General features: G+C 55.5%; 5 protein-coding genes across 5 annotated transcripts; 2 read left to right on the forward strand and 3 right to left on the reverse strand.

The window, feature by feature from the left end:
* The first annotated feature begins 6,852 nt into the window (after positions 1-6,852).
* On the forward strand, positions 6,853-11,166 carry FSCN2 (fascin actin-bundling protein 2, retinal). The gene is made up of 5 exons (XM_055315610.1): positions 6,853-7,678; positions 9,882-10,038; positions 10,245-10,366; positions 10,646-10,813; positions 10,887-11,166. Exons 1-5 carry the CDS (start codon positions 6,853-6,855, stop codon positions 11,090-11,092), a joined length of 1,479 nt encoding a protein of 492 aa, XP_055171585.1. The 3' UTR covers positions 11,093-11,166.
* Positions 11,167-12,588: 1,422 nt separating this feature from the next.
* FAAP100 (FA core complex associated protein 100) lies at positions 12,589-21,357 on the reverse strand. Its single transcript, XM_055315563.1, has 9 exons — positions 21,120-21,357; positions 20,901-21,019; positions 19,406-20,349; positions 18,341-18,497; positions 16,971-17,743; positions 16,729-16,865; positions 15,645-15,761; positions 13,883-13,969; positions 12,589-13,497 (listed from the first exon to the last, which is right to left on the reverse strand). The coding sequence occupies exons 1-9, from the start codon at positions 21,282-21,284 to the stop codon at positions 13,366-13,368; spliced, it is 2,631 nt and encodes an 876-aa protein (XP_055171538.1). The 5' UTR covers positions 21,285-21,357; the 3' UTR covers positions 12,589-13,365.
* Positions 21,358-23,286: 1,929 nt separating this feature from the next.
* Positions 23,287-88,798, reverse strand: NPLOC4 (NPL4 homolog, ubiquitin recognition factor). The gene is made up of 17 exons (XM_055315597.1): positions 88,653-88,798; positions 84,633-84,713; positions 71,841-71,953; positions 67,050-67,226; positions 64,682-64,730; positions 63,823-63,917; positions 61,972-62,095; positions 60,516-60,695; positions 57,267-57,353; positions 54,910-54,981; positions 54,355-54,481; positions 49,761-49,921; positions 33,819-33,890; positions 30,969-31,064; positions 29,573-29,689; positions 28,031-28,133; positions 23,287-25,549 (listed from the first exon to the last, which is right to left on the reverse strand). Exons 1-17 carry the CDS (start codon positions 88,665-88,667, stop codon positions 25,392-25,394), a joined length of 1,827 nt encoding a protein of 608 aa, XP_055171572.1. The 5' UTR covers positions 88,668-88,798; the 3' UTR covers positions 23,287-25,391.
* A 6,389-nt stretch (positions 88,799-95,187) lies between these two features.
* Positions 95,188-99,254, forward strand: TSPAN10 (tetraspanin 10). Its single transcript, XM_055315620.1, has 3 exons — positions 95,188-95,701; positions 97,071-97,654; positions 98,633-99,254. The coding sequence occupies exons 1-3, from the start codon at positions 95,666-95,668 to the stop codon at positions 98,988-98,990; spliced, it is 978 nt and encodes a 325-aa protein (XP_055171595.1). The 5' UTR covers positions 95,188-95,665; the 3' UTR covers positions 98,991-99,254.
* A 1,153-nt stretch (positions 99,255-100,407) lies between these two features.
* Positions 100,408-102,005, reverse strand: PDE6G (phosphodiesterase 6G). Its single transcript, XM_055315680.1, has 3 exons — positions 101,548-102,005; positions 101,197-101,237; positions 100,408-100,848 (listed from the first exon to the last, which is right to left on the reverse strand). The coding sequence occupies exons 1-3, from the start codon at positions 101,691-101,693 to the stop codon at positions 100,772-100,774; spliced, it is 264 nt and encodes an 87-aa protein (XP_055171655.1). The 5' UTR covers positions 101,694-102,005; the 3' UTR covers positions 100,408-100,771.
* Positions 102,006-104,658: the final 2,653 nt, after the last annotated feature.

A 104,658-nucleotide genomic window follows, 5' to 3' on the forward strand; every position in this document is an offset into this window, starting at 1 on the left:
TCACAGCCACTGCCCCGGTCGGGAGGCTCCGCACTCTTCTGGCCAGAGAGTACCGGGAGTGGCCGGTGACCTCAGCCGGGCTGACGCAGGGAGAGAAGGTGGCATTGGGGTCAGCCAGCACCCGGCAGCGGGAGGGGCGCGCCGGGGCCCTGACTCAGCCGGGCGGGGCCAGCCCACGCCGATGGCCAGGCTCCCCCCGCCCAGGGCAGACAGCACCCCCAGAGGGGCCCCGAAGCCCGCGCACACCTGGCTCCGCCGGTGCCCAGGGGCTGGGGGTGCGGCCTCCCAGCTGCCCCTCTGCCCTGGGCACGCTGGGTTATTTGCACAGTAGGCGCCCCGGGCAGATGCCCGTTGACAACCAATGCAGAGACGGGAGGGGGCTCCGAGGCTGAGGCAGGTTCCAGGTCCCACAGCAGGAGAGGCGGGGCTCGGCCTGGGGCGGTGGGCTGACTCGGTACCCCACTAGTGCCCCCACTGCAGGGGGCAGAGGGGGTGGCTTTATTCCACTCTCCCAGGAGCAGCCCCCCGGGGCAGTGAGTAGCAGGGCTAGCCCCAGGAGGGTGGCAGGGGGAGCTGGAGTGCCACCCCAGGGCAGGAGGAGCCCCAGAGTGGCCTGGGTGGTGGGGGAGCAGAGGTGGCCCTGAAGGTGGAGTGTAGGGGTCAGGTCATTCTGAGGAAGGACAGGTGATGCTCTCCGTCCACCTCCCTGGGTGACAGGTGGGCTGGCCCCACACGTGTGCCCCCTGGGGACTGTGGGGGGGTGCACTGGGAGCGGCCCTACCCCTTGGCACCCAGAGCGACCTTCGGGGTAGCTGTGCTGAGTGCCTTCCCGGACCCCCTCGCCAGGCCCCACTTGACACTTGACCCTTGGTGGGCACCCAGCTGGGGAGGGGCGGGCAGGGGTCTGTAGGGTCTTGAGTTCTGGTATCTGCACCTGCCTGAGGCTTACCCTACCTGGGGGGGGGGGCCTGGGGGTTGGAGGGAATTCCGTGTGGAGAATGTGCCCTGGATTTTGAAGGTTTGACTCCCTGTCTCTTGCTTAGACTGTTGTTTTGGGGAAATGGGTGTCATCTGAGTCCCGATCTATCGGCCAGGATTGTTTCGTGCTTCTCTGAGGTTTTAGGCTTTTCTCTCCGTTTCTGGCTGCGCTGTGGCTGAGGTCCCCGCTTGGCCCCACCGCTTCCAGGCCCTGGGCACACAGTATCCTCCAGCTCTTGGGAAATTTCTTGCATTCTTTCTTTCATAGTTTCTTTTCTTTCTTTTTTTTTTTTTTTTTCAGTTTTGTGGTTTGGGATTTCTGATAATGGGGTGTCCTATCTCCTCCGCAAGACCTTTAACATCGCTACTGTTTCTGTGGCCCGTTTCCCCCCAGCTTCCTGAGATCCTTGACTTCTTCTGACCCTGCAGCGGAATTTCTTATCCTAGTTATTATAGTTTGTAACCCTTTTTGTTTTGGGATAATTTCAAACTTACTTACTTTCTAACGTTTACCACACTTGTCTTATTGTTCTTTTTATCTGTCTGTTCACTTGTGAACCGCTTGGGAGTTGGTTCCAGACGTTCCGCCCTTCACCCCTTCGGAGCTCGGCGTGAGAACAGGGGCACCGACCTACGTGGTAACTACGGCCCACGTCGTCCGATTTAACGTGAGCAGGACGCAGCTCACCTCAGGACAGTCTGCATGTTGATGACCGCGGCTGTCCCCTCAGGGGCCCTCCCGACTTCGTGCAGGGCCACCTCTGTCAGTCAGGCGTCAGGCACATCACAGGCTACACCCCCGGGCTCCTCTCTCCGTCGCCCGCCACGCGGGGCAGCACCCAGGGGTGCGCGGATTTCCCGGGAAGCAGACCAGGCCTGGTGCTGTGCCCGGGGCGCCGCCCGACAAAGGGAGCCGCCTTTCCCACTGTGGGACGGGAAATGCCCATTCCCGTTTTGTCCCGAAAGTCCTTTTGGGATGTCAGGCAAGGTCCTGGGCACACCGTCGATACTTAGCGTGCGCCCGTGACGGCTGGCGTGCGGGTCTGGTCCCCTTGTGGCAGGCTGGGGCTCTGTGCGTGGGTGCGGCACGGCGCATGTGTGCGTGTGTGTGCACGTTTGCACGTGAAAGCGCTGGGGGGGCGCAGAGGCTGCCCTGGGCACAGAGCCCTGGGCCCCCGACTGTCCGTGCCAGGTGTGTCTGGAAGCCCAGGTGGACAGTAAAGAGCCATCTAGTGTCTCGGAGTCGACCGGGTCCTGAATCTGAGCCCCACACAGCCGGGGACTTGCTCTCAGATACTCTTGTGAATGCTCCCCTCTTGTTCCAGAGATATGCAAAGGCCCTGGGGCCTGGGTGCCAAAGACCGCAGTGGTCACAGGGCATCGGGCGACCGGGATGCCCAGTCCTGCCCACGTGTTCTCTTCAGGGACTTTCAGCCCTGCCATGGCCCCGAAAGGCCTTGGTCCTTCTGTCTCTTCCTTGGCCCCCAACCCGCCCCCCCCCAGGACTTCCTGATTTTAGGAGAGCCAGGAGCCAGGAGACTGCACCAGCTTCCCCCCCCCCAGCACCCCAGCCAGCAGCTCTGCACCCCAGGGGGAGGGGAAGGGAGCACCCTGCAGGAGAGCACTTCATTGAGCCGCCCTGCCTTGGGGGGGGGTGGATGGGAGTGGGGCGGGGACGGTGAGGGAAGAGAGGGGTCCTGGGGGGCAGGGGGGGTGGGGAAGGGGAGAGGCAGGGGCTGGATCTCCGCGTGCAGCAGGCGGCAGAGCCAGGCCGCGGGAGCCCCCTCCCCACACTCTTCATTCCAACACTGCCCTCTCCCTGCGGCCCTGCAGAAGGGCTCCTGTCACCCTAAACCGCCTGGACACTCCCGTAAACCAACCCAGGCCCCGCCTGCCCGTGTAAACGGAACTTCAGAGTGGCCGAGCTCGGCCATGAAAAAATCATGAGGCAGCCAAGCCCCGGGCCTGTTTGCAGGAGCAGCGCAGGGGCCTGGGCCCTGGGCGCCGGCCCGGCTGGACCCCGGGGACAGATGCTGGGCCTGGGAGCTTGGAAATCAGGGCCTTGGGCCCCCCGCATGTCCAGGCCAGCAGGAGAGCCTTGCCTTGCCCTGGGGACAGGCCCACGGGGACAGCAGAGGCCCCCACGGGGGCTGGCCAGAGCGGCCGGGCCCCGGGGGCGTGGGGCACACAGTGCCTGGGCACACAGTGGGACAGAGGTGCGGGGAGCGGGGCACAGGAAGCGGGCTGGGCCTTGGGATTTCCTCGTGTGAAGTGATTCCCAGAGACCCGCCGGCCTGCAGGCAAGGGCCCAGCTGGCGCTGCTCAAGCCAGAGCCAGGACGTGGGTCTGGGACAGGTGTGGCCTGGGGAGGCCCCTCCGTCCTGGGCTGCGTCCCAGTTTCCAGGGCTCCAGGCCAGCCGAAGTGGGGAGCCACCCCCTCACCCAGCCTGTACACATGTGGGGCCGGTGCCAGCTCACACCACCAGCGGCAGCGTTGCCCGGGCACCCAGCCTGGTACACGCGCCAGTCACCATGGCAGCACGCCGTGCGCTGGCAGGAGCCCAGGCTGGGCTGCAGCGGCCAAGGCCAGTGGTCTAGATATGTGGGACCGGGAGTCCGGTCCCCGTGGCCACCCCCACCAGGGGCCTGACGGGAGGGGGGAGCCCCGTGGGTGGCCAGGCCTGCCCATTCCCCCCCATCCCAGGGAGGGGACAGTTTCCCAAGAGCTCCAGGGTGGGTGCCAGGGGCCTGGGGGCTTCCTGGCGGCGGCGGACCTCACTCGGAGGCCCAGGAGGCCACGCGTCTGCCCCACCTTGTCTGCTGGAGCTTCGGGGAGCTGAAGCCACCCCCACCTTCGAGGCCCAGCTCCTGCTGACATCTGCAGCCGGCTGCTCCCTGACCTGGGGGTCCGGGGGTGCCACTCGCCCGATGACATCTCAGTGCCTGAGAGGGAAAGGCATCTCTCCTCATGTCACACATTTAAGTTGGCGCATCGGGCAGCCCGACCCCCGTGCTCAGGCCTTGTCCCGTGGTGGCAGGTGACAGCCCAGGGCTCTGGACACACCCCGGGTACACCCCCATCCCCCAGGAGGCCAGGCTCAGAGGTAAGTGGGCTCAGGTGACTTTGGGTGCCCCCGAGGGCTTCCTGGGCAGGCTGCAGGCCTCGGTGCCTGCCGAGGGTGGCTGTGTGGACCCCCGTGGCAGGGGCGCATGTGCCCGCGAGAGGAGAGCTCCCTGCTGCCTGAAGACACAGCCCTGAATCGGATTCCCTTGTGCTGTGCCGGGCCCTGCCCTGACCACCCTGCTGGGCGGCCGTGCGTGGGCTGTGAGGCTGGGATCCAGGGAAGCATCTGCAGGGCCAGCGCCGGCCCGGCCCGGACCGCGGCGAAGTGTGCCCCGCCCCGTACGTGTGCACCCATGCACGCGCGCCCGCGCTGCCGGGCACCCGGCCTCCCCCTGCAGAGGCTCAGTGCGTCACACGGGAACCAGACCCTCCCTCCCAAACATCGCGGTGCCTACTGTGCGCCAGGGCCGTGCGGGGGATCCGGGAAGGAACCACGCCCCCTGGCAGGCATCTGGGCTCGGGGCTTGGCTCCTGAGAGGGAGTGGGGGGCAATCCGTGCAAACTCCTCCCTCCAAGGAAGCCTGGGCTGGGCGGCCTACCCCTCAGAGTCCCCCTTGGGGCCTGCGGGGTCACCCCTTGGCTCACAGCCCCACCCCGTGCCCACCTGGGGCTCTGGGGCCCCAGAACCGAGAGACCACGGCCTCTTCTGGCTCGGCCACCAAGACGCTGCCTGGAGCCAGGCCCACTTAGCGCCTGGCAGCTGGGCTTCCTCCCACGGGGCACGTGATGCCCGCGAGCACCCTGCCAGCACCAGTCAGGCGCTAATGAGGCCTTCACGCTGATCGGGCATCCCGGGCTCCCTCAGAGCCTGGCTGGGAGTTGGGGTGACCGTGGGCATAGCTGCCCCCCAGGCCCAAGGGCCCATGGATGGGCCAACTGAGCAGTGCCATTGGGCACCTGCTCCACGTGTGTTCCTGCAACCCTTTGGGGTGGCAGGAAGTGAGACCCAGTGAGAAACAGGTGTGGACAGCATCATGGTTCCTACTCCCCAACCAGGGACGCTTCCCTGGCATCGGGGCCGAGACGTGGAGGACTCAGTGCGGGCGCTCGCTCTGGGGAGGGGGTGCTACCCCACACGCATCTCCCGCACGCAGCCCAGCCAGGCACACTGTGGGCGCCCCACCGACCTGTGTGGGTCGCAGAGATGGACGATGCTGTCAGGGGGCGCCAAGACCAGCCCCGCCGGACCAACCCACAGCGGGCACCAGGCTGTTGTGGGGACTGGTGCCGGGTCTGTCTCCTGGATCCCGCTTGGGCCCCAGGGAGGGGACAGGTCCCTTGGTCTCCAGTGTCTGCCCTGCCCGCCCCCTGGGCCTGGCCCTCGCAGGCGGCTGGACCCCCACGGCCCCGGGAGGGCTGGCGTGCTGCTGCCTGCCGCATCACGGGGCCATGAGGCTGGAAGTGCCCGTGGCCCTGGGCCCATTCCCCAGGGAGGCCTGAGGGTCACACACTTGGATAAGGAAGAGGACACCGAGGCTGGCCCGGGCCCAGGCCGGGCGGCTCTGGTTGCACGAGTTGGCTCCCAGCCCCCGAGGCAGGTGCAGGAGACAGACAGGCGGGGTGCGGCCCAGCAGGGCCCCTGCAGGTCCCCGAAGATGGCCCCCTCGGGCTCAGGGCAGGGGTGTCACCCAGGGGTCCCGGGGACTGGGGTCGGGGGCGGCCAGCTTCCCGCCTCTCCAAGGCTGGGGCCCACCTGCCCGCTGACAGGCCTTTGCCCCCACACCCCCGGCGGCCAGACCCCATAGAGACCCTGCACGTCAGACCGGTTGCCCAGCAACGCCAACTCAGTCCGGGGTCCCCGGGGCCACGCAGCAAGGCTGGCCCCACCGCAGCTCAGCCAGGGCGCGTGGAGCAGCGCGTGGGCCTCGAGGTGCTCACGCCCAGCGGTCAGCGGCAGGCCGGGTCCTCTGCCCCGGGGTCCCGCTGCCTGCAGGACGGCCCTGCTCCACGCCCGCGCCGCCTCCCCTCCGCGTGGCCCCGAGGCGGACGTCACCGGCTCCATGTCGGGCCAACCGGGCCCCCTCCCGGGCCGACCGACGGGAGTGCGACCGACGGCCTCCCCACGCCGCCCGCACCCTGGCTGGGGTCTGGGCGCCACGAGTGCGGGATGGGGACGCCTGGGCGCGCCTGGCCGCTCGCTGGCACCGACCCCCGCCTGCCATCGCTCCGCCCAGGCCGCCCAGCGGGCTGCGGCCCGGGGGGACGTCGGTGACGCGAGCTCGGGGCTGCCTGCGTTGGGGGGCCTTGCCGGGCTCCTGGCACCAGGAATCAGAGAGGCGGTAACTGGATCTGGCCGAGGATCTGGCGGCCGCTGAGGGTGGAGGGCTGCGATCGGGTTGCGGCCTCACCGCGAGTTTTCCACCAGAAGGAGCTGGGCTGGGGAGTGGGAGCCGCGTCGCCCCGTGGGCTGGACGGCGAGGAGGGGAGAGCCCGCGCGGCCCGGGGCGGGAGGCGGGGCGCAGGGCCGAGCCGAGGGCGTGGGGGCCGCCAGCGCGCACGGGGAGGTGGTCAGGCCGCGCGGAGCTCCCCACCCTGTGCCCCGGCTCCGGCCCGCAGTCCCCGGGTGGCTGAAATCCAAGCTGAGGTAACAAAAGGCAGCCGCGTCCCCAAGCCTGCGCAGCTCGGATCCGCCTCCCACCGCCCTCGCAGCCGCGGCCAGAGGGCGGCAGGTCCATGAGGCCGGCGGGGCCTCCGGGGGACGCGCAGGGAGCCTCCCGGGCCGCTCGGGGGGCGCGGGGCCGGGCCCGAAGATGCCCACCAACGGGCTGCACCAGGTGCTGAAGATCCGGTTCGGCCTCGTCAACGACGCCGGCCGCTACCTGACGGCCGAGAGCTTCGGCTTCAAGGTCAACGCCTCGGCGCCCAGCCTCAAGAGGAAGCAGATGTGGGTGCTGGAGCCGGACCCGGGCCAGGGCAGCGCCGTGCTGCTCCGCAGCAGCCACCTGGGCCGCTACCTGTCCGCCGAGGAGGACGGGCGCGTGGCCTGCGAGGCCGAGCGGCCGGGCCGCGACTGCCGCTTCCTGGTCCTGCCGCAGCCCGACGGGCGCTGGGTGCTGCGGTCCGAGCCGCACGGCCGCTTCTTCGGCGGCACCGAGGACCGGCTGTCCTGCTTCGCCACGGCCATCTCCCCGGCCGAGCTGTGGACCGTGCACCTGGCCATCCACCCGCAGGCGCACCTGCTGAGCGTGAGCCGCCGGCGCTACGTGCACCTGTGCCCGCGGGAGGACGAGATGGCGGCCGACAGCAACACCCCGTGGGGCGTGGACGCGCTCATCACCCTCATCTTCCAGAACCGCCAGTACTGCCTCAAGTCCTGCGACAGCCGCTACCTGCGCAGCGACGGCCGCCTGGTGTGGGAGCCCGAGGCCAGTGCGCGCTACACGCTCGAGTTCAAGGCGGGCAAGCTGGCCTTCAAGGACTGCGACGGCCGCTACCTGGCGCCCGCGGGGCCCGCCGGCTCGCTCAGGGCGGGGCGCAACACGCGGCCGGGCAAGGACGAGCTCTTCGACCTGGAGGAGAGTCACCCGCAGGTGGTGCTGCTGGCCGCCAACCGCCGCTACGTGTCGGTGCGGCAAGGTACCGGGGCCCTGGGTGCGGGGGCGCCCTCGGGGGTCACGGGGCCCGGCGGTGGGGGCAGCGCACGGTGCAGGCGGCTGAGGCGGCGGCTCCGTCTGACGCCCCGAGCCCTGGGCCTGCTGGTCGGACGGCGGCGCCCCGCGGGAGGCGGGCGAGGCCGGGGCGGCCACGGTGGGGGGGGCTGTGCCCCCGCTGCGCTGCCCCCCGCTCCCCTGCTCCATCTTCTGAACTTTACAGGAAAGGGGGGGCGGCGAGCACACTGGCCCTGGGCTGCGGCCCTCAGAGCCCTCCGTGCCTGACCGGTGGGGATCCTCGCCCAACCAGGAGGGACCTTGAGGTCCCTCCAGGCTGGTGGCCTCGCCCGGGGCCTGGCTTCCTGGTGGAAGGCGCAGTCGCTGCCTGGCAGGTGCAGCTCCGCGTCAGCCCCGCCTCGTGTGACCAGGAGCCTCCGTACGTGACCATACGCCCCCGAGGTGAACCTGAGGTCCCAGAGTGGCCCCTAGCTGCCCCCACCTGGGCACACAGACCCGGGAGTGGCCCGGCACTCCCTGACCTGGCCCACGGCCACCGCGAGTCCAGCTGACAGGGGCCCAGCCAGGAGCACGCGGGAGGGGCAGCCCCGCTGCGGGTCTGGGGCCCCCAAGGCCAGTCCTGCAGCGACGGGCATTCAGCGAACACCGCCCGAGCGCCCGTGTGGACCCCGGCCCGGTCCTGGGCCTCGACGGAGACCGTCGGTCCTTGTCCTTCCCGGCCCAGCCGCACTGCGCTCCGGCCTGCGGGAGGCCCCGGGCTTGGCTCGCCGGGAGAGCACGGGTGACCGTGCGATTCGGGGGAGGCGCTGGGCACGCAAGCACTTGTATGGGTTCAGGTGGCGCGTGACGCGGTGGCACTGGCGGGGACGGTGGTGGTGGGTGCTGCCCTGCTCGGACCGTCTCTGCCACGGGCCATTTCCCTGCTAAGGACGCGGCGTGCCTTCTGCCGTAGAGGCGGGGGCACCCACGTTGGCCTGCTCAGCCCTGTGCAATGACCCCGGGGCCTGTGACCTGCCCCCCCATGTTCAGATGTTGCCTTGGCGACGACAGCTGCAGGCCGTGGGCTGGGTCTTGGGGGAGGAGGCAGGCGGAGCTGCAGGCTCTGCGGATCCCAGCAATTTTGCTGGCCAGGCCGCCCCCAAGCCATCTTGCTCCCCACCAGGTGTCTGGGAGCACCCCAGTTCTCCTTTCTCTCCACCCACCACCATTTCTCGCTGCCCCCGTGAACCAGTCGGCTTCTTCCTGCCGCACCCACTGCCAGGCTTCATAGAAGTGGAAGTCTGGGGGTGGTGGGGCCCCAGCTGGACACGGTCGCCAGCTCAGGGCCGATCACGTGACCGAAGCATCACGGCTGCTGACGGGACGGCGGGGATGGCGCTGCCCCAGGCCGGGAGGAGCAGCCTAGGGCACTGGTGGAGGACGGCAGGGCTCACCCCTCCGGCGCAGGCGCAGGCCGCCCTGCCCTCCTGGGGACCCTTGGGTCCCCTTTTCTCCCACTCTGCCATCTGCACACAAGAGCAGGCTGGGGAGGTGACAACGGGCCCGGGAGTGAACCCCAGGCCCCAGCTGTGCCCTGGGCCGTGGGTGGGGGAAGACGGAGCCCGCTGTGCCCACCCAGCGGCTTCGGAGGGGGTTATAGAGGCTGGTGTGGGTCCTGGGGCGCCAGGGCAGCAGCAGGCAGATTACCCGATGATTAGCACAGCGGGGGACTTGCTGGCACCGCGGGGCCTGGCTCCTGGGCTGCGGGGGGTCAGGCCGAGGCCTGCAGGGAACGCAGTGTCGGGGCTGCAGTGTGGCCGCCTGGCCACGGCCGCGGCTCCTGCCTCTGAGGAGCGCCTTCTAGATCTTAACGCCAAAGGGTTTGTTTTTTTAAAGTATTTTATGTATTTATTCGTGAGAGACATGGAGAGAAGCAGGGACCCAGGCAGAGGGAGAGGCAGGTCCATGCAGGGAGTTTCATGCGGGACTTGATCCCGGGACCCCGGGGTCATGTCCTGGGCCAAAGGCACATGCTCAACGGCTGAGCCCCTCCCCCCGGGCGCCCCTTAACTCCAAAGGGCTCTGGAGGAGACCCCTCTGCCGGCAGGTGCCCCAAGAGCCTGCTTTCCCCATCTCCCTGGCCCCCGTCCCCGCCCAGGGAGAGGCGTGAGGGGCTCCGTCTCCTCCCGCAGGGGTCAACGTGTCAGCCAACCAGGACGAAGAGCTGCACCACGAGACCTTCCTGATGCAGATTGACGGCGACACGGGGAAGTGCACCTTCTATTCCAGCACCGGAGGCTACTGGACCCTGGTCGCCCACGGGGGCATCCAGGCCACGGCCACGCAGGTGTGAGTGTCCCCCCCCCCCGAGGACCGCAGCTGCAGTCCAGCCAGGAAAGAACCCCCACTGGGGCGAGGGGGGCTCTGAACGGTGGTGCGCGGTGCGGGCCAGCGGAAGGCTGGGCTCGGTGCTGGACCCGAGGGGGAGAGGAGAGCTTGGCCCTCAGCTCCCGACACCCTGCTGCCCTGAGGGGACCTCACCCTGACCTTCCCAGCTCTGCCAACACCATGTTTGAGGTGGAGTGGCGCGGCCGGCGGGTGGCCCTCAAGGCCAGTAACGGGCGCTACGTGTGCATGAAGAAGAACGGACAGCTGGCGGCCGTCAGTGATTTTGTGGGTGAGCAGTCGCCACGTGTCCTGGGGACCCGGGGCCGGGCCTCTCCCGGGGGACGGCGCCTGCCCACACCCCGCCTCTAAGAGCTGGTCCGTCCGCCGGGCAAGTGCCCCGACCTCGCCGCTGGAGGTAACCGCTCCCGACGGCGAGGAGCCGGAGCCCTGGGCACCTACCGCCGTGTAGGGGCACCCGGGACTTGGGTCACCGGCGGCCGCGGCCCTTTGTGCCCCGGGCCCCACCGCCCACCCTAACCCCGCCGGCGGCCCGACCCCGACCCCCCAGGTGAGGACGAGGAGTTCATCCTCAAGCTCATCAACCGGCCCATCCTCGTGCTCCGGGGCCTCGATGGCTTCGTCTGCCACCGCCGCGGCTCCAACCAGCTGGACACCAACCGCTCGGTCTACGACGTCTTCCACCTGAGCTTCAGCGACGGCGCCTACCAGATCCGAGGTGGGCCCCGGGGCGGCGGGGGAGCGCGGGGGGGGGGCGCCCGGTGCCCCCGCCGACCCGCCCTCGCCCCCAGGCCGCGGCGGCGGGTTCTGGAACACCGGCAGCCACGGCAGCGTGCGCAGCGACGGCGAGCGCCCCGAGGACTTCCTGTTCGAGTTCCGCGGCCGGGGCCGCCTGGCCATCCGCGCCCGGGGCGGCAAGTACCTGCGCGGCGGCGCCTCGGGGCTGCTGCGGGCCGACGCCGACGCGCCCGCGGGGCTCGCGCTCTGGGAGTACTGAGCCTGCGTCGCGGCCTGGCGGCTCCGGGGCCCGCGGGCGGGGTGGCGGCCGCTGGGATCTCGGGGGGCTCCCGGGGCGGCGTCCCAGGCAATGCCCCAAGCACCCGGGGACAGGGCCCCCCCAGCCCTCCGGCCCAGCAAGGGGGCTCCAGGCCTCCCAGTACCCCCCCTCGTTGCCCCACGCAGGTCGGATGCCAGGGCAAGGTCTGCGGCTCCCCAGCCCCCGAGGACCCCCACCCCGGCCGGTGCCTCCTGGGTGAGCTGGGTGACCCAGGACATCAGAGGGGAGAGCCCAGGGGGAGACGCGGACCCCGGGGGTCACGTGCCCTAGAGCCTGAAGGGAGGCGCCCATCCAAGCTGCTCCCCTGGCCCGGGTCCCGAAACCCCCCAGCAGGGGCCTCGGTGGGTCAGTGAGGACTGGGGCGTGCTCGCGGGGCGGGGGTCCAGGCGGATGTGCAGACCACAGCGGGAAGACCCCCCGACCCCCACCCCCCAGCCTGGCCTGCTCCTCACCTCACTGCCCTCCTCCTGCGAGTCCCCAGCGTGCCCCCCTGGGAGGACCCACCCAGAGCCCCGAGGCAGCGGCCAAAGCCACAGCCACAGCCTGTGCTGCCCCCTGCTGGCACCCGGGGTGGGGCTGGGGTCACCTGCTCAGGTCTGGCCGCCCCAGGGTGACAGCCAGTGACCACAGCGTGAGGATCCCATTGGGAGCCCAACCTGCCCCGTTGACCAGTGAGGATCCTGCTGGCGTCCCCAACGCCCCCCGCTGACCAGTGTGAGGATCCTGCTGGGGTCCCCGAACCCCCTGCTGACGCCATGGCGCACCTGCCCAGACACTTGCTGAGGAGAGCACGCGCGGCCGGGCAGGCGAGGCAGGAAGAGGGCCTGGGGGGCTGCAGGAGGGGCCAGCCGGGGGTTCATGGCAGGCTGGGGCCAGGTGAGGGGGCCATGCAGCAGAGGCTGGCGAGGGACACCTGGAGCCGTGGGACGTCCTGTCCCTGATGGGGTGCTGGCAGGGCACTCAGCAGAACTCCCCGCGGATCTGCCACTGTCCTGAGCATCCGGCTGGGCCGAGGCCCGTCCTATGGCCTGTGTCCCACTGGTCCTCACCCCACTACGGTCCCCCCTCGGTTGTGAAGGCTCCACGTGACTCCACTGTACTTCCTGTCACCTGTCAGGCGTCCCTGGGGTTCTCCTTTTCTGGAGACCAGGTGGCAGGCCCTGAATGACGGCCCCACACCTGCCCCGCCCCCCAGCGTGGACTCCATGTGGCCACCCCCACTCTCCTGGCTCTGATGTGGAGCACCCACTGGGAGATGGCTCAGTCCTCCCACACCCTCAAGGCCGGGTGGGCACTTCGGCCCAGCGCTGGGGGACTCCCTACCGGCTCCTACGACCATGGAAAGGCCAACACAAGGTTCACCCAAGTGTACCTGGGGGGCCCAGAAATGCAGCTGAAACTGCCCCACCCCCAATAAAACACACAGCGGAAGCTGAGACAGTTCAACACGAAGAACAGACTTGTCCTGGGGCAGGGGGTGCCTCGCGGCTCCCGCACACACAGGAGAGCACCGTGTCCATGTCTGAGTCCAAAAGGAGGGTCACCCCCCCAGATGCTAAAAGCACCAGCACCAGAGCGGAGCCGCAGCCCAGGCCGAGGGGCCCTGGACACGGCGCACAGTGCGAGGGGCGGGTGCAGCCCCAGCCGGAGGCACCTGTGTGATGTGCTCAAGCCACGGGGAACGTGGTCCCAGCTGGCGACCTCGGCAGCTGCACAGGGGCAGGGTTGAGGTCCCAGAGGGGTGGGGGCAAGACGGTGTGTGCGTGGGTGACTGGGGGCCGGAGTGGTAGGAATGGCCCCGACCACAGAAATGAACCCACCCCAAGTCCCACTCCGACACATTCTGTGGCCCCAGCCCCGTCTCCAGGGCCTGACATCTGGGTGGAGGGGTGTCGCTGAGCCACCCCAGGGCTCCAGTGCCATGACCAGGTTTAGTGGGGAGCCGTGGGCAGCTGCTGAAGGAAGAGGAATGATGCGGGCGGACTGGGCGGGGAGTGAGGGCAGGGCCCCGTGCCCGCGTGGACACCTCCCTGAGTGCCTGCAACCCACGTGCGGCCGGTGCCCTTGTCCTGTGCGGCGGCCAAGCTCAGCTGCCTCCCCCACTCCCCACGGCGACACCAGGGTCAGGAGCCGGGCAGCAGCCGCTCGCGTCCTGGGCTTTCCTCCCCAAGACCACGTGGGCACCGTGGTGGGACGGACGGGCCCCGCGGGCGTCACACCAGGAGGAGGCTGGGACTCCGCAGCTGCCTGTACACTTGCAGGAGCCTCTCGGCAGTGGTGCAGGAGCTGGCTTCGTCCTCCGTGCACAGCCGGTCCCGAAGGGTCCGCACCTCCTGCAGCAGCGCCTGGGGGGGGGCGGGGGACAGCAAGGGCTCGGACCCTACCTTCCTGCCGGGCACCCCTCTGGGGACTCCCATCATGCACAAACCCTATGGGCTGTGGCAGGTGACCCAGGACTGCATGGGACGTGCAGCCAGGCCCCCAAGTCCCCTCAGGACAGAAGCGAACAGCTGGGGTGAGGGGGACCCCCCTCCCCAGGGGACAGAAGGGTCCTAGTGGAGGCGGACAGCCATGAGGAGGAGCGAAGTCCCCTGGCTGAGCACTGGGCAGCCCGCAAGTGCTGGGTGACCCATGACGCCGGTGTGTGAGCCCAGAGAAGCCCGGCTGGGGGCGGTCCCTGCTGGCCAGGCCGCTGGGAGGCCCCGGGGACAGGAGCCGGAGGGGCCTCACCTCGTGGTTGGCGTGGATCTGGCGGAGATACTGCACACGGATGTCAGGCGCGCTGCAGCTCTGGGCAGCCTGCTGCACAACCATCCTCTGGGGGGACAGGGGCAGGGGCTGCAGAGGACGCTTCCCTCCCCTCTGACCTCAGCCCTGCTCCGCCACCTCCGAGGCCCCTGTGCCTCTTCCGCTCCAGCCCTCGCCTGACAGAGAGGTACCTGGCAGTCACCTGCTCCTCAGTCCTGGCTGCTGCTCCCCGCGGGGGCCACCCAAACCGCCCCAGTGGCACATGCACTCGGCATGGCCCCCCTTGGGGCTGCTGCTTGTCCCACATTCTGGGGGAAGCCCAGGCGGCTCCTGGGGGCTCAGATCTGAGCGCCCAGACAGGCTCAGGCGGTGAGGGCCCCGCCAGCCTCTGTGGCTGCCACCCACCTGGCAGGTCCCCGAAACTGAGGAGCCAAGAGAACACGTGCTGGTTCTCACGGGCGCTCCTGTTCCGGGGAGCACGGTGTCCGCTGGCAGAGGAGGGCCCATGGCCTGCGGCCCCCCTCACAGATTCCTGCGGGGGCACCCAGCCTCCCTGTTAGCCGCCAAACCGTGGCCCCCAAATCCACATGCGCAAGGGCAGCCCCAGCAGCTCAGCACGTGACTGCACTGGGACTGCACTTGCCAACGAGGTAGGAGGAGCGCACGCGGTGCGGCCCAAGTCTGAGGGGGAGCAATGAGGACAAGCAGTCAGGACAGACGGAGGACAGCTCTGTCCGCACGTGGCCGTGGGGAGAGGCCTCGGCCCCCACCACTGAACTCCTGTCGCCCGAGGTGGTCACACCTCCCCCCAGCACACGCTCTGGCCACCGTGCCCGGCAGGGTCTGGGATGGGGAGACGTCATCTGAGGCGCCGGCCTTTCTGGGCAGAAGGAATGGGAACCAGTCTGGGGACCGGGTGTCCCTGCTGGGAGAGCCCCGCGGACAGCCCGCAGCGTTGCAACTACAGTCCTGAGCGGCACGCGCCACACTGGGCTCATTGCGGAGCCGCACGGGGTGACCGCAGGGTACACGGGCTCCTGAGTGGCACCCACGCCCTGGGCACACCGGGGGGTCGATACCGGCAGCACTCAGGGCCTTGTCAAAGCCTAAAAGCCTAGACTGCGGGTCCTCCGATTCTCGGGGTCTGGGGCGGGCCTGGGAGTGTGCACGGCCAGTTCCCAGGGGAGGCTGATGGCCGTCCCCGCAGAGTCCTCTGGGGCCAAGGCCACAGGCAGAACCAGCAGCGGGGGGGGGGGGGGGGGGGGGGCGGGGAACGGACTGGCTGGCCATGTGGCTGCTACGCCAGGTGGGGCGCCCAGCGGGGGCCGAGACAGTGGCCCCACTCTCGCTTTCCCGACAGAGATGCGGAGGCTCAGGGTGCAGATGCCTCGGCCTGGGACCCACGCGGGGCACCCGGCCCCGGTGCATGGCCTCTCCGCACAACCTCTGCTTGGCCAGGCAAGGGCAGGGACCCACGGCTAACCATGATGGAGAACGCGCACCGTCCTCTGTCACGGGAGCGCGAGGGCTGCCAGCACAGCAGGGGCAGCTCCTGTTACTGAAGGGCAACCCGCAGAGCTCCCCCACGGCCGCCCCGCTGCCTACAGCTCTCCTGCACGACACGGACACGCAGGAGCAGAGAGGAGGAGGAATGGTCCCGTGACCCCCATGCAGGCAGCCACACCCCTGCGGCCCCGAGTCCCCCCCCACCGCTTCCCCCGACTTCCCAAGCAGGCCCACCTACCTGCAGACGCCCAATGACAGCGTGGTGAGCCCTGCACAGGGTGGCCAGAGAGGAGCTCTCCACTTGGATCTCTACGGCCTGCAAGGGCCCTGCTGCACACACCTGGGTCACGGTCACCTACAACACGAGAGGAGCCTCACCACCCACACCCAGCCCCGTCCCACCCCGAGGGCAGCTCGACCTGCCCCCAAGAGGCCCTGGGGACCTCAGTCCTGTTCCCTCGGAATCTAAACTCATGACCCTCACTGGACGGGGAAGTGACTGTGCCTGCTTCACCGTGGACAGTCCCTGCCTGGACCACCCTGCGGCCCACACTGGGCATCCCGGGTCCCCTGACACCAGGGCCAGGGTTTCAGATGTGAAACAGGGAGCGGGCTGGGTGATCAGTCAGCCACTTGCTCCCCAGAACATCCCAACCCCACAAAGCCAAAGCTAAAACCCTGACAGGGATGGGCCATGGGCCAGGATGTGCAAGGCCCCAGGGGCCTGGGCATTTTAGAAAGACCTAGAACACTTGGCCCTTTCCAGCACCTGTGGTGCAGGGCCCAGAACCAGGGCCCAGGGACGCCCCAACCTAGACATGCTGGCCTGGCCTGAAAGGCTGTGCAGGGGCCGGCCCACTGCCTCAGGGACACGCGTCCTGGCAGCCTGGGCGGCTCCGCAAGCCCCCAGTGCTCGGTCCTAAGAGTCTGCTGGACGTGGCCCGGGCCTGCCAGCAGGAGCACCTCAGGGAGGAACAAGCGTGGAGAGCGAGGGGCCAGAGCACCGGCAGTCCCCGCTCAGGGACTGGAGTCAGTGGGTGATGCCCTGGGGTACAGATCACCGCTAAGCAGTGCCGGGGCACCTGGCCACGAACACCTCCAGCGCATGGGGTGGGGGCCCACGTGTGAAGGACAGGCCAGTCCCCACAGGGACACCCCAGCTCCACAGAGGCCACTCCAGCACAGCCGTGCCCCAGGCACGTGTCAGAAACCCGGGCCAGGCGGACGACCCGTGCCTTAAAGCCTTCAAGCAGCCCCGAGATGCCACGTGGAGAACCGCTACCATACAGGCCCATTTCCCCTGGGCGCTGACCCCTGCTTGCCTCTCGGATGGTGAGGTGGACCTCGGTTCCATCTGGGGCCACTCCCTGGACGGAGGACAGCGGTCGGGTCCTCATGGCCTCCAACGCAGTGTTCTCGGCGAGGAGCCACTGCAGGGTGGCACAGCACAGGGACATGCCTGGTGGACAGGGGCGGCGCAGTGAGCTCTGGTAGGTCCTGGGAGAGGGCGGGGCCCCATGTCCACAGGCCCTGGGGCCAAGTGAGGCCACTCAGCAACACCAACCTGAGTGACTGGGCCCCAAGGCGGCCCTCAGCAGCTCTGCTGACACCTTGATTGTGGCCACCGACGGGGGCAGGAACTTGGCCCGCAGGGAAGCAGGTCCCTCTGGCTCGCCGCGCGGCCCAAGGAGAGCTCCCAAGAAGGTGTCCACAGGGTCGCAAGCGGGGCCCAGCAGACTGGCAGCCTGCGTGTGGGGTGCGGCCAGGCCAGGGAAGCGCAGGCACTGCAGCAAGTCCACGGTGTGCTCGCTCAGGGGCAGGCAGATGCCGTCCTGCTCGGGCATCATGGTGGGGGGGCCCTCATCCAAACAGGAGTCCTTGAAAGACTCTGAGGGGGCCAGGGCCTCGCCCACGACCTCCCTGAGGCTGTAGTGCAGCGCGCAGGACACTGTCACGGGCAGGTCCAGGGCGCCATCCTCACCAGGGCCCAGCGGCAGCGTCACTTCCCGCCGATCGCCAGGGCCCAGCTGGTCCACGGGGATGGTGTAGGTGGTGGCCGAGCCAGCCACGTCTGGGTCTGGGGCTTGCGAGCTGGTCAGCACCTGCACACACAAGGCCCAGCCCCGGTCCAGACGGAAGCCGCTGTCGTTCTGCAGCCGGAGGGTGGCCGTCAGCACGTCCCGCAGCTGCAGGCGGCTCCAGGCCGTGGTGGTGGTGCAGGAGATGGGCCTGGGGCCCTCCCGGCTGGCCAGCAGGATGCAGCTCACGTTCATGGCTTCGTTGAGGCACGTCAGGGCCTTGTTCCGCTGGTCGACGGCCTTCTTCAGGGAAGATACCCTGGAAAGAACACGTGTGCGCCGAGAGCGGGGAAGGCGGCGGGGGCCTGGTCCCTGCTCCCGGGAGTGGAAGGCACCAGAGCCTCGCTCCCGGACACACATCCGTGAGGAGCCATCACCACCTGGGGGCAGCGCTCTGGTCCCGCCCGGCCACCTGGCCCGACGCCTCCTCTTGGGCGGTGGGACCACAGCGGCCAGAGGACAGAGCTGACTTGGCACACACTCCCGGAGCCAACGGGTCAGGGCTGCGTGGGCTGGTGGTGTCCCCGGGGGGGCTGGCCTCCTCGCCGCGTCCCGCCGCACTGAGCTGGCCCCGGCGCTCCTCCTTGATGGCCCAGAGGGCGGCAGGTGCCACGGCCCCAGCCACAGGGCGCCAGAGCCCACCCACGCACTCGGGCCACGCAGTAGGGCGTGGGAGCCCACTTCCCCGCCGGGTCAGAGCAAAGAGCCGCTGGGACTTCCGCTGGGGCCTCTGCTGGGACCGGGACGGGGCAAGATGGGGCCAGCAGGCGGGCTCTAGGGCGTGGCGGCATCCCTTCACCTCCCCACGGGCACAGCCCCGGCCTTTGTCCTAGTCGCAGGCCGCGCAGCCGCTCACCTCTCAGACACGGTGCCGATGTCACACAGCAGCTCCTTAATCTTCTGGCCGCTGTTGGCCACGGTGGCTCTGCCGGGACACGGCGCGTCGGAGCTCAGGGCCAGGCTGCAGATCATGAGGCGGCCCCCAGCGGACAGGGCCAGGAGCCTGGCGTCCCCTGGAGAGGCACGGCCACGGGCCGGTCAGCGGGCGCGGAGGGGCCTGTCCTCAGGGGCCAGCGCCCCAGGGAGAAAGGCAGGCCCTGAGGAGCCCCGCACGCACGTGTGGGCCGCGGAGAGCCATCGAAGGGGCCGCCGTGGTGGGGCTGCCCCCAGGGCTGCATGGGAAGGGCGCCGCACTCACTGGGGCCTTTCTGGAAGCCTGCTGTCCCTAGCATCCTCCCGTCCCCGTCCCCACCCGAGCCCCGCCTCCCGCAGCCGTCAGGCATCTCCCACAGGCCAAGGCGTGGCAGCCAGAACGGCGGGTATGGAGCCCGCACGTGGTGCTGCCATGTACTCGGCCTCTCCCCCCACATCGAGCACCGACCCCCGTGGCTTTGCAGGCCTCGTGGGCCATCTGGACAACCACGTGCGCTGGAGGAGGGTGGCTCTGTCCTCGCCCCACGGCACCGGGCAAACACGGCTCCAGCCCTCTCTGGGCTCTGTCCGGGGCAGACACAGGCAAGCAGAGCCCGGTACAGAGCGGGCCGGGAGCGGGCCCCACGGGAAGCGGGGCAGGTGTTTGCTAGCCTTCAGAAACGCCAGGGCTTAACCGGAAGCGATGTGGACCTCCCTGGACTGCCTGTCATAGTCCCGTCACGGACAGATGCCCTTGCCTGGGCCGCCAGGTGCAGCCCCACCCCCAGCCACACAAGACACCGGACCAGGCACACGCTGGCCCTGAGACAAGGCGCACCAGGCGCCAAGGTATGGCAGCTGGGAAGCCCGCCCATCAGCTGTGCAAGACATGGGAACAAAGCAGGGCGAGGGGAGCAGGCCAGTTCACGGGGCAGGAGACAGCCACCCGTTACGTCCCACCCCCACCGTGATAGGCTGCGGGGTCTCAGGCTCTAATAGCAGCTCGTACCTTCAGGCATCTCAGACAACACAGACAGGGTGACGACACTGCAGATGCCTAAGCTGGTGGGACACAGCGGAGATGGCAGGCCTCCCGGGCCCCCGTCGGGCTGCTCGGGCTTCCAGGGGGCGCCTCCCGCAGCCAGGTCCACGACACAGAGCTCCGAGGGGGTGCTATAGTACACTCGGCCACCTGCGCCACAGGCCGCACAGAGCACGGGCCCCGGGAGCCTGCACTCCCGCAGGTCTGGCACCAGATTCCCTGCCTCGTCCCAGCTGGCCCTGATGGCCAGGATCCGGCCGTGGTGACCGAGCGCCACGAGGCAGTCAGGGTGTGTGTCCTCAGCCGATGACTCGGTCTTCAAGGCCCCAATGAAAACAACGGGTTCCTCCAGGTGATGGAGGATCTTGACGAGGGCCTTTGGGTCACCAGGGGACAACCTTGAGGTGACCAGGGTCTTCAAGACCACACAGCAGAGCTGGCCATCAGGAAGGCCACAGACGATCACGGGTGATTCCAGGAGGGAGGCATCAACTCCAAAGAGTAGCCCAAAGAGGGCCTGTTCCAGTGCGAAGCCCCCGGAGTCCCGCACGTGGCTGTGCAGCGCGCTGCTACCCGGCGGTGACACACAGCACAGCACCGGCAGGGAGCGAGGGGCTGCGGGCCCCCCAAGGGTCCCAGCCAGGGGGCTGGAGGTGGACAACTCCACCTCGCCGACTTGGCCTCCAGGTCGGGCGTCGTCCCCTGGACAGGGACACTCAAACAGCTGTACCTTCCACCGGGCAGGGCCTTGTGCCAGGGTGACAAGCATGTCGTCGACCACGGTGAAAGCACACAGAGTGGTGTCGGGGAGGACGCAGGCCTCCGGGTCCACGGGGATCACGGTGCAAGGGGGCTCACCGTCCGCACTGTCCTCGCTGTCCCTGTCCTCCCCGTCACCTTGGCTCACGGACCTTCAAAAACCAGGGAACCGCTGGTCGGAAGGCTCGCAAGCTCTTGTCCCCGCACGGCGTCACTGAGCACGCTGGGCCTGGAGTCTCCCGGGGAGTGACCTCAGTGACCAGGACAGCCCCTCGGCAGTGTGGGCAAGGCCCACCCGGGGGCAGCTGCCCACGGACCACTGTCATCGGCACCAGTCACCCCAGGACACACGTGCAACGGGATGTATCTGGGCTTTGAGAAACGGGGCTCAGAAGCAAACTGTCATGGGTGCAGACCTGTAAGACCCCCAAGGCCTAGTCTGTGAACCGCACCCTCTCCCTTCTCCAGTCCTGAGCCAGCAACGGGACGAGTCTGCGTCTAGGCTCTGCACTGGTGCATGGAAGGGGGGGGGGGGGCTCAGCCCCGTGCAAAAGGGGGGTCACGCCCCTGCCTCGGGTGCACACGGCAGCCAGATCCTCGTTTCCTGCGGATTCTGCAGGAGCGGGAGGCTGCTGGAGGCGCACCCCAGGCTTCCGGCCCAGTGCCCCAGGCCCCAGCACGCGCGCGGCCCCGCCCCGGTCACCTGCTCGCCCGGCCCGGCGCCAAGCCGTAGAGGCCCTTGCGGGCGCACAGCACGTAGAGCGTCCTGCGGGGGCGCGACAGCTCCAGGTGCCACACCTGCCCGGGGAGCCGGTACGCGGCCTGGACGCGGGGGAAGGGCAGGCGGCGTCAGGCCAGCGCCTCCCGGGCCCGCGCCCCCCGCCCCCGCCCCCCGCCCCCCCCCCGCCCTCCCGGCGCTCACGGTCAGCAGCCGCCCCTCCTGGTCGTACACGTAGACCAGCTCGCGCCCGGTGGACACGAAGAGCTCGGCCCCGCGGCACAGCACGTGCGGCCTGCCCGCCGCCGGGCCCCCGAGCGGGCAGCGGAAGGCCGCCAGGTAGTCCACCCGCGGCGCCAGGCCGGCCATGCTGCGGGGGGGGCGGGGGCGGGGAGGCGGCTCCGCACGGGGGCGTGGGGCGGCGGGCGCGGGCGGGGCGCTTTACGGCCGCCCACGTCGCGGCGCGACCTCCGCCGTAAAGCGGCCCGGCGGGGGCGTGGCGGGGGCGTGGCCCGGGCTCCGCGGCGCGGGTTGCTGGGGTGACGGCGGGAGCCCAGGGCCTGGCTGCGCCCCGCGAGCAGCGCGGTGGACACGCGGGACACCCCAGGGCCTGCGCTCGCGCCCCCGGCGCCCTCCCGGTCGGGGCCCCGCGGCCGGGAGCCCCCCACGGTCCACGGCCGTGCGGGGCCCCCCCCCGAGCCCCGGTGGTTGAGCGCGAGGTCGCGTCGCGTGTCCCCCCGTGCGCCCTGGGACCGGGCCGACCCCGGGACCCTGCAGGCCGGGCCCGGAGATCGGGGGTCCCCGCGGGCCGCTCCTGGAGTCGGGGGTTTCCCCGCTGCGCCGTGCGGGGACGGGTCACCTCCCCGGGTCACCCCCCCGAGCTGCCGCCGCCCCCCCCCCCGCCCCAGGGTTTGAGCTGACCTCGGGCGGAGGCGCCCGCCCCCCCGCCCCGCCGTGCCCGCCCCCGGCCGGTAACCGCGTGGGGCGGGGCGAAGCGACACGGCTCCCCGCGCCACGCCCCTGCCTGCTCCCCGCTCGGGAGGCGCCGACCGCAGGGGCCACGTGGGCCCCTCCCTCAAGGCAACGGCGAGCGTGCAAGCGCGCACGCCCCCGGGCACCTGCGGTGTGACCAGGCCCGGCACGTGCAAGGGGCCCCTGCCGGCGTCCCCAGCCCCAGCCCCAGCCCCAGCCCCAGCCCCAGCGCTGACCCGGGAGCACAGGGTGAGGGGGGCACCCCGCGCCGGCCGCGGCAGCCACTGCTGCGGGGTTTCTGGGTTGAACTCTAGGTGATCGCGGCCCTCGCCGTCCACGGTGAAGTCGGGGCGGGGGAGGAGCGGGGCGGCCCGAGGAAGAGCACCCCGGGAGGCCCTCACAGCCCTCACAACCGGGGCGCAGGGCGGGCTCCTTTCCTAGGAGAGGGCACTCTGCCTCCCCCGCCGGGCGACCACCGTGCCTGGCGAGCTCACTCCCATCCCAGCCCTCCCAGGCGCCAGGGACCGAAGGAGGGAGGCAGGGCTGGCCAGGATGCCCCTGCAGGCAGTGTCGGGCTGGGTCACCACTCGCCGCCCCAGGCCCTGGCTTTATGATCAACGGCCTACCTCCAGGGACAGCCCCACCCCCCACCCCCCACCCCCCGTGCCAGTCCCAGGGGATTTACAGACAAACGGAATTGAGGGCTGGTGCGGAGTCGCACAGCCTCACAGCCTCGTGCGGGCGTGCAAGCTGCGCACTGCTGTTACTGCCCTTGATGCTAAATGCAGGGAGGAGCCACGGTGAGTGCAGGGCACCCCTCGCAGGCAGCACAGGGTCTCTGCTGTTCCCTGAGGTTGGGGGATCCCTTCATCGAGCCAGTCTGAGGTGCACCAGGGGTCGGGGGGAGGCAGTGACCGACTTGGGGACTATGGTTGGTCATGTCAACTGCACTGCTGCTGGGAGCAGCCAGGCCTGAGAACCCCCAGGGCCCTGACGGTGGCCGCTGAGTCTCAAGGCCACAGGACAAGGTGGTAGAGAGGAGTGTTTGGAGGCTGGTATCCAAACAGCAAAAGGGGGTGCCTCTGGCTGCCATCGGCAAGGGGATTCAGGACGAGCAGCACATCAGCTGCAGCCCACGCACCCGACACCCGTACTGTCTGGGGGCTTCCAGACTGCGTCCCTCACCTGCTGCAAGCATCTGCGCTCCCCCCTCCAGGAGCAGCCACATGGCTGATGGGCAGGGAAGCACCCGAGGGAGGCGGCTTTCCTCTTCCAGCCCCATAACACGCTGGGGTCTCCCCTTCAGTGGCCCGAGGAGGCCAACCTGGGAGCAGCAGGCAGGCACGCTTGGGGCACAGAAGGCCCCAGGGCCCAGGAATGACAATCTGGAGCACAGCAGTCACTTCACGAGTTTTATTGGCTTCACGGCGGGGCCGGCGTCCAAGTAACGCTATGGCAGGCCCAGTGGCCACGGCCCCGCAGCCCCACGGAGCTGGAGCGGCAGCACCCGAGGCAGGCTGGTCAGAGGCCGAGGCAGCCAGCTGCGTCCCCCGGGGAGAGGCTGAGTCCACGTGAGGGCCAGCAGGACGCAGGTGGTGCAGGGGACCCCTCTGTGCAGGAGGAGGTGGCTGAGCTGCTGGGGCAAAGCCTCCGGCGGGGTGCCCCCCACACCCTTATGCTGAGCTTGGAGTCTATTTATTTGGACAATAAAGTGCGTTACTGAACAAAGTGACTCAAAACCAGAAGCAGAGAAATCACGCTTTTCTTTCAGCTAAAAGACAAAACGAATTATGCATCTGCCACGACTTCAGAGTGAGGAGAATGTTGGCTGAAGAGAGAGGGGAACCAGCTTGGGGTAAACGGGGAGGAAGGGCCCTGGGAGACTGGGGGCTGCGCTCAGGGCCCGGGCCACCAGGCTCCTGCAGCCTCACATCAGATCCCAGGGGCCAGAGCTCCAGCCAGCGCAGCCCCAAGAATCACATCCGCAAGGCCGTGGGCGGCCCCTCAGCGAGTGGCTGGGAGCCGAGCTCCGGCGACAGTCACCACACACCACACACCGGCGGGGGTCGGTGCTCCAGGCCGGCTTCTCTGCACGTCTCCAGCCCACCCCACCCCCTCGCCAACACCAATGGCTCTGCTGAAGGCAGACCCAACCAGATGGGGCCCTGGCCCCGAGAGCAGACCAGTCTTGAGTGATCCACACCAGGTGCACTGGAAGGTGCCAGGCACAGCCCTTACCACCAGAAAAGCCAACACATAGAGACCAGAGTTCTCTGTCCACAGTGCCGTGGCTAAGGGAGGGTCCCACAGGCCTCCCCCGACCCCAGGGCAGTCCATGTCTGGGCCAGCCTCTCCTGTGGGTGCCATGCAGCTCCGAGACCCGGCCCTCATTAAGGCAAAGAGGCATCAGGGTGCTGCCCACACCTGCCTGGGGACCCTAGTGCACAGGTGCAAGGCCTGACCATGACCTCTGTCCTGGGACCCCACAACAGTCCCCATGGGCCTCACAACAGGCCAAGCCCATACTCTCACGGGGGCCTGATGCAACGGCTCTGTCACAGTGCAGGAGCCCAGGGGATGGGCAGGGCGATGGGAAGAAGGGGCCAGAGCTCTGGGTCCTGGGCAGCCCAGTGCACCCCGGGGAGGCTTGGCCTGAGGCATCAGCCTCCTGGAGGGGCCGCTGCCCTCCTGCTGGACCACATCTGCAGCTGTGTGGCTTGGCAAGAAAGTCTCAGGCACTGAGGTTTACTTCCAAGAAATGACCGTGGGTCTCTGTCCACCCTCGCCCACCCTGTGTCCTCCCTGCACCCGCTTCTGGGAACTCACTACTAGAGGAAAGGAAGTGGGAACTAGTCTCTCTCACTCCCCTTTTATGTAGTTTTTATCTTAAAAAGAAATAAATAAAAGTCTTCTGGGCAGAAATTACTGATAACTGTTATTACAACCAACGCAGACTTTAAAAATCGCACCTGGAGGTCAGGTGAGAGCAAGGAGGAGGGCGGGCAGCAAATTAACCTGCAGATCAAGCACAAGGGAGGCCAGGAACCCTGGGCCCACTCAGGTTTCCATGGCAATGGCCCCCGGCAGGGGAAGAGGTGGTCTCCCAGCCAGGGTCTGCCCAGAGCAACTGGGTACAGCAGCCACCAGGAACTCCCAACTGGAACCGTGGGAGGGGTGAGAACAAAAAGCATCCAGAGGAAGGGAAGAGAAAGGTGGATAGTGACAGTAAGCCCTCCCCGCCCCTCCCAACCCCAGGGGATGGTTCTGAGGTGCCCGAGTCCTTCCGCCACCTGGGAGGCTGGTACGGGGCGTCAGCCCGCAGAGCACCAGCCTGGCTCTCCCTCCAGGGAAGCCTGCTGCTGAGAAGCTTTGTGGGTCAGAGACCCGAGGGCAGCCACCCTGCCCTGCCCGTCAGGGCTGCCCGCCATCGGGCAATGGTTACGATGATCCCGGCTTCAGAGAGGGCTGGGCTGGGCCCAGTCCTGCCAGCAGGGGCCGGGAGCCCTAGGTCCTCGGGAGGCTGCACATCTCGCAGTGGCCGGTGCCTGGCTGGTTCATGAAGGTGCAGTGCTGACAGGCCCACATGGCAGCCGTGGCAGCGTGCGTGGAGCCCCCGACGGCGCCGTACTCGTGGAGACCCGGAAGCTGTACTCCGACTGTGCCTGTGGGTGGAAGAGAAGTGGCCATTTGTTGCTGTTCGGTGTTTCCGCATGGGGAAGACATTCCACCCCGGGAGCCCTCTATCGTGCTGCTCAGCAGAATAAAAGGTGACTCTGGCCTCCACCACAGACAGAGGCACGGACAGACGGGGCTGCAGGACCTCCAAGGGGCCCCGCTCACACACAGAGCCCTGCCGCACAGGGCAGCCGCCCCCAGAACTCAAAGCTGTCAACCGCGACCGGCTCAATCCCACTGCTGCCCTCCTTGCTTGTGGGTCAGGGGCTCCCCCTCCTACTACCAAGGGCGGGTTCCCGGTGAAAGCACGGCCTCTGGCCACCCGTGCCCCTCCTTATGGACATTTGGGCCACTGACACTTTTGAGCTACAATCAACAGAGCTGCCGTCAATGCGCGGGCACACCTCTCTCAGCTCTGGGTGGACCTGTGTTTTCACGTCTTGGGGGAAAAACCTAGGAGCAGGCTTGTTGATCACAGAGGAAGTCAAAGTTTCTAAAACACGCTGCGACGGCTTTCACGTTGTCACCGGCGTGCATGTGGCTTCCAGCTGCCCTGTAAGCTCGCCAGCACTTGGCGCTGTGGCTGCTTTGACAGCTGCTTTGACGGGGGCGATGGGCTCTTGCTTAGAGTAAACTCCATTTCCCGGCCGACTGAGGCTGCTCAGTGTTGCTGTTCTCTTGTGGGGAAAAGTCTAAGTCACCCAGGTTGTTTTTACATCCTAGTGTAGTTGACACAGGATGACACAGGACTATCAGTCTCGGGCATATGGCATAGTGACTTGACAGTCCTGTACAGTGCGCGGTACCCCCCCCAGGCAGGTGGGCTTACCCCACCACCATCTTACAGGCTTATGGACTGTTCCCCAAGCTGGGCTCAGCCTGCAGCCTCTCCAGGCACCCCGGACTGACACAGACGGTGCCACAACATTAAAGCTGCTGAGTAGTGTTCTCCATGAAGGATCTGAAAACCACACTGCTGGCCCGGGCGGGGGTGGGGGCAGCAAGCAGACAGACTTGCGGGGGGGGGGGGGTGGCGGCACCACACCACTGGCCACCCAAGGACACGAGGCTGTGGGGCTTCACTGTAGGGAATTTGGTGGGAACAAGCTGTCTCCTGCCTTGGAGTGGTGAGCAGAACTTCAGGAGAGCAAGCGCTCGTGGCACAGCTGGCCAGCCACAGTACTGCTCTGTCAGATTTGTATGAAAAGAAAACCTGGGGATCCCTGGGTGGCTCAGCGGTTTGGTGCCTGCCTTTGGCCCAGGGCACGATCCTGGAGTCCCGGGATTGAGTCCCGCATCGGGCTACCGGTGCATGGAGCCTGCTTCTCCCTCTGCTTGTGTCTCTGCCTCTCTCTCTCTATCATAAATAAATAAATCTTGAAAGAAGAAAGAAAGAAAAGAAAGAGAAAGAAAGAAAGAAAGAAAGAAAGAAAGAAAGAAAGAAAGAAAGAAAGAAAGAAAGAAAGAAAGAAAGAAAGAAAGAAAGAAAGAAAAGAAAACCTGACAGTGTAGCACAACCACTACTGAGGCGCTCCAGACCACCGATGCCCCAGGTATTGGTATTGAGAGAACAAGAGGTGTCCGCTAGGCTCCCTCACGGCGGAGGTTCCACTGGGGTCTTTCTTGGCTAATTTTGGTTCTAGTACCTAACCCACTACACTGAGGAAACGGTATAAACATTTCCATGTATTTTCAAAGTTGTCTGAAGAGGGCACTCCAGTATTTCTCAGAGCCACAAAGGAAGGGACCCCACCAGCAGCCCACCACTCTGAGCCCTCCGCTGGTGGGGCGGGGGACATCGGGAGGAGCTGCCTGGGACTGCAGTCGGGGAGGCTCTGCCTGGGGCTGCGAGGTGATGCGGGCCCCTGCGGACACAGATCCCTACATTCTATTCTGTAAGGCTTTTCCGCTTCGTCCATCAAGAAAGGTCTGAGGACCAGGAGTAAGAAGGGAAAAAGAAAGCCTGAGGAGTGCTGGCCTTTCAGCACTGTGGTGAAACGCCAGGTTTCTGTTTATCTAAAACAGTGATATTCCCAGCAACCTGGGTTGCTCAGTGGGTGTAGCACCTGCCTTCAGCTCAGGTTGTGATCTCAGGGTCCTGGGATCAAGTCATGCGTCGGGCTCCCTGCTCAGGGAATTTCCCTCTCCTCCTGCCTCTGCCCCTCCTGCTCATGCTCTCTCTCAAATAAAATCTTTTTAAAAAATTAGAAAACAAAAAACAATGCAATGACTTTCCAATTGCTCCTCAGATGCTGGATGATTAGCAAATTGTCTGTACACATACAGGTACGAGCACAGAGCTGAACACCCAAGATCTGTGTGGCCTTGACAGTGTGCATGAGCAGCAATGAAAAAGTCTGTGCGCTTGTTGGACTGCCCTCGACACCCAGCTTGTGCTGGACCTCAGAGGCTTACAGAGTAGTGCCCGGTTCCCTGGGCTCTGGTGATGGGAGGGCAGGGACACTTACTGCACAGCTGCTCGATGGTGGCCCACTGCTCAGACTTCTTCCACGTCTGGGCGAGCTCCTCATTTCTGGTCCTCACTGCCTCCAGCAACAAGCTGATGCTGTCCTGCAAGAACCCAAAAATGAAGACTCCAACTTGTTGTGCGATGGTGGACACACTCTTGTTAATAAGATTCTTCTTCCCCAATGTCAAGACATACTCCAGAGGGAATTAAAAAAATCTCACAGGCTGTCACTATGAAACACAAAATGCCACACACTTAGGTCTATAAAATCAAGTGCTAAATTCAGAGCTAAACTTAAGTTCATCCTGAAGAGCTGCCCTCTGCCACGAGCAGACCACTATGCTCAACCACCGAGATACTGAGCTCACATCCCTTATCCTGAGAACTTGGATGCACAGACAGAAGCTCACGGCCATGGGGTCCACCCTCCACCCTCATGCTTTTCCTGGAGGCTCTCTGTCTTCTCAACCGTCTCTAGATCCTACACCTCCAGAGTCCAAGTACAGAAAATTAAAATAGTCTATACAATGAGAAACTACTAAAGCTTCAGGGGATCTCAGGGGCTCCCCAGAAAATGTTTTCCAACAGGTGACTGCCAAACAGTACATGTCTACTGACAATCGGGCCTGGTGTGCAGAGCCCAGACCTCTGGCACCTGCCCGACTGGATGGGCAGTGGCCTGCACTGGGGCCGAAGGGCCACTCTCTGTGCTCAATGAGGCAAGCCGAGGCAGAGGGAAATCTTGGGGTATCTGATGTCAAATATATGAAGCAGGTAGTTTGGGGCCAAGATACAGACACAAGATAGACCGAACAGGATACAAGTGGGGACTGAGGCGCTTCTGCCCTCTGTCACCTTCAGGGAATGTGTCGAGTCAGGGGCTCAGAAGAAATTCATTCCCCTCACTCCGCTGTTCCCAAGGGTCTCAGGCACGAGAAAGGCACAAACTAAGTAAGGGCCTCCTGGGTGGACCCACTGCCCCTACGCTGCTCAGACAGCAGCCACTGTTGGTGACACTTGCTCTCAGCTCCCCGACAGCACATCTTCAAAACGCCAACTATGCAGCTGTGTACTCAGGGCCTGGATGCCAGCCAACCTTCTGGGCCAAGGCAATAAAACCACAGTTGATTCAGGAGGAGAGGAGATATCAGTAAGAAGGAGGGGCTGTGATTCTGAAACCGTTATAGAGTGCTGCATCTCTAATGCTCCATGCTAGAGGACAGAGCTCAATGTCCTCTGCTTCCCATGCAGTTATGACGAATGGAACTGTCCTCCATGGGGGGGGGGGGGGGGGGGAACGACACGACACCGAGGCTTAGAGAAGCTGTTTCAGTGTAATTGCTAAATGTGGAAACTCCATCTCTGTACCAAGAAGCCCCTTGTGAAAAGCCACTGCCCATAGGACCTAAGAGGGACTCTGACCCAGCTTCCCAGCCATGCTCTGGGTTGTGAGAAAAGGAAGCATCTTTTTTATAGCCAAACCCCACCTGGGGACCACCAAAGCCAGATATTCAGTGGGCACGCACACTCAGGCCTGTACCTGCAGAGGCATGACCTCATTGGTGACCAGAAACAGTAGGAGGTGGAAATCCGAGATGGTATCCAGGAACACGGATGAGGTATTCTGGGACAGATAGGTGGCCAAACTGTGGAAGTCCTACAGTGGTGAGGGAGGAAGCAAGTGAGCACGAGTGTCCCCGGAGAGCCCTGGGACCCAGCCCAGAGAGCCATCTGTCCCCTCCTGAGACACGGCTGAGTGCAGAGCTCAGACACACACCACTCCCCATCCTGTTTGATAACCACTGATGGGGACCCAGGCCAGAGGGACACATGGCTGCAACATGAGCTGTGGCTCTATCCTCCTAGGAGGATGCCCTCAGTACACATGTGACTTATCGACAGGTGTAAGAGAACACTGTTATAAAGCCGACCCAGATGGCAAATGCATTCGCAAGGACAGATCGCCCCCCACCCCTCACCTCCAGGGGTAGAGTGGGTTGTGAGAAGGGCTGACTTTGGGGCTAGGAGAAGACCTGCCTGGTACTCGCGGTTCAGCTGTACTGCTGACCTTGGGTATTTGGACTGTGAGGATTGAGAGAGAGAGAGAGAGAGAGAGAGAGAGAGAGAGAGTGTGTGTGTGTGTGTGTGTGTGTGTGTGTGTGTGTGTTGGGGGGATTATGCAACATGACCACCTTCAGCAAAACTAAACGCAGGAGGTTCAAGAATGCCACCTAGAAAGTGGCTCTGCACCTTTATAAGCACCCTGAGTCCCCGCACAGATGGGCCATGAGGAGAGCAAAGCATCAGAGAGGTTTTGTAAATGAAGCACCAAGCTTCTCAAGAAAATATCCTTATATTCTGATGCCTGTTAACAATTCAAACAAACATGTCCCAGACCATCCATGTGGCAGCAAGAGGCACCTGCAGCAGAGAGCAGGGGTCACGGCACAGGACGTGCTGCGTGAGACCCGCACCGAGTGCTAGAAAGCCTGGGTGGCCGGGCCACACAAGGCCACACACGTCCTGGATGGTGCATGAGAGATGAAGCAGGGTGACAGGACAGGAAGCCAGAGCAAGCAGCAAAGTGACACATCTCCACAAGAAATGACGCTTGTTAAGAAATAAAAAAGTTGTTAGGAGAGGACATGAGTGACAAATAAATTTGGGGAAAAAAAGAAGTCAAGTGAGAATGGCCCTTCTGGCAGATCCACAGGCCTGGGGCCTCACGGGGCTCTGCTCTGTGGTTATCTGTCAGCCCGGCCCGGAGTGGATGTCAGGGTGATCAACAGTGTCTCAGAGACAGTCCTAGCTGGGCTTCGTCACAAAAATGAATCAGGAGAGTTTGAAAGCTTGGTACTTTCTGGAAAAACAACACTGACACTAGATGAACAAGCAGTAGTTACTTTAAGTTATGTTTCTAAAGACAAAGAGCTTACCTGTGTCTCACCCAATACATCCCGGTTTTCAATAGGAAATGGATTTTGCGAAATAGAAAAAGTATAAACTGGATCCTTGGGGAAAGTTGTTGTGATCTAATGAACAAAAACACAAATCCTTGATAAATTGTGCTGCCAACAGCGGTGAGGGCGGCCCCAGGTGCCCCAAACAGCCCTGAGCACAGCACCCTCCCCTGAGCTCCGGCCAGAGTCCTAACTGTTCCCCACTGGACACAAGGGTCACCCATTAATGACACCCTAAATGAAAGCCCTGACACTCTGACTCTGGGAAGCAAACTGAAGGATCACTGGTCACAAGTTTTAGGATCGTGCCATTTGGGGGCAGTTTGTGTGTGTTTTCCAGGCTTCCATCTGGCCAGCCACTCACACAGAGGCCCTCCCCGTGGAGGAGCCAGAGAGTGAGCTCTGGGAACACAGTGGACGGGGACAGAAGAACTCTCGGGGTCAGCCTTGATGCTGTGAGAGACACAGTGACCTCCAGAGCTTGCAGAGGCCCCTCTGGACATATAGCACCACTGCACGGAGCCAGGGCATGTCGAGGCAGCAGGAGAACCCACGCTTCTGAGATGCAGCACACAGCCCTCCCGCTCTTCCCATCAGACAGGCTGGAGTCAAGAGCTTGTGTCTGAAGGGGAACCTGAGCCCTTCATTTGGCTCAGACATGGTTTAGTAACAGCAGAGGGCATTTTAAATCTAACATATAATCAATAGAAACTACAGGGACAGTGGTAAATGTGCAAGAATCAATACAAATACAGTTTTTCATTCCTCCTGGCAGACGCCTCTCCCCACGAAAGCACCCAAGTGTGAGCTATCAACCACCTTTTGGTTGACACAGCTTTTCCTCTACAATATGACACTAGCGGCAGCAGATTACACCTCATCCAGATTTAGGGTAGCTATTCTGGGTCCTTCGGGACTATTTCTAAAGAATGAAAATGTTGTTCTGGTCTGTTTTCTGCATCAGTGAAGGCAGCGGGCCGTTTCAAGCTGGCTGGCCCAGGATTTGCTGTGACTGTGCCAGCACTCTGAAGGACAAGCTGAGCCATCCGCAGCATCTGAGACCTGAGCCCCACTGCTCTTTTAAAGATTTTATTTTTAAGTCATCTCTACACCCAACGTGGGGCTTGAACTCACAACCCCAAGAGCAAGTCACACTCCATCAATGGAGCTAGTAGCCAGGCGTCTCTCCCACCGTCTCTTCCCCTGGTCTTTTATCGACCTGACCATGCAGCTGGGGGACTCTGGCCACAGCGCCGTGTACCTGCATGGCCTCTGTCAGCTACGGATCCTAAGCCTCAGTCTGTTCCTCTGTGAGACACAGATGACTCCGAGTGCCTACATCCACTAAGGCTCAGACACACAGGCCTTATTAGTCTTAGCTGCTGTCACAGTTCTAAAGACGCCGGAAGAGCCTTCCAGGCTGTAGAGACAAAGGTCTGTGGATGGCACAGCACTTTTGCTTTGGGAGGGCAGGGACGATGGTGGGCCAGCAACAACAGAGCACCTACCAGGCAGCAGATGTGGAATTAAGAGACATCTGTGTTAGACCTGAAACCTCCCCTTAGAGCATGACAGAACCAAAGTTCACTAGGCAGTCTGCGAATATCCCAGACGCCCACCTCGACCTGTGTTCCAACAGCCCCAACCCAGCCTGCCTCAGGTCATCTAGCCGATGCCCCGACACATCCACAGCACATCCACAGCAGCCCAGGGAAGGGGGCTCATTCATCCCTTCTCTTGCCTGAAACAGCAGCCTGCTCATGAGGGGGACTGCCCCAACCTCGTTCCATAAGAACAGAGAGCCTTGGGTATCATAGGGCAGAATGTTCCCTCACAACCAAACTTTACTGACTCAACACACTAAGCAAGAACTCAGCCCATTTCTAAAAGGAAAGAGGTGGGGAGGCCACAGGGAGAGAAGACCTCAGAAAGCTGGCTTTAAATCACGCCGACTCCTCCTAAGTGTATGTTCCATCAATCTGTTTTCATCTTAATTACACCCTAGGTAGTCTAAAAAACAGATGCCTTTACGGCCTAGGTAATAAATATGTTCTCAGGAACTGTCAATTGGAATGGAGCACCGATGGGCTTGGCTCATGGGGACCTGCTGCTCCAAATGCAATGATATTTTACAACCTGAATCACATGCCCTTCCTGAGTCCAAATGTAGCCCAAAGAGATCCTGGCAGGCAGCGGTTAGGAAATGAGCAGCCGCCCGTCCCCTTGGAACAGAGCTGATTGCTGCAAATGTGTTGGGCATTCATGCCGGAGTCCTCGACTGCCCTTTGGCCTGGGACCACACCTCCAGGACTAGAGCAGACCTCCAGATAGGAGCTGAGACTGGGACCAGGCATTCTGGAGTTCCACCCAGGAAAGCACACTACCATCTCACTCAAGGACAATCATGGCTACCTGCCCCGGGGGACTGACTCAGGAGGAGAGTGACCCACCACCATGAGCCCGGCTCGGCTCTGGCAGCTGAGGTCTGACCAGGGCAGCACCCGCACACACCGCACCATGCAAAGGGCCACACTGGGCTCGCTGACCTCCACAGGCTGCCTGGCCAGGTCAGTGGTCCTTTGTTATACTTTAGATTTGGTAGAAGGTAAATCCTAAGTTGTTTTTAAGGAAATAAAAACATTGAAACTAGAAGAAAAAGACCTTGAAATCACCAGCTTTTCATGATGACAGGAGCTCAATGATTCATATATTTCCCGGGTGTCCATCCTGGGCCAGGCATAGGGGCAACCGTCCAAGCTACTGCTACTACCCTCACAGGGCCCCCACCCAGCAGCCCAGGGGGGTGGCGGGGCGCTGTACACTTACATCTATGATCAGATACTCCACGGGCAGGGGCCGGGCCAGCTGGGTGATCTCATTGCCAAACTTGTCTATGTCCTGAAACAGGAAATAAAAGTGAGCAGCATGAGCAAAGATGTGACCAGTGACATGGTTTATCTTTTACATGCTTGTCTTAGCTTTTGAATGACTACAATTTCTTTTTAAAGATTAATTAAAAAAAAAGATTTATTTATTTGAGAGAAAGAGTAAGAGAGAGAGAGAGAGAGAGAGAGAGGACACAAGAAGAGGGGGGAGGAGAGGGAGCAGAACTGCCCCCCCTCCGCTGTGCAGGACTCGATCCCAGGACCCTGAAATCATGACCCGAGCTGAAGGCAGACGCTCAACCAACTGAGCCACCCAGGCGCCCCCAATGACGACAATTCTTGCCTATGTGTATGAAAAGCAGACAGGATACTGTGCATGTTTTTGCTACACATCCACCTTCTGTCATTTCCTGGAGCTCTGTATGATGGCCATAACATGAAAAACCAGCCATGCTTTTAGCTAATGGGTAGTCTCTGCTGGGAGCCTATGTTACAGCCCCCCTACCCAGCATACACATCAGGCCTCACACTAATGTTGCTCTGTGCAACAACACACGGGTCCAGGGCTCCCTCCCACCTGCCTCCCAGGCTACACCTGTCCCTTTCCATCCTGGACAAGCTCCCCACAATCTTGAGCCTAAATGCTAGCTCCTAATGATCTACTTACACCTCTGAAAACCCAACTTAATACACATATGTTAATAAAATAAATACATACGCAAACGAGTACATACACACACACAAATACGCAGACATGGAAAACCCCCACCACCAATCTGTCAAAGTCTAAACTTGTTTTGCTTTGTCAGATGCACAGAACATAAAGTTTAATTATGGGGAAAAACGGCCAGCATATGTTCATTAATCATAAAATGACAATTATATCTGATTTATGTCAAACATGCTGAGTTCAAACAGAGCTCTAAAATAAATTCATAAGAACCAACACTTTTCATTAAAGATTCTGTGAGAGGGGGTCATATTTTCTATCTAAATCATCATTTAACATCATATAAATCATTCACTGAGTCATATATAAATTATACATCCATAACTTCCAATTATGGGGCCTTCCATAAAAGTTTACATTTATTAAAGCTCTCAGACCCAAATGGATGCCAGGCAGGTCCCCCTGAGGCCTGTAGGATGACGCAAGGCCACCCCAGCATATCCCACCTTTCCAGGGACGTCAGAGGCACACACCATTGTTCAAGACAACCTTCCCAGGCTGTTCCTAAGTTGAACCAGGTCTATCATCCTAACGGCAAGTCCGGAGGTCCTATTTGGCCCAGATCCTTTTGTTTAGAAATTAAAATTTCTGGTCTGCAATAAAGCTGTTTATCCATGCCTTCCTGACCTTCCTTCGATTCACAACTAAAGAGAGCTGCCAACCAGAGCCCGGCCCTCTGCTCTCCCAGGACACAGTCCAAATCTAACTACACAGGAAGCATTAGCACCCCATCAAAGGACACACTGCTGGAAACAACACACCATGCTTTGTCTGTCTGGCTTCTTTTGAAGTTGGAACTACTTTCCACTCCATCTGGGTAAGAGTCACTTGTCCTTACACGTGACAGGTGGCTGCCCTGCGCTGGTTTCCACAGCAGTCAGGCCGGGCCCAGCTTTCTGTGGCTCTCCCGGCTTGGACAGGGGCAGCCTGAGACATGGGCCAGTGGAGTAGGTCCTGGGGCCCCAGAAGCGGCAGTTTCTCGATAGAGGAGATATGGTAGGAGGCGGGAATCAAATCCAATCACACTAAATCACCACTTCCAAAAATACATGCTTGCCCCTACAAGAAATAACCTGCAACAACTCATATATAATTAGCCCATCTGGAATTCATCTTCCAATCTAATTAAGCTCTAATATGCAGAAACATTCTTCCAGCACCTGTTCGCTTTCATCTTCCCCTCTAGGGATTTTTCTTGTTAAATGCCCCTCTCTCTTTTTTTTCTGCATCGTGCTATTCTCTTTCAAATTTAACTACCCAACTGTACCTTTCTGCTCCCCAAGAAAATAAAGGTGCTGCATCCCCCTCTGCTCCCCGGGGGAGAACAGGTAACTTCTATCTCTCCCCCGTGCCTCCACATCTATGTTTCTGCCAGCCAGTCCCCAGCCCTACACAGCATCTCAAAAGCAATTACTTTTTATGGGCGTCAGCAGATGTCGGGCTGGGGGAGGAGGGCCTCTGAATTCCCAGGTCGGCAGCCGACAAAGTGTCAGCGGTTTCATCTCCACGGGGAGGAAGTCTCTGGGATAGGCAGGGGCTGAGGTCCCCGGTGCAAGGCCACCTGCAGTGGCCATGTCTGCAGACAGCTGCACCACCGTCGGGATAGCATAGAGAAGTCCAGGGATCTCTGTCTGTGTTTGTGGCAGGACAAGGACAAGCTCCACTGACCTGGTGGTGCCATCTTCCTTGGAAAAGGTGAACGAAATCCCTGTTGTATTGCTTTTCTCTTTAAAGAATTGGTAAGAAGGATAACAAGTAACACCAGCAGCTTGACCTGAGACTTCACAGGATAAAGAAAAAAATCAAAGTTCTCAGAACAATGTTTCTCAAAAGAATCACTGTCTAGGAAACAGTCCTGTCAATAAGCACCTACAGAGTGTCTGTCAGAGGCAAACAGAATCAGCAGCTGACATATATTAGGTGCTGGGGGTACATGGTCCAGGCTAGACACCACATGTATACAACCAGCAGGCCCCCAGTACATGAGGACATCAGGGGCTACCAAAGTGAGTTCACGTGCCTGAGGTGGAGTGCCTGGTAGAGGTGGGTGCAGGGGGTTAGAGACCCAGTCTACCCATATCAGAACCCCAGAGCTCAGCACTGGAACCTGGCACACTCTGCTCCTCCACCCTGTGCTGGTACCAAGTTCAAACATTCCAACCCCACTCCCACTTGTGGGGACCCTGTGGCCACAGGCTCCAGTCCTGCAAGTATCATGCTGAGCAAAACTTGCTACCTCCGACTCCAGAGAAAGAATAAGTACCACAGGTACCACAGAATCCTTGTTCCTAGACTGGGACATCATGGCAATATGTGGTTCAGAGTCTCTTCTCTTATTGGCAATTTCTTGATTGATAAATTTTCCTGAATAATGCCCATTATGTAGCAAACAATCTCTTGTAATTAAAATATTTGTTTAAAAAATATTAACAAGTGCAGCAATCTTTACCCTGAGAAATACAGAAACATATTATGGAACTATAATGGGGCGCCTCGGGGGGCTCAGTTAAGTGTCCATCTGCCTTCAGCTCAGGTCTTGATCTTGGGGACCTGGGATCGAGCCCCGAGCCCCAAGTCGGGCTCCCTGCTCAGTGGAGAGTCTGCTTCTCCCTCTGCCCCTCCTTTATTAGCTGGTGCTCGCTCTCTCTCTCAAATAAATAAAATCTTCAAAAGGAAAAAAAAAACCCACAAGGAGAAAATGTAGGTAAATATACAGTTATGGGGTAAAGAATTACTTCCTAAATACAGTAACAAAGGCAGAAATTATCATGAAAAAGGATCTTTGAAATCAGAAACTATTTCAGCTTCTTTACAGGAAAAACATAAAGAAAATGACAGCCTGGCATGTGTCTAACATACGACAAAGGGTTAACATACAAAACCCAACAAACAATGCAGAAACAATGAATCACCTCACAAATACCCAGTGCTGCACACGCCAAGGCAATCCACAAAGGACACAGGAGACCCTGGGATGAAGCGGGTGCAGAGCAGGGTCCTAACAGAGCCACTGCACCCACGCGCCAGCAAGGGCAGTGTGGTCTGCAGCCCAGTCTGCATGAGGGAACTGTGCCACCTTTTTGGAGATTTGGGAGAATGCCTAACACCCTTGAAATACAACTGTCCTTCAACAAATAATGACAGCTCTGGGGATTTGTCCTGAGTAATGTAGAGCACACACCAAGAGCAAGGTAAGGGATGGGCTGAGGATCACTGCTGGAAAGTGCCAGGCGCTGGGCACAAACCTGGGTCCCTCAACAGCCAGCTCCTTGAAGGAGGGACGACCCCCTCTGCCTCCGTGCCCTCCTCACCGCTACACCTTGGATCCCACCCTCCTGCCCCACCGCCTGAACCAGCCCACAAAGAGCTGGGTTCCGTGGGGCGGTGGGGCTGCCCGGCCCGGCCGACCCCGTCCTCTCACTTCCTTGTAAGGCTTCCAGAGCAACTGACACCAAAAATGACTTGCTTGGCTTCATTCCTGTCCCACCATGCCAGACCTCAAACACCAAACACTGGCCCCTGGGTCTCAGGGTGCTACTCACCGCAGTCTCTGACTCCAGTGCCCACCTGCTCACCCTGGCCAGAGACCTGGCTCCAGCCTGGGTTCCTCCCTGCCACCCCAGAGGCCTCCGGGGCGCTCTGCCCAACGGCCACAGGGAGTGGACATGTGTCCCCTGCATTACAGCACCAGTCTTCTCACTGGGTTCCCCAACTCTGTGCCCAGAATGATCTACAACACTGACCTCCCACCCACAACCTGGTATCCAAGCACCTCCTACCACACATCACACTGCTTTCAGGCCCACCTCACATCTCCCTCCTGTGGCCATCTCCGAATTCCCCAGACCCTCTTCTGCTCCACACCAGTCACCCCTTGCCACAGGACCAGCACCAGGAGCACTCACGTGGATCATTTTTCTCATGTTACAAAAACCCCAAATGAGGAAACATCTTGTTCCCACTTCCCACACGAGCACTGTCCATCGCCTCCCACCTTTCCAGCAGACTTGGTTTTTGGCCGGCCTCTCCTTTAAATCCACACTAGCCAGCCCTGCGTTCTCTACACCAGCTGCTCGGGCCCCGATGGCCACATGGTGCCCACAACACTCCCATTCTGGGATTGTCAGCACCACATGACAAGGTAGCTGTTTCTCGGCTTGGCTTCCTGGTGCCCCCTGGCATCCCGGGAGTGCACACTCTGTCTCTGCTGCGGCCCTCGCCTGCCCCTGAATGCTCGTCTCCACCTCTCCTCCCCAACGATGGCATCCAGGCAACAGCCCTTCACACCATCCACACAGCACATCTGCAGACCCACCTCCAGGTACAACTCACTGTCCCAGGCTCCATACTCACCCGCCCCCGGCCAGGGTGGTGTAGAGGCATGGGCCTAGGTCCAGAGCTGCACTGGCGCACGCAGGAGCCCTCAAAGCACCCAGAACAACCAGAATAGCTTTCAGTTGTTACAGACGCTATGATTTAGCCACATCTTCAGTCATGTGCTCCTTCTCTATAATCACATTTAAATGATTGACCTAGGGGCCCCTGGGTGGCTCAGCGGTGGAGCATCTGCCTTTGTCTCAGGGCGTGATGCCGGGGTCCTGCGATCGAGTCCCACAGCGACCTCCCCACAGGGAGCCTGTTTCTCCCTCTGCCTGTGTGTCTCTGCCTCTCTCTGTGTCTCTCATGAATAAATAAAATCTTTAAAAAAATAAATGATTGACCTAAAGCAACAGTAAAAAAATGAGAAGTAGGCCAGATGCAGACAGTGGTTACTGCTCACCAGGCCTCCCTTGGGTCTTTCTATAGAGATCAAGTGTGCAACCACGAACCCAAAACTCTTGCTTTAAACTACAGAAGGAACCCAAATGGAGTGTAAAATGGCACAGAAAGGGAGGAAGGAAAATACCATACTCTCTTCTGCCCTGAACAGCCCCAAGATAACCCACATCAAGCAGTAGCTCCCTCAGGAAAGCACCTGCTTTTACAAACAACATACCTTGGATGTCACTGCACGTCTTCCCGATCCTTACTTCTCCAGACTCACGGCCTCTCAATCACATCCCCCGCCCAGCCCCCCTTCATGGGTTGCACAGCACCCGCCAGGGCATGCAGACCAGAGCGTGGCCACCCACCGCCCTCACAAAAGCCCCCCAAGCTCTCCGGGCCTGTCCTCTGTACACTGTACACACACCCACAGGAACATGAGCATCACCACCCACGTATGCTCACGCTGCATATACAGCTATGTATTGAATTTTACGTTTTGAGTTTTATCCTAGGTCCTTAAATAATTTTCAAGCACATGCCTTAAGTGGTCACAATATATTCTACCCGGAGACATATTCTAATTTAATGCCCCATTATTGGACTTTTAGATGGCTTCCCATATTTGTTATCACAGATGACACCATGACGAGTAGCCTCAGGTGAACCGTAGTGCACGGCCCATTTGCAAGGCTGACTCTTAACCCAGCCACAGCCCATGGGAGGACCAAGAGGATTATTTCCATGTTTGCCTTCAGAGGTCTCTTTGCTCAAACTGATTTTCCTAAAACATATGAGAAATGAGTATCTCAAATCCTACAAGGCTATAAACAATTGTGGGAAGCACAGCAACCCTGCTCTCACTAACAGCCAAATGAGCAATCCAGAAAAAAAACACAGCGTGACTTAAAGAACTAACACAGGCTCCGTGATCAAAGGGAGCTCACTTCCCAGGGTGCCTGGGGGCTCAGTCAGTGAAGCATCGGACTTTGGCTCAGGTCACGATCTCAGGGTGCTGGGATGGAGCCCTGCAACGGGCTCCCTGCTCAGCGGGGAGTCTACTGGAGATTCCCTCTGCCCCGCCCCCCACTCGTGCTTTCTCTCAAATAAACAAAATCTTAAGGGGATGGGGGTGCGCACTTCTTAAGTGCAAGAAATTTACAAGAATGCAAGTAAAAAGCAATTTCCAACCCGATAAAGGATATTACCAAACAAATAAAAAACCCACAGCAAACTCATAGATAATGATGAAATCTTAAAAGCACTTCCTTTATGGAAGCCTGGGTGGCTCAGTGGTTGAGTGCCTGCTTTCGGCTCAGGTCGTGATCCTGGGGTCCCGGGATCGAGTCCCGCATCGGGCTCCCCTTATGGAGCCTACTTCTCCCTCTGCCTGTGTCTCTACCTCTCTCTGTGTGTGTCTCTCATGAATAAATAAATAGAACATTAAAAGAAAAAAAAAAGCACTTCCTTTACGGTTAAAAATAAGAAAACAGTGCTGGTCACTGGATGTTGTTCTGGAAGCCCTACCAACAGGAGGAGCCGAAATGAATGGGAAGGGAGAGACCATCGCCATTCCCGGATAATACACTCATCTGTGCAGAAAACCCAGAGGAATATACATGTGAATTCAGAGGAACAAATAATAGACATCAAAGTTGCCAAACATTTATCAGTTTCAAATAGCTAAAACATAATTTAAAAAGACGCTATTTTATTTATTTATTTATTTATGATAGAGAGAGAGAGAGAGAGAGAGAGAGAGAGAGAGAGAGAGAGAGAGAGGCAGAGACACAGGCAGAGGGAGAAGCAGGCTCCAAGCACCGGGAGCCCGACGTGGGATTCGATCCCGAGTCTCCAGGATTGCGCCCTGGGCCAAAGGCAGGCGCCAAACCGCTGCGCCACCCAGGGATCCCAAAAAGACGCTATTTATAATATGTAGAAACCGTAAGTATCAAGGAGCAATCTATAGGCAGGACCTCCATGCCGATGACCCTAAGTCCCTGAGACACTGGGGACATGGAGCAGGTGCAGCACCCCCACATTCGCAGGGGAACTCAGCACAGAAAAGGGGGCCATGAAGTCCTAGTAAGACTTGTTTGTTCTGGTGCAACTTGTGAGCCAGTTGTCTATCTTCTACGGAAGAGAAAAGGGTCAGGAGCAGTCAAGGCTCCTGAAGAAAAGTAAGGTGGGGATGTAAGCAATCAGGCACAGAGGGTAACCGTAGTCAGAGTGATGGTGAACACATAATATTGGTGCCAGCGGAGAAAACTGGCCAATGGAGCAGAGCAGAGCAGAAACATCCTGGGCGAGGGGACACAGATGACAAAGTGCCACAGATCAACAGGGGTTGAAGTAGAGGGTTTTCAATAAATGGTGTTTCCAGTTGATTATCCAGAAGATTTTTTTAAAAATTAAGAAAGAAGTTGGGCCTCTGCCTCACACCATCCAGTGAAAAAAATTCCAGGTGGGCTAAGAGCTCAAATGTGTAAGACAAAATCATAAACCTCGTACAAGACGATAGACTATCTTATGACTCAACATGCTAAAGCCTAACGACAAGAGCCACAAAGCTGACCATGATGAAACATCAACCTCTGGCATCAAGACACCACAGAGAGGAAACATGAGCCACGTGAAGAGCTGTCACATGTGTCACTGACAAAGGGAAGAAATGGAATACCGGGGACACTTACAAATCAACATGAAAGAGACACAACCAACCACCCAGGAAAAAAAAACAAAACAGGAAGCCGACTTGAAATGCACATCAGGACACAGGACACGGGACATAGGACGAGCCAACACACAAAGACTCTGACCTCACTTACAATCAGGTGAGTAAAAGTCATAACACAACAAAGAGTGTGTGGAAGTCAGCAGTGGTTGGCACCTGTGCGCGGCCGGGGAACACTCTAGGGAAGGGGCCCAACAAGCTTGGGGGGAAGCACAGTCTCAGATCTGTCGACTACAACAACATGCAGATCCAGGAAGAGAAGCTGGGGGTGGTAGCTCAGCGCTGTAGACTTGAGGCCACCTCCTGGGAGAGAAAACGAGGGGAAGCACAGAAGGGTCCCAGGAGCTTCAGAGGCCACAGGAATATTGTAGTCCTTAAATGCCAGGTCAGACTTGGTATTATGTGATGTTTTATTTCTTAAACATTTTTTTATAGGTAATCTTTCATATCTATTTGGTATTTAATTTTAAAAACTTCGAAAAGAATCGGATGGGAGCATAATTAAAGTGATGTATTCACTGATAGTATGCACGGAGGGCTTCCTAAGCAGGTGCCGGGGTGGAGCCAGAGAGCCTGGGTGAGGAATCTAGGATGTAAGACACGCCGAGCTCAACGTGAGGGCACCAGGTCCTGCCATCACCCACAGGCTCGCACACTTTCCTAAAAAGGGTTAAACGAAATTACTGTCCAAATGCTCAGAATGGCAGCCAGCAGGACCCTTGACCTCAGGTCCTAAAAACGAGTCAAAACACTGATTCTACATTACAAAACATCGTATCACAAATGCATCTTTGTGAGGTAGGAACTTTGGAGGGGGAGGAATTAACTCTATTTCTCATACTGGTTCCCAGTGTGATATGATTTGAGGTATGAGCATTTAATAATAGTTTAAAACTGAAGTACCTGCTCCACAAACAGGATCTAAGGGCAAGGTGTGTGCTCTCGAGGCCAATCGTTTTTATTAAACACCATGGAGGATGCAGGGGGAGGAGAAGAGGAACCACTACACAAGGGGCTAAGTATCACTTCTTTGGAAGAGTGATAGGAGTGCCCCTCCCCACCAGCTCCACTGCTCCCCCAAACCCAAGAGGCATCCAAGTGAGCTGTCACAGGAGAGCCCTACTCTGTCCTTCACCTGCACCAGTCTGGAAAGAGCAGGTGCAGCAGTGCCATCGTCCTCGGCTCCACAGGCATTTCCAGATAGTGGCTGACAAGAAGAGTGGGCCTGTGCCTTGGGACACTTGCCTCTGCTTGCTGGCCCAGGGTTCAGGGCACCACCCCAGTGTTCCTGCAGACCCTGCAGACCCCGCAGACCCTTGAGCTGCAGCAACTGTGCTGACTCAGGCAGAAGACAGCCGAGGAGGGTGCTGCTGAGTGGGCCAACGCTCACTGCCCTGTCCCTTCCCATGCCCGTGAACACAGACCCACCAACACAGACGATGTCATTCCACACAGGGACTGAGTGTCTGGGCGTTCCCGCGACCCCCCACCCCAGCACTCTGGTACAATCAAGCACTGAATGATTTTCAGCAAAGACAAAGAATGAGCACTACACGCTACAGACATGGCTGGACCTGAAGACATTACAGAAAGTGGTGAAGAAAGCCCGTCACAACAGACGGTGCATGGGGCGACACTGTCAGGACAACACACACACACACACACACACACACACACACACACACACACACACAAAAGGGACAAACGACTGCCAGGAGTTCCGACTGCCAGGAGTAGTTCCGGAACGAGAGGCTTGGGGAGGGGCAGTTAAGTCATGCAGGGTTTCTGTTTGGGGGATAAAAGTATTCTAAAATCAGATGGTGGTGCACGAATATGTGTGAATATGCTAAAACCCAGTGAATTGTGCACTTTCGATGGGTGAATTATACTGTATGTGAGTTATATCACAAAAAAGCCATTTTAACATTTAACTTGAGGGGTGCCTGGGTGGCTCAGTGAGTTGGCATCGGACTTTGGTTAAGGTCATGACCTCAGGGTCCTGGGATCCAGCCCTGCATTGGGCTCCCCGCTCATGCACACTCTCTCAAATAAATAAATAAATCGTTAAAAAAATTAACTTGATAGAAATAATAAGTACTAGAACAATGACTAGAAGTACACACATCAAGTTTAAAAATTGCTGGAGGAATGGTGCCTTAGTGGCTTAGTCAGCTGAGCTTCTGACTCTTGGTTTCGGCTCAGGTTGTAGTCTCGGGGTCACAGGATCAAAGCCCCTTATCTGCACTGGGCACAGAGTCTGCTTGGGATTCTCTCTCTTCCTCTCCCCTCCACCTCCACCCCAAGCTTTCTCCCTCCCTCCCCATCTCTTAAATAAATAAGCTTTAAAAAATATTTAGCCTCATTATTTTTTTTTTAATTTTATTTATTTAACAGAAAGCAAGCACAAGTCGGGGGAGAGGCAGAGGGAGAGAAAGCAGCAGACTCCCCGCAGAGGAGAGAGCCCGACGCGGAACTCCATCCCAGGACCCTGAGATCATGACCTGAGCCAAAGGCAGATGCTTCACTGACTGAGCCACCCAGGTGCCCCTACCTTCCTATTTCTTACAGGTAAAGACACGGTGTTTTTTTATTGTTTTTTTTTTTAAGGATTCTATTTACTTATTCATTAGAGGCAGAGAGAGAGAGAGAGAGAGAGAGAGGCAGAGACACAGACAGAGGGAGAGGCAGACTCCACGCAGGGAGCCCGATGCGGGACTTGATCCCGGGACTCCAGGATCATGCCCTGGGTCAAAGGCAGGTGCTAAACCGCTGAGCCACCCAGGGATCCTGTTTGATTATTCTTATTTACACATTTTACTGACTCTTTTGTATGTAGCTTATTTCACAACAGAAATAACTATGAAATGGATTACAATGAATTAAATCTTTATCAAATATGCCTGGAAAAGAACTCATTCTGATGCAAGTAAACTTCAATAAAACAAAAAGGAGTAAGAAAAAAAATCACACCTCACTGAAAGTCATCAAGATACCAAAACAATTTAAATGGTACATACTCTAGAATTCATTTTCTTGACAAAAGTCATCAATATTAGTATCAATTGTTTAAGATTATTTCCTTCATAAACACAGTGTCTAAATACTCTTGGAGTGGGGCACCTGGATGGCTCAGGGGTTGAGCATCGGCCTTCAGTTCAGGGTGTGATCCTAGGGTCCTGGGACCGAGTCTCCCAAGGGGCTCCCCGCAGGGAGTCTGCTTCTCCCTCTGCCTATGTCTCTGCCTGTCATTCTCATGAATAAATAAATAAAAAATAAATAAGTAAATACACTGGAGTAAAATCTCACTTGGTGGGCAGCCCGGATGGCTCAGCGGTTTAGCACCGCCTTGAGCCCAGGGCCTGATCCTGGAGACCCGGGATCGAGTCCCATGTCAGGCTCCCTGCATAGAGCCTGCTTCTCTGCCTCTCTCTGTCTCTCATGAATAAATAAATAAAATCTTTTAAAAAAAAAAATCTCACTTGGTGTAGACACTTGCTTACTTAAGAAATGGATCTCAAAGGTGTCCCAGGCCCACAGCACGGGAACCCAATGGGCTGGAACATGTTCCAACTTTCCAAATGCCACCCCCCAGGCCCTCCTGGCAGATCAATTCCCAACACGCGTTCCCTACAGTTAACAACTGTGGAAGGGGCATCACCTCCAAAGTTCTCTGCACAATGAAGGGCTCAGCAGAGACAGCATAAGAGGGAAGCCATCAGGCTAGGTTTCACACAGGGCATCTGGCTCACCAGACAGGATACTTTCCCCATGTGCTAGGAGCGCTGCATCTCTTGAGTGTTTGCAGGGATGACAAGCTCCTCCCAGAGGTGTCCTGCTGCCAGGACTCTGCCCTCAGATGGGCCAGGCCCACGCCTCTGCCATCTACTGGCTGCGTAAGCATCTTTGTGCCTCCATTTCCCCACCTGGAAAAGGGGAGGGGACAACAGTACCCCTAACACCACCTAACCCTGTAGGGTGCCATGAGGACGAGGGGAGATGCCGACAGCTCTCAGAAAGCCTGCAGCCCGCTGGAATTAACAGTTTCTGTTGGCTCCCTGTGTCTCTACTGGCCACTCAGGGCCACATTACTGAATGAGAGCAAGGCCCTTCTCAGGAAGGAAGGAACACCTGAAATCCACCCCCTCCAGCCCCACACCATGGTGCCCATCCAGCCTCCAGGGCCTGGAGACACACACACAACATGCACAAGAGCTCCCACAAACACCACAGAAACACAGGCCTTCCAAGCTGCGTTTTAAAAGCTGTCAGAGATGAAAAAAATAAAAATAAAAAAATAAAATAAAATAAAAATTTTAAAAAATAATAAATAAATAAAAGCTGTCAGAAGGATCCCTGAGTGGCGCAGCGGTTTAGCGCCTGCCTTTGGCCCAGGGCGCGATCCTGAAGACCCGGGATCGAATCTCACATCAGGCTCCCGGTGCATGGAGCCTGCTTCTCCCTCTGCCTGTGTCTCTGCCTCTCTCTCTCTGTGTGTGTGTGTGTGACTATCGTAAATAAAAATTTATTTAAAAAAAAATAAAAAAAATTAAAAGCTGTCAGAGTGCTGTGGGCATAAGGGTGGCAAGGGTGCCGAGGACTTACCTCCGGGGCGGGGGGGGAGGGGGGAGGGGGATGCCACCCAGGGGTGAGGATACGGCCCCCCGCAGATGTCTACTGGAGGAGGAGAGTGTGCGCAGCCAGGCCTTTCTCGTGGGTGTGAGCTGGGCTGCAGCTACAAACCGGACACCAAAAGGGGCTGGAGAGTCCACCCGGCTACGCGGACACGCTGTCCGACGCTGAGGCACACAGGAGGCCAAGCACCCAGAGGGCAGAGAACAGCCTCTGCAATCCCACAGAGCAGGCACGCCTTGTCTCACTGCACTTTGGTGTCCCGCGCTTCACAAGCACTGTGAGGTTTTACAGGTTGAAGGTTTGTGGCCGCCCCATACTGAGTAGGCCTATAGGCACCATTTTTCCAATAACATTTGCTCACTTCGTGTCTCTGTGCCACATTTTGGTGACTCCTGCATTATTTCAAACATCTTTGTTTTCTGTGTTCTTTTTTTAAATATTTTATTTCTTTGACAGCAAGGGAGAGAGCACACTTGCACACAAGCAGGGTGGAGGCAGAAGGAGAGAGAGCAGCAGACTGCCCCCAAGCACAGAGCTCGATCATGACCTGAGCGCAACCAACCGAGCCACCCGGGCACCCCTCAAACTTCTTTGTTATTATGTGTTAGGACAGCCTGTGATCAGGGATCTCTGATATTACATAAACTTGATGAGGAAGCAGCAGCATGTGAGAGAACGGACTCCGATTTTGAAAGCAGCTCTCCTGTGGGTAACCTGCTATCACACAGCATCGTCTGCTACAGGAAACTCGTTCATGAAAGGAACAAGTGACGGAGCAAGCTTCAGTGCAACCCTAGTGTAAGAACTTGCCACAGCTACCCCAGCCTTCAGCAGCCAACCACACTGAGGTAAAAAGATCATGACCTGCTGAAAAAGCTCCAATGATGCTTAGCACTTCTCAGGAATAAAATATCTTTAATTTAAGGTATGTACATTGTTTTCTAGACATCCTACTACACATCTTACTTTTGCGTGCACTGGGAAACCAAAAAAATGCCATCTGGCTGGTTTTATTGCCCTATCTGCTTTATTGTGGTGGTCTGGAACTGAACCCGCAATATCTCCAAAGCGCGCCTGTGCTCAAGGCAAAAAGTACCGCCGGTAGGAGGGACCGAGAAACAACACAGCTGAACAGGGAAAACCCAGACAGAGTACTGAGTGAAGTATGGAGTGACGCTGAGGCTCTCCCCACTCCTGAGAGCACGAGGGGTTAGGAGTTCTGGTTCTGTCCCTGGTGGAAGGCCACTGCTGCAGACAGAAGCCAGTTCTGCATGGGGCTGGGATGACCACATCTTAGACACAGGGAGTTCAAACTGTGAAACACAGCCATTCTCCCTGTCAAGATGATGCAAATTTCAGGAGTGTACAGGGTGGAATTTTGCAGATAGCATTAAGGTCACTAATCCAGGGACACCTGGGTGGCTCAGCGGTTGAGCGTCTGCCTTCGGGTCAGGGTGTGATCCCGGGGTCCTGGGATTGAGTCCCGCATTGAGCTCCCTGCGGGGAAGCCCGCTTCTCCCTCTGCCTGTGTCTCCACCTCTGTGTGTCTCTCAGGAATAAAAAAATAATGCCTTAAAAAAAAAAAAAAAAGATGACTAATCCACTGACTTTCAAGTCAGAAGACGATCTTGGAGCAGCTAGACAGGCCAGATCGAAAGACATGAGCCTGTCAAGTAGTGCAAGGGAAGCAGCAGTCAGAGGAACACACTCCTGGCAGGCCTCCAGGGAGAAGCAGCAGACTGCCTCTCTGTGAAGTGCGTGGGGCGAGGTGCCCGGGTACTTGGTGCTGCCAACATCTCCCTGCAGATAATAATATCAGAGCCCAACTGACACCGCGATGGCTGAGCGCTGCCCAGAGCCCAACCTCGGGGCTGTGAGTGAACACAGCAGTATGGTTACGGCAACCGTGTTTGTAGCGACTTGTTACAGCTGCCACACGAGATGAATACAATGGCCAAAAATGACACAACACACAGACCCTAGAAGCTCAAGAAACCCCAAATTCAGGACAAATGAGGAAAACTACCCAAGCACATCAGGACCAAGTTGCTTGAAAGCAGTAAGAAGAAAAGAATGTAAGAAGGAGCAGCAAGAAGTCTTATTACGGATGAAGGAACCCATGAGGGTGACAGCTGGATTCCCGCTGGAAATGTCCAGTCACAGTGACACCAACCCATCAACCTAGCATTTTTTTTTCTTCAAGATTTTATTTATTTATTCATAAGAGACACAGAGAAAGAGACAGAGACACGGGCAGAGGGAGAAGCAGGCTCCCTGCGAGGAGCCCGATGCGGGAATCAATCCTGGGTCTCCAGGATCACACCCTGGGCCAAAGGTGGCGCTAAACTGCTGAGCCACCTGGGCTGCCCCCTAGTATTCTTTATACAGCGAAAACAGCCTGCAAAACGAAGACAGGATAGCCTCCAGACAGACAAAAGCTGCCTTGCAGGAGAGAGAACTGAAGGAACCCTCCAGGCAGCAGGACGGTACTGGGGAGAACCCCAAGGCTGCCCACTCGGGAACCAAGAAGGGGCCTGGCCTCGAAGCAGGAACAATGGACTTTCCAGTCGCAGAGGAGAGCACCTAACTCCTACCTGTTCAAGCAGGACATTCTTCAATGAAAATAGCTTTAATAGCTCTCATAAGAAACAAAGATTTAGTAATGGACGATGATGCATCTAAATTGTTAGCTCACACGTTGGTGTCCTGAGGAGAGTGCGTGGATGAACCACATGGCTCCATTCTCTACTCCTGCTGAGGCTGATATATCCACTTTTCTCATGTTCAGAAATGGAAATTGTGTCTGTGTGGCAATGGTTTGATCTGATCACATATCCCCAGCCCAGCGCATGTTATTTCTACTTTCCGTCAGAAGCCCCAAACATGCTCTGGCAATGCCTTCACCCACAAAGTGGGTTCTGAGCCACCAGAGGACAAGTGGCTGACAGGACAGTGGAGTCTGACACAAGTCAGCATTCAGCTATTCCCCACCCACAATTCTCTCTGCGCCGTGGTGTTTTTACCTTATAGAACACATCGGGCACATACTGCTCGCTGCTGGACTCCTTGGCATAGCCGAGCTCAGGGGCATCCTTGCAGGGCAGCAGGCACTCGTCACGGACCAATGCCATGCACTGATTGGAGACCTGGTACCCTTCAAAGTGGACCTGGTTGTCGGGACCACCTGCGAGAGAGAGACCTTCATGGAAAATCCACCAGAGAAGACTCAAACCAAGTCTGTAACTGTTACTCATCACTTTGGACCAACACAACAAAAAGACCCTCCAGAGTCTGTCTTGGGCTAAGAACTCAAAAACGTCTGACAGTAACCTGTTGAGTAGCTTGAGCACACAGCCTCGGATGCAGAGCTGGGAGACGCCACCGCAGCTCCCCCAACAGGTCTCTAATACCTGTTCCAAAACTATGCGTGGTGTCACCACGTACCGCGGCTCTGATTTACAAACACCAGAGGCAAGAATGGCAGACAGAGCCCTCATCCCAGCAAACTTCTGAACCTGAGTGAATGGAGTGGAGGGATGGAGACGGACAGGACAAATGGTGAAAACAATGCCAGTGTCTGTACTGTCAGCTCTACCCCCCAGATGCCTGCAGGGCCACCACACCATCATCCAGCACCCCACGCAGGAGGTGTGGACACGGCACAGAGCCAGGGCCAGCACGCAAGGGGCCTAGGCTGTGCTGCTGCCTTCACTGTGCCTTTCACCCTTACCTCTCCCTTCAATCGTCATGCCATAAAACCTGCAATGTGACTTAAAATTAGGGACGTGGATAGTGCAAAAGCTACTGAGAATGAACCATTCGGTGAAGTTAAGCTGAGCAGGAACCTAGCTGAGATGAGATCCTAAAGAGATGGATGGGCACCCTGTCAAAGGTGGACCCTGAGCCTCTAGAAGAGGTAAGAGCAACAGTGCACAGGGCGGACTCCCACCACCACACACACACATGCGCTCCTGCCATCAGGTTATATGCTCTGACAACTCTATTGTCTAGAATTATTTAGTTTGGGACAATTAAAACCACCGTCAAAAAAACAAACAAACAAACCACCCTCAACATCTCCATTTTAGTTTCTTTCACAAAAACAGTTAGTTACTGATCAGGGAATAGAAAATTTTCCCAAAAAATAAAAAGATTTTCAAAAAAATTAAAAAAGAAAATTTTTCCATCTGGCTTTCAAACATTTACCAGATCTGGTGGCAAAACAGAGAACTCTGAAGGATTCGGCAGAACCAGCTAACAGGGCACAAGCCAGGGGCCTGCCATCTGCTTGAATTTGCACACCAGAGGTCAGCAGTAGCTGGCTTCCAGAAATGCGAATGGGCTCCAGAGGCCCACTCGACAAACAAGCCTAGCATCTCTCTCTGTCCCTCCCTCACACACTCAGGAGAGCTGGCTGTGACCACTCACTAGCGTCGAGGCAGCAGATACAGGTCGCTTCACCCCCTGGTGTGCTCAGGGTTAGGAACACCAACCCTGCACCAAAGAAAAGTGCAATGGTTTAGAAGGGGCAGCAGGGAAGGCAGTGAAGGAGCACAGTGATGCCGACCCCTGTGTGTGCATCTGGCTCTTGTTTAACCTTGGGCGTTGTAAACCTACACTGGCTCTTAGACTGATCATTAAAGTGTGATGGGTCATTAGAGAAAAAAAAATCTCTTTGAGATTTCTCTTTGAGAAACAGAAAAATAGAAAGCAGTATTTGTGAAATTGAAGGCTGTTAAAAAAAAATAAAAAGCAACATTAGGGGGTCCCTGGGTGGCACAGTCAGTTAAGCAACTGACTCTTGGTTTTGGCTCAGGTGCCCCAAGTCCAGCTCCGAGTTCAGCAGGGAGTCTGCTTGGAGTTTCTCTCTCTCCCTCTGCCCCTCCCCATGCACAAACTCTCTAAAAATAAATCTTTTAAAAAAAAGGGCAACATTAGTCCATATGGATAGTCTCCAAAGGCAGATTCAAAGAGAGGAATTGCAAGCTCTCCTTCTCCACGTGGAGGAACAAGACACCAAGCTCTAATGGGTTTCTTTACCCTTTCCGGAAACCCAATATTGGCTGGGCTGTAGAGGCGGTGGGACAAGCTAACAATATGATTGTTTCCTTCTCAAGTCAATCTGCAAAGGAAACCTGCATGTGGGAGGAAAGGGCCTGTTGCAGAAGAACTCTGTGCCTGGGAGGCAGCCTCAAGAAGGGAATCTCACGGCCCAGAGACGTGGGCAGGTGGCCAGGGTGGCCAGCCTACCAAGGCACAGAGATGCCAGCATCGGGGCAGGAAGTCTAAACTTGGGCTAAATGATGCATCCTCCTTCCACTAGATCCGTCACTAGATCCATTTCCAAAGAGCAAACCCACACATACTCACTTCTCTCTTCCTCCACAGGTCTCAAGCTAGAGTTGTTCTTGGCAGGGAAAGGCAAGGGGGAGCCTGCAGCTTCAGCAGCAGCTCTAGGGGAGCTGCGAGCACAGTGCCTGCAGAAGCACCATAAAGCCCAGATGCAATAGTCTCCTGGGCAATGGTTACAAACACACAGGCCAGCTCCTTCCCAGCCCATCAGGAACTCAGGGATGGGGTACAGCAAGCACAGCTCAAACAGCTCCACAGGGCAGCAGGGAAGGTAGGGAAGGAGCACAGTGGGGCCGCCCCGTGTGTGCTTGTGGTCAAAAACCACTGACACAGGGGAACAGCAAACTGTTTGGAGGTACAAGATGTATGATGCTGTTGGGGTACCTGGGGACTCAGTCAGCTAAACATCTGTCTTTGGCTCAAGTCATGACCTCAGGGTCCTGGGATCGAGCCCTCCTTGCTCAGCAGGGAGTCTGCTTCTCCCTCTGCACCTCCCCTGCTTATATTCTCTCTCAAGTAAATAAAATCTTAAAAAAAAAAAAAGAAGAAGAAGAAGAAGATCCAACCATATTTTATACATATGCATAAAAACAAACACGGAGGGATCCCTGGGTGGTGCAGTGGTTTAGCACCTGCCTTTGGCCCAGGGCGCGATCCTGGAGACCCGGGATCGAATCCCACATCAGGCTCCCTGCATGGAGCCTGCTTCTCCCTCTGCCTGTGTCTCTGCCTCTCTCTCTCTCTCTGTGTGTGTGTGACTATCATAAAATAAATAAAAATTAAAAAAAAATTAAAACAAACAAACAAACAAACATGGAGTTTTAATCCATGGTGAATTCTTTAGGTGTGTGAGAACAAGTTAGCAGAAGGAAGGGGACATGTTCACATGTTCAGGTAAGACTTCACCTAATTCGCACTAGCATGTGAAAGATGCTGCCACTGCCTCTCATGCCTCAAAAGTACATTCCTTTCAAAAAGAAAGTGACTAATCCACTTGCATCTTAAATCCACGGATCTTTAAAAATCAGGGAGTGTTTCTCTTCATGATTCTCAGTGTGACAGCCTCAACTGGGATTAACAGGGGATCCAGTAACCTACCTGTTTGGGCTACTTGTTAACTGGTTTTGTTCAACTGGGAGTGCTTCTTTCTACAGAACTAGGGGAAGGTTGACTACCATGAACAAACTGGGTTATCAATTCTGTGAGAGTTGAAACCAGGTCTTCATAGGTTCCACGTTAGTGTTTACTTTAAAAAATTGACCAAATAGACTATGCTTTCATGAGTTGGTTCTCCAAGTTTAAAACTCCTACTTGCTTATTTTTTAATTTATTTATACTTCTTTATTTGAGAGAGAGAGCACAAGTGAGCACGCTAGGAGGAGAGGGAGAGGAAGAAGCAGACGCTTTGCTGAGGAGGGAGCCCAAAGTGGGACTCAATCCCAGAACCCTAATCATGACCTGAGTCAAAGGTACATGCTTCACTGACTGAGCCACACAGGCACCCTTAAAATTCCTATTCTTTTTAAATTGTATAGTCCTATGGCCAGTTTTTTCCTAAGCCAACATATGTAAAGCTTGTTAAAGATTGTGATACTACCTTTTTATGGGCCACAATTTTTTTATTATTATATGTTTATGATATATATAGCACAGAATATATGTATCACCACACACACACACACACACACACACACACACACACACACACACACACACAGACAGACATGGTGTCTTAAAATGACTCTTGCTGGGGATCCCTGGGCGGCTCAGCGGTTTAGCGCCTGCCATTGGCCCAGGGCGCGATCCTGGAGTCCCGGGATCGAGTCTCACGTCGGGCTCCCAGCATGGAGGCTGCTTCTCCCTTTCTCCCTCCTCCTGTGTCTCTGCCTCTCTGTATCTCTGTATGTCTATCATAATTAAATAAATCTTAAAAAAAAAAAAAAAAGACTCTTGCTCATAATGTCAAAAATAAGTAACCAGTAGTAAATCCCTTTCTCTTGCATAGCCAGAGTCCTTTTTGGCTACTTGAAGTGGCAAAGGCAGCCCTGAGCTGAGATCCAGAATCAAACTGGCCTCAACTTGGAACGTGAGCAGATGAGAGAAGAGCTACACTGAGCCCCAAATTCTAGTAGTTTTGTAGGTGATGTGTGTAACTTTAGGATTTTTAACACAAAACAAAAGTGGAATTTGTGCCCCACAAGAACATTAAGAAAATCTACTGTAGCTAAGAATGAAAATGTGCCAAAAGAGGAACAGAACACACACCTGTTGCCACCGCAGTGACAAACTTAGATCCAAAATGTCCGTCTGGAGAGAGTCGACATATGTTGGGATGCTTATTCTGGAAGTCTCCTGCAGTGATACATTCTTCCGAACTCAGAAAATAGGTGTCCTAAAAGAAAAGAGCCGGCGTATCACATTTTACAACATCATGTGGAAACATGCTATTTCTTCTTTAGATAACATTAAGAACTAAACGGTCGCCTGTCAAACACTGCATGAAACAAACACCTACAGCTCCTAGCTGTTACGGGCCCCTCCTCTCCCACCACGAGTAACTAGAGAGGCCAGAAGCATCAGGCATCCAACCCTACGGGCTGACCTCCAAAAAACACTGGTGCAGGCCCAGGGGGTTTGTTCTACAAGACACCATCAAGAGACCCACCCTTAATTTATCAAGAGCACTGGTGTTGAAAACAATTTGGTCTAAAGGCCAGGAGGAGCTGTGCACAGCCACCCTGCAGGCATGAGCCAGAGCTGGCTTGTAACTGAGCTGCAGGCTAAGCTAGGAGGGCACTGGGCACTCCCGTTACCGCTCACCTTATTCCGGCTGTATCGGACGGTACCCTTCCGGGTGTCTTCTGAGACGAGGTCTGTAAATATCCAGCCAACCTGAACGAAAAGGAAAGTATCCTTTGAGCCACCTCTCCCTGAAACAGGCAATGAATGCTTTCTGGCCTCTGTCCAAAGACCTTCAGAATAATGTTTCAGTAAGAGACTGTTGTGAGCTACTTCCTTCTAGGGGAGTCAGATCCTCAAGTATACTACCAGGACTTTCAAACTCCATTCAGTTGAAAACGGCCATTCTCCTCTGGTGCTGCTGGACTGGAGGTGATGTTGCATGAGCAGAGCTCATCTGTTTGTTAGAAACTCCATGGCACCAACTCTATACCCAGCACTGTGCTGGGCTCAGGGGAAACCCCAGGGGTGAACAAGATTAATAGAATGCTGACACTGCAAAGAGAGACAATGCTATTTGAGATGCTAGGGCTTTCTCCGTAAGAAAACAGACTCCCTAGGAAAGGTACTTAAAATAAGGACCACCACCACAAAGTCCTTGCCCAGAGGCTCCTTTACACTCCTTGCTACAGAACTGGAGACAGCATGTGAGGGCCCAAGAAGCTGAAACCCTCATCCCTAGGGCAAGCCACAGTCTTAGACAGCTGCCTGTCTATTGGGTTCCTAGGCCTCCTATGCCCAAGAACCTCACAGCTGGTTGCCCCTCCTGAACTGTAACTGGGCTGGGAGGTTTACAAGCAGGGCTGGACCCCAAGTCCACATCCTTTGGAGAAGTGGTGCCCATGACCCTGTCCAGCAGAACCCTGTACAGAACTCTTCAAACCCATTTCCTGCACACAAGAACAGGCAAATGTGGAGAACTTCATTTTCTTTTCTTTTCTTTTCTTTTTTAAGATTTTATTTATTCGTGAGAGACACACAGAGAGAGAGAGAGAGAGGCAGAGACACAGGCAGAGGGAGAAGCAGGCTCCATGCAGGAAGCCTGATGTGGGACTTGACCCCAGGTCTCCAGGATCAGGCCCTGGGCTGAAGGCGGTGCTAAACCGCTGAGCCACCTGAGCTGCCCAGAACTTTATTTTCTTTAAAAATACCCCAATGCACAAAAAACCCCGGAGAGGACACAGCAAAGAAAAGGAGACTTGCAGTGTAAATGAGCCAAAGCAATGAGTAAAGCAGAGCCAAAGCCAGGCTGAAGTCAGCTAAAGCAACAGAGCCAGGGTTTCAGACACTGAAGTCACTTCAAGATCTATTAGAACTACAGTGATACTGAACTGTATGTTTAAAACAAAAAAAGGTCAAAAAATTACACTAGTTTCTCTTTTGAACACGAGAAACTTCAAAAATTTAAACCAAATAGAACTCTAAATCAAGACGCTGATTCCTGGGGTGCCTGGGTGGCTCAGTTTGATCTCAGCTCAGGTCTTGATCTCGGGGTTGTGAGTTCAAGCCCTATGCTGGGCTCCCTGCTGGGTGTGGAACCTACTTTAAAAAAAAAAGAGAGAGATGGTGATTCCTTACTAGAAACAACAGGAACTGTTTTCTTAAAGCTTTTGTTAAAATGACTTTGTTCTATAACCTCCCAAGGCTTATAAGCAAATTCTCTACTGTTCCTGTTTATCTGGGAGTTTGTTTTCCACTAAGTTGATTAACAAACAAAGGATAACTTACATAGCTATTAACTGTGAAATTCTAAGAGGTATTCAATTTCACGTTCCATATACACGTGTAGAAACCCTACTGTAAGTTCCTGGGAGCTCCACCACGGATGTGACACAAACTAGATCAACAAACTCAAAACTTCTTCCCTGTTGTCTTACTGCCCAGTAAAACGAGAAAAGCTCACGTGTTCATACATCTAAATTAGAAACAGGAAATCCACTGATGACGGAAGATGGCCAGAGGCTCCAAGCGCCCAGGGCAGGAAATGAACCCTGTGCAAAGGTCTTTGTCACAGGCTGCAAAGCTGCAAGGACACATGAAGGAAGGGCTCCTACTAAGAGGCTAGGCCGCGGTGTGTGGGCAGGACACACAGCTCAGCATTGAGGCTCCTTCCTGGGCAGGAAGAAGGGATGTGCATCTAGCTGCCTCTTTCTTACACCCTTTGAAGCTGTCCTCAGGGAGTGAGGCCTGCAGATTTCAACATAACAGCCCCAGTATAGGGATTGTTTGTTTTCATTTTACTTTAATTCAGAGAAATATTCTATTTCAAATCTGAAGAACACAAGACTCAAGCAGGCTTTACAACATGCTGGGCCTGCACCTGACCTCGGGCAGCTGGGAGTTCAGTCCCAGACAAGGCCTAGTCATGCCACCCACCCCAATGATCCCAACAGAGAGCCCTGGTACCCCATTCGAAGGCCAGCAGAATGCCTCAGTACCTTCCTCAGGCCAAGCTTGGCAGCAATTTCATCCACCACCTCAGCTTTTGGGTCTTCCAGAAGCTCCAGGCTGTTCTGTGTGCCGATCTGTTGAGGCAGTAAAGGGAGAAGACAAACTCAGAGGAACCCACAGCCATCCCACTCCAATTCTGTCTCAGGAGTCCCAAGGGCACACTGCTCTATTGCTCTCCCCTTGCCAAAAAGGAGAGTTATGGCAGCAGAAAAAGGTTGACATCCAGATAAAACACAGCCCGCACCCTCCAGGCTCTGCCCCTTCTCACATTTTATCATGCTTTCCAGTCAAGCCTCTGAGAGAAGATGGGGACATTCAGGCTGGTTCACATCACACAGTCTTGTCAAGTGTGTGGTTGCTCTTAGGACTGAGGAAGGCTGTTTCCACAATTTTTTAATGGGTTCCTTCACTGGGGAAAGTCAGTTTCAAAACTCCCTTGGAGAAACAGTTTCCTTCCAAATAGCTTTGGGTACATTGGGCAAGCTTCCAGGTGCAAGGTATAACATTTGTGCCCAGTAAACAGGCTAGGAAAATTTCTGTGCAGCTCCTGCAGGGTAGTGCTGAGCTTCAAAGGCAAGGTACTGAATGAGAGAATCACAGAGGAATAAAAAAGGAACCTAAATCGGCAACCTGCTGGGCAGAGCACAGGGCTTGGGGTAATAGGTGGGCTTGGACTCTGGCTCATATACAACCTAAACCAGCCATAGGACCCCAACTTCCTGCAGTGGACAAAGCTTGCCGAAATCCTTCATCTGCACTGAATGTAGCTCGAGGTCATGAATAGTAAGTCCCGTACCTAGCAGAAACTCTGGCCACAGCAAAAAAAAAAGTGAAGGTAATCCCAAAACAATTTATACTAGTTGGGTACATCCTTGCAAATGAGTCAAATTATGGCAAAACAACAAAAAATAACTTTCTGTTGCTGGGTATTAACAATATGCAAATCATTAAATGCCTCCAGAGCACAGGTCATATCAGAAATTCAAAACAAATCTAAGGATCTGATTTCCTGACCTGTGGCAGCATGAGCTTGAGCTTCAACTTCTAATGAGTTAAAGGTTATTATAGTTAATGGTTTCAACCTTCAGGATCCTGAAGCTGGGAGCTCTGGAGATGCTATTAGCAGTCTGGACACTAGAGGTTTCTGTTTCCGTGTTTTACTCCATCACACTCCTAACACGACTGCTGAAGCTGCTCATGAAAGAGACCTCTACAAAACTGAGTTTGAAGATAAAGTGCGTCCAAAAGCAGCTCCCTGATTGCAGAGCACACTTACTGTCCTGGTGGTTAGGTAACCCCGACCTTCTGGCAGGGTCTCTATCACCACTTAGCATCCCCTTTTGAATGAAAAACCACAGGAGGCCCCCACAAATACTTCCCTGTAGCTCTCAGTAAACATGGAAACTGGCAAAAAGGTGGAGACTACACTCAAAACTCTGCATAAATCCAGCCAGGGACACAATGGCATTTGTGCAACAGCCATGGGCCTGGCCTGCACACCAGCTAGTAGTAGCCACAGGGTGTGCAGTTTCAGACCTTGGCTTATTTAAGAAGTCAGCTGATCATGGACTGATTTACCGAACACAGAGCAAGGTGACAAAGGTGAGTCTGGTATGACATACGTGTAAAGAGAGGACAGTGGTATAAATATTCTACATATTTGCTTATATTTTTAAACTTAAAATTTAGAAGTCTAAACCAAACATTCTGGAAAGAAAGGGAGAGGATGAAGGGGATACCTTGTTTGTAGATCCGACTTTGGAAATGAGTAAAATTTTTTCTTCTCCAACATTTTAACTACAAATTTCAAACATACATCAAAGTTCAAAGAATTTCACAGTGAGGACTCACGTATCAGCTATCTAGATTGGGCCACTAACGCTTACTCTACTGTACCCATCCCTCTAATCACCCCCAAGCCATCTTAGTTGTAGGACTCTGCTGTACATCACAGTAAACTGCACACACAAGCACCCCTCCCGAGCACTTCACCACGTATATCACTGACGAAAATTCAATGTTTCCACGTTTGAAATAAGTATATATGTAATGAAACGTACTATATAAATACTCCATATAGCTATACAACAAATGTGTATATGAAACACTAATCCCTAACTACTGAAAATAAAATAAATGAACATAAATGTGTTAACTAGTTGGTGGCATAGTCTTACAGAGAGGACCTTCCAAATGACTTTAAAACACAATAACTAGGGATGCCCGGTGGCTCAGTGGTTGAGCGTCTGCTTTGGCTCAGGGCGAGATCCCACAGTCCTGGATCGAGTCCTATACTGGGCTCCCCACAGGGAGCTTGCTTCTCCCTCTGCCACTCTGTTTCTCTCATGAATAAATAAATAAAATCTTCAAAAAAAATAATGAAAATTAAAATAAAACACAGTAATTGATTGCTTGTCCCTCATGAGACACACTCTAAGGATCCTCCTCCTTCCGCCAAAAAAACCCTTAAATGGTTTTCAGTCTTATACTGGTGGTAATTTTGAGACTATTGTTCTAAGACACTTGTGTGTGTGGCATGGGATAAAGGACACAAGGGGATCCCTGGGTGGCTCAGCGGTTTAGCGCCTGCCTTCGGCCTAGGGCGTGATCTTAGAGTCCCAGGATCAAGTCCCACGTCAGGCTCCCTGCATGGAACCTGCTTCTTTCTCCCTCTGCCTGTGTCTCTGCCTCTCTCTGTCTTTCATAAATAAATAAAAAAATTTTAAAAAAAAAGGACATGAGTCATCCCACGATCCTCCCATGCCACCATTTCTAGGCCAGCTGACCACAGGCACAGGCAAAGGAGATACAGTCAAGAATGAAGAAGCAGGCATTGTGGCACTTTGGGGCAATCAACAAAAGTAGAACACAGGCAATAGATTAAAATATTCCAACAAGCCTGCTTTCTCCCTCTGCATCTCTGCCTCTCTGTGTCTCTCATGAATAAAATAAATAAAATCTTAAAAAAAAAAAAATTCCAACGATTTTCAACTTACTGACATTAAAAAGAGTCCTTATTACCCTGAAGTCAATGACCTTATACTCTGGAAATGCACACTGATATATTTAGGGGCCATAAGTTTACCCTCCCAGAATTTAGAAAATAAACACTGTTTGTGTGTGTGTTGACAGTGACAGGGCAGAGAAGTGAAATGAAGTCTTTAATAAGAGCCTGCACAGCCTTCAGAGCCAGGCAACATGAAGGCCCATGAACCGTGAAGCCTATGCTCACCTACCTGAGGCGGCTCATAAATGGCAGCTACTTCGGCCCTGATGCCAAGAGGAATGTCTTTGTGCTCTGTATACCGTCCATATAAATACCCAAAATGCTGGTTCCCTGTCTTCCTCCAGAAGTCAAGGAAGCGATCGGCAACCGTGTGATTCTCGAACATGATATTGTCCACATGTCTGTATTTCTGTAGAGCAAACAACGGGCTAATGAATATACTCTGTCAGAAATGAATGAATGAATGAATAAATAAATAACAAATAAATAAATAATTTTTCCAGTTTAAGCCATTCATAAGGGACACCTGGGAGGGTCAGTGGTTGAGCATCTGCCTTGGCCTCAGGGCATGATCCTGGGAACCCAGAACTGAGTTCCACATGGGGCGGGGGGAAACCTCATGCCCTGCAGGGAGCCTCCTTCTCTCTCTGCCTATGTCTCTGCCTCTCATGAATAAATAAATAAAATCTAAAAAAAAAAAAAAGCCGCTTATAAATCTCTATTTAACTCTTTACACATGCACACGCACACATACGCACGTTTTAAGAATGTGCTCTGCCCTTAAGACCATTTCAGATTCTAGAGGGAGGGGAGGGGAGGGGTGGGATTCCTCAATAAATTAATTCAAATTAAGCTTACAGGGATTTCACCAAAAATTCAGGTTTTCACTATCTCTAGTACTAAAATTAGTTTTCAAAAAGAGAAAGAGAGCACGCGCCAGGAAGAAGAGAAAGGAAGCAGTTTCCGAACAATCACAAAGGTTCTGGAGAGCTCTCTATGGAGTAAAACATTGGCCAGCAAGGCAGAGAAGGCGAGGTGAGCGATCCTCAAGGACACGGGAACCAGAGGGGAAGAGGCCAGAAGACTGGTCTCTTCCTCATTTCAGAGCCCAGCTTTCTTCTTTACCTGACCCCAGACAGGTGCTCTGAGGGGGCTCCGGGACAGTTCAGTTACCAGCTTCCAGAGTCATGTTTTTGGTTTTTTTTAAGACTTTATTTATTCATGAGAGAGAGAGAGAGAGAGAGAGAAAGAGAGAGAGAGGCAGAGACACAGGCAGAGGGAGAAGCAGGCTCCATGCAGGGAGCCCAATGGGGACCCGATCCTGGGACTCCAGGATCATACCGTGAGCTGAAGGCAGACGCTTAACCACTGAGCCACCCAGGCGTCCTGTCATGGTTTCTTAGAGAGCAAAGTCGCAACCATGAAGCAACTTAAACAGTCACCAAGAAAGTTCTGCCTCCATGCAAGCCAACAGAAGAGAAAACAAGACTCCCTCTCCTCCATGCCTACAACAGATAGAGATCTCAGCAATAACGTGTCCAGCGTATGACTCAGAAGTGCACTTAGACTAGCCACATGTAGTGCAATCCTCCCTCCAAGGAAGACCTTTTCTGGAAATTTTTATTTCTGAGCCATGAATACAGATCTGCTTTCCATTGCCTAGATGGACACAGTGAGCATCTCACCTGTCTGTTCAGCGTGATGGCACTTGGCTGGCACTTAGTACAGATGCCGTTAGGCCACGGAAGGTGTCCCTCGCACCCTGATTTAATCTTGCAACTGATGTTCTCCAGGGCAACAAATTTCCCCCTGAATAAGAAGAGGGAACTTAATTAGTTAAACATTCCAACGGTGAAAAGTTTAGCAGGAGACTGGAAATCACATGTCAAACATCTTACACCTCCAGAACAGAGTTCTAAGAAGCTAAGCACATGGCAAGCAGCAGCTGGGAAAATGTGCTAAAAATTGCCATCGTGGACTTCCGGCTTTGGCCTGTACATGGAGGCTATGCAGAAATGCATGACTATTTATTTCCCTATAAAAAGTCTGTTTTCAATGTCTGTCACTAACACCCATGAAAATTTTCAAGAACGCTATTAAATACCTAGTGACTGCCCTGTGCCACTGAGAGGAAACCAAGCTTGTTTTTAAGTTTCATTAACTCATTAGCAACCTCTACATCATGAGTCCAGCACTGACATATTTGTAAAAAAAAAAAAAAAAAAAACAAAAACAAAAAAACCTCTGAATCACCTCATGTGGGTACCCCAGCTTATAGCTGAAATACAAACCCTCAGTGAGGCACCCAGGGCCCCACCCTGACATAGGGTGAGGGTGTACACATGCCCTCACCCTCTGCCACTTCCGCATTCACTCAGTGGTCCAGTAACTCAATCTTGTCTTCACAGGCTGATAGGACGCTGGCCCGCGGGCCCCTGAGAAGCAGTGACTGCTACCAGTCTGCATGTTAGCGAGAACTGCCAATGTGCCCCATGGGGCACGGACCATGGCCTGGACCCAGACTGGTGAAAGGCTGACGGATTTCAGCACAATGAATCGCTACTCATTCCCTCATCCAGAAAGTCCCACGGCTTACCCCACTGACAGGCAAGGATGGGTTTCTGGTAAGATTTGTTTCCCGTGATCTAACTTTTTAAAAAAGCCATTTTAGGGTGTCAGCAGGTTGTCAAGAGAAAAACTAAAATCAGGCCAACATGACATTCTTCACAAAATGTTGCTGACTTGGGTTCAGCCACCAGCTCCTCCTGCTGCATTGATGGGAATTATAAAATCATGGTATCAAGTCCGTTATTTTCTGGAAAGGTGCACATATAGTCATAGAGTCAACAGAAAGGGGTCACACAGGGAAGTACTTGACATGGTTTATAAAAAAAATGTTCTTAGCCCTTCTCCAGCCATTGTCACAGCCTGCACCCAGGGAGGTGCGAGATGGTCGCCCCACTGCGCACGTGGCCAAGCCTGCAAACAGTACCTGTTGAGGCACCATGAGGCCCACCCATGGACGGCACCATTGCTTCAGCTCCTGTGACGGCCATGAAGTCAAGCTGATAAAGAGGCAGGCTCCAGGGCAAAAGGCTGATGGGGGCCGTGGAATAACTGAGCCGAGAGAACCATGGAGTGGTGTGGTCTTTCCAAAAAAGCAGAGGATGAGTTCTGGCCACCATCACACCACATCTCATCCACCTTCACATACAACTAAGTTGCCAGAGCACTGCACACCTGCAGAAGTCTGGGGATGTTCCCCAGGGGCCTCCACGGCGGCTGCTGCCAACATGGCATCTGCCCCACACTCTGAGCATGTCGACTATGACAGGGTGTCAGAGGCTCCACTCGTCTGTTTCTTTTCTAGAATCAGGGAAAAAGTCACGAACTCAAACGCTCTGTGCCCAGACCCCGATCTTTGCTGTTCTCATTCCTGTGCTCACAGGCTTTAAGCACACCTGCCAGATAGACAAAAAGAACTTGTGCACGCCCAAGCCACATTGGTACAGCCTAACTGCGCTCAGGTTGCTTACTTGTCGGCCCCCCCGGTCAGCTTTCGGATGTAGGCGTGGAAGGACATGTGCTTCACAGGAGGTTCGAGATGGTTCAGGTAGTCCTCGTCAAACGGCTGCCAAAACACACACAGTCAGTACGCTCACGCACCTGCTGGCGTCTCGAGGCACAGAGGGTGGGCAGCCGAGCTTCCGCTGCACGCGGGGAGAGACCAAGCCAGGACCCAGGGAGGGCAATGAGAGAGGTCGGGCACCTGGTTCTCACTCATCATTCTAGGTCAGAACCAAAGGTTTCTTTGTGTACCAGTTATCATTCCAAGATTAAAATGAATCTCTATTAAATACAAAATGCTCTAGGTCAAGTAAATATTAGGAAAATTAAAAAAAAAAAAAAGCCCACGAGATGAAGAGGAGGCTCATGAAGAAAATCAGGTTGGCCTTGCTGCTGTAAATTCAGCATTAACCAGTTACCAGTCAGCATTATTATGGTAACTCTCAATCTCACCAGGACGAATCAGCAGGAGGATGTGACACTCAGGGAAAAGTAAATCAAAACAATGACGAGCAAGGAAACCGCCAGCCCCAGCTTTGTGTCAGGTTTCAAAAGGATTGTCCAGGGAGCCCACGGTAAGTGCTGCCCCTCCATCACAGCAAAACAAACGCTTCAGCCATTCATCATCCACCCAGAAGGTCACTCCCATAAATAAAGGCTCGTGCTCTTCAAGCCGCTCGCATTAGTGGGACCATGAGGCCAGGGCAACAAACAGCTAAGATCTTTTCCCCACTCCGACCTAGCGCCGGGACGCAAGGAAAGTACTGACAGGCTCTGGGAAGCGGCCCCTCCCACCAGCCCAGGCCTTACGCTTGCACAGACTCTCACCTCTAGTGGGACACAGTGGACACATTTCCCCAGAGGCCCGTGTCGGCACCTAAGAGCACAGGGCAAGAGAAACACAGTTTAATTAGTATGCCTGCTTTCCTGTGACTGCCACCTCACATTTTTGACATTTAAACAGAGTATTTCCCTACCTGTGTCCATTGCTTTATTTTTATTTATTTTTTAGTAAACTCTACACCCAATGTGGGGCTTAACCTCACAAGCCTAAATAAAGAGTCGTGCGCTCTACTGACTGAGCCAGTCAGGCATCCCGTGTGGAATTATTTTCACATAACATGGTACTTGAGTTTTTTCTTTTTAAGATTTTATTTATTTATTCATGAAAGACAGAGACAGAGAGAAAGAGAGAGAGAGGCAGAGACACAGACAGAGGGAGAAGCAGGCTCCATGCAGGGAGCCTGACATGGGACTTGATCCCAGAACTCCAGGATAAGGCCCTGGGCTGAACCGCTGAGCTGCTGGGCTGCCCAAGCATTTTTTATTTCAATAACTTAGTATTTATTTTTATTTGTGTTAGAAAAAAACTGCCCAGCACATCTCACTTGTGACTGTGTAGATATTAACTGCTGAAAATGACACTAAATAAAGTGAATGGACTTAAAATTGATTTTAATAGATGTTAAGTAAACACTAAGAATGTTGGGATGGGATATGGCAAAAAAAACTTCCCAGCGGGACAGAAGTCCAGTTTGGGAAATACTCATTTTGTGCACATTTAGGAAAAGCACGAAGATGCCTGGCTCTATGGGTTTTAGTGATTTCTGTCACTAAGAAAGACTAAAGCCCTAAAAGCTCCACACATACGTGACAGCATAATGTGCTCAGGTAAGGAGGGCGGTGATGGCTGGTGGGAAACCCAAGTGGTGGTCCCTCTGGGCTCAACTGCATCCTTTGCTAAGTGGGGTCACAACTCCTGGACGCATGTGCATTCCACACTTCAGAGTAGAGGTCTGTGTCTCCTAACAGGGAGGCTCTTACAGCTGGCAGGCCAGAACACACGCACACATGCACAAGCACCCTCTAAAAGATTCCTAATGAAGCCTCGAAGACACAGATCGTGGGGGGAGCTAGCATGGGTTCCCTGGGAGGAAATGCAAAAGAAAGGGGCATACGGGCTGATGGCGATGGCTGTGAAGTGGCTCCATGCCAACTGCAACAGAGCACCATTTGGGGCTCTTCAATCTAAGACATACAAGTTGCTAATGCGGCACTTAGAGTCCCAATATCTCAATGTCAGCACCCCATCATGTTTATGGAGTGAGGCAGTTATAGAAGGCTCTAGTGCAGAGACAAAAAACCTTCGCTCAGATAATTTCATATCACTGATGTAAACTCAAGTGTATCTAACCGGTTTCTTTAAAAAGAACTGCCGGTGCGCCTGGGTGGCTCAGTCAGTTAAGCGTCCAACTCTTGATTTTGGCTCAGGTCATGATCTCAGGGTCGTGGGATCAAGGCCTGCATCCGGCTCTGCACTCAGTGAGGAATCTGCTTGAGATTCTTTTTTGTTTTTAAGATTTTATTTATTTATTCATGAGAGACGGGGGGGGGGGGGCAGAGACACAGGCAGAGGGAGAAGCAGGCTCCAGGCAGGGAGCCCGACGTGGAACTCGATCCCGAGTCTCCAGGATCACGCCGTGGACTGAAGGCGGCGCTGAACTGCTGAGCCACCAGGGCTGCCCTCTGCTTGAGATTCTCTCTCCCTCTGCTCCTCCTCCCTCCACATGTTCTAAGATCAATAAATAAGTCTTTAAAAAATTCAAAAAATTTTTTAAAGTAAAAAGAACTGCAAAAAATCAGAAATACAAAAACATACCCAGTGTAATTGTTTCATTAACCCTAGATGAACAGTAACTATTCAAGGGAGCAGCGTGCTCAGTGCATGACGCACCAGTGAAAAGAATGGGAAGAACATGTATATGGCGCTGACATTTCTCGACTGAACCCAGCAAGATGACCTGAACGAGCACCTGCGCTGGTTTGTGGGCAAGACCACCCCTTCCCCACTTCCCTGCTCTCGCCCTGACATGGCCGCACAGGCCTGACGTGCTACACGGCAGGAGCACCTCAGGAGCGCACTGCACTCAACACTTGGTTTCAGTTCCATCCCTCCTCTCAAATCTCTTAGCTCCAAACACTTGGAAACTTTTCAAGTACATGTGGAATATACTCTGAGATTCACACAAGAAAAAGCCTACAAAATAACTTGAAGTGAAATTTTATCTGAAAATAGATGGTCAAACTCAAAACTTGTGTTTCTTCAGTAGATACTCAAAAAAGGGCACGTTACAATCATCTCACTTCCTGCACCACTCAAGTCAGCACAAGTGGGACTGGAACCCCACACACTCACAGCTGTGGGTCGCGGCTTCTATAAATCTTGCCGTCCTGCTTGCTGAGGTACTGGTCGATCTCATCCTCCACCACGTTGGGAGCGCCGCAGGCCTTCAGCCCCGGGGGGGCCGACGTCTCCATTTCTGAGGAGGGTCCAGCAAGGCTCGAGGGAAACAGGAACAGCAGATCTCCATGCCTGTCAGACAACAAACACAGGGCAGGGCCTGCCTTCCTTCCTCCCACAACCTTGGCTGCACAGAAGAGCTGCTCACATGTGAGAGTCTCTGACATCCAAGAGGCAAACACCAACTTCCCTAAAAGCTGAATAACGAGGCTTCTAATTTTAAGAGACCAGAATTCTCCCTCTGCATGTCTCCTACGCTCCCTAGCATTCGAAAGGTCTCAGTGGATTCTCTGTAACCGCGACTCACTTTCTTTTACAATTGTAAAACTTCCATATGCCCGTTGGATTCCACACAGATGAGATACGGCCACAACATACACACTTGGCCTGAAGCAGGGTTCTCCCTGCTTCTCATTCTGGGCTTAGCTCCCACTTTTCCTTGTTCATTCCCTACCGTCTACTACTTAGCACCCCGACACTTCATCTACCTACTACACAGCCTTCCGCTTCTTTCTCTGCACTCCCACCCCCACACACGTGCACGCAGACATGTATGACGCTGCCTGACAAAAATGAAATTACCAAAGACATATGTTTTGCATTTGTTTTTCTCATTCAATCATACCTCACCCCAGATCCCTCCAAACATGGGGTCTGTGTCTAAGCACTGCTTCTAATGGCAGCATAGTGCTCTGCAGCCAGCCCGACTCATCACAGTTGCCAGCACCCCCACACTGACAGGCACGTGCTTGACCATCAGGTTTCTACCACCAAGAACTGCACCTGAGGAAAGGCCCAAAGACGGGCAACTGTGTGGTTTTACTTCTACAGGGCACACTTCCAGGAGTGACCCTACTACAGACAGAGGGTTTTATTTGTGAAGTCACTGATGCACTGCTTTCCAAACAGGCCGCACAATTCACAGTTCAAGCAGCAGTGTTTGATTTTCTACCATTTCCACATAAGTCATGCTCTCTCTTTTCTCACTCACACTGCTGACTCACTGCAGGACCTGGTTAGCACAGCCAGACCAATGAGACCCGAGGTGTGAGACGCTCCCACTTACAAGCGCTGGACAGAAGCGGCGTGGGCTGCACACACAGGGTCTGCAACACTAAAATCAACCCCAGTCTTGAAGGAAAAGCTGCAGCACTACCATTCGGTAAATAGCTGCCGCCAACAATATGCAAATGGAAGTGTGAAGAAGTAGCCTGCCGCAGCCCTAACCTAACAAACTGAAAGAGGACAGGCAGCAGGCCTTGAGAGCAAACACCAAAGACACAGGACACTAAGAAGCATGGCTGCTGCTCTTCCATAGGTCTGTTCTCTCTTCCCCCCTCCATAATTAAGGGGTGATAAAATTGCCTAACTGTAACTAGAGACTTGTTTCTAGCAACAGACCAGATATTCCTAAACACCCTCGAGCTATAGAACCCTTGGCTCAGCTCCTCCATCAGTTTTAACAGATTCGCTCTAAAATGTACCACGGAGGGATCCCTGGGTGGCGCAGTGGTTTGGCGCCTGCCTTTGGCTCAGGGCGCAATCCTGGAGACCCGGGATCGAATCCCATATCGGGCTCCCGGTGCATGGAGCCTGCTTCTCCCTCTGCCTATGTCTCTGCCTCTCTCTCTCTCTCTCTCTGTGACTATCATAAATAAATAAATTAATTAATTAATTAATTAATTAATTTAAAAATAAAATAAAATAAAATGTACCACGGAGCTCTAACCTAAGTAAGGAACTCCTCGTGGCCCCAAAGAGCCCACAGTACCCCAACAGGAATGGCAATACGACATTATCCTAAAGGACCCCTGAGCTTGGCTTACACACTTGTTCTCCGGGCAATAGGATGCAAGTCCATGAGGCTGCCATCCCAAAGCAGGATGCTGAGCCTCAAACACCACATAAAGCCTGATGTCTCAACAGCTGGGAAGAATTACCAGCTGAAAATAGGAACCAAGGAGGAATCTTGTCTTCCTGCACCCTCTACGCAGTAGGGAAACCAGTCCCCTCTGAGAGTCTGTAACCACAGGCCTGCTCTGCCATGCATTCGGGGTGGACTTAGGGATGCTGCTTGGCTCAGGAAGCCCAAAGACAGAAATTGACTGGAGGGAGTGCCAGGGCCACAGTGCCCCCTTGTGCCAACAGAAGCAAGTGCAAGTCCTGGCAGAAAAGTCACTGGCCTACAGCCCTCAGAGACTCCCCATGACCAATTATGAGCTCTCATCAATTATGAGCTCTCAAAAAGGGGTCACGGGATGTATAAGAGAACCAAGCACCACGCACAAGAGTGAGCAGACACAACAATAACAGAATTAAACAGCCAAGGACTTCAGATTTGGAACTGCAAGACATGGAACATAAGGTCTCCAGAATGTTCAACAGAAAGAGCACAAGCAACGAGAGGCTGCCGAAAGCGACAGGGGCTTCTGGGAAGCGAGTGGCAGTGGTCACAGATTGGGTAAATCTTCCCAAATACCCTTCGTATAGCCAAGCCAAACAACCCACAGACAGCTCTGACAACAGTGCCGCCCTGATTCCTCCTGGGGGAGACAGACCACGGATACCCTGAGACCCAAGAGGGAAGCATTATGCTTGTGACAGGTCGAGGCTGAGCCCCAGAGGAGCCCAGTGGTCCTCAGCGAAAGCCAGGGGGCAGTGTGAGAGCATCGCAGCCCCCATGAGTACCTGGAGCGAATAGCTAGGTTTGAAATCAAATCATATATTTTAAAAGCAAAAAATACAATCACTTAAAAAATAAAGCCAATTGGAGAGAAGTGATTTATTTTTTTTTAAAGATTTATTTATTTACTTATTCATGAAAGAGGCAGAGACACAGGCAGAGGGAGAAGCAGGCTCCCTGCGGAAGCCCCATGGGGGACTTGGTGTTGGATCCTGGGATCACACCCTGAGCCAAAGGCAGATGCTCGACCGCTGAGCCACCTGGGCATCCAGAGAGAAGTGATATTTAAAGAGATAATGGCCACAAATTTTGCAGACCTGATCTCCAGGTACAGGAAACACAACATCCATCAGGTAGGATTAAACAAACCAGGAATCTACACCTGGATGCACCAGACACAATCTGTAGGATCCCAACAGAAACAGAAGAACCTAAAAGCAGCCAGAGGGGGAAAAACATCACCTGCATGCAAACAGAATACAGCAGACTGAACTGCAATCACAGAAGCCAGAAGCAGTGGAGAGAAACCGACATCAAGCTCAAGGACGAGAAATCACTCCCTCCCACAGACAGGCTTCAGGGAAGACAGCCATCTCCCTCAGGTTTAGACCCAAGCTGGTCAGTAAGTATTATGACTCTCATTGGAAAGATACTCTCAAGGGTAACTCAGAAAGACATCCCCTCTAAGTGCCCTCCTTCCGTGGGATGGCTGAGCTGTCTCACCCCTCTGGGGTCCCACCCCGCTGGGACAGCACTAGTATGGCCACATTACAGCCTCATGGCTTTTTCTCAAAGGTGTCTATAGCCTCCTCTGCTTATATCTGCTATCAAAACAGTTCCAAAGCACAGAGCTATCATCTTCCACATGCTTGCCATGTGCAGGCGCCCTGCAACCTTGTGAAAGCGGCACTGCTACCTGCTTGCAGACAAGGGTGGTGGGGCCCCCTAAGGTGAAGTGACTTCCCCACGCTCAGCACCACTGACTGGTGGAGCAGGGACACAAACCACGTAACGTTCACGAGAAATGATTCTCAAGATGCCAAAAATCTTTACAAGCTACCTCACTATGCGGGGTGTAAACGACATCAATGACAATGAAAAGCTTTAGGTAATTACAGGGACAGGCGAGTGACAGGTGCCCAACAAATACTTGCTGAGGAACAAATGGATGAATGCTATAATTGCATTTTTTTTTCCTCGATGTACTAATCTGTGAAACTAAAAATGATCATACAAATTGTCAAAATATCCTAATATTCTGACTGGTAAACAGACATATGGCCAACTGCCAGCAAAGCCCCACCCAATCACCCAGCAGTGGCCACAGCAGTCCCGCGCTCTGCAGTCCAGACAGGAGTGCTCCGAGCACTCCTACTCTAGGAGTGCTACGCTACTAAGGGCTAAAATCACTGATACGAGAGCAGGTGTGTCCAGACAGGTTGGACAAGAGACCGCAAACTTCTGTAAAGAGCCAAATGGCAAATACTCTCGGCTTTGCAGGCAATACTGTCTATGTCACAATCGCTCAGGTCTACCCTTGCAGCAAGAACACACACAAACGAACAATGTGGTCGGGCTCCAGCTAAGCTACAAGAACCAGGCAGCGGCTGCAGGAAAAGGTCTTTAGGTCTTAGAAATGCCACTGACATGACTGACCACCTCAGAGGAGCTCAAGGGGGTCACACCACCAAGAAATACAGTGTGGGAAATGGCCGTTCCTACCCAGCAAGCCGTCCCAAGGCAGAACGGCACAGAGCCCCGTTCAAGGTCCCTCCATGCAGAGGGAGCTGAGTGTGCAGCTACACACACACCCCGAACCCATAACTCTCTCCTCGGTGACACACGTCACAGTCTGCGAGTGGGTCAGCTCAGACAAGAGGAGCAGCACACTATGATTGCTGACTACCTCATAAGAAACACGGTGGCATCAACAGGCGGGGGGGGGAGTCAGCAGACCCCCACGGTTATTCCCCCTCCCCTTGTCATCCCTCCATAGCACTTACTGGATTTTGAGCAGACTGAGGGATTTGGTGGACGATGCTGTTATCTCTCCAGTCTTGTTTCTATTGATGTAAACTGAGAAGCCATTATTTTGGAAGCCAAACTCCTTTGCAACCTAAGACAAGACCCAAACAACAGAGATTTAAAAAAATATTTGATGGGATCCCTGGGTGGCGCAGTGGTTTGGCGCCTGCCTTTGGCCCAGGGCGCGATCCTGGAGACCCGGGATCGAGTCCCACGTCGGGCTCCCGGTGCATGGAGCCTGCTTCTCCCTCTGCCTGTGTCTCTGCCCCCCCCCTCTCTCTGTGACTATCATAAATAAATAAATAATTAATTTAAAAAAATTGAGTATCACTACTCTGGTCACATATTAGAACAATACTCACTAAATTTAGCAACTACTCAGAAACCAAATTTCTCTTGTGATTTTGCTCTCCTGTGAGAAAATGTGTACTGTCCACATAGACGTCAAGTAAAATGAGCAAAGTGTCCAAAGAGGAGCAAAGCTCTGTGTAAATGATAAGACTAAGGGATCCCTGGGTGGCTCAGTGGTTTGGCGCCGGCCTTTGGCTCAGGATCCTGGAGACCCGGAATCGAGTCTCTCATCAGGCTCCCTGCAAGGAGCCTGCTTCTCCCTCCACCTGTGTCTCTGCCTCTCTGTGTGTCTCTCATGAATAAATAAATAAAATCTTTAAAAAAATAATGGTAAGACTATAGGACACATTTAAGAGTTTGAGGCAAGCAAAAGACACGGCTATAGCTATATGTGGAAAGTTTAATTTCTACTTTTGAAATCAATTGTAAAAACCTAATTCCTTTTTTAAAAAAGATTTAAAAAAAAAATAAAAATAAATAAATAAAAATAAAAAAGATTTTATTGGGATCCCTGGGTGGCTCAGCTGTTTGGCGCCTGCCTTTGGCCCAGGGCGTGATCCTGGAGTCCCAGGATCGAGTCCCACATCGGGCTCCCGGCATGGAGCCTGCTTCTCCCTCCTCCTTTGTCTCTGCACCTCTCTGTCTCTATGTCTATCATAAATCAATAAATAAATCTTAAAATATAAAATAAAATAAAATAAAAAAGATTTTATTTATTTATTCATGAGACACAGAGAGACAGAGGCAGAGACACAGGCAGAGGGAGAAGCAGGATCCATGCAGGGAGCCCAATGCAGGACGCAATCCCGGAGCTCCAGGATTACACTCTGAGCTGAAGGCAGGCGCTCAACCACTGAGCCACCCAGGTGTCCCGTGAAAACCCAATTCCAACTTCGAAACCTAAGAAAAGAAAAACAGAAGTGAAGAATGGTGCCACCAAGTCAGTTCCAACAACGAGTACCCGCGCCAGGCACTACACCAGGTGCTCAGAACACTCACTTGCTCATTCCACAAACAGTAAGCAGTCCCCTGTGCCACATCCACTCTGGGTGCTCAGAACACAACAGTCAATAAAAACAGTCAAGATTCCTCCACCCAGGACCTCAGCATCAGGTAGGGGAGAGAAAGCTACCAGATGAGAACCACAGGCACGAGTCAGCTGTAAGCAAGAAAGAAACAGAGAAGCATGGGAGAGGCCACTCTGGACAGGACAGAGAAAGCTTCTGAGGAGGAGACTAAGGCTGCTACTCATCCAGCTGAGAAAGAATAGCGCAGTCAAGAGAGCAAGCACAAAGGCCAAGAGGCAGGAAGAAGTTGGGAAGAGAGAGGCCAATAAGGCCAGAGCCCAGCAGGCAGGCAGGAAACTGTAAGAGAGGAGAACGGCGAGCTAGACGGGGCCGGCATGCAGGACCACGAGGGTTAGGGAGTCTGCATTCCAGCCCAGGAGCCCTGGAAGCCACAGGAGCTGACGGCAGAGAGTGGTCAAGCCACGAGGCTTCCTTCTCATCCACACACTCAGCTGAAGGTGGGAAGATGAGACAGGAGTCAGCTGTCCAGCCTAGAGGAGATGGTCTCAGCCAACCAGAACAGCAGAGGTGGAAGGAGGAGCACACCTGGCTATTATCAACAAACAGCCCTTGCTAATGGCTGGGATGAGGGGCAGAGTGGAGCAGGGCAAAGAGGGACATCAGTGTGGTATTTAGACTTCTGGCTTGAGAAGCAAGGGGAAGGCCACAGCTGTAAGGAAGCACAGAAGAGGGTAGGTGGTGGTGCCTCGCACCCTGGGGAAGGCACCAGCAGGCAGTTATTAGCACGTGAGCCTGGGGCCAGGAGAGGAGTCCAAGTGGTTGGTTGTTCAACATTCAGGGGTCAGAGGCAAACACATGAAGAGACAGGGAGTCTCGGTAGAGAAACAAACAATAAAATAGAATCAAAGGGAAATTCTACAACAGAAAACAATAACTGAGGGGCACCTGGGTGGCTCAGCAGTGGAGCGTCTGCCTTTGGCTCAGGGCGTAACCCCGGAATCTGGAGCCCACATCAGGCTCCCTGCATGGAGCCTGCTTCTCCCCCTGCCTGTATCTCTGCCTCTCTCTCTGTGTCTCTCAAGAATAAATAAATAAAATTAAAAAAAAAATTTAAAAAAGAAGAAGAAAGAAAGAAAAACAAGAACTGAAATAGAGAACACCAGACAGGCTTATCAGCAGAGAGGAAATGCAAAGTCATCGACCAGAAAAAGATAAAGGACGAGAACCTGCAATCTGAAGACAGAGATTTGAAAGAAAAATGAAGAGAACCTTAAGAATTCCTAGGACAATATGTAATGATCCTAAAGAAAAAAAATAAGGCTAGGACTGAAAAGTATTTGAAGAACGAATGTGGAAAACCTCCAGTGCGATGACAAACACAGACTAACAAATCAGGAAGTTCAGCAGCCCCCAGCAGGATACATAAAAAACCCAATCCCTCAGGGCATGCTTCACAGTCAAAGCGCTGACAGCCAGAGACTGATGGGGACCAGAATACAGTGGAATGACACCTTCAAAGTGCTGAGAGGGAATAAAAATCTGGCAACTCAGAATTCTGTATTGGGCAAAAATACCCTTTGGATACAAAGGCAAAACTGAAAACATTTCCAGGCCTGTGTCGCCAGCAAACCTCCACTTCAGTAAATGCCAGGAGATGCTCAATCTGCAGGCCAAGGAAGGCGACACCAGATCACATCAGACCCAAAGACAACACGGGAAGGACACATAAGGCAGAGAGCAGGACAGCAAGAGCTCTGAACTACATACAACCTGAAACTATCACATTAAAGGTCCTGTGATTGGTTTTTTTTTTTTTTTATTTATTTATGATAGTCACAGAGAAAGAGAGAAAGGCAGAGACACAGGCAGAGGGAGAAGCAGGCTCCATGCACCGGGAGCCCGACGTGGGATTCGATCCCGGGTCTCCAGGATCGCGCCCTGGGCCAAAGGCAGGCGCCAAACCGCTGCGCCACCCAGGGATCCCCTGTGATTGGTTTTTAAAGGAGAACTGCATTGGGGCAGCCCAGGTGGTTCAGGGGCGGCCTTCCGCCCAGGGCGTGATTGGAGACACAGGATCGAGAACCACGTCGGGCTCCCTGCATGGAGCTTGCTTCTCCCTCTGCCTGTGTCTCTGCCTCTCTCTTTCTCTGTCTCTCATGAATGAATAAATAAAATCTTAAAAAAAAAACAAAAAACAAAAAACCTGCAGTCAACTATACTTGAATAAGTAATTAATAAGTAAATAGAAAAATTAAATGAAGGGCGGGGGGGCAAGGGGAACTGCCATGAGAATCCTGAGAGACAACACAGGTCAGGGATGAGATTGGAAAGAGGCGATGCGTGTTTCCCCGAGTCAACCAAATACAATTTACGCCTACTTCTACCTGTTGCTTTTCAGCTATGGTTGATTTCTCCTTTAATATAGAATTATTAAAAATGATAATAATAATATGGAATTATTGATAAAACCCACAATTTATTCACTATGAGAAATAAAGAGTTGCTTTAAAAAAAAAAAAAGCTGTGTCTCTCGTGAATAAATAAATACAATCTTAAATAAAAAAGGATTTTATGTATCCATGCACAAGAGACACACAGAGAGAGGCAGAGACACACAGGCAGAGGGAGAAGCAGGCTCCATGCAGGGAGCCCAAGGTATGACCAATCCCAGCATTCTGGGATCATGCCCTGAGCCAAAGGCAGACACACAACCACTGAGCCACCCAGGGGTCCCTCCTACTGATTTAAATGAACGGATTACAAGTAACTCCACCTTGTCATTCTGAAATTCTCAAAGAGACAATAAAAAATGGTCCGTAAGGATCCCTGGGTGGCGCAGCGGTTTAGCGCCTGCCTTTGGCCCAGGGCGCGATCCTGGAGACCCGGGATCGAATCCCATGTCGGGCTCCCAGTGCATGGAGCCTGCTTCTCCCTCTGCCTGTGTCTCTGCCTCTCTCTCTCTCTCTCTCTCTCTGTGTGTGTGTGTGTGACTATCATAAATAAGTAAAAATAAAAATTAAAAAATTGTCCTTAAAACACACATTTGAGGCACTTGGCTGGCTCAGTTGGTGGAATGTGTTTGTAACTCCTGATCTTGGGGTCATGGGTCCGGGCCCCACAATGAGTGTAGAGATTTCTTTAAATTTTTTTAAAATATGTTTTAAAAAAAAATTTAATAAATAAAAATAAATAAGATTTTATAGCAGATGAACTTATAGTATTTGATACTTTTTTTTTTCCCAAACTAAAATAGGCATTAATAAAGCATCAGCAAATTAAGACCACAAAATCTGTATTCCCAACTGCAAAAAAAAATTAAGGTTAAAGACTAAAAATAATGTCTTTTTCTCTGAAATAGCTCAGATAGAAGCTGAAACCAACCAATTGTGGCATTTCAGCTATTATGCAAACACATCGTGTTTTCCTGTACCCCAAGCCCTGCAAGCTATATCCAAAAATGAGAAAGCTATCACCAGAAGTGTGAGCTTCATGAAAGCTACCACAACATTCCCAGGATGAAAAGGAGTTTCCAAAATGGGACAGGGGTTATTGTCGGGCCAGCCCTTTTATAAGTCTCCTGGGACAACATGACCAGAGTTTTATGCTTCCCATGAGGACTGATACAGCTGTTTGTTTGTTTAAGATTTGTTTATTGGGGCACCTGGGCGGCTCAGTCAGTTGGGTGTCTGCCTTTAGCTCAAGTCATAATCTCAGTGTCCTGGGATTGAATCTCACATCAGGCTCCTTGCTCAATGGGGAGCTTTGTTTCTGCCTCTGCCACTCCCTCTACTTGTGCTCTCTTTCTTGCTTACTCTTTCTCAAATAAATGAATAAAACCTTTAAAAAAAAAATTTATCCAAGAGAGCACATGCACATGTATGCACACGAGGGGTGGGGTAGAGGGAGAGAGAGAATCTCAAGCAGACTCCAAGCTGAGCACGGAGCCCAACACGGGGCTCCATCTCACGACCCTGAGATCATGACCTGAGCCAAACCAAGAGCCATCCAGGCGCCCCCAGATGCATTTTCAAATGACAACAAGCACGAGTACTTCCAGTCGAATCCCACTTTTGAGATACAGAAATACATGTATTACTTTTTTTATGCTCCTCCTGTGAACATAACTGCTTCTATGAACTTTTGAGTTCTTTAAAGAACATAAATCTAAAGGACACTGACCATTCAAAAAAATATATTAGCAGTCTCGTAAGATCATTAAAATCTTAAAAATGGGGGCACCTAGGTGGCACAGTTGCTTAAGCGTCCAATTCTTCATTTCAGCTCAGGTCATGACGTAACGGTTGGAAGATGGAGCCCTGAGTCGAGCTTCATGCTTACCAGAGTCTACTTATGATTCTCTCCATCTCAAAAAAAAAAAAAAAAAAAAAGGTTCTCTCCATCTCCTTCTGCCTCCCCCAGCCCCACGCTCACACGCTCCCTCTCAAATAATTAAATAGTTCTCTCCATCTCAAAAAAAAAAAAAAAAAAAGGTTCTCTCCATCTCCTTCTGCCTCCCCCAGCCCCACGCTCACACGCTCCCTCTCAAATAATTAAATAGATTTTAAAAATCTTAAAAATGTCATACTCATACCTGAGGTAAACTTTATGCATAACTGTTGTAATAAGATCAGAAACATGGGCAGCCTGGGTGGCTCAGGGCTTAGCACTGCCTTCAGCCCAGGGCATGATCCTAGAGACCTGGGATCGAGTCCCATGTCGGGTTCCCTGCATGGAGCGCCTGCTTCTCCCTCTGCCTGTGTCTCTCATGAATAAACAGTCTTAAGGGGAAAAAAAAAAAAAAAAAAAAAAAGACCAGAAACAGAGTCTGGAGTGAAATTAATACTTATAATTGAAGGTAACAAAAAAGAATACACAGCATTATTCCATTCATGTTCAAAACAGGCAAAACTACAATTTAGGGTTTAGGAATGCACGCTGAGGAGGCACAACACAGAAAAAGGGGGGAGCCATCCTCATCACATCAGGAGGGGGTAAGACAGTGGGGAAGCTAACATACTCTGGAGCACGGGCAGTGCCCTCCCTGACCTAAGTGTTTGCTTCACCATCAGTCATTTGGCATTTTTCAGGCATTTCTTAGTATGTACTTCACTTGGTGGTAAAACAAACAAAACAAAATATAAATTAAATATAAGGAGAAAGGGGCAGCCCTGGTGGCTTAGTGGTTTAGCGCCGCCTTCAGCCCAGGGCATGATCCTGGAGACCCGGGGTAGAGTCTGTGTCGGGCTCCCTGCATGGAGCCTGCCTCTCTCTCTGTGTCTCTAATGAATACATAAAATCTTTAAAATATATATATACATATATATATACACATATAAGGAAAAAAGACAAGGTCACAGACTGCTGAGGTCAACTGGGACAGAGCCATTCAGTAGCCTGAGCAGGGGAGCAACAGCAGCAACCCAACAGAGTGAGCTGAGGAAGGAGCACTGCTGAGCAGGACAGCCGAAGAACCTGCCTGAGAAGGGCTTATGGTCTGATAAGCCACAGAATGAGCAGCATCAGATGGTCTCCCAAGAACCAGCAGCTCTAAATTTCTATGAGATATCCTCCATGTCACCCATCTCTTCATACTTGCAAATAGGAATTCCTTAGAGGGCATAATGCCACATGTTAAAGCAGGGTCAAGGCTATCAAATGTAGGGACAGCAAGCTGGAGCCAGCAATGTTCACAGTGGTCAGCACACAAGTCTGTGAGGAACAGGAAACCCACTTATGCACGTATGCACAGCCAAATTACTAATTATTGAAGATGAGTAGGATCCACTTCATAAGATACTGAAGTGGTCATTCACAAAGACACAAATTAGGACGGTAGTTACCAAGGACTGGGGCCCAGGAAAAAAGGGGAGCTGTTGTTTAATGCATACAGTTTCAGATCTGCAAGACGAAAAAGTTCTGGAAATAGATGGTAGTTATGACTGCATAATATGAACGTACTTAACACTACTGAACTGTACACTTAAAAATGATTTAGACGGGGGGCACCTGGCTAGCTCAGTTGGAGGAACATGCAACTCTCGATCTCAGGGTTGTTGAGTTCAAGCCCCACAGTGGGAATAGAGATTACTTAAAAATAGGGTTAGATGGGATGCCTGGGTGGCTCAGCAGTTGGATGCCTGCCTTTGGCTCACGTTGCGATCCCGGGATCTGGCATCAAGTTCCACATCAGGCTCCCTGCATGGAGCCTGGTTCTCCCTCTGCCTGTGTCTCTGCCTCTCTCTCTCTCGCAGTCTGTGTCTTTCATGAATAAATAAATAAATCTTAAAAAAAAAAAAAATTGGGTTAGATGACAAATTTTATGTTACACATTTTTCTTAAAGATTTTAAGTAATTTCTATACCTAACATGGGGCTCGTACCCACAACCCTGAGATTAAGAGTCACAAACACTACTGACACCTAGCCTGGCACCCTTCTTAGGTGTTATTTATTTTTTTGAAAAAGAGAGAGCATGGAAAGTGCAAGTGATCCAGTGGGGCGAGGCGGCTGAGGGAAAGGGAGAGAATCTAAAGCTGACTCCAGACCCAGCACAGAGCCTGACTCATGACCTGAGCCAAAATCAAGAATCAGATGCTTGGGATCCCTGGGTGGCACAGCGGTTTGGTGCCTGCCTTTGGCCTGGGGCGTGATCCTGGAGACCCGGGATCGAATCCCACGTCGGGCTCCCGGTGCATGGAGCCTGCTTCTCCCTCTGCCTGTGTCTCTGCCTCTCTCTCTCTCTCTCTCTCTCTCTCTCTATCATAAATAAATAAAAAATTTAAAAAAAAATTAAAAAAAAAAAGAATCAGATGCTTAACCTAATGAGACCCAAGCCCCACTGTTATGTGATTTTTTTTTAAGATTTTATGTTTTTTTTTAAGTAAAAAAAAAAAAAAAAGATTTTATTTTTTTGAGAGAAAGAAAGAAAACAAGCAGTGGGGAGGGGAAAAGGGAGAGAAAGGGAGAAGCAGACTCCCTGCTGAGCAGGAAGCCCTATGGGGGGCTCAATCCCAGGAACTAGAGATCACAGCCTGAGCTGAAGGCAGACACTAAACTGAGCCACCCAGGTGCCCCTGTTAAGTGTTATTTTTAAACACAAATTTTAAGAAGATATAAATATATTTATTGACATAAAACCATTACTTAACCTATTGTCAAGTGAAAAAAAAAAAACAGGTAACAAATTATACTATAATGTAATTTGTAACAACCTTGGAATGGATGCATCTTAGGAACAATGTGTTATAATTCTTGCCTGTGGGGCAGCAGGGCATACAGGTGACTGCCTGGACTCATGTAAACCTGTCGTCATCCACGTAGTATGGTTGAATAGCTGTTATCCCTCAACATTTCTGTCAAACAAGCCATTTAATGATCAATCAAGGAAAAGACAGGACTTTTGATTGTCAAGTCCTAATAAGACAAGAGAGAAATCTAGCCCAAAGCACCTACAGAACAGGTGTTGACAGCTGGCCCTGATCTCCTGACAGTGCAAATGATGACCCTTTACAGGGAGACGTGGACATCGACAACTGAATCAAAAAATGTTCAAAAGGGCCAGACTCTGAATGTGACACTGTAGTAAGATGTACCTAATTAATTTCACTCAAGTTTTCCTTCTTATGGATGCATAACACGTGATTAAAATATTTCCAAGTAAGTCTGAAAAAACACTTTACGTGGGGCACCTGGGTGCCTCAGTGGGATAAGCATCTGCCTTCGGCTCAGGTCATGGGTCCTGAAATAGAGCCCTGTGTCAGGCTCCCTGCTCAAAGGGAGTCTGCTTCTACCTCTGCACCTCCCCCTGCTCATGCTCTTGCTCGCTCTCTCCCTCTCTCTCTCTCTCAAATAAATACATATTTTTTAAAAAAACACTTTATGCATGATTCCGGGGTCCTGGGATTGAGTCCTGCATCAGGTCCCTATGGGGAGCCTGCTTCTCCCTCTGCGTCTCTCATGAATAAATAAATAAATTCTTTAAAAAAATAAGAAAGGGGATCCCTTTCTTAGGGTGGCGCAGCGGTTTGGCGCCTGCCTTTGGCCCAGGGCGCAATCCTGGAGACCTGGGATCGAGTCCCACATCGGGCTCCCGGTGCATGAGCCTGCTTCTCCCTCTGCTTGTGTCTCTGCCTCTCTCTCTCTATCAGTGTGACTGTCATAAATAAATAAAAATTAAAAAAAAAGTTTAAAAAAAAAGCATGTGCATTAAAAAAAATAATAAGAAAAAGCACTTTATGTAAGTATAAAATTTAAATGACAAAGGAGAGCAAATGTGAAAGCATTTTTTTCTTTGATACATAAATGTTTCTTCTTAAACTCAAAAATGTCATAGATTGGATGAAATACACCAATAAATAGTACAGCACAATCCCATTCTGGTAAAAGTCCATGTGTGTAAGTGTGCGTGTGCTAAAGACATGCCATGTTAACAGTTGCCTTGGAATAGTAAAATTTCAAGTGATTCTTACTTGCTTCTTTACACTTTTCTGAATTGTTTAAGCTTTTTATAACTAAGGCATATTATCCTTATAATCAGAAGAATTTTCATTTGAGGGGAAACATTTCAGAGTAGTAAACCATGTTTGTTTTTGAGTATTCCAAAGAAAATCTCTCCTAAGCAGTAATTACTGTGCTGGTGATGGCTGTAGGGACCAAGAGGTCAAAACTAAACTACACCCCCCAACCCCAACCGTCCCAGTGACTGGCTCTCATTCCGTGTCTCCCTGTACAAGGCAACCAGGACGCATTCAGTGGGAAATCCAAGCATTTCAGGAATACTACTGAAGCATATAAAAGTGAGAATTATAATGTTATGTTCTTAGGTTTCTCTGAAACCTTCTGAATTTAACCTGTTTGACTACTCTACATTTGGTATCAAGCACAAAAGCCTTAAGTTAAAAACAAAACCATAAAAAAAAATTTAAAATAAAATAAAATAAAAAATAAAAAATAAATAAATAAATAAATAAAAACAAAATCATAGGGATCCCTGGGTGGCACAGCGGTTTGGTGCCTGCCTTTGGCCCAGGGTGCAATCCTGGGGACCTGGGATCGAGTCCCACGTCGGGCTCCCGGTGCGTGGAGCCTGCTTCTCCCTCTGCCTGTGTCTCTGCCTCTCTCTCTGTGTGTGTGTGACTATCATTAAAAAAAAAAAAAAAAAAAAATCATATTCCTACATGGTTACTACAAATTTAAGAAATTTTCCTACCAGAGAAAAGAAATTTCCACAAAGGCTCAGAGAAAACAATAGAACTGCGTGCACCTCTTAGGCCTGGAGTTTATCCACACAATTGTCTAGGCAATAGCCACTTAATGCTTAATTTCTGCCTCGGATGATCTCTGGTGAATTCCAACATGTACCATACCTAGCACCATCTCTAGGAGCAAGCTGGTGTCAGTTGCTACTCAAAGGGCAAAGAACAGAAAATTACAAAAAAAAAAAAAAAAAAAAAATTTAAGATTTTATTTATTTACTCATGAGAGAGAGAGAGAGAGAGAGAGGCAGTGACACAGGCAGAGGGAGAAGCAGGCTCCCTGATGTAGGACTCCACCCCGGAACTCTGGGATCATGCCCTGAGCCGAAGGCAGATGCTCAACCACTGAGCCACACACAGGCATCCCGGAAATAACAAATTTCTTAGATTCAGAGACCCTCCTCTCTGGTGTCTATTGCACCTAATTCTTTTTTCTTTTATTCTTATAAATATGGCCCCACAAGCAGTGCTATGGCAATTATGACAGCAATTATCATTTAGGAACCAAATTTCCCAAATGAGTATTATGGCTTCACTAACAGATCACAACCTAGTGATCCTCAGCAAATCTCTTTACTCACTAGGCCATCAGTTTCCACCACTGTGAAAATAAAAAGATTAGACTCCACAACACCTAGGATTCCCTCTGGCTCCAACAATCTATAACCCCACAGCTTTTATATGCTTACGAAAATGAGAAACAACACTTATTATTACAAACGTAACACCCGTTTGCAACAGTCAACATAAAAAAATGTAAAATGTAAAAAATGTAAAATGTAAAAAATGTAAAAAGTAAATGTAAAAAGTACATTTACTTTTTACATTTAAAAAAAAAGTAAAAAGTAAAAGTCGACAAAATTTTTCAAGCCATACAGTCTCTGTCACAACTACTCAACTCTGTTGTAGGAGCTCAGAAACAACCAGACAACAAAGAAACCAGTGAGTGTGTTCCAATAACACTTTATTTACAAAAACAGGGGCACCTGGATGACTGAGTCAGTTAAGCAACCAACTCTTGGTTTCAGCTCAAGTCATGATCTCAGAGTCATGAGACTGAGCCCCAGCATTGGCTCTGCACTCATCTTAAGAAGACTCTCACTCCCTCTCCCTCTGCCCCTTGCCCGCCCTGCATGTATGGCTAAGGAAACAAAATCTTCAAAAAAAAGAAAAGAAAAGGTGGTCAGGGAAATGCAATCTGTATGTCAAGGGAAAAAAGAATAGGAGGTCATCCCATGAGCCATAGTTTGCTGACCTCTTGTATGAAGTATAAAGCAAAAGCCGCTCTCCTTAGTGAGGCTCTCCTCCTCTCTTAAAAAACTACCCTTTTTAAGTCTGGCTGTGCTCTTTTATATTATATTCTGTACTCACACACCAGATCTGTATATGTGGCTCTCGTTCTCTTTCTTTCTTTAAGATTTATTTATTAGAGAGAGAGAAATGGACACACATAAGAAGAGGGGAAAAGGAGAGAAGCAGACTCCCTGCTAAGCAGGGAGCCCGACTCAGGGTTCAATTTCAGGATCCTAAGATCATGACCTGAGCTGACCAAGAATAGGCCACTTAAGGTGCACCCTGTGGCTCTAATTTTCTAAAAGTAAAGTGGGATTGGGACACCTGGGTGACTCAGTCAGTTAAGCATCTGCCTTTGGCTCAGATTGTGATCCGGGGGTCCTGGGATAAAACCCTGCATTGGGCTCCCTACTCAGTGGGAAGACTGCTTCGGCCTCTCCTCCATGCTTGTGCTCTCTCGCGCTGCCCGCCCCCCCCCCCCGCCTCGCTCTCTCTAATAAATAAATAAAATCTTAAAAAAAAAAAAAAGAATAAAATGGAATTATTCTATATTTAACAATTCTCCTTTGATGGACAACTCAAGTCTTTGACTCTAATTTTTTCCGATTTCTCACCCTCCTGAACTACTTCAACACATGCCTTCAGACCCTTGGTCCCACAGCTGTAAGCCAGGGTCAATTGTGACGCAATCCGACCCTGGATCAATCCAGTCATGACAGAGGAGAACAATGCAAGAGACTGAAGTAGAGAGTGGGCAGGAACAGAGACTGAGGAGAAGAGGAAAGGTAGAGATGGAAGGGAGTAACAGCGGAGGGTAACAATGCAAACACCCAAGCCACAGCTACCTTTTTCAAAAATGCTGCAGCTGTTTCTCTCTTTGTGGCTGTGATCCGCTTCACTCCGTCTGGGGACTGGACACGAATTATCTGTCACAAATGAAACAAGGTGGTTACTGCACAGACTAGTAAGTTCCTGACCTATTACTAAGACTAACATCTGAGGTCTTTCAGCAGCTGGGTCACCGAAACTTAGAGCCAAGCCTCGCCCTTTCCCATGGAACACCCAAGCAGCAGCAGAGGTATGAGATTCATCACCATACGTGAAGAGACTACCGCCCCGCCTCTCAACTCCAGGTCATTTCACTCAGAAAAAATTTTAACCAAATCTACAAGAAATATATGTGAAACACTTAAATTTTCTCTTCAGATTTACAAAAACAACACAACAGCAAAAAATTAAAAAAAAAAATATTCATGAATCATGAACGACTGGGCTCTTTACAAAAGATCTCACTTTGGGGGCACCTGGCTCAGTCAGTGAACCACCCAACTCTGGATCTCAGGGCTGTGAGTTCAAGTTCCATACTGGGTATAGAAATTACTTTAAAGATAAATAAATAAATAAAAATTTTAAACACAACTAAAAATAAAAAAGATCTCACTTTGTTCTAGAATCGATATGCAAAAATTAGAATGATCTAAAAGAATCATAGGATAGCTTCTCATTTATTTTTAATAGAAAAACTAAAAGAAAAGAAATAAAGGTGTTTAACATCGTGATAAATGTAGCAGGGTTTTATAAACTTTTTTTTTAAGATTTTATTTATTTATTCCTGAGACACAGAGAGAGGCAGAGACACAGAGGGAGAAGCAGGCTCCATGCAGGGAGTCCAATGCAGGGACTCGATCCCAGGACCCCAGGATCACGACCTAAGCCGAAGGCAGACACTCAACCACTGAGTCACCCAGGTGTCCCTACATATTTTTATGGCAAGCCTGTAGCAATCGGCAGGCCTGGAACACTGCATGGAGAGCCTCCCATTCCACCTGGATTTTCATGCAGGTCAAAGTCCTTGGGAAGGTGAGTTCCTATGCCTGGTCCACTAGGCAAGTTCCTACTGTCAGGGAGCAAGAAAAGGATCGCCCAGCAACACCCTGCAAACAGATGGACCAGGCTCCAACACCTGAGGGGTGGGAGGAAAGAAAGGCAGCAACATACCATCAAGTACTCGTGGTGGCTTCTCAGCAATTACTGCACTGTACACTATACCAAAAACAACACTTAAAAAAAAAACAAAACAAAAAAGCCTCTATGCGTGAAAAATGTCACAAGCTATTGATTTAAAAAAAGATTTTCGGTGGGGCACCTGGCTTGCTCAGTCAGTGGAACCTGAAACTCCTGGCCTTAGAATTGTGGGTTCAAGCCCCACGTTGAATGTAGAGATTATGTAAAAATAAAACCTTAAAAGAACAGAATCCAAAAAAAAAAATTTCACTGACACACAAAAGCTCTTGATCCACTGTCTGCTTTTATCAAACAAGATTAATCTAGATTTTCCTAAATTAGTTTGAATTTCTCATTTTCTACTAACTTTCATTGGACTGAAAAGGCTTTGCTCTGATACTGTTCTCAAGATTCTATTTTGAATAATCCTTAGAAATCCCAATTGTTAAGGCATAAAGTATCTTTTCTGCTTTTTTTTTTTTTTTAAGATTTTACTTATTTAATCATGAGAGACACAGAGAGAGAGGCACAGACACAGGCAGAGGGAGAAGCAGGCTCCATGCAGGGAGCCCGACTTGGGACTCGATCCCAGGACTCCAGGATCACGCCCTGGGCTGAAGGCAGGCACTAAACCGCTGAGCCACCCGGGCTGCCCTTCTTTTCGCTTCTTAACTACATCTGCTTAACTTTCTCACTCATCAGTGAGGAACACAAATACAAATTCTTCTTTTACCCTTCTCTCTGGATTCGACACCTAGAAAAACGTCTTCGTCGCACACAGCACGGGCACTCCCCACGTAATCCATTTCTGAAATCTGTGTCCCACACTGCGGCACATTTAACGAGAGCTCGGCTTCTCTGTGGGAGATTTTGTGACCCTTCCCTTGTTCACTTGGGAACAAGAGCCTGACACTCCACTCCTTGAGGAGTTAAAGGTCCAGGTTTCCCAGGTTTCCGGAGGGTTCTAAAGCTTAAGAAATCATCCTGTTTGAGGATCTGCAACAGGGCATAGCAGCCCTGGTTTGTCGACTGAATCCAAGATTTACCTACGTATAAACATGGTTTGTACTGAGGTGAGTTCTCGCCTGGTGTCTGACACGGGCTACAGCATAAAAAAACACTCCAAGACCTGGCAACACGGACACGTAGCCTCCTGGTGACTTGGGTTTCGCTACTTATAAGAAAATGAGCCCAGAATACTTCTTGGCATCATAAAAATCAGTTACCGGCAGACAATCTCTCCTACAGAAGAATTCGAGGACAGCCAATGCTGTCAGTAAGCACCTCGCCTTGTATACTTACGAGCGGAAAAACAGCCTTTTCTAAAACAACTCATTGGTCTGTGGCTACTTGAATTAAAAGTATTACAGCGGGGAATCCCTGAGTGGCTCCGCGGTTTAGCGCCTGCCTTTGGCCCAGGGTGTGATCCTGGAGTCCCGGGATCGAATCCCGTGTCGGGCTCCCGGTGCATGGAGCCTGCTTCTCCCTCTGCCTGTGTCTCTGCCTCTCTCTCTGTGTGTGTCCTTCATGAATAAATAAATAAAGTCTTTAAAAAAAAAGAAAGTTGGGATCCCTGGGTGGCACAGTGGTTTAGCACCTGCCTTTGGCCCAGGGTGCGATCCTGGAGACCTGGGATCGAGTCCCACGTCGGGCTCCCGGTGCATGGATCCTGCTTCTCCCTCTGTCTATGCCTCTGCCCCTCTCTCTCTGTGTGACTATCATAAATAAAAAATAAAAAATTAAAAAAAAAAAGAAAGTATTACAGCAAAGGCCCCCCCCCGGGGGGGGGGTGCTCAGCGGTTGGGCATCTGCCTTCCGCCCAGGGCGTGACCCTGGAGACCCGGGATCGAGTCCCACGTCGGGCTCCCTGCGAGGAGCCTGCTTCTCCCTCTGCCTGGGTCTCTGCCTCTCACTCTCTCTGCTTTTCACGAATAGATAAATAAAATGTCAAAAAAAAAAAAAAAAAAAAGGAAATCTTATTCTAAAAGGAGTTCCTTTCTCTGAAGTTTGTCTTGGGCCATTTGTTCCCTCTAGCCCCGTCCAGGCTGGGGAACCTGGAGGATGGAGGAGACTCCAGGGCCCCTGGAGGCTGGGGGAGGGGGAGGGGGAGGGGGGAGGCGAGAGGGGAGCGGGAAGGCCTTAAATTCCGAGAGCCCAGGAGGGAGCCCCGCAGCCCGCCGGCCGGAAGCGGGAGTGACTTGCCACCTGCCGAGCTCCCCCCCCAAATCCCGGGAGCTCCTCGACGTCGGCCCAGATTCCCAGATTCCGTCCGCCGGCCGCGCGGAGGCTTTCCCAGCCACATTTCCTTGTGAAAGGGAACTTGCCACAAGTGAACGCAGGGCTGTTCTGGTCCGGGGTGTTGTTTTCTCATTCTCGCGGAGCTCCTTCCCTTCACGTGGGGGGCGGGGGGGCGGGGCGGGGGGCGGGGGGGCACGGCGCTCCCTGACTCCGGGAGAGGAGCGAGGTCAACCCTCCCAACGTGCCCCCTGCGCACCCGGAGCTGTCACTGTCCGAGCGGCACAGGGGTCGCGGCCGGAGCCCGGCCCCCAGCCCCGGCCCCGGCCCCCCAGCCCCGGCCCCCCAGCCCCGCGCCCGCACGGCCGTGGACACAGCGCTGCCCGCGGGGACTCGAGCCCCGGCCCGACCCCGACCCGACCCGACCGACCCGACCCGACCCGGCCCGCAGGAGCCCGCAGGAGCCCGGGCGGCGGGAGGGGCCGCGGCCGGGCCGGGAGCGGGGCCGGGGCCGGGGCCGGGGCCGGGGCGGGGCCGGGGGCGGAGGCGGGAGCGGGCCGCCGCCCCACAGGCCGCGCCGGTAAATCTGCTGCCTCATCCCGGCGCCCCGCTCCCGCCCCACTCACGATGCTCTCGGCCATGGCGGCCGCTCCCGTCTCCGGGCTCGGGCCCCGGGCCGCCGCCGCCGCCGCCGCCGCCTGCCGCCCCGCGGGCCTCGCAGCCCCGGCCACGGCCTCAGCCCCGGCCTCCCGCCGCCGCCGCCACCGCCGCTCCAGCTTCGCCGCCGCCGCCGCCGCCGCCGCCGCCGCCGCGCGACGTCCGGCGCCTCGTCCAACGCGCTCCGCCGGCTGCGCGGCCCCGAACCCGAGTTCCGGCGCTCCAACGGCCCGCGCATGCGCACGCCCGGCGGCCGCGAGCTCGCGGGGGGGGGGGCAGGCGGGGGAGGGGCAGACGGCGGGGGAGGGGCAGACGGCGGGAGGAGACCGGGCGGGAGGGGGAGGAGAGAGTAGATGGAGTGGAGGGGACAGAAGCGGGGGGGGGGGGGGGACGGGAGACCACGGGGGGGGGGGGGAAACAAGGGGGGACAGACAGGGGAGGGGCAGATGGTGGGGGGGGAGACCGGGCGGGAGGGGGAGGAGAGAGTAGACGGAGTGGGGGGGACAGGCGCGGGTGGGGGGACGGGAGACCACGGGGGGGGGAACAAGGGGGGACAGACAGGGGAGGGGCAGATGGTGGGGGGGGAGACCGGGCGGGAGGGGGAGGAGAGAGTAGACGGAGTGGGGGGGACAGGCGCGGGGGGGGGACGGGAGACCACGGGGGGGGGAACAAGGGGGGACAGACAGGGGAGGGGCAGACGGCGGGGGGGGGGGAGACCGGGCGGGAGGGGGAGGAGAGAGTAGACGGAGTGGGGGGGACAGGCGCGGGTGGGGGGACGGGAGACCACGGGGGGGGGAACAAGGGGGGACAGACAGGGGAGGGGCAGACGGCGGGGGGGGGGGAGTCCGGGCGGGAGGGGGAGGAGAGACTAGACGGAGTGGGGGGAGGACAGGCGGAGTGGGGGGAGGACAGGCGGTGGAGCGGCAGACGGCGGGGGGGGTGGGGGGGTGGGGGGAGGGGCAAATGGGGAGGGGGGAGTAGATGGAGTGGGGGGACACACGAGTGGGGGGACAGACTGGACAGACGGGGGAACAGATGGGAGGGGGCGGGAGATGAGGGGGTGAGGGGGTGATGAGCAGCATGGGGGGGCAGATAGGGGAGGGGCAGACAACAGGGAGAGGGGAGAGGAGAGAGTAGACGGAGTGGGGGGGGGACAGACGGGCGGGAGACCAGGCGGGGGGCGGGGAGCAGACGGAGTGGGGGAGTAGGGGGGACAGACGGCGGGGGAGGGGCAGACGGCGGGGGAGGGGCAGACGGCGGGAGGAGACCGGGCGGGAGGGGGAGGAGAGAGTAGATGGAGTGGAGGGGACAGAAGCGGGGGGGGGGAACGGGAGACCACGGGGGAGGGGGGAAACAAGGGGGGACAGACAGGGGAGGGGCAGATGGTGGGGGGGGGAGACCGGGCGGGAGGGGGAGGAGAGAGTAGACGGAGTGGGGGGGACAGGCGCGGGTGGGGGGACGGGAGACCACGGGGGGGGAACAAGGGGGGACAGACAGGGGAGGGGCAGACGGCGGGGGGGGGGGAGTCCGGGCGGGAGGGGGAGGAGAGACTAGACGGAGTGGGGGGAGGACAGGCGGTGGAGCGGCAGACGGCGGGGGGGGGGGGTGGGGGGGGCAAATGGGGAGGGGGGAGTAGATGGAGTGGGGGGACACACGAGTGGGGGGACAGACTGGACAGACGGGGGAACAGATGGGAGGGGGCGGGAGATGAGGGGATGAGGGGGTGATGAGCAGCATGGGGGGGCAGATAGGGGAGGGGCAGACAACAGGGAGAGGGGAGAGGAGAGAGTAGACGGAGTGGGGGGGGGACAGACGGGCGGGAGACCAGGCGGGGGGCGGGGAGCAGACGGAGTGGGGGAGTGGGGGGGACAGACGGGGGGGGGGGGTAAGGAGAGTAGAGACAGAGTTGGGGGGACAGATGGGGGGAACAGACGGGAGGGGCCGGGACACCAGACCAGGGAGGAGCAGCGAGAGGGAGGGCAGCAGAGGAGGAGCAGATGGGGGGAGAGGAGGCGGAGAAGGGGGGAAGACGGGGGGGGGGCGGGGGGGGGGGGGTGAGGAGGGGAGTAGAGGGAGGGAGGTACAGCTAGGGAGGGGTGGGGGCACAGGGGGTTGGGAGGAAGGAGGGAGGAGCAGATAGAGAGGGTGGGAGGCAGATGGGGGAGGGGAGGAGAAGGGGTGGGGACCAGACTGGAGAGGCTAGCAGAGGCATGGGGAGCAGATGGGGAGGTGTGGGGGGATGGAGGAGGCAGTCGGGGTTGGGGAGGGGGCAGACTGAGTAGGAGACCAGTCTGTTGGGGGGGCAGATGGAGAGAGGAGGGAGTACCCCAGGGAATATGACATTGTTTATGAAAATCCAGGCAAGGCAGGAAAACTGAATTTAACTGCATTTTAGGAGTTGTGTGTCGGCCTTCAGCTCAGGTCATAATCTCGGGGTCCTGGGGCTCCCTCCCCAGCATGGAGTCTGCTTCTCCCTCTCCCTCTGCCCCTGTACTCTCTCAAGCTCCCCTCTCTATCTCAAATAAATAAAATATTTAAAAATAAATAAAGAGGGACGCCTGGGAGGCTCAGTGGTTGAGCGGCTGCCTTTGGCTAAGGATGTGATCCTGGTCCCGGGATCGAGTCCCACATCGGGCTCCCCACAGGGAGCCTGCTTCTCCCTCTGCCTGGGTCTCTGCCTCTCTCTCTGTCTCTCATAAATGGATAAAGTCTTTAAATATAATAATAAATAAATAAATAAATAAATAAATAAATAAATAAATAAAGCATTTCAGGGCAATGTTCCCTGGCCACAGAGAGGTAATGTCCTACAAAACACTGTCGTGGCTCATGGGCCACCAACCCACCCGCAGGTCTCATGCTTGGGTCCGGCTAGTTGTCATCCCTGCTCCTGCTCCAGGCCCTGCGAGGTTCTGTGACCTTGTCCATGACTGTGGGGGAAAGCCACCAAAATGTCCGAGCGGCCAAAGTCTATGTGTTTTTTTGTTTTTGTTTTTTTTTTAGATTTTATTTATTTATTCATGAGAGACAGAGAGAGGCAGAGACACAGGCAGAGGGAGAAGCAGACTCCATGCAGGGAGCCCGACGTGGGACTCGATCCCGGGTCTCCAGGATCAGGCCCTGGGCTGAAGGCGGCGCTAACCCGCCGAGCCCCCCCCCGGGCTGCCCAGTCTATGTGTTTTAACCCCAGGGCCCCCTCCAGCTCGCCTTTGTGTATCTCGTGTGCCACAAAAGTTAGGACCTTATCACCCTCATTTCCTCCCCATCCTCCTACCGTTTGACAATATCAGTGTTCACAACAGGACATGTTCTGTGACCTCAGTTTTAGGGAACAGGTCACGTGCCTCCTCAGCCCATCCTCCAATATTTACTCTATTTGGGTGTGGGGGCGAATGCTGGGGATGCAGCAGGAACGGGGGAGCCCCTGCCCCAGTGGAATCTATGTGTAAACACATGAAACGTGTAAGTGTGCAACGTTTGGTCGCCGGCAACCGCTGCAGCGGAGGAGACAGAGGGTGACAGAGGCTATTTTAATTTTAAATAAGACGGTCAAGAAAGATCTCTCTGAGGACGTGAGGTGTGAGCAAGTCCCAGAAGAGTGACACAGGACGAGAGGGAAGCATCTGCAAGGGTCCTGGGGCCCGGGAAGCACTGGGTTCTCCAGGAACAGCAAGGCGTGCAGAGGGCAGCGGGGGACTGGGCCCAAGAACCGGGTGGGACGTGGAAAGGCCTCTGGGGGCTAGTCTCAGTGTGTCATATTTGAAGGCCTTTGGAGGGGTGACGCAAAGGAGGCTCTCCGTTGTGTTTCAGACGGATTCTCTGGAGGCTGGAGGGACAGGAGACCAGGGAGAGGCAGGAAGAGAGGCGGGGGGGGGGGGGTGCTGAGGAGGCAGCGAGACCCAGCCGCACATAGGCTTCCCTGCAAGACCGGGACACCGGCCTCCGACTGGCCGACACACGTCCTTCCACTGTCGCTTTCCCCCTCTTCCTTTACAGAGCGGCCTCTGCTCTCGCTGCTTCTCTTCTACCCAAACATGTCCATCATGGGATCCCTGGGTGGCGCAGCGGTTTGGCGCCTGCCTTTGGCCCAGGGCGCGACCCTGGAGACCCGGGATCGAATCCCACATCGGGCTCCCTGCATGGAGCCTGCTTCTCCCTCTGCCTGTGTCTCTGCCTCTCTCTGTGTCTCTCTGTGTGACTATCATAAATAAATAAATTTTTTCAAAAAAAAAAACACTTTAAAAAACAAACAAACAAACACGTCCATCCTACAGAGGGCAAGACCCCGTCTTCTACGTGAGGTCTCCTGGCGCCCCCAGGAGTGAGCCCTGCGCGGTGACAGGTCCCCCGCTCACCTCTTCAGCCCTTCGTGGTACTGGGAGGCTCTGCCGCTGACTCTGCTGATGTTGCATCGGCGGCCGCGCTGCTAGGACGGCCACCGCACAATCCCACAGGCTCCAGAGTGGAGATTTATTTTCTCTTCTTCGGGTTCTGGAGACTGGAAGTTGTGAGCACGGTGACAGGCAGCCGGGACTCTCGGGGTCGCTCCCCTGGGCCGCAGGCTGCTGCGCCCGAGCATCTCAAGCGTCCCTGGCGTCTGCCAGTGTGGCCCGGTTTCCTCTGGCCTCTTTTGAAGTTGGCGACCTCTTGAAGGGCCGCTCTCCAAGTCATCTTCTGAGGTTCTGGGGTTTGGGGCCTCAACATGTGGGTGCGAGGGAATCAGTCCAGCCCCTCTGCGGGGTGGGGGCTGTAGTTTGATTCGGCGTCGCCCAGTGTCAGGACGGGAGCGAGCGGAGCTGGAGAGGTGACTGGCGTCGCCCAAGAGCCTGGCAGTGGAGCTGGGGGCAGGCACCCAGGGGTCCGGGTGGGCCGCTTCCGTGGAAGGTGAGCGGAGGCTGCCAGAAACCTTTCCCATCTCTCCCTTTCCTCTTTTATTTAATTAACATGAACCCCACGCAGCATGCGGCCAACCATCTTTGAACAATTCAGTGGCATTTGGTGCTGTCACGATGTCGGTGTCGTGCAAGCACCTCCTGTATCTACTTCCCAAACGTTCCCCTCACCCCCCGAGGGACACCCCACTCCAATTCAGCACCGCCCCCAGGGCCAGGCACCCACCCATCCTCATCCATCTCTACAGATTTACCTACTCTGAGCATCTCACGTCAGCGGAATGATAGGGACGTGGACTTGACGGCTGGCTTCTTTCCCATCCACGGCGGCGTGGCAGCTGTCAGAGCGCCTTTCGACGGATGGAGTCATTCCACTGGGTGGATAGAGCACATTTTGACTTTCCATCCTTTGTGGATTGACATCAGGTGCTTGCCACCTTTTGGCAATTCTGGATAAGGCTGCCGTGAACATGCACGTCTATGTATTTGAGTCCCTGTTTTCATGTCTTTGGGGCGCAGCCAACTCTTCACCCTACTTTGCTGGCTTCCCAGCTCTGACCACTATAAAAAATCACATATATTCACGTCTTTGTTGGCTCCCTTGATGACTTCCTCTTCACTCGAGGTGAGTTCCTGCTGACTAGGGTCTTCAGCCGCGGCTCAGCACGCTCCCTGACATAGATCACTGATCCACTGTCCGTCATCTATTGCATAATCGTACGTCTATTGTAAATCCGTTGTCACCATAAGTCTGTGAAGTGAGCTCCTCCAAAACTTAGTGACTTAACACAATGGCCAGTTACTACCCACCCACCCTGGTCCTGCCAGGGTCAGGAATTGAGGCTGGGCCCCGTTGGGTGGTTGTTTGAGTCTGGGCCCCGTTGGGTGGTTGTCATGTGGGAAGCTGGGGCGGGGAGCAGGGGCATGAAGCAAGAACGCAAATCACAAATCATCACAAAATATGGTAAGTCGTGTCCCAAAAGCCCCGGGGAAGAGGGGAGGCCCCTGCTTGCTGGGCAGGATGTGATCTGGAACTGGACGCAGGGAGATTTCGGGGGACGAACAAGGTCGAGGGCGCGAGAGCCAGCAAGCAGCCCATGAGGCTGGATTTTAAGGTGGTGGGTCAAGTGAGGAAGTGCCTGGGGTTCGAACGTCAAACAGAAGAAGCACCAGGGGGAGAGGATGGCGAAGGCAGACTGGGCACGTGGCATCGCACGGGAGGTTCCCCCTTTCTCCTGCCATGAAAACGTGCAGAGGGTCCCTCTGCGACCTCCAAATAGCCCGGCAAGCCAATGACTGCCATTTGTGTCACAACCTCCCACCTCCCAAAGCAACGAGGGAGGTATGGAGAGGTGTGTGCCCCTGTGTTCGAGCCCTGGCGTGGGTGGGGATCTGCTCGGAGCCTTCCCTCCCACTGCCGTCCAAGCCAAGGAGAGAGGACAGGACAGGGTCACAGAGCCTGGAGCAGCCCTGTGTGCGGGGCAGCTGCATGGCCCGGAGCCTTCAAGCACTAGGACACGTGACAATGGTTGTGACCAAGTCCTGCCCCTGAGAAGAGAAGCTTGGAAGGAGGGAGGAGCCCGCGTACCTCAAAACCAGGAAGGATGTGATCTGGCCAGTGGATCCTGTCTCATTCTTACAGGGAATAAGCTGGGGGTAACTGGCGTTTAACTGCTGGCCGGTCTCCCAGGATTATTTCTGTGATCCGGCTCTCAGGGGTGAGCTGATGGAGCGGACGCTGGACCTGCCAGGCCGAGGCCCACACTGGGGCCCTGCAGTGGCTGCCACCAGGTGACAGGGGACCCCACCCCCGTCATGCCTGCACAGGGCTTCAGGGAATCCACAGCAAGGCTGCAATCTGCGCTCAAGAAGAAGGATGGGCTGCGTCTCAACAAGCAGAAGCTGTCCTAAGCCTTAAAACGTGATGCCTCACATGATCGGGTCGTGACTGTGGCGCCCCGCTTCAGCTCACAGCCCAGCGGCCCTGGACCGCTCAGCTCACAGGGCGGCGGGGACACAGGGCGGCGGGGAACAGGCAGCGTGCAGCTGGAGACACCAGGGCGGGGACAGCACACCTGTCCTGGTGGAGGATGGAGGGCGGGGAAAGGAGCCCCCTGCTGTCCCAGGTAAGCCAGTGCCCTGGGGGCCTCCACCCCCCATTGGGAATGTCTCCACCTTGGAGGACCCTGGCCCCGGGTCCCACCCTGAGCCTGGCCGAGGGCTGGGGCTAGCCGGTAGGTGGACACCCAGAGGAGCTGACATCAGGATGGGGGTTTTACTGGCCAGGTGCCTTATCCTCACCCAGCACCTTGCTGTAGCTCTGAACCGTTTCCTACCCTGGCCCCTGTGCTCGCTGGGGGGGGGGGGGCGTGCTGAGGGCGGCACATGGCCAGCAGGCGGTGCCCGTTGGGGCCTCCACCTGTCCTGCCCAGCCCCCGCTGCTGCCTGTGGACTGGAGGGCTCTGCTCGGTGCCGAAGGCCCCCCTGCCCCCCCCTCCCCCCCCCCCCGGCTGGCACCAGTGGCCTGGCCTTATGCTCCTCCTGCCCGTTGGGGCCTGGGGGAGGGGGGGAATCCTCCTGTGCTCCAGGTGCCTAGTGAAGAGGATTCCAGGTGGAGGGGGCGCGCGGGTGCAGGCGGCTCGCTGCTGGTCAGCTGGCTTGGCGTGGAAGCCCTGCCTGAGGTGGGGCCACAGCGGCCTAGATCTCCCAGATTTCAGGGGCAGCCCTGCCTCTCCTCCCTGCAGGGGGACGACGGAAGTCTCCGCCCCACCTGCCTGCAGGTGGGAGGACTGAGAGGGGGTGGGGGGGGATTTGAAATTGAGATTGGCCATGTAGGGCCCAAGCGGGCAGACTTTCTCGAGGCTTCCGCAGACCCCAGCCGTGGGCCGCTCCTCCGCGGGCGGCCTCCTCTACTCCCCACACTTGGTACAACCAGCGCGGCCGGGCGCGGCCGGGGGTCCTGCTCAGGGCCAGCCCGGGCCCCTTCCGGCTGCCCCGCGAGCCCGGCGGACGCAGCTGTACGTGCAGCTCGGCGCTCAGAGCGTGGCGCCGATGGAGGGGTCCTGGCCGCTGCTGGCTGGCCTGACAGGGGACGCACACGGCACCGTCACCGGGGCCAGCCCTTCCTGGCGGGCCTCGGCCTCGTGGCGGGGTGGGGGAGCCCCCCTGGACTGGCGGGGTGGGGGAGCCCCCCTGGACTGATGCTCTGGCTGCCACGTGTCTGGGGCCCACGGCCTCCACGCTCAGGACAGAAGGGACGGGCGTGTGCTCGCGGTCACCTGCTGCCCAGGATCGCCTTGCTTGGCGTCCACCGTGAACGGGCCCTCTGGTGCCTGGCTGCGTGGGACACGCCCGCTGGAGCCTCCCCGGCCGCCCCCGGCCTCTGAGCCTCTTCCCTGCTGCCAGGCCCCAACACCTGGCCACCAGCAGGTCACCTGCCTGTCAAGTATCACGTTGTGCCTGAGGTCTCCCTGTCTGTTCCTCGTTCCTCCACAGGGCGCTGGGTGCCGGGCCCTCCCCGGGAGCAGCCCACTCACCTCACGCCGCCCGGGGCCGGCACCCCGAGAGGACCAGGTCTGGCGGGCAGGCGCTGGGGGCGACCCGGCCTCCCCTCTCCCCTTGGGAAGCAGCTGCCTGAAGTACCTGACCTTCCTGTTCAACTTTGTCTTCTCTCTGCTTGGTCTGCTGGCCCTGGCCGTCGGGCTCTGGGGCTTGGCAGTCAAGGGCCCCCTGGGGAGTGGCGGGGCGGCCCTGCCCAGAGACCCCATGCTGGGGCTGGCGCTGGGGGGGCTGGCGGTCGGCGCAGTGAGCCTGGCAGGCTGCCTGGGTGCCCTCTGTGAGAACGCCTGCCTGCTGCACTGCTTCTCTGGGGGTCTCCTCGCCTTCCTGCTGCTGGAAGCTGTGCTGGGTGCCCTGCTGGTGGCCCTGTGGGGCCCACTGCAGGACGGCCTGGAGTACACCCTGCGTGCGGCCATCGCCCACTATCAGGATGACCCCGACCTGCACTTCCTCATCGACCAGGTGCAGCGTGGGCTGCAGTGCTGTGGGGCATCTTCCTACCAGGACTGGACGAGGAACCTGTGAGTCCCAGAGGCCATGGGGCAGGCGCGGCAGGTGTGGGGGGCAGTCCCTGGCAGTCAGCAGGCCACACACGCGTACACCCACATGGATACAGTCACTGGCACACGCGTGTGCGCACACGCACATACACACACTCAGGCCCAGGCCAAGCTCCCCCTCGGGTTTTCGCCCCCTCCAACCAGGACCAGGTGGACAGGGATCTTAGTGGGAGGCTGAGCCCGCAGACTAGGAAGTGGGGAGTGCTTTCGGTGAGGTGGTCATGCAAAACGTCTGAATGTCAAGTGAACTTAGGCTCTTGGGGACATCACTGTGGACTCCACAGGTCTCCCTCCAAGGCGTGTGTCTGTGCATGTGGGTGTGTGTCTGTTGTGTGCATGCGTGTATCTGTGCATGTGTGCATCTTGCGTGTGCATGTGTCTCTTGTGCACGTGTCTGTGTGTGTGCATGTGTGTGTCTCTAGGTCTGTGTCTGCATGTGTGTCTGTGTGTCTGTGTGTCTGTAGGCATTGTCTATTTAGGAACACGGCACGGTATGTTTTTACATTCTGCTTGAGGACAACTGACACAAGTAGTGGAGTCATACAGACACCTGAGAACCAGCCACCAGTATCCAACAGTCACTAAAAAGTGCCAGGCATTTAGAAGCATCCACGTGGCCTTCTTGTTGGTGGGCCGTGTGTGACTGGACCGTGGCAGCCCCCGTGGTGTCAGGAAGGGTCCTTGCTTGGCGGGACCCACTCTTCCGGGAGACGAGAGCTTGTGTGTGAGGTTGGGCGGGGGCGAGCCTGCCTGTGCAGAGGCCGCCGCGTGCAGGACAAACCGTAGGAAGCGGGGCATCGAGTGCACAAGCCCGCGTGCCTGCATGTGAGTGTCTGTGTGGCCGTGGCGGTTTGAAGGGCAGGTAAGGGGCACCCGCCTTGGCACCGGGCCCCGCACCTTGGGCCCCGCCCGCAGACTGAGGCCCCTGCGCCCTCACAGGCACTTTAACTGCAGCTCCCCGGGAGCCCAGGCCTGCAGCCTTCCCGCCTCCTGCTGCATCCGCCCCAGGGAAGACGGGGCGGCCGTCAGCGACCCGTGTGGCCTCGGAGCTCTGGGCCTGGACGAGGAGGCCGCTCAGAGGGTGGTGCATCTGCAGGGCTGTGGCCCCCCGCTGCGAGGGTGGCTCCGCAGGAGCGTCCAGGCCGCCGGCGTCTATGTGGTCGCAGTCGTCGCAGTCCAGGGGGCCGAGCTCCTGTTGGCTGCCCAGCTGCTGAGGGCCCTGGCGGTTCGCAAGGGGGCGCTGCAGAGCCCCAGAACCGCAGGGACGGGGGCGCCCAGGGAGAGGCTCCCTGCCTAAGTGGCCCGGCTGGCCCAGGGCTCACAGCCCAGCAGGACACCCAGGGAAGGCGTCGAGTCACCATGCATGGCCGAGACCCCTGGTCTCCTCCACCTGCTGTGCCTCCTGCCCCCCAGGGCCCCTTTCTCTGAGGACAGGGCATGTCCACCTCCTTCCTGGTTCCCTCAACCCTGCTAGGGCGAGCCCCCTGCCACCACCTGATGTCACACTCTTTTGGAGACTTTTGTCCTCAGCCCCTGAGCCAGGCATGGCCCCCGCCCCACCCCGCCCACAGCGCCGAGGCCTGGTAAGCCGAGCCTCCCCCCCCCCCCCCCCGCACGGCTGCGGGGATGCGGGGCCTGGCCAGTGGGGAGGGCACGTGGCTGCCGAGACTGGATGACCCCCTGTCAGGCCTCCACCTCTCTGCCCTGACCGTCACCTCCGACCCCCGCCCGAGGCTCTAAGCCCCCCAGATGCCTGCCGCTGAGGCCCAGCCCTGTGGCCCCGCTCCCCTACCACCGGCCGGCCCTTTCCGGTCCACTGTAGTGGCCAGAAGCAAGACCCAGGCGGGAATAAACTTTGGTGAGATGCATGGCTCATACGGTAAATGGCACCAGTCTCAAGTGGGCAGCGTGGGGACTCTTCCCGACGTGAACACGGGGACCCGAGGCAGGGTCAGGGGCCCACGGCAGCGGGCTGCTCTCCCTCCTCCCCGTGGCCACCCCGGCTGGCCTTCAGCGCCTTCAGTTACCGTGAGTTTTTCTGGCTTTCACATAAATGGGATCACAGAGAGCCCTTGCCAAGAATCACCGTCTGGTCCCTGCGGGATGAAGACACCCCACAAATGCCCCTGGTCTATGTGGACACACACTTGGGTGGCTTCCAGGTGGCAACTGCTGCTGGGGACAGTTTTACTAGGCCTGTGTGTGCAGGTGCGCCCGATTCCCCAGGGTGCGGCGTCCAGGTGCGGGGGGACTGCGGGGTCACTGGTGGGCACCTGTCCAGCCGCAGTGGACATCCAAGGTCGGACTGGCTGGGCCACTCGGCTGACTGCCCACTCTCCCTGCACCTGTCCCCTCACCTGGGCGGCAGGGCTGCACTCTCCTCCTCCCAGCCTCACCAGTGCTGCCCGGCCCCCGACCCCTGGCCCCTGACCCCCACCACCCCCCGACACCCAACGGCCAGGCTCTGCATCTAATGGGTCTCCCTCCTTCATGGCCTGGCCAGGGCCCCACTGCCCCCAGCACCTTCATCCATACAGACCTGCACCCTCCAGCCCTGCCCCCCAACATACTCCAGACAAGCGAGCGGGGGCCACACTAACTTTACTCTGAAACGGGGACAGCAAGCATGGGCCATGCTGGACAGGATGCTTCTTGCTGCTGTGTTGGCTCGGAGGGCTGCTGCTCTGAGGCCGCCGGGACCCCCCCCCCCGCCCTGCCCACTCAGCTCAAGGGCGCCAGCTGGGAAGACTAGTGAGGGGGGCTCGTCACTATACTGAAGGAGGGGAGCGGGGTGTGATGGACATTCCTGGGACACCTGCCTGGCCTTCCTGCCCTAAGAGAAGGTCTGTGGGCCGGTGTTTGTGGAAGTGAAGCAGGGCCCGAGGGGTCCTGCAGGGAGCTGGTGGGCTTTTGGTAATGGGCGTCTGGGGGCTGAGGCTGCCACCCTGCCAGGGTCTCCAGACACACACCGGGCAATCTGGACACCGCGGGGGGCCGGCCTCCTCACAGGCACCCGGAGCATGGGGCGGAGTGGGCGGCAGGGGCCCTGGCCCCGAGCCTCTGGGTCAGGCTCTGGCGCTAGATGATGCCATACTGGGCCAGCTCATGCAGCTCCAGGTGGTTGAAGGCCTCCCAAGGACAGATGACCGTGATGTCTGCAGGAGAAGGGACGGGGCATCAGGGGGGTCGTGGCCCTGTTGTCCACGCCCAGAGGTCCTCCTCCCAGGGTGTCGAGGGAAGCGTACGGGTGCAGCACGCCAGGGAGGTGAGAGGACAGCGAGGGCCCCTTGGTGCTCTCCGGCACCTCCAAGTACCCGGCGAACCCACTGAAAGGAGCGGCCCCTCGGTGAAGCTAAAGCTCGGGGTTGGGGCAGAGGACAGACAGGCTTGGGGCGGTGCCCTAGGTAAGCTCTGGCTGGAGACAGCACAGGGAGGACGGGGCCCCAGGCCCACGGCCCGCGGGAGAGTTGGGGGATCTGGGAAGACCCTAGAAGCCGTCATACCTGTCCCCAGGCCTTCCATTCCAGGGATGTCGTCCCCAAACCTGCAGGACAGAGTGGTCAGGGCCAGTGGCCAGGAGGAGGGGAGTGGGGGTGCGTGCGGGGACCCAGGCTGGTGCGGGGGCTGTGGCCCAGTCACTAAGGGGCAGTGAGTGTGGTCCTCAGGGGGACGGTGCCAGGGGGCCCCGAGCCCTCCCACCTCCATGCTGAGGAATGAGGGGCACCACCCCAGCCTAGTAGGATGGTGGGACCGACCTCAGCCAGGAAAGGGTGGCCGGGCTCCCTGCTCTGAGGGGCCACCCCCCCCAATTCCTGTGTAGCCTGCGGCTGGGCCCCTCCACCAGGTCAGCTTACCCTTGGACGCCTTTCTTGGGGGGCTTGCTCTTGAACTGCCTGGTTTGCCGCTGCTTAAATTTGGGGGGCCCTTTTCTGGGAGTGACGGGCCCCCCAATCACCCTGGTGGCCGACCGGATCTCGGCCTTTGGTGGCTCCAGGTTCATGGCCAGGTTGGCAGAGAACCCACGGCGATGTCTGGCTTCTAGACTCCCTCACGCTGTGGGCTGGGGGCACACCAGTCAGCCCCCCTGCGGCTGCCCCCCTTGCAGGTCTCAACCAGCTGAACAGAGGAAGTCCTGGAACAGGAGACCCAGGGGGCCCTGAGCATGACCCCAGCAGGAGCCGCCGGCCAACTCCATGTGGGGCTCCACCTGGGGTCAGGCAGGGGGAATGAGGCTCCCAGCTGCACCCCCTCGGGAGTCTCCCCTTCTGCGTTCTCCACCCACAGCAATCCCTGGGGGCGGGGACACCCAGGGTCATTCCTGGTGGCAGGGCACCTAGCAGTGCCAGTAACAGTCAAGGGAGAATTGGAGGGCAGGGTGCCGGGCAGGGAGGGGCCTGTCTGGGAACCAGTCCCGAGCTGAGCTGCGCAACTGTCTCCCCACCCCCACCCTGCAATCTCTTCCCTCTCCTGGCAAATCCGCTGGCCACTCACTGGCTCAGACACTGCCTTGGGCAGCAGTGTGTCAGCTGCGGGTGTCCCTGAACCCACTGCACAGGGTGACCTCCCCTCTGCCTCTCCCTGGACACCCTAAGCCCCACTGACCCTGCTCAAGGGCAACTCGGCTTCCCCTAAGCCTATTAGCACCAGAGGGTGACTCTAATCTCTCAGGGCTGCTGTGAGCCTAGAAGGTTCCGGGGGTAGCTCATGACACAGACAGGAGCCCCTCGCGCCAGATGCCCAGGCACCACCCCTTGGGCCCTCTCTGCAGTGCCTGAGCGCAGCCTCGGGCCACCACCAGCTGCTGGCTACAGCATCAGGGCTGAGACCAACGGGCGGGCGAGGACAGGCGGTCCCACCGGGGGAAGGCTGCACCCCACATGACCCTTCCTCCCTGGGATGTGTCCTCTGTGCCAGAACCTGCACCAGCCCAGGAGGTGCACGGGGTCGGGGTCCACGGCGGCCAGCAGCAGGCCTGGTGGTCCCAGCTGCTCTGGCCCCTGACGCCCGCGCCCCCAGCCCAGGTGGTGTAGGGCCAGCCGGACCCCTCCACCTGCCCCAGGCCACGGGCCCGGTGTGCACACCCCAACCCGGACAGGACGGCTACTCTCAGATGCCGGCCTCGTGCAAACCACCATCCAAGCTCTCCCAGCTGCCCCAGCCCCAATCCAGTCTGCGGCCGATGCCCACTTGGGTTAGCTGAGAGGGTGGCCCTGGGGACTGCCTGCAACCATCACCTGATACAGGGGAGCCGAAGGTGACTGGCTGGGAGCCTCTCTGGATAGGACAGACCTCAGTGTGGCGGCGAAACGCCCAACTCCCCACCCTCTGCGCCTCGGGTAAGTGGCAGTCAAGACGGGCCACTGGGGAAGGTCACTACTCACCAAGCCCTGGGCAGGTCTCAGGGCCACGGGTGTGAGTGGCCAGGTATCCCCCAGCAGGGCGCCGGCTGACCATTTATCCACCTTCTGGGTAAGCTGATTAGGATTGTCCCCTGACCCTACACTAATAAGATTGTCTGGGGCCACTCAGGAGGGTGAGGGCATCACCACGGAGGATTTAGGAAACAAGGGAAGGGGCCCGGGTGCAGTCAAGGGCTCCAAGGAACGATGAGGCTGGGCGAGGTCAAGACAGGGATGGGCTGTGCCATCACAACCACCGGAGAACGGCAAGACTCTGCTAAAGCTGCTTGTCTTCGAAGCGAAGAACAAACTGCGCTGGCTCTTGTCTTGGGACCCCCCCACTTTGTCCTCTGACCTTCAAAAAACCTGTCTTCACAGCCCCCAGCGTCCTGTGTAGTCGGGCCACTATCTACTCCTTTGGCCTCACCTTCTCTCCCTCCCCTCGCTCTCTACGCTCCCAGCCCCTTTTCCACCGCAGGATCTTTGCATCTGCTGCACCGTGTACCTGTCTCATTGCCTCAGCTCCCTCTTCCTGGGGCCTCAGAGCGCTGCCCAGGGGTCACTTCCTCAGGGCGACCCCTCAGGATAGACCAGGATGCCTATTTCATAGGGACTCATGGAGGCTAGAAGTCCTTCACGTTTACAGAGTTGTACACCTGGATGACGCTCGTGTTGACCTGTCTTCCACGTCAGAGCAGCACGCAGCAGCCGTTTCCAGTAGACCCCAGCTTCTAGCCCAGCGCCAGACACGACACAGGTGGTCAACCAGGCCCGTGACACAAATGAATGAACAGACAAGACCCATACCTGGGTGATTCTGGGCGAGCCTGGAGCTGGCACCTCGGGCATCCCCGACTCCTGTGTGCTACGTGTCAGACGAGCTCGCCTGGCTGCAAGGACAAGGCGGCTGCCCTCTGGGGACATCTCACACCGCACAGCACTCTGCTGTGACGCTTGCTTTCCGCAGTGGGGCTAATTTAGTGGGATCCTCCAGATGTGCACCTGCACACACGGACAGGTGTGTACAGAAAACCTCTGCGTCTCGGAGGTAAGCCACGGCCTCATGGAGCCTCGGAGCCCACCACGCATTGCTGTGCTGCTGTCTCTGGGGAAAGTCTTTCCCTTTCTGGGACATTTTCTTTCTTTCTTTTTTTTTTTTCTGGGACATTTTCGAACTTGTAGGAGAATGGGTTAAACGGGCAGCTCTCTGAGATACAGCCTAATAGAGCTTGTGTCACCATAAGCCAGATTTCTTGGGCAGCCCGGGTGGCTCAGCGGTTTAGCACCACCTTCAGCCCAGGGCGTGGTCCTGGAGACCTGGGATCGAGTCCCACGTCGGGTTCCCTGCAGGGAGCCTGCTTCTCCCTCTGCCTGTGTCTCCGCCCCTCTCTCTGTGTCTCTCGTGAATAGATAAAAAATAGAATCTTTTAAAAATAAATAAACCAGATATCTCTGAACCATCCAAAGCCCCCTTTCCGGAGGGCACGTAGCTGTCCAGAAAGACAGCCTGAACCACAGGCATCTGACGAGGCACCGCGTTTTGCTTCCATTCTCTCGCCCACACAT

Source organism: Nyctereutes procyonoides, unplaced genomic scaffold (genome assembly GCF_905146905.1).
Source record: "Nyctereutes procyonoides isolate TBG_1078 unplaced genomic scaffold, NYPRO_anot_genome, whole genome shotgun sequence".
Taxonomy (NCBI): Eukaryota; Metazoa; Chordata; class Mammalia; order Carnivora; family Canidae; genus Nyctereutes; species Nyctereutes procyonoides.

Bases quoted from the DNA above. Each gene is read 5' to 3' on its own strand.
- TSPAN10 (XM_055315620.1), top strand. From the start codon at position 95,666: ATGGAGGGCGGGGAAAGGAGCCCCCTGCTGTCCCAG. The intron at 95,702-97,070 runs GTAAGCCAGTGC...GTTCCTCCACAG, and splicing joins GGAGCCCCCTGCTGTCCCAG to GGCGCTGGGTGCCGGGCCCT. The intron at 97,655-98,632 runs GTGAGTCCCAGA...GCGCCCTCACAG, and splicing joins CAGGACTGGACGAGGAACCT to GCACTTTAACTGCAGCTCCC.
- PDE6G (XM_055315680.1), bottom strand. From the start codon at position 101,693: ATGAACCTGGAGCCACCAAAGGCCGAGATCCGGTCGGCCACCAGGGTG. The intron at 101,238-101,547 runs GTAAGCTGACCT...TCTGTCCTGCAG, and splicing joins CCCAAGAAAGGCGTCCAAGG to GTTTGGGGACGACATCCCTG. The intron at 100,849-101,196 runs GTATGACGGCTT...CTTCTCCTGCAG, and splicing joins AATGGAAGGCCTGGGGACAG to ACATCACGGTCATCTGTCCT.
- FSCN2 (XM_055315610.1), top strand. From the start codon at position 6,853: ATGCCCACCAACGGGCTGCACCAGGTGCTGAAGATCCGGTTCGGCCTC. The intron at 7,679-9,881 runs GTACCGGGGCCC...CTCCTCCCGCAG, and splicing joins CTACGTGTCGGTGCGGCAAG to GGGTCAACGTGTCAGCCAAC. The intron at 10,367-10,645 runs GTGAGCAGTCGC...CCGACCCCCCAG, and splicing joins GGCCGTCAGTGATTTTGTGG to GTGAGGACGAGGAGTTCATC.
- FAAP100 (XM_055315563.1), bottom strand. From the start codon at position 21,284: ATGGCCGGCCTGGCGCCGCGGGTGGACTACCTGGCGGCCTTCCGCTGC. The intron at 20,350-20,900 runs GTGACCGGGGCG...TGGTTTTTGAAG, and splicing joins GCGCCGGGCCGGGCGAGCAG to GTCCGTGAGCCAAGGTGACG. The intron at 13,498-13,882 runs GTGAGGCCCCTC...GCCCCCCCCCAG, and splicing joins AGATCCACGCCAACCACGAG to GCGCTGCTGCAGGAGGTGCG.
- NPLOC4 (XM_055315597.1), bottom strand. The intron at 31,065-33,818 runs GTAAGTGTACAG...TTTGTTCATTAG, and splicing joins TGGAGTATCTGATCATAGAT to ATCACAACAACTTTCCCCAA. The intron at 25,550-28,030 runs GTAAGTGTCCCT...TTCCACCCACAG, and splicing joins CACCATCGAGCAGCTGTGCA to GCACAGTCGGAGTACAGCTT.